This window comes from Harpia harpyja, chromosome 2, assembly GCF_026419915.1.
Source record: "Harpia harpyja isolate bHarHar1 chromosome 2, bHarHar1 primary haplotype, whole genome shotgun sequence".
NCBI classification, from domain to species: Eukaryota; Metazoa; Chordata; class Aves; order Accipitriformes; family Accipitridae; genus Harpia; species Harpia harpyja.
This window is the reverse complement of record NC_068941.1, coordinates 45490067-45601101: the sequence shown is the minus strand read 5'-3', so window position 1 is coordinate 45601101 and position 111035 is coordinate 45490067. Positions and strand designations below refer to the sequence as shown.

At 39.4% G+C, this 111035-nt stretch overlaps 4 protein-coding genes across 14 annotated transcripts; 1 reads left to right on the top strand and 3 right to left on the bottom strand.

Annotated features, from left to right (window-relative positions):
• Window positions 1–654: 654 nt before the first annotated feature.
• MSMO1 (methylsterol monooxygenase 1) lies at window positions 655–9301 on the bottom strand. 2 transcript variants are annotated; one of them, XM_052778674.1, is made up of 7 exons: window positions 9172–9299; window positions 8882–8964; window positions 7296–7605; window positions 6109–6257; window positions 5107–5233; window positions 3179–3333; window positions 655–1636 (listed from the first exon to the last, which is right to left on the bottom strand). In XM_052778674.1, the coding sequence occupies exons 3-7, from the start codon at window positions 7548–7550 to the stop codon at window positions 1429–1431; spliced, it is 894 nt and encodes a 297-aa protein (XP_052634634.1). In that variant the 5' UTR covers window positions 7551–7605; window positions 8882–8964; window positions 9172–9299; the 3' UTR covers window positions 655–1428. The 2 variants fall into 2 exon arrangements, with proteins under 2 accessions (XP_052634634.1, XP_052634641.1); XM_052778681.1 differs by lacking the exon at window positions 8882–8964 and having other exon boundaries at window positions 9172–9301.
• A 1191-nt stretch (window positions 9302–10492) lies between these two features.
• KLHL2 (kelch like family member 2) lies at window positions 10493–69408 on the bottom strand. Of its 5 annotated transcripts, XM_052778630.1 has the most exons (15): window positions 69223–69406; window positions 66109–66234; window positions 61576–61682; window positions 56841–56962; window positions 34081–34243; window positions 23263–23372; window positions 21721–21837; window positions 20565–20714; window positions 19474–19591; window positions 18629–18826; window positions 17763–17864; window positions 16683–16811; window positions 12254–12394; window positions 11947–12090; window positions 10493–11277 (listed from the first exon to the last, which is right to left on the bottom strand). In XM_052778630.1, exons 1-15 carry the CDS (start codon window positions 69243–69245, stop codon window positions 11249–11251), a joined length of 1779 nt encoding a protein of 592 aa, XP_052634590.1. In that variant the 5' UTR covers window positions 69246–69406; the 3' UTR covers window positions 10493–11248. The 5 variants fall into 5 exon arrangements, with proteins under 5 accessions (XP_052634590.1, XP_052634606.1, XP_052634624.1 ...); XM_052778646.1 differs by lacking the exon at window positions 21721–21837; XM_052778654.1 differs by lacking the exons at window positions 10493–11277; window positions 11947–12090; window positions 12254–12394 and adding exons at window positions 15544–15781; window positions 16037–16119 and having other exon boundaries at window positions 69223–69408.
• Window positions 69409–81118: 11710 nt separating this feature from the next.
• Window positions 81119–100736, top strand: TMEM192 (transmembrane protein 192). Of its 5 annotated transcripts, none has more exons than XM_052778583.1 (6): window positions 81119–81241; window positions 84030–84176; window positions 89731–89995; window positions 92053–92187; window positions 96564–96666; window positions 99061–100736. In XM_052778583.1, the coding sequence occupies exons 1-6, from the start codon at window positions 81200–81202 to the stop codon at window positions 99182–99184; spliced, it is 816 nt and encodes a 271-aa protein (XP_052634543.1). In that variant the 5' UTR covers window positions 81119–81199; the 3' UTR covers window positions 99185–100736. The 5 variants fall into 5 exon arrangements, with proteins under 5 accessions (XP_052634543.1, XP_052634576.1, XP_052634567.1 ...); XM_052778607.1 differs by lacking the exon at window positions 84030–84176 and adding an exon at window positions 87091–87347 and having other exon boundaries at window positions 81211–81241; XM_052778592.1 differs by lacking the exon at window positions 81119–81241 and adding an exon at window positions 81963–82201.
• A 3552-nt stretch (window positions 100737–104288) lies between these two features.
• On the bottom strand, window positions 104289–109556 carry APELA (apelin receptor early endogenous ligand). Of its 2 annotated transcripts, XR_008233726.1 has the most exons (4): window positions 109276–109556; window positions 108705–108816; window positions 108343–108527; window positions 104289–106359 (listed from the first exon to the last, which is right to left on the bottom strand). XR_008233726.1 is itself a non-coding variant. In XM_052778567.1 (3 exons), the coding sequence occupies exons 1-2, from the start codon at window positions 109349–109351 to the stop codon at window positions 108728–108730; spliced, it is 165 nt and encodes a 54-aa protein (XP_052634527.1). In that variant the 5' UTR covers window positions 109352–109556; the 3' UTR covers window positions 104289–106359; window positions 108705–108727. The 2 variants fall into 2 exon arrangements, 1 of the variants encoding a protein (XP_052634527.1); XM_052778567.1 differs by lacking the exon at window positions 108343–108527.
• Between the last annotated feature and the right edge of the window lie 1479 nt (window positions 109557–111035).

The following is a 111035-nucleotide window of genomic DNA, read 5'->3' as shown; positions in this document are numbered from 1 at the left end:
AATGCCTTGGTTTTTTGTTAGAAGCCTGATCTCATCTGCACTTTCACAGGAGTGCCTGTTTTGAGTATTACAGCAGACTGCATGTGAAGAAGCATGAAAATTCAGGTGGTCTCAAGTAAGCAAAACAATGTAAGCATCTCTAAAGGACTTACAGGGTAAATGAAGTGGTATCTGAAGTCTGAAGAGCAGCTGACATTAAAATACAAAGTGCAAGATCTTTCTAAGAGTTTAAGCCCTTCTTAAATACTTCCACTTGTTATTTCCTGTGTGACAGACAAATATTTAGAGTAGATTCAACAATATTAGACTACTGCTTTTTCTACTAGTACAACTCAAGTAGTAGATTTTGAGATTCTACTTTGTGAAAGCTGTAGCTTAACTTGAGAATGCACTTGGCCCAAAAGTTTTCGCTACACTGAGTAGCTATGTATCCAAGTCCTTCAAAACACAAACCAGCAGAATTTACAAGATGTTCTCCGTTTCCATTTCTTACTGCTGCCTCTGTAAGTAGTTTAATAGATGGAGCTGTTGTAGACCATACTAACAGAAATAATGCTTCTTCATTAGAGAGATGAACAGAGTAAGATGCTATATCCTACATGTTTTTTATCACAGGTTTGTATTAAAAAGCATATGAAAGGTATAATACACGCATCAAACCAAGCCACATTTATTTCATCAGTCACAAGTGCAAATATAGCAACAAGTCAGTTCAGCAAATTACAACACATAGAGAGGAATGTAATGTAAATGCTAAGTACACTGACAGACCAACTTCAAAAGAGCAGCAAAACCCAGTTTCTTCAAATAAAAACTTCTATTCTTTTTACCTGTAATCTAAAATAACATAATAAATCTAGATCAGGAATGTCTCTTCTAACTCATGTTTAGCTGGGTATTCTGTTATTAACAGTTTGCATTAAACAATGTGCAAAAGGCCTCTCCAAGCTTCCTATTAACAGATGTTTTGGTTTTAAGCAACTTTTACCCAATATTTAAATAATACAGTGCCGATACTACTTAATATGTTCTGCTATTTGATATTACAAATTTATGAATATATATTTTAAAAAAACGAAGTCCAGTTTCAGTGTACATATACAATTCTACCTGGATCCAAAGTGGGCAACGTTAAGGATAAAACTGAATTTTATCTTTTTTCCACAAAAAAAAAAAAAAAAGGATAGACACAAGTCATCTTCGTTTTTTTGCATCATCTTTAAATCTGTAGTTAAAATATATGCAGTACTTACGTATAAAATAGAAAGCATTCCCATTAGGAAGATACTGCAGTGTAATTAGCCATTTTTCCCTACCACTTAGTAGCCAAGGAACAAGATTTATGCTCAACACCCAATCACTATTTTGCTTTATAGAAAAGCAAAAGTTGACTACCAGTATTAGCATCAGAATTTTTACACTGGAATTTTAGTTAGCCTTCTTCTTCATTATGAGTTGCTGCTTCTTCTCTTTTTCTTTATAGGCAATGAATTGAGAGTCTGTACCAAAGATTCTGTCCCACCATGTGAAGGTTGAAGCATAATTGCCAATAAAGTTCATGTGATGGAAATCATGAAAACGGGCCCCAGCATAGAAAGGCACCAAATGAAGAGGGTTCAGCGGAACATCATAGCCACTACAGGGGAGAGAGAAAAAACAAACAAACAAACAAACAACTATAATAAGGATTTTTCCCAGACATAAACCACAAAAAATGAACACTAACTTTCTTTTTATTTCGTAGAAATGACTTTTTTGGTATTATAAGGCCCTGAGGTAATCACTGTAATGCTGGCTTAATAGGAAAACAAGATTCCTCCTCTCCTAGCCAAATGCTTCTGTAAACTATCCCTCAATGGCTTTGGCACTTGCTGACCTTTTCAGCTCAGTTTACTAGGCAATACAAAAGAATTTAAGCAAGTCACCTAAAAAAATCACAGTGGCTGACTTTCTGCTGGCTTAGCACCTTTAACTGACTTCAGAGTGATGTTAGGAAGGAGGAATAAGAAATAACACTATGTTTCAGTGACAAGCTATGAACATCAGCTCAGCTGCTCATCAAACGGCATCTCAAATCAGCTACAACTGTAGTATTTCTACTCTTATTTTCAGCTTACTGCAAGTTCTTCAAATGTTTAAAATTCAAAATATACAATTAAAGTAATATTAAAACCAGAAGAGTTTGCTTTAGAGGGATTTCAAATCTTTTGATTAGTGGTACTGGAAAGCATCTTACCACCACCTAGTGGGGAGAGCACAAGGTAATTTGTTATGAATGCCTCATGTGGACAACAAATTAAAATGATAATTATTAAAGCAGATTCATACTTTGCATCAATTACTTTATATGTCACAACACATACTTCTCAGTCTACAAGCAATATATAATTAAACCAGCAATGACTTGTATGATGTGTTCATTAGTAGCTCATGTTCCACTAAAGCACTTGACACTCAGCTTACAATAATACACTGTATGCTTCATAATATATTTACAGATACAAGGTCAAGTGTAATACTAGCATTTAAAAAATGAACTCCTACTGTCCCCTTCCTCTTGAACACAGGAAAGAAAAACTCATTCATTTGCAGATGAACCCAACTAAGACTACTGGAATTTGCACTAGCATTTTGGAGCCAAATTTGAAAGAAGTCAGTTTTACTACAGAGACCAGAAATCTTGTCCTTTGTATCTACAGTAAACAAACAAACAAACAAATAAAACCTATTTATGTGTTTATTTTAAAGACAGGCAGTGGCTGTATAGCCTAAAGTTTCTCTTGTCCAGGAAAACTGTCTGACAAACTATTAAATGGAAAGACCTCTTGGCTGACATATTGCTTTTTGTAATTGATTTTTGGTGTTCTAATATGCGTAAGCTCACTTGTACACCAAATATCAAGAGCCAGACATCCTAATGAGGCACCTAGCTGCTGAAACCCTCCTTGAGATGCTCTAGCTGATAGTCTACACTCTTTTAATCAGCAAGATTTGCTATTAACAGTACCTCAAAACAGAAAACAATGATAACTGTTCAGGTTGTGTCATCCTTTGCAAGACACATAGAAGTATTTCAGTGAAAAATAAACAGTAAATCTCAGGGAGAGAGACAGGTAAGTTTGAGACAGACTTAGGGAGAAGAGAAAAAGCAATTATTAAAAAGCAATGAGGATTTCACCTGTGTACGTCAATGGTTTCCATCAAGCGACATATCACCCATGCCCACAGAAGAATCACATGGTTACAGAAAACAACAATTCCAATAAAAAAGCCAGTTCCAAGAATAAGTGTTTCCAGCGGATGCGCATATTCTGCTTGCATTCCAAATGGAGACTAGAAAGAGATAACAGACAAGAAAACAGTCATCATTTTCAATTTTACATACCCCCAAATCAGAATCACCATTTTGTGGTACTCTCCCCTTCCCACTACCCCAAAGACTACAACAGGACAAATGGAATGATGTTGTGGGTAAAGAAAACAGTGTGATTGAGCACGGGCCTTAACATAGGTGTTCAGCTCCTCGTTGGAAAAACAGAAAACTGTATTCCAAGGTCATAAGGATTATCATTCCATTAGTGATTCCAAACACTTCACTACTAGCTGAAAAGTTGAAAACTTTTATTTAGGCTTACCATTACCCCAGGCCAAAGCGTTATTTCAGGAATATTAAAGTGTTTGGCAAGCTCCTATCACCTTTGCTATACCTCCAGTCTTGGAAGCAGAAGAAAAAAGGAAGCCAAAATATTCTCAGAATTAGGATTCACTTAGAAATTTCTTTTAAAAATAAAAATAAAAGCCCCTCATCTTTGAAGTTTTTAAAATAAATTCATACCATTCAAGTGTTATTTTGAGATTGAAATAAAACATTTTCTCTCCTTTACATACACACACACACACACACCAGACATTCCTACATTTGGTTTACCAGAAAAGACATTCCATAGAGTTTTCAAAAGTAGAACACCATACAAAGATAACAGTTTAAAAAATTTTAACCTAATGCTGAAAGTTTTAAGTTTTATTGTCAGAAAAAAATAAAATCCACTTTGGCTTAAGGGTAATTTTAAAATCATCACCTTTTACTATCAGGGAAATTTTTTTAGTGAAACAGCCATCAGCCTACAGATCACTTCTGTGTGAACTGCTAACCACTCTCAAGAATAATGGCCAGAAGCTGCTCCTGCTAGAGACCCAAGGGGCTGCCAAGAGCAAGAGGAAAACAGCAGCTGCTGCTGCTGCAGATGTACATACATATGCACGCATCAATCAATATCAAGCTTCTCTACTATTAGCAGCCTGTATAAACCACCCCCGACCCAGTAGCTTGCAGTTTACCTTAGGCACAGTATAAGTTATACACTGAAACACAGCAGTACACAAACACAGTAGCACTGACTTCTGTGATCCAGAGACAGTGCTATCTAAACACAGCTATGCTAATTATAAGGTGTAAGCACTGCTGGACCCTACCTGGCTCAGAACAGTGCCACCTCCAGTCAAGCTTGGCTCATTACCTTGTGCTCAATGTCAGCTCCAACACCACTAAATGCGGAACCACCCAAAATATCCCTGTACTGCACTGTGCTCTGGATGCAGGATCACCAGCTGGTTCTACTGCTTCCAGAGGCACACAAACAAAGCTATAATCCTTCTCTGAATCAAGTATGCTTCACATATGATTCAAAGATGCAGGCCGTGCAGGAGCTGCCTGTCTGGATCGTGTTCTGGGGATTAGTATGCTCTGGATAACAACCTACGTAGCTGCAGAACTGACAAACAATCAAAACCTGAAACCTACAGTTTCCCCTCCCCTAACAATGAGACCTATAAATACACTTTTAAAAGCCTACTTCACCTAGCTCAACAGATATGATCAAACTTTAGCAAGAGTCTGATCTTTCATTCCCATTAAATGAAATAAAATTACAGAAGGTGTTTTCAGAAACAAAATGGATGACTGTTCCTGACAATGAGCTCAAGAAAAGACATCTATCCCACTGTCAGAGGGATACAAAATTCTTCAGTCTTTCAAATAACACATTTAAATAAGTTGTATGAAACAGCATATACTAAAAACTATTTAAAAAATCAAGTAATACATACAACAAACTCATGGTGAACCTTATGGATATACTTGTATATTCTCTTGTGATGAAGCAATCTATGCAGGAAATAGTGCCAGGCATCCTCAATCACTGCACATCCAAAACACTGGGCAACCAGAACATACCTTTAAAAAGCAGAAGAGCTATTAGTTATAGAATATAGTAGCAGGTACACAATCTTGAAAGAGGAAATAGTTTATATGCTAGTAAGGGTGGGAAATGTTTATGCCTATTACTGAGTAACAAACAATACCTTTTTAACATACTAAAAGTATTCATTACCAGGTAGAAGGGCTATTGTGCTTGTCAGCTCATCTGTTGATATGCTGAAGTGAGTTAGCATGCAGTATAACAAGCTGTCATTTCAATGTTACACAGTCTATAGAGGACACCCATAGACTGTGTAAGACCTAGATATAAAAACATAGAGCTACATCAGCTATCTAAACCAGATAGAAAATAGCTTTCCAGGAAAGATGACCTTCTGTTGTAAAGAACTGCTATAGGGGTGGGGGTTCTGGAGAAGGCGGCATTTGTAACTAATTCAGCTTTGTTTAAAAGTGTATCAGTTTAGTGCAAAAAAAGGAGAATGTGAAGCAGGTGGTACATTCTCTCCCTTGAGGAACACACTGCTGCAATGATATAAAACAAGGTGGATAGAAGAAACACTTAGGAGGAATCAAAAAATTTTGGATAAAAAAACCCCTAGGAAGTCCAATATTTAACCCATGCTATCATGAATCTTGCTTCGCTTCCATAAACTCCTCCCTAATCCCCCTTCTTCTAGCTATCAGAACAATTTGGGGCCATTTAAAAAAAAAATCTAGAAAGCTCTAATTAGCTCTTATAGCAGGTAAGTATCAACAGAAGCAAGATAAGCAAACACAGTTTACATCGCCAAAAAATTACTGCTTATTAGAGTTGACGACACTATTTGTTAAATATTCTGCCTCCAACTGTATGTAACTCAGCATCCACATAATGAGAAAAATCTACTTACCATCTAGGCATCTCTTCCCACTCGTATGGGATGTTAAAATACTCTGTGAAGTAATAGGTGCCACAAATCATAGGAAGCTGAATGAAAAAGTGATTGAAGAGGAGTGTTTTGAAACACTTCCACTGTTTTTCCCATGTTTCTGGTTTATCCTGAGAAGAAGCAAAAAGAGTCAGTTGTGTTACATATTTCTATTGCACATAACAGAAGCGCTGCAAAAATTACTTTGGAGGCAGTTTCGTTTCACCTTGGAAGACAGATAGCATGTCCTCCAATAATACAAATTAACTCAGGCAATACAAATTACATGGGATTGGATTCAGTTTCATCAAAACCTCTTGATTTTCTAAGGTAGCTTTCTGTAAAATTTAAAGCAAGCCTCTCTTAACAGAAGTCATCTTTGCCAGTTGCCCCAAACTATTCTTCTTATGTTTATGATTACCAGGAACACTTCATATTCAACAGTTTAACACAAATCTGAGCTTGCTTTTCTTCTTCACACTACAGAATGTATTTCCACAGCTAAAATAATACAAAGAGAAGCTGAAGATATATGCTTGTGAAGAAATAAGTTGTCTTGAAAACATCTAGCTTTTGCAGGGAGACATTTTACCAAGTACTGTAGTAATTTCAGAAGCTGGTATTATTAATTTCCAATTCATATTACAATGAACTGGGGGAAAACAATCATCTTCAGATACTGGATATGCCCCTACTACCAATTAGGAGTGTGCTTTCTCCGCTGTTAAAATAGTTTAAAATCCTTTCAAGAGGGTGTGCACACAGGTACTTTGAAAGAGAAACTTGCTATTAAATAAGCACACCATGTAATTCTTTTATAATACTAAGACACACCTCTACTACCAGATGCTATGATTCTATTACACCTTCCTCTGCTGACATATAAACTATAAATATAACTTTGCTAACATGAAGAGTGACATACCCTTTTTTCCCTATACCACTATGGTGGAAACGATACTCTCCCTCAGAAAAAACTCCTTTCCTTCCCCCAAATCCCCTTCTCTTTCTCTCCTCACACTGTAATTTTGCTCTGTCACTTCCAGGATGTCCGAGTGATAGAGGAAATGGGGTCATATAAATTGGAAAGTAGGATACTGCAGTTATATGTTCTACTTCACGTGTTCAAAGACAAATCACAAAGTGTGTAGTTCACAACTTTGTCTTACCTGCTGAATTTTATACTTTTGCATGTACGGTATAAACTGAAAGACAAATCCAGGTACACAGAGCAAGAAATATGAAACTTCATGAACTATAAGTGATCCCCAAGTTGCAATCTGGAACTTTGTGTAGTTATCCAGCATGTAATTCCAGGCATTTTTAAATGGTTGCTGCAGGGGATTGTCAGGCAAGAAAGAGTCTATATACTCCACCGCCAGATAAGCAGAGTTCAAGATATTAACGCTGTCGTTCATTGCCATCGTTCAAACATAAAACATCACAATTACAGTTCTTCTACAGTTGTCACTAAGTAACCTGCAAATTTTGAGAAAAATTGAATAAACAGCAGTTAATCTCAAGAAAAAAACCCATTACCCATGTTAGTTGTCACCTAGTTTTAAAGTACAAACAGGGAAAGGAAGGGAAAGACAGATTCTCTTTCTACAGAACAGTGTAAAAGAACAAAGCTTAAGATTGGTTTGAGAGGCAAACAGCTCTCAAGTTTTGAGATTAGGTTAAAGGAGCAAAAGGATAAAGAAATATTAACTATCACCCCATTTTATTTCCAGTTTTTTGCAGGATAATTGTATTCTATACTAAAAGAGCACAGAAAGGTGCAAACCAGATTTAGAAATTAAATTAACCATGATCTCTTGATTATCCAGCCTCATTCTTCTCATAGCAGTGAGCCAGGACCCATGCAAACTACATCAACACAGCAGACTGCCTTTAGACTGCAGCTGGCTTGAGGCAATCCACCTTTCCATAAGTAATGGAGTTTTCATCACAACTCCCAAAAGCATAGAGGCAGCGTTCCCACAGGTGCCCCAAACTTCTGCCATTTCCACTGAGTAGGCTGCTTGTTGGTGTGGGTTGGAAGGGACCTTTAAAGGTCATCTAGTCCAGCCCCTTGGGATGGGCAGGGACATTTTTCGCTAGATCAGATTGCTCAAAGCCCCATCTAACCCGGCCTTGAACACTTCCAGGGATGGGGCATCCACAACTTCTCTGGGCAACCTGTTCCAGTGTCTCACCACTCTCATTGTAATAAAATGTCATCCTTATGCCCAATCTAAACCTACCCTTTTTTAGTTTAAAACCACTGCCCCTTGTCTTGTTGCTACAGACCTTGGCAAAAAGTCTTTCTCCATCTTTCTTATAAGCCCCCTTTATACACTGAAAGTGTCCCTGGGGCCTTCTCTTCTCCAGGCTGAACAACCCCAACTCTCTCAGCCTCTCTCCATAGGCAATGCGTCCTCCGATCATTTTCATGGCCCTGCTCTGGACACCCTCTAACAGGTCCATCTTCCACTCTAAAACACACGTGCAATTCACAGGCCCGAGGACGCTGGTTGGTCCCAAGCTGATACACTCAGACTAGGTCCAACATCAACAACGCACCCAGCTCACTATCCAACAACGTTAGTTATCGTTTTTCTTTCTTACGACAGCATCGAGATGCTGCCGTTTCTTATTAATGGCAAACGCATCATAGCAGATGCCGTTTTATTGACGGTAACTACATCACAGCAGGCGCCAAGGAAGCTTACAGCCCGAGCTCCTGAACCGATGGGCACGCAAGGCCGCTTACCCTCCCGAAGAAGCAGCCGGCTAGCCGAGGGACCAGAGGCCAGGCTGCGCCTGGATCAGGCTCGTCCGGACCGTCCGAGGACCCTGCGAGGAAGCGGACAGACCCTGCCACACGCCGCCCACTCGCGGGGGGGGACGGCGGCGGCGACGACGAGGGGAACGGCCCGGCCCGGTATGGAGCAACGCCACGGGCAGCCCCGGGTTGGGCAGCCCCGGGTTAGGCCGCGCCCGCCCGGCCGCCTTCCCCCGCGCTCGGCCTCCCCCGGCGGCGGCGCCCGCGCGCCCCCTCACCTGGGTGACAGCGGCGGCCCCTCGCGCCGCGGCGGAAGCAGCAGCGCCCGCGCCCCTCGCAGGAGTAACAACCGCCGGCGTCGCCGGCTCTTCAAGTGCGCCCTCCCATTGGCGGCGCGGCAACAGCCGGCGCGGCCCCCATTGGCTGGCGGGCGGCAGCGGCGGAGAGTCAGGCGTGAGGAGGGCCGGGACGGAGCCGCGGGGCCCGCGCACCGATTGGCTGAAGGGGTGGAGTGAGGATAGTGAGACCTCGGCGCGCGGCCAATGAGGCGGGAGGGAGGCCGGGTGACGTCAATAGACGTGATGAGGCGGAGAGCGGCACCTCAGGTGGGCAGAGGCGGGCGCCGCCCTTCCCTTGCCCCGGGGCCGTTGCGCGGTGCTGCCGCCCCGGCACCGCCGGCGGGACCCCGCCGGGCCCTCGCCGCCCGTCTCCGCACGGCAGACCCGGGCGTGACCAGCCGCAGAAGCTGCCGAGAGGAGGAGGGGAGCCGGAGCGAGGCCCCCGGGGCGGCGGCCGGTACGAGGGGAACGATCGTTGCCGAGGGGAGCTCCCCCTGCCCGTTACGTCCATCATCCAGGTAAAATTCTACAAATACAAACCTGCAATTCAAGTAAAAGGTTTCTAGCGAAACCCGCTACCTCAACCCACAGTGCGTCGCGCAACACCAACAGTAAAATGCAGTCATCCATTTATGTTAGCTCTCAGCTGTTATGCTAATTTCACAGCTCAGACAGTTTCACCGGAACTTAGAGGTGGCCACTACCTTAACTAATTGAAAACCAAAGCTTTCAGAAACAGACCCTGCAGCAAACCAGTGATATTTACATGACCAGTTCCCTAAACCTTAATAATTCTTTTCAATTTGCTTGCATTCAGCTCTTAAGAACACCAGCTTCCCCCCCACACCCCCCCAGCCCCCCCCCTTCACTGATGTCAAGATTATTTGGTTTGAGACTTGTATTGAGAAACAGTTTTAAGCAACTTGTTGGCATTAGGAAACAATATACAAACTTTTATTTGAAGAAAATGTCTCAAATATGACAATAACTTTGGTCATGTTAAAAGGAGGCCATCCAAGGACAAATAAAAATGAGCTGCTTTATAAGCATGGCCACATACAGTATATTCAGATATTAGCTAATAGAACCTAAGGTTACACGCATAAATAGGCCTTAGTACCATGCAAGTTCAATGCAATTTCATACATTCATTATAAATTTTCAGTTATTTTCATGCCAAATCACCTTTTGGATAAAAAGCTAAGAAAGAAGTAACATCTAAATGTGACCAAAATTGAACAGAAAAAAAAAAAATCATAAGTACAGACAACATTTTTATTAAAAAGATCTTGAAATTACACCTGTTCAAGAAGTGTTATACTATCTCTGGTCTCCTTCAGTGGGAATTAGTAGTGTTAAGCATTGTTACATATCAAAAAATACAACTCTGTTTTACAACATAGTACTGACATATTCAAAGTACTGTGCCAAATTATAAATAGTAAAATCAGGTTTTGAAGAATTTCAATAGAAAGCAACTTATGCTCACACAAACATATGCACATAGTATAGTTACGTAACAAAAGTTTTATAAAAGGAAAGAAATTTACCCCATGCCAGCTTGAATTACTGAGGTGGGATTCAATATCTACTATGAAGACTGACGGTTCATTTCTTTAAATATATTTATTAGTCTCTGGAAAAAATAAGACAAAAATTTACTTTCACCAGAATACACACCATTCTTCACTGACAATCTCTTTCTCAGTCATGACTGACGTAAGTCAGTCCTTATGAAAGTGGCTTTTTTTTTTTTAAGACCTTGCAATAAAAAAAAATGGTCCACTAGACTTCAAAAGTTCAGTCAGCTTCTGCTCAACTGCAGAATAATCCTACGCATTGCTTCTACCTAGAGTAATCTTCATCATCCGTCATCTGTAATTGTAGACAGTCACATCTTCCACTGTGACTCAAGGTGCAGCTACAAGTAGAGAAGTGCTTAGTTACTCAGTCACTTCAAATACACTTGTTGAAGACTGCTTCTAGTGCATAATCAAGTTGAAAATCCTTTTACTGATCATAATGGTTTGTCAATAACTGTAACACCTAGAGTGAAGAAAAAAAAAGGCATAAATCTTAAGGTAGTATTTTAAAAAATTCAAGAATATGAACATAAAGTTTTAATATAATACCTTGTAACTAGCGTAACATCATAAAACTGTGCACCAGCATCAGTGTTAGTATTTTCCCTAATTTCTCTCTGACAAAGTTGTCTGAATCAGTGCAAAGTTCTGAAAGTTTCTGTGACTTGAAAAAACTTGCCATTACTCAAACTTACTTTAATTTTGTTATCAGTGAAATATATCCTTAACATTCACTTACATAACTCATTTGAGAAACTACAATTATTGAAGGAAAAGATTCCTGAAACAGCTCTTGTTTTCTAAATATCAAATCCCAAAGAACTTCTGAATTGGACCCCCATAGATTGAGAAGCAAATCTTTTGTTAAAAAAAGGACTGGTCATATCAGAATCATCTTTCTGACTCACCACTTAAATGTTAAATCCCTCTTGAGTACAGTTTAATACCATTTTTTTCCTTGTAGTGAACACTTGAAGTCATCATTCAAAACGTACCATCAGATTCTTCATACCTATTCTAGTATCTTAGGTTTTACCTTAGACAGGACTTTGTTTGGATGCTTTGTCAAATTTCTTATGCTAGCTGTTATACTGTAAAAAGTCTGTTTAAAAAAAAAAATTATACACATTACCTGCATAGCTCCTTCCTGTACTCATACAAGATGACACAACTGTCCATTTATCAGTTGTTGGATTATAATATTCCACTGTTGATAAATTACAGGAACCATCATCTCCTCCAACTACATACAAGAGACCATTTACAGCACAAACACCTAAAAAAAGACAGGAAACCAATATGAACATTAGCAAGTGGCTTGCTCACCCCATAAAAGCATGGTTTCTATTCTGCGACATCATGAAAGCAGCGGAAATCCAGGAACGTGCCATTTACACCAAGTGGTATTACCACTATTTTAAAGTAATTGTTGCATATACCTGCATTCCTTCTGCACATGTTCATGTCTGCAACCTGCTTCCACGTACTGGCGACGGGATCAAACACTTCAACACTTTTTCTTACCAAAGGACCATCATGACCTCCTACCGCATACAATAAATTGTTTAACACACCAACACCTGTGAACATATGAAAATACTCAAAATTAACCAGAGAATGGTTTGACTGACACAAAGGAAAAACTACAAATATTATGTCCACTAACATAAATCCTTCATCCAGTCAATGTTAGGAACTATTTCAGAATGCATTAAAGCAAAAAGACAGTAACTACAGCAAGACACCGATAAAATGTCTTGCATGCCCATCTACCATATTGCAGCATACAAAGACCAGAGCTGTTCTGCAACAGAAGATTTAGAAAATTTTGGACAAAAAACGATGTGCGGGAAAATGAGGATTGTTGGAATTTAGGACTAATTAGAAGTGACAGTAAATGAGACAGTGTGCTCAGCCAGCATAACAGAAATCTGACAAGATGATAAAGCATAAGTGAATTTTTAGAAAGTAAAAACTGCAGTACAGAGGATAAAAGCTGAATGGATAGACATTATATAATAGGGATGCTTCCACTGAAGTGTTGAAATACCTTGTAAACATACATATGAAACAAAAGTAAACAGTTCGATTGAGCACCTTCCTCCTCCAGGATTTGGAGAACACCACCGAGCTTCCTTGAACCAAGCTTCAGTTATCAAAATATCCAAAAGGATATTAAAGGGTCTTCTTTACTCCTAGGGTGTCCTTTACTTTACAACAAAAGTTTATCAATCTGTAAGCTTGGGATGAAGGAATAAATAAAGCTAGTCTATACCTACTTGCTAGTTGGGCTGCACACATTGAAAAGATGGTAATAGGGGAAGCAGAAAGGAAGGCCTGTTTATTTATTGCTCACTTTATAATGCACTATTAGAACCCAAACATAATAGATTTCAGAAATGTAGGTTTGTTTTTTTTTTTATTAAAACTTGTGAGTGATGGACCATGAAGACAACTGAAAAAACACTACTATGAAAGTACATTGGGAAATCTAATATATGTCACATTTAAGATTATGAAACTCAAAGCTGAAATACAGATTTGCAAATACAGTTCTTAAAGGGTTCCATGAAAAGGGCACAGCTTAAAATCTTTATTAAAAGGTAAACAGCAAGCATGAATGCAAAAGATCAGTTAAGTCCTTCAGGAAAAAAAAAATACTGGGTTTAAAAAAAAAAAAAGAGAACCCGGAGACATTAATAGCCAGCTGAAATATCTTTGAAAACATATCACTGATACTGTATGTAAGAGCCATTCCTATACCAGGAGAGAAACGACTCCTCCTGAAATAACTAAATTTTCTTTAAAAGACAGATTTTAATAATTAAAGGAAGACAGGAAGGAAACATGGAAGAGTTAATTGGTGCTGCAAATCTGAGAAATAGGACACTGGTTTATAAATCATGCTATCTAATGCTTTATCAGTGATATTCACTACTAACATTTCCCCATATCCTTCCCAGTTAATTTAATTCCTCTTTTATTGCTATTATTTCTAGCTATCATGTCACAGTATAGTGTGACAGCTTTTCTTTCTCCCACTCTGATCACACTTTATTAGACAGGATAATACAACATTCATCTTTTGTAGGATTAAACATTACAGAGCTAGAAGGAGGGCTAAGATTTTTAGTTTAAATATGTGATGCGATATAAATCCCCCCACCCAGGCTTTCTGTATAGTTACTGACCTTCCTATTCAGTGTGTAAAGTTTTCCCTCTGCCACATTGTGATTTTTTCTTTGATAGCTCCTTATTTTTAATAATGTCCTCCGTTCCTCTTTGGTGCTTCATTTTCCCTTAATCCCACACCCAGTTTCCAAGTCCTACCTTATTTCTTGCTCCTTCCGTCTGTATCCTCTTGTTGCCGTCTTCTGACTTCTCCTTTCTTTGTTATTTTTCTTTCCTGCCCATTTTTCAGGACCCTGTCTTATATCTCTCATCCCTCCCAAATGGCCTATATCTGGATCTGAAGTTCCTCATCCCAATATGTTGCTGGAAACAGATCTGTCCCTGTATTGATTAACTGAGAAGCAGTTGGTACTAAAGAAGAGTAACTGAGGGTTAACCTCTGAAGTTGCTTTTGAACGAAGCTGAAGCAGCAGGAACAGAAGAGACAGGCTTAAGTTCCTTGAGATGACCAGAGATCCAAAGATTTAATACAGGAACAAAATTCTCTTTAGTTAGCACCCATACCACCACCAGGACTGATCACCAGTTGAAACAGTTCTGGTGGTTTTGGATATTTGGCTGCTACAGCCAAGCTCAATCAATAGTCATGATTTTCACATTACCACCCACTCCTCCCCCACGCACAAATATAATTTTCCATGTATTTAACAGAATGGCACAGAAGAATGTTTATTATTTTACTCAATTTTATGAATCTGAAATAACTGACTACATTTACTTTTCCTCTCCATGTTTTTTTTTTTTTTAATCAGAGGACAAGGTAAAAGGCAGCAGAGAGTTGAGTAAACACAGTCCTGAACTCTGGGACAAGGGGAGGGAGGAGAGGGGCAGAAAGATCCTGGTAGTTAGTGTGTCTAAGGCACTAAATTTCAGAGTTATAGAAGTACTTCAACATTTTTAAAAAAAGATCTGAAAATATCTAGTGTATAAATAGGCTATAAGCACAATAGTTTGCAAAAACAGTGTTTAAAAAAAAAACTGCTGAGATAAAATGGGTGTGCAGGCAGATTGCAAAATGAAGCTTTGTCACAACCCACCAACACTATTTGTCTTTATAATGATACTTGTAATTTGCCCATTTTATGTAAATATTTTCCTCAAAACTTGCCAATATTAGACAGGAGTATTTAATGGTACCCTTAGTGCAACTCTGGCCAGTTTTTAATCCAGAATTTACTTCCAGGGTGCACAGACTGAGTAACTGGAAGTTTCACAAGACAACTATGTTTGCTTGAGATACAGTGTATCATGTTTCCTTCATTAACATCATAGTTTTAGTTTAGAAACACAATCAAAACATTACTTTTAGCAATAAGAGACATATCAACTTGCTGTTTTTCAGAGGGTATAATGGAAGTATCACAAACTAAGTATCTTCATTTTAGTAATGATTTTAATACTTCTGTATATTCTTTTGAAATAATTTGGACTTAATTTAAACACCATTATACAGATTAAAGACTGTTCAGAGTTAATAAAGAATAATGGAAGGCAAGATGAAAAGTTGGGATAACTGTTAATCATCTACTGAGCATACTAGAAGTCCATCCAGTTTTATTTGTAGCAACATCTCTTCCAGTTATGAAGCACGTTAACACAATCACCAGTAGATATTTGAGGGGTGTTGCTAAAAAGCACCATTGAGTACTTGGCAGAAAAGTGACTTAAGCAACTAAAAAAATAAACATAGAAAAATAATATTATGCAATTTGACTTGAAAAAGTCCATGGGAACGCATCTAGAGAAATAAAACAACTTCTGCGAGTTGAAAAAACCTGAAATACCAAAAGACAAATAGAGGACAGTGAACAGTAAATGAGATTTGAGTCCATAATACAAATAGATAATGAAAATGCTAAAGTCAGTTTGGAGCTGTGGAAGCATCATTTCATTAAACAAAAGCAGAATACCACAGGCACTTTTGATGTCTTTAAAGAGAAATATACATACTCAGAATCACAAGGAGGAAAAAAAAAATCCACAAAAAAATAAAGAAGGGATTAAGATTATAAAGAAATAAATGGATGTACCTTGGCTAAATGATAAGGAAGGATAACATGTAGTAGCCTATACATATCCAAAGGATGTAAACACCAGGTGATGAGAAGAATTACTGAAGATGAAACAAAGGGTACATAAGTGGAAGTAATAGGATGAAACCAGTAATATAAACTTAAGAATGAACAAGGACAAAATTTCCTGCAGTGAATCAGAATGCAGAACACATCCTCCAAAGAGGTGGAAATCTAGTCACAGTTCACATGTAAAGTCAACCTGAAAATGCTATTAGAAAAATCCCTACACTGGCAAAGACATCTTTGAAGAAATGACATTTTTTCATCCTGGCCATGTAGACTTTGATACTTCAGTATTTAGGTGATGTTAAATTGATTGTCACAATCCATGCATATTAATCTGGGTGTTAAAAACATCAGAAGTTATGGAAAAAAGAGGAATATGAAAAGTGTGAAAAAGCAAGGAAAGATATTTACTATTAACAGACTGAATCTTACTCTGTAGGACAGTTCTGTGTTTATAACCCGCAATATATCAGGCATTAAGACTAACACATTTCATAAGACTCAGACTTTAGCTTACCTTTTATATTTTTACATACATTTTAAAACTGCAAATTTGTTTCAGTTTTACAAGGATAGCTGATTCTTGTCCACTCACCTGCTCCACTCCGTCTAGTGCTCATTTCTGCAACGTAGGTCCACTCATTTGTATTAGCATCATAGCATTCTACTGAACTAAGGCACTGACGTGACGCCCCATCATAGCCACCAACAGCATACAGCTTACCTAGAAGGGTAACCAACAGAAACCTACATATTTCTAATGCACACAGACTATACTGGTACACGGGCTGAGGACAAGTCATCGTTCTCTCAATTAGCTAGTAATCAGTACCTGTCGTCAATCAGTTATTGAGTTTCTATTTTGTAAATAGTTTAATATAGTATGCTATAGTTCTTGTCATTTTTAGGATGTAAAAGGCAGCCAGTATCTAACAAGAACAATGTGAGTCAAAAGGTTTTGAATTGCCTTGCTGAAATACAAAGGTACTTTACTGTGTTTTTAATTAAGAATTGTTCAAAAGCAAGCTAATTCAAGTATGTCCAACATTGGAAGCTCGCAAATAGGCTTCCTTTCTAGGTGTCAAAAATATCTAAAATTCAGATGAAAATTACTTGTACAGTATGCATTTTCTGATCAGAAACAGCAGTGGTTCCTATGCAGTTAAAACACATGCCCAAAACTTTTAAGATCCAAGAGCCAGCCCAGGTCTGCATTGTGCAATTGACATCCAGGCTATTCACCACAAAGCTGACTTGAAAGTCATCAGTTTTCCTGGCACTGTCCTTGAGATCATCCCCAGCATACAACCAGCAGTCAGCCACAGATAACAGTTGACAATACTGCAGTGCTGCATCACTAAAGACCAATATATAAGGTCATCACTTCAGTAATTGGGCTCTCCAGCTTTGCTGACATGCGTAACCTAGAGCATGCATGCTTAGCGAGCTTTTCCTCAGTTGGCCTCAGACACAGTTGAAGCTGAAAAAAAATTTAAAACAACTATGCTATAAGCTGGTCAAAACCAAGTAGAACGATTATGTATTGTTCATACTATTTGAATTACAAGGTTGAGCAAAAACATAAATCTGAAGTATATTTTCAAGTGAGAAAAGGTAGTAGCGTAAATGATTGCATTTCCCCCCCTCTTCTTTTTAGTATCATTTGTCAACTTACCTCCAACAACACCTACACCAACACTACTTCTTCTTGTGTTCATTGGAGCTACGTGAAACCACTCATTAGTCTTTAAGTTGTAAACTTCAACTGATGATAAACCTACGAAGACAATATAGCATTATTTTCTCTATAAATCTAGGTGCAACGTACTGTCTACCTTCTGAAACGTACCTGTCTGAAAATTCAAATTACGTCATTTTAAGGACTGTTAGTTACTGTGCAAAAGGCACAACTGATGTCCTTTAGATAGCCAATTACAGTCAACCCATTCTTAGTGTCTGAAAATGGGCAAATTAATAAAAGCTTTTGTGGAACTCTGAAAAATTCTTCCCTTGATTTTTTTTTCTTTCTTTTTAATTAAGTCACAATGCTGTCTCCTACATACACTTCAGTAATAGTTATTAAGGAAAAGAATCATCTGTGCACAAATTGTTTAATGCATCTGTGAAGAGAATGAACAGTGTATGTCCAAAGCCTTCTCACAGGTCAGAGAAAGCTGTTTGTAATCCTATTTACAGTACATGAAAATGCAGAGGTATATTTCATATGCAAACAGGAAAAAAGGTACCAGGTAATTTTTCTGCTCAGATCTTCCATGAGTTAAGGACTCTGTCTATAGAAGGAATACTGAAAGGGAACTTGTCAAACATTCACTAGGCATTAAGACTAAACTCTTAGATGGAGCAAACAGTCCATTGTTCAGGTAGAAGGATGTGACCACTAAAGCACATTCCACACCACAAGATGCCAGGGTATCCTCATGCTTGGTTTCATCGCAGCCTCCAGGAAAGAGACATTCAAATTTGATACAATTATGTCAAGAGTAGTCAAAGCTAATCAGCAGAGTATAAAGGCAAAAATACCTGTACTTCCATCAAATCCTCCCACAGCGTAAAGAAGACCATTTAATACAGCTGCTCCCAGTGTGCTTCTCCTGTCTTGCATATTGGCAACGCTTGTCCACTGGTCCTTCACCGGATCATAGGAATCTACTGTGCGAACTCTCAAAGAACCATTGAAACCACCAACAGCATAAACCATGCCTCCCATGTACACCATTCCTAGAGCAGGGAAACGGGGAGGAAAGGTCAGTGCTTTAGTCTTGTAGTCAATTCATGGTATTCTGTAGTGTCCTAGGTATGCAGATACTTGATACAATTTACAGTACTCGCTACACTTATCAGGCTTTTGACAGTGTCTTAGAGCCACACTTCATTCAGATTAAATACTAGAAGTTCTGACACTTTTTGTTGCTATCAGCTCACACTTCTGAATATCATGCCTGCTGAATTTCTTCTTTCTTAGATATCTCAGCTGCTTTAAGGTCACATTTTCATATCTTTAGTATCAGTTGGTCACTTCTTCACATTCTTCATCTCATTTAATAATAAATAGGTATTTTAATAGTAAAATTAGTCATTATTATAATGCAGTAATATTTAAATTTATTTATCTTCTGTATCTATGGGAGGTAATAAAGCAGTTTATTCTAGAGATTACAAACTGAAGCACAAATTAAGATCAAGTTATCAAACTTGTATTGTTCCAGATTAGGAAGTGATTCAAATTTTAAGGATGATCACTAAAGTCAAGGCTTAGGCCTTGTCAGATAAATATAAATACCATTCTAAAGAACATACAATGCTTTATACAGATGCCTTAATTCTGAAGCATTACCAACCGCAATAAAAAATTAGGCATCATTTACCCGCTCTACATCTTCTGGAAGGCAATTCAGCCACCTGATGCCAGCGTTCTTCTTTAAAATCATAGCATTCAACACTGCGAATTGCCTTTGGTGCCTGTCCTCCAACTACCATCATCAACTAAAAGGGAGATAATAATATTTATTAATTATTTGCATATATGAGAACCTGAAAGATCAAAAAAGTGTTAAAAAATAAAACAAGCTTCTGTACAAGCAATAATTAAAGGACGGTTCTCCTAAATAAGAAATACAAGTCTCGCAAACTAGGCAAAATTCATTTTTTTAAAAATACATGCAATTTGTAATCATTGTGTCCAGAGGAAACATCTGAGATAGAAAAGCAGGAAGCAATTAGAGTCTAGGTAGAGCTTCCAGGAACGGGACAGATCCTGCTGTATCTTCACATCCTACTCTGACGTCAGGTATGAGAATTCACCATCTATGATGTTCAATGGAACTGTGACCATCCATCACAGAACAGCCTTCTCTGGTTCCTTTGAGAGAAATGTGCTAAATCTGCTGAATGGAATCTCCTATTCCATTATTGCACTTGCCGTAACAGTACTATGAGAAAACATCTTTACTTCATTGGAAAGAAGATAATATCTGATGTTTGTTCTGTTTTCTTCTTCTAAAATGAAAAGCCTGTATTTAGTTAAAAATGGAATAAATGCCCCAACTCAGAAGCATCAGTCTCTGTTAGGGTTGGGTTTTTTTGTTGTTTGGTTTGGGTTTTGGGTTTTTTTTTTTGTTTTTTGTTTGTTTGTTTGTTTGTTTTAAAGAAGCAGGCTTATTTCTCTAACACCAGGCCTATAATTGTATTTTTTTCAAATGCTGAAGAACTTACTAAAAAGACTTTTTTTTGGGGGGGGGGGCTGGCGGATTGTGAGCGTAGGGGTTAGGTGGGAGACTAAAATATCTATATCACAAGTAGTATGAAGTATAAAGCTAATCATTGGTTATAGTTTTGTGATAAATAGTTTTGGTATGAAAATTTTTATTGGAATACCCCAAGTGATGGTCATGTTCTCATGAAATCTGTTAAAATGGAGTTTGAAGAAATAAGTACACTGGAAAAATAAGGGTCTTACTTTCGGAAGGCTAGCAGGTGTTCTCAATTTCGTTCGAGTGCTTTTCATCAATGCTCGTTGCTCTGTTGGTAGCAAGTGATACTTCATAGCTTCAATGAGGTAATCTTTACAAGCACTGCTGTTCTTAACCAATATTTCTTCTTCAACTCTCTGTTTATTAATAGAAGTTTAACAAGGTCTGAGCACAATAAGGAAGTAAAACACAAATAATCTGAAATGTAATAAAGCCTGCGTTATATCACACAAATGCAGATTATTCTGATTTTTTAGATTGTAGTTTAACCAGTTAGACACGAATTTATGTGATGGCAATATGCAGTCACTGAAAAAAAAATGTTGATTCTCTTACTAGTTAAGTAGAAGAAACAGTGTTAGGCAAGGTAAATCACTTCCTCACAAGCACATTCTTAACTTTTCAAATACAGAGAATACAGAACACTTCAAGGGGGAGGTAGGGGAGAAGAATTAACAAACTAGTAAACCACCCCACAACAATAAGAAACCACAACAGCAAAGTGAAACATAAAAACCCACAAAAGCAAAACAAACAAACAAACAAACCCCAAAACAAACCACAAAAAGTAGAGGAAATTCTTATCACAAAATCAGAATTTCTAAAATAAACACCTACCAACCTGCTACTACAACTACTAACCAATGCTAATAGTGAACTGGTATTTTCAACCTTAAATATTTGCCCTGACACCTAAATATTCAAAATGATCTTATAAAATTTGAAAAAATGTATTATATCTGAACCAGGTAAAGAAATGTTTCCTTTATCAGCAAGTCCTAACCAATTTAAACAATAGATTCAATTTTGAAATTTAAAATTCACTTATGAAAAGAAGTGTTATATCAAATATCATATTAAAAATGAAAGCTAACCTGATCTCAGCTAAATCATTCAGATTACTACTGTAGAATGACAAGTAGTCAGCCAAGCAGATAAATTACTTATATATGATATCCTCTATGTGGCAATCCCTCATTTGACTGTGTGTGTGCGTGCACGTGCATATGTAATGGTGGCTATTTTTACTATCAGTAACACACTACATTACTCTGTTGTTTAAATTTAAAATTATCCATCTGGCATTAAAAAAGTAAACTGAAACGTTCACATGCAGAAGAATTAGTATTCCTTTTTGCTTACCTGAACTAAATATTCGCGGGAAAGCAAAGGCAGCCGAACATGCTCCATCAGGCGTGCCATTAGCTCCTGCCTTACATCTTTGTCATGGTTTACCCACGCTATCACTGCTTCAAATACCTTCCAGGAAACAAACAAATGCAAGTCCCTTGACTTACAAATTCAGTAGCATGAAAATATCAGTGTGCCTCCAAAAACAGGTTTTGCTTATACTAAAATTCCTAACATGAGAAAAGACGAGAGCAGTTACAGCTCCCATTATTTCCATAAGTTACCCACTACAAAATTCTGAAGATGTAGTAGCCAGTCTCTTTTCTGTCACTTCTCTACTGGTGTTTCAAGGATAGCTGCACTACATTGACAAAATGCACACAATAATTTCATTGATACTGAAAATCCAATAAAACTAGGTAAACGAACAACACAGCAGCAGTGATATTACAATCCTGATACTTCCTTTCTTGGAAAACTGACCTGCCACATCATCACTCAAATGACTTATCATCACTGAGTCTTACTAGAAGAAGTGATCCCAGGCCTAGTTTCTCCTCTATTGCACAGCAGCTCATCATACACTAGAGCATTAAAACCTTAATTATGCTCTACAGAAGCAGCATCACGTATATCAAAATCAAAGTGATAAAACCGGACCTTCAGGGTATTATGGGAACAGGAACATAACCTTGCTAGTTGCAGTTTAAGCAAATAGTTCTGAGAATCAAAGTTTCAAAAAGGTTTTAACACGAAACACTACCTAGCCATACAAATCAGTATTCAAACATGCTTTTGAATACAATTTAGCCTCATTTGAACAGAGGTGTTAGTACAACTATATACTCTTTGGAAAAAAGAAAACCAATATATTTTAAATTGATCACAACTGGATTCAAAAATGAATACTTCTACAACCTGAAAACCATTAGAGGTTCAAAGAGATGCACTGGCTCCACTGAAGATCACAGTTTCAAAAATGGCTTTAAAAGAATGAGATCTAGCTAAAGGTGAGCCAACACAAACTCAAGTTTGGTTATACCAAGCTACCTAGCCATCTCCTTTGCAACTCACATTTGTTCAGTTGGGCTAAACAGTCCGCATACACATACATACAGAGTTTTAATACCTATGTGGGCCTGCTGATGTTAAAGTTAGTAGATGGTGTATGCTTGCTCTTCAAACTACTATTTTTGAGTTAGTTACACCTTGGTAAACCAAACTCCTGTATATGTGATTCACAGCATGTTTGTTCTGCCTGAAGATGAAAAGGAATTTCCATTTAATTTAGTTTCCATTTTTTCCAAAGAACAAAGGGTTATGTGATTTAATACAGTTTTAGGATTTTTAAGAATTGAGGTTAATTTTCAACATCACTTTTGGGAAAAATCCTTAACACTTTGGGGAAAAATCCTTTAAACATCAGCACAATACATGCCTAATTTCACTGAGAAAAGAAAGAACACATCCAAACAAGTGTGCAAGAGCAGTAAGAGCAAGCTCGCACTCTCACGCAAAAGGATAAAAAGAACACTGGGATACAGATGGTCTTACCTTCTCTTCTGAGGCAATTGTGAGCTTGTCACTGGATATAAGACTGCACACCTGCTCTACACCAAGGTTGAGGTATTCTTCACTAAGTACGACATCAGAAAAGTGCTGTTCTGTTTGGAGGAAAGGTAGTACTCTAACATACAGTGCTAAGTGCATCCCACAACAAGCATTAAAGCAGCAGAGAAAAAATAGAGGAAAACAAGTAAAAATACATGCTAATTTGTCATATCTAGAAGCAATACCTTAACTTAAAACATTTTATATAGCTTAAAGCTTGGTCTCACAAACAGCTTTTATAAAAAATAATTGAAATATTAAAACACATTATACTAAAAGTAGCAATCATAGCAATTTAACATTTTCAGCATTCCTTCATCTGAGTACTTGTCCTTGACAATTACTTAAATCCCATTTTGCTAACTCTGTACACACAAATACAGCAAAAAAGATTCCAGAAAAAGAATATGCCCTCTATGCTGTTGACAAACATGTTTTGAACCTGCAGTTCAACACGAACAATGGCTGATTCATTAGAACTAACCAGCAGTTTTGCAGTCTAATGTAGATCAAATCAAGCAACAGGTCTGGATCCTGTTGCATCTCTCAGAGCTTCTCCAACGTCATAAAAATATTACATACCACAATCTCTGCAATGTGTAGTTTTTCCTCTTTTTTTTTTTTAATGCCTCAACTTAAATAATACTGGCAAAATTCAACATTTTAGTTGTAGAACCAGACATTTTCTTTTAACATAGAGCATGTATCTTTATCAAGTTGTTGTTCAGTTATTCAGTTGTCCTCTCCCTTCCTTAAAATTGCTTTTTAAGCCATTCAGCTGCTTTAAAAGTAGCTCCATCCAGTTAACTGTTATTTTTCCCCTCTTCAGCTATTCTTAACAGAAGTTGGAAGGGACAACTGTTACCAGGAATTTAAGAATTCACTCAGAATAAGTAAAAAAAGGTCATCAAACATATTCAAACTAAAGAACTTTTTAAAGCCTTTTCTAACGCTCCACTAGTGCTACTATACTTAAGACTCCATGCTTACATGCTTGACAAACTGTCTTAAGCTGTTAAAAAAAAAGTTAAATGCTGAATTCTTCCAGATCAAGAAGTCTAAATTTTTCAGGTCACTTCGCAGGGTACAACAGCTTTTTTTGCACTGTACTAAAGACTAGAGAGCATAAAAAAGACAAATCTAACACAGTATAATTCTTGTCCTTTATCTAGTTTAGCATCCTGTTCCTTGGAACAGGCAGTACAAATTGTTTCAGACAAAAGTCCAAGAATATATATTAAAAGTATGACAATAAAACCTCCTCTGATAAAAGTCTCACTATAACCATAAAAGATTAGAGAATGGTAGCCAGAAGGATATTTTACCTTAACCACATTTTACTAAACAATGAGTTTAGTAAGATGCAGTCCAGTCCCCTTAAGTCCCGTTAAATTCTTGACTTTAATACTTTCTTATAGTAATAATCCCACAGTCTCATCGAACAAAAAGCCCAACATCTAAATTTAACACCCAGTTTACCATTAATCAGTTTTCAATTAATATCCCCATGTTCTAATGCTGAATATGATGACAGGGAAAGCTGCACCCTGTCACTCAAAATCATTCATTATTCTATATTCCTTTTTAGCCTTCATCTCTAAAGTAGACAGTCCTTGCCTTTTCAGTCCCTCATTCTACCAGCCTTTTCATTCATGCAATCATTACCACTACAAGTCCCTCCAAATCTGCAGCATTCTTTTATGATGGACAGGTAGTATTTTCTGCAGTATTTCAGGCAATGGGAGAGAAAGGATAAGGAGAAATACTATCCATTTTTATAACACCACCACTACTTTTCCACTCCTTACAAATCTTCATGTTTGTTTACTTTTCAGACTACAAATATGCAGTTTCATAAGCTGAAGTAGAATTTTCGGAGGTACGCTTATTGAAATAAGTATTTATAATATATTTCTAAATATATTTATAATATAATTAATATATTAGTTTTATGATAAACTCCAAATTTCAAGTGACAGTACTACAAAACAGCATGCCTGACTACTCAGAAGCTGAGTTAGGAAGCAAGCAGAAAGGGGAAGCAATGCTCATCCAAATCTCAAACAAATCTGAGGTTCAGAAGCCTTGTTCATCTTCCCTTGAGAAAGCCGATCCAACAGTGGATCACATCCAACAGGATGCACTTCATAAACTGGAAATACCTAGTTGATTTTATAGACTCATATATAAAAGCCTTGCTTTTTAGAGCATGTCATAAATCTAAATCAACTTTTAAAAAGGAAGAGATCCAGCCTCTAAACCAGAAGAGCAGAAGTCGAGAATTTTCAAAGTAATACAATGAATGTGAGGCTGTCTCCTGTTTTCATGCTAGAAAGAGAACTGTAGAATAAAATCTGAAAAAAAAAGACAGTACTTGAACAAAAATTAAGACTACTTTACTGGATGTCAGCCTCTGTGCTTAAAGCATAAAACAAGGCACGTGGACAAGAGAAGAAAGAAGAGTGAAAAAAATGAGAAATTAAAAGAAACTACTTGGTCAATAGCTACAGGCTCAGGTTCTCAAGCAACACCTGGAAACAAATCCTCAGCTGAAGGAATTACAGGAAAAAAAAAAAGAGAAATATGAGAGTAGATTGCTGTATAAGTTTTAGTCATCAAAAAAAGAGGTAAGGTGAAATCACTTGTCTCTTAAGAACCAGATCTCTTGTTGTCAAGGAGACCATCTTAACTGATTGATAGATAACCTTTTGGCAGAAGCCAACTGAAATTACAGCTAAATGGATTATTCAAAATAATTAGAAACTGAAAAAGAACAAGGAAATGCCAAAAAAACAATAAAATGTGCCAACAGCAATTTATCTAAAGCTGTTCAAGTGTTGAAGACAGAAGGCATTATTTTATTATATATAAAAATAATGCTTATAAAATTCAAACTTTTTGCTTCCTTTTAACAAGGAGGATATCAGCATCTTTGAATTAATATGATTCAGTACCAAGAGTTCCAAAAATCCCGCTTAGATCCTCTTTTTCCAATAATGATGAACGAAAAATAATATTGGGGGGGGTGGGGGGTGTATTTTTTTGCCTTCTGGGTTAGGATTTGTATTATCCGATATTATTGCTCGCATCCTGAAAGCTTCAATAATCTAGAGATATTAACATCAAACATCATGAAACTTATGATGATGATTAAATATTTCATGCATCTGTCCCCTGCAAAATCTCAAATTAGGTTGGTTTTTATTTGTTGCATTAGGTAACATACTTATTTCTTCATGAACATCTCCTAGATAAGCAAACAGATAGAACTATCTGGCTGGAAGTTTTCATGAGAGAATAAAATACTTACTTTTTTCCAAATCAGAATTTTCCACACAATGTGCAACTTTGACAAATTCGTATTGGAATCCTGCCCCGCTTCTTGACACTTTACCCAGACATTGAAGCCAGCTGGCTCCAGAGTCAGGCAGCCTGGAAACAAGCTGGCTTAGGAGCTGCCGAGGCTTGGCTCCCAAATTCCCACTTCCTAAGCAAGTAGAATCCTACTTCTTTATTATCAAAACTAAAATCTGCCTTTAAAAAAAAAAATCCCTTCCATTTTAGGACATTTCTAAAATATCTGTTCCAATTGCATATGAAAAACAGATTTTCACATTTTCGCAACCAATAGAGACCGTTTCTATCTGAATAGCTGAAGATCTGTCCTTGTCTGCCCTGTACCAGTAGGATGGGACTTCAGCTTCAGGGACAAACTAAAAGGACAAAAAGGAAGTTCTTAACAACATGAAAGGGGCTAGTACAAAATCTTTGGAACTACAATAAACGATGCCAGCGTGGAGAGCACAGGAAGATAATAGGAGCTGTAAATGCTTTTTTTACCCACGTTTTGAGTATTTTTCATTATGAGTCTAGAGATGTGTATTATGCACGCACACAGAAGCAGTAAGCACTTGACCTACCTCTTCTATCCAAAAGGCACATAGTCTTGCTGGCCATAAAGATATTGACACTAAAGAAGCAGTAAGCACTTGACCTACCTCTTCTATCCAAAAGGCACATAGTCTTGCTGGCCATAAAGATATTGACACTAACTTTATACTTTTCAATTACATAGGAAGGAAAGCTACATCTGAAATCTGCACAGGACATTTTATGCTATAAACATTTCTGGATTAATTCACAAACACTATTTCACTCATTTATATACCTACAGTCAGACCTTCTCTGGCTTAATTGCCTTTTCTAAATGGAATAAACAAATACAGAAGTAAAGGTCTGCTGAAGTTCCCTCAGATTAAAAACCTTTCAGAGAATCATGGTGGCCAAAAATAAAAGCCTGTAAGCCATCTTCTCCTTTTTGTTTTATGACAGTGGCTGTTGTCAGTGTTTGTCTCTGTGTATGACATTGTTGAAGACTGCCTAAATTTCTGTTCCATCATTAACAGGCTTCTGTCATTTTCTAACATTTTTCTGAGGTGTTCCAGCAGCTGATGACTCTTAATATCCATTTCCAGAAATCTTTTTAACATTTTGTACACTTTCAGAAATCTTCTCCCAAAGATCTTCTAAAGCCACATTAACACATATGAAAAACACAGCCAGAGCTTATCAGTGCCAGAGGCTGCAGCTGGAAGAAAAGGAAAAACCCCTCATATTCCCTGGATCTTTGCATGACAGTAATCCAATGTATATTAGTGTGTGAAACAAAATATCACAATCAAATATATTGAGTCTCATAAGTGTCTTTCGTCTGGTTTAGGCCAACTATTTCCATTCGACAAAACAGATGATATTTTTTATAAACTAAATAGAGTACCTGCATCTTTCTGATGTGGTAATGCTATAAAATCAGCTGGAACTTTCCAGAAACATAGCTTCTTTCTGAACTGATAACCTCTTGTTTTAAAGCAATGCAGAGCATGGAAGCTTGGAAAGATCTAAGCCTTACGTTCACTTAAAAGAACAAAGAATTTCTCAAGCAGATGAAACAAAAATATTTAGCAAGAACTAGTTTTTAAAATTTTTTTCTTCAATTCACAATGTCACATTGTGATTTTTTTTGACTTGGGACAAAAGGTCTTTGCTAGTGGCCTAACACAAGGCACTGGTCAAGCAGGAACCCCAGTCTTATTACAGAAGGATAGATACAAGCTCTGCCAGTTGGAGAACCAGCAGAAGCTAATCACTGCAGAATTATATTTTTTAAAAAGTCTGATTTACTTGTCAATTTTATGCTTAAATAACTGCTTTTGAGAACACCATGAAATTCACAGCAGCCAAGGTAACAGAAGCGTAGCAACAGACATTGCTACTCAGAATAGAATCATAAGAACGATTCTGCTAACTACACCCTTTCAATCTCATGCATACAAATGTACACAAGAATAGTCTACAGAAGACAGGCATGCTTCCAAGTCTAGTCAGGGCTCAAAGTTTTAGACTCAGAGCACCAGAATCAAGAACGCTGTATCCCACTGTTAAGTACAACACAGCAATTCTTGCTTCGCAACACATGCTAAGATTCCCCAACAAAAGTTTCTTCAACATCTCCTCAGCACGATGCTAAAAGCCAAGAAAGTTTGCTGTGTAAAGCTGGTCCTCAAAAGACGCTTCTTCCACAGGCAATCCAATGTTTCCAAACCCAGTACCGGCCTATGCGGTGAGTGGAAGTACATTATTATTCTTTGGTTATAACTAAGAAATATGTCAAGGCCTAAGCACTGAGCAAGTGCCTCTCTAATCCAAGATGGCATACCCCTCTTCATTAAAAGGCTTTACCAATCTGTCTTCAGGTTGTACATAACATTCTGACAACTATAAAATGCACCACATTCTCAGGAAAAATTATTTTGTGAACATCCTCTAAGACTATGTAAGATGTATCCCAGACTAAAACTGAGGATGTACTAGCAGCGCTCATGCCACATACTCTTTGTAGGAATCATCACAGAAAAAGGACGAGAGGCCTCAGCTGTACGTAGTCCCTGACTATGCGAGTGCGATGAGACCCAGAGCAGAGCTGCTTTCTGGAACATCACAAGAACAGGTAGCATCTCAGAAAGTTTAATTGCAGCAGAAGCTCATTCCAAGTAATCTGTATCAATTGTCCACTATTTTCAGATCTCTCTATAGGCATCATAGATGCATATAAATGACTCAAATTATAAAAATCTCACACTCTGCTACGGGAGAGCCAACTCCACCATAGGATTATGAAGCTCCAATTTTAATGAAAGTTGGGTTTTTACTCCTGCTGGAAGGAAGTTCCAGAGTTTCACTTTTCTAATAACTTCTGATCTACATCATCCATTTGTTTTTATGCTATCATTGTCTATTAGCAGAAATATCTCCCTGCCTCTCTTTCCCTAAATACAAAATAGCAAGTATAACAAAGACTGGGAGAAGTTAAACATCCAAATGCTTTTCATTTTCTCTAGCAGGGAAATATTTTCACTGCTTTTTCAATCTAATAATCCTCTTCTGTACTCATTCTAGTTTCTGGAGCCTTAATCCCGAAATATCTGCTCCTGGGAGTTCAGCTGTCTGTGATACAAGGTCTAATTCTGAAATGGCACAGCCACATATCTTTGGCTCAGACTTTTGAGAAAAATTTTTCAGTTGTAAGAAAAAGCCTTGGACAAAGTACAAAGAGCCATTTGAGATAAGAACAGGGGGGAAAAGAAGCTATGATGGCCAAGATACAGGCAGTAAGAAGCTTGAAAATTCAAGAGGAAAAACATTGGCCTGAAAAGGTATAAGACTGTACAGAAGAAAAATAGGGAGTCAGCAGACAGAAATCCAGCAAGACTAATGATCAGCCCATCCCAACGAGAAATGAAGGCCAATCCTTCCTCCCTGGATGCTTTTACCAGGAGTACCGAGCATGCCGGTGCCCAGCCTAGTAGCCTGCAAGTCCCAGGAGGACCAACAAATAGCTTCCTTCTCCTTTTCACTTGCCTGTGTCCTGCTTGCAGAGTCTCTCCGAGCACAGCAAAGAATGCCTGAACCAAATGACCCAGAGAGGGAGGGTTACAAGTTAGACCCAGCTCCTGTGCTCTCAAACACATTTAAGAAATATTGCGCTCAAGGTCTTGCCAGGGTCTTAGATTTTATATTGCTAGAAAGTAATCTACATAAATATTAGCTTCAACTACTAAATTGAACAAAGATTGTTTAGAAGTAATTGAAGTAGTTTAGAAGTTACTAAGGCATAGTCAGAACAGAAGTTAGAAAAAAAAAAATTCAAAATTAAGCAACAGCTATATCAAAATGTGTTCCCTAAAACACTAAATATCTGAACAGTAACTCTAGTTAATAACTGTACACCTTGCTTCCTATTGCATAAAAGGTCAAAAATATAATGGCTTTTTGGATTTGGCATTATATTACTAAAAGACAAAAAGATTTAATTAGAACTGTTTTGCATAATAGTTTAAATACAATTATCACAAAGTCATTCAGTCACATACACATTACAACTTCGAGTAAGGTAAGTATTACAAAAGCTAGTACTTTCAAAAACAACCTGAATAGCTTTTGAATTTTTTTTTAATTTATTTTAAATGATACATAAATAATTTGAATATAATTTCACTAGACTAAAAACTTATGAGTATGGCTGATTTGTATACCTCAGTTTAAGACAGCAACCAAGGATTCTGTTGACAGACACCTAATTGTATGAGTTTGCTGCACTTCTGTTTTTCCTGAAACATCCATTCCTGATAGAAATACTATAATCTCCTGGAAGTGCCGGGGGGGGGGGGGGGGGGGGGGGGGGGGACGGACAATACCAGAAAACAGATTTTCTAGGAATTAAGGCAACTGAAAGCATTCATCAAAATCCTTCTTTTTATGAGGTCTAAAATTACTCAAGGCAATAAAAAACCTATTATTTGGACCTAGACATATGAAATGAAGCACTTAGCGCTCTATTTCAGGAAAATCTTCAGTTTTAAGTCTGTACTAACTGTTAATGATGCTAATCAGTCACTGTACATTTTAAAAAAGTTATGAAAAGCAATACAATCATATGAATTTTTTCTGCAGCCTTATCAGGATATTTCATTTTTAATTCTCTTTTCTGTATTGCTCTCATACTAAGCCTGCCAGAGTGCTAGGGGTTAAGGAAGGCAGTGCAGAGAGTGCAATGCAATGAAGTAGCTCACACCCTGACTATGCACAGCATATTTATTTCAAGAGTAAGAACAGAGTGTGCATTGCTTTAAAATTCACCACAGAGATACAGCAAAAACACAGTAGGAGTTGAGCTGGCAGCTCATGGTATGGGCCAGCAAGACTCCAAGAATATGATGACAAAAAGGGAAGCATAGACAACAAAAGTGCTTTTTTTTTTAGAGGAATTTGACAGAAATGGAAGATTGTTTGATTACAGAGGAAAAAGGAGGTTAGTTCCAAGCACAAAAGTAGTAAAGAGAGATATGAAATAAAAGACTCAAGTGAGAGTAATTCTGCTGAACTGGAAAAGCCAAGGATGAGAAGTTGGAATTTGATCCAGGGGGAAAAGAAATATTGCAAAAGTAGTAAAATGACCTTAGCAAACAGAGAGGAAGTTATGGCAGAGGTGGATTTACATTGCACCAAAAGGGAAACATGATGTAGAGCAGATCTGGTAGGGAGGGAAGAAAAAAATAGAGGAACACACAGCTCAGTAGCTGAGAGAAAATGGCAGAGCAGAGTTAAAGTTGTCAAGTTTACAGACCTGAATGACTGGGGGAACACTGAAGTCACCAGTGACAGAGGAAGACAGGGAGAAGGGAAAGGTGTTTAGATGGAAAGCAATTTGGTTTTGCTGAACCTGAAGTAGAAATGAAACATCCAAGAGAGACTGAAAAGACAGGAAAAGATCTGTGACTGGGCAGATAGTGCAAGCTGCATGTAAGGAGGCATGCCTGAGAGTCACTCAACCTCTGACAACCCATGACTTCTGAATTTCCAAACAAATTTGTCCTACTCTCTGAATATTCACTGCCAAAGCTCTAATCAAACTATACTACTTCGCTGGCTAGTAAGTTAAACCCTGTAAAAGAGGTTCTTTTGTTCACTACAAAAAGCTTCCATTAAAAAGTAATTCCTCAGTGTAACGTCTTCAGTCTTGACTCAAACATCAAGACCTCGAGGCACTCTACACACAAAAGAACAGTAACATCATTGCTACCTGAACAAATTAAAAGCCTTAGCTTTGGTCATAGTGTTACGCTACAAACTTACAAGCTTACACAATGTTTTGCTTACTTTTTAGTCATCTACATTTCACAACCTTTTTTGGCATCAAGAACAGTCAAACAAGGTTTTAATCCATTATGTTAAAAATTACCGATTTAGTAATACAGTCTCTAAAACTACATGTGTATCAGTTTCCAACAGCAGAAAATGTATTTGGAATATAAAGAAAAAAGAAAAAAAAAAAAAGGATTTTAGCCTTCACAGAATAGTAGAAATGTAACCTAGAAAGAACTTCAAATCATCTGTTTTTGCACACAGACATGATTTAGATCAACCTAAATCAGAAGTTAGTCTTACCTGGTTTTTTACAGCTGCCTAACAGTGGAAAGTCCGTAACTTCCACAGACAGCTTGCCTGACCTGTGTTAGTTAGATCTTTCCTTAATATCTGAAACGACTTTAAAAATACCTCACAAGTTAAGCTTACTCATTCTTAGTCATTTTTACACACAGGAAGATTTGCATTCCTTCTCATCCTCCTAGCCTTTTAGTTTCTTGACTGAAAGGACTCTCTTCTCTCAGTCTTTGTCATAGGTCAGTCTGTTTTCTTAATATGTTCATGTTAGACTTCCTTGGATTCACTTCAGCCTGTTGGCATCTATCGATTCAGCATTCTTCTATCTGAGGCCTCACCAGCATCAAGAAAAAAGGAATAATTGTTCTCCCTTGTCCCCCCCATACAACACTACTGTTACTTCATCACAGAATCAGAATTGCTTTTTCATTCACAACAGCAATCAAAACAAGAACCTAATTTTCAAAAATGTCAAGATTTGACATGATCCAGTCCTCTTACAGATATGAATAACAGTCTTTAAGATGACCATGACAATGTACTTTTAGTAATAAAATTAAGAATTGCATGAACATGTTTTTTCAGAAAAAAATGTGAAACAATCCAATGGCAAGTGCTCTTTACAAGGAAAGTAAAATTTTGTTGGTTGAGCTATACCGTTAGTTAGAAGATGCACCTCTATCTCCTTGGTGTCAAGGTAGAAGAATGAGACTACAGGTACCCTATATAGTAGGAAATTTCAAGTCTTGGGCTAGATGAGTAGTGTTTTCAGAAGACAAGTTGATAACACAATACTCATGGTATGTTTCTTGCTTCTTAGCCAGTGCAGTACAGGGGCTACAGATAGCCCCCCTTGCATGCCCTCGTCTTCTTTCTTCCCCCATGTACTTCCTACAGACTTTGGCTTGTGGCAGTTGCCAGAACTTTAATTCTTCTTTCCTGATTTCCTCCCCTAAGTGATGGTGCAAAATTTTAAACAGCAAGCTAGCTTCTTTCTGGATTACAAATTGCTTGGACCCTGTATGGCCCTGATAGGCTGTGAAGATGCTGCCCCTTTGTGCTTATAACTATGTTCCAGCCAGGAGACTTCATTTCTCTTAGACATTCATATCAGGTGCACTCTTTGTCAGAAGATACATGTCTGCAATATCCTGGATCAAATTCGGTTTCCTCTGGGTGGGGTTGGGTGGGCATGGAACCCATGTGTGTGTACCCGCATGCACAGATATCAAGCTATATGCTACACTAATGGTAACTTGCCTGCATATGTGTTGGCCTTGTTCAAGAGATCTGTGCATGCATGCATGTCAGCAAAAGCACGAATCCCCAAGCAGTTGATAGGATGGAGCTGGGATTCCAAAAATTCACAGCAAGTCCTTTTCACATCCTGCAGTTGCAAGAGACCAGCTGCTGGGAGCAGTACCTGTAAGAAGCAACAGGTGATCAATATCCCAATTCACTTCTGATCTTATACAAGACTATTCTCAATATTAATAAACAAAACAAAATAATCCATTAAAAAATTAAGACTAAAACAGAGAGGAAAATTTCAGCATTATGTGACTGAAGAACTTAAAACCCAACATTAACGTGACTTTACCTCCCTGCAAATACCATTTAAGATTTAAAATAACAAGCAACATCTCTACCACTGTGTTCACTGGCAAATCATTCCATAAATGATAATTCTCACACTTCATGTAAACTCTTCCCAATAGTCATTCACAAGTTCCGTTCTTACTGTTCCCAGCGCTCCATAATTACATCTCATTTCCAAACCTTTGGCATTAGATATTTCTTTAAATCAAAGTTTTCTAGACCATGATAGAATATGTAAATCTTGTTTGCATGCAAGCACTGGACATTGTACCACTTTTTAGCATCGATAATAAGCATTTTTATGCCACTGATTCTAGTAAGGACTCCAGCTTCCAAAGAAGTCTGTGACCTTCTTGGAAGAACAACAATTAAGGCATTTAAAAGCCTGAAGAACATAAAATATTCTGTAACTCGTTAAAAATCCGTATCAGTAAGGTAATAGTGTAAATGACATATTTGTCCTTCAACTTCCACAAAGCAAGCAAAAAGTAAAGAAGAATTTAAAAAACTGTATAACATACACTTTATTTGCCCACTAAAACTTAAACATGAGATTTAGGTGAACTATAATTGTGCCTTTGAGCAAAATTCCATATTGCTATCTACAATTTCTTCTTCACAATGTTTTCATTTTCTGTGCCTTTAACCGTAACTTTAATGAGACTTCTATTTTAGAACATTCAAGTCTGATATTAATGTTAGCTTGCATCTTCAGTGGATGACAACAGGCAAGATTTTAACATGTAAATCTTGAAACTGTTCACTTACATATAGAGAAAACATATACTATAGGGCTGCATCAATAATAAGCAAGCAAAAAACACACCAAAGACAATGGCTGCACTACTCCTGTTAATGTTTGCTTTTAATTTAAACAATTACTTGGGTAGAATTAAAGAGAGTCAAACAGGAAGAAAACTGGAAGAATAAAAAGAGAGCTGGAAGAGCAAAATAAAACGATTTAGAAACCTTACACAGGTGTGTTACATACACTTACTACATGAAAGCTGCAGAACATACTTTTACTTTATTGCTCTTTGGAAGAAGTTTTAGTCGTAGTAACTGTCTGTAGAATCAAATATTTACCATCATGTCTGTAAGCATCTACCTACTTGGCTTCTAAAGAGCTACTGTTATTGTTTACTCTTTAGACTTTTTTCTTGAAATAAAACTAACAATTACAACCCCAACTAAAACAAAAAGGACTTCAGGTGATACAACCTTGTAAAGCTAATGTCTGCTTTAAATTTCATTTTTGGGTCCCGCTTCTGCTATTTATGGCTGTTCCTCTTCCTTGAGCTTGCCATATATGAAAGCCTGCTTGAAAGCCATCTTTCTGTTCCTCATGGTATTAATCTCTAATTTGAAGCAATAATCCACTATAGCATCTGTTTTACATATTTGGCTATCAATGTAGACAGTAAGAAGGAAAGATCATACATTTAACAAGAGTTTGCTCTGAATATCAGCTGCTAATGAAAGAGAAATGAAGGAAAAACACAAATGCGTTTGCACTGAGATACACAGACTGCTGCTAAGCAAAATAACTAAAAACTAGTTTAAATCTTAGATAATCCATGAAAATATCAAATAAGTCTAACAAAATAAGTGGATAAGATCTGTATGTAATAGGCACAAGTGTCACAAAGTCACACAATTCAAAACAAATTTAGTAAGCTTAAAGGTTACTAATGACAAGGTTAAAACAGTACAGTGACTCATTTTATTTTAGCATACATTTATGAAAACGTGAAGATAATATTAGTAATACAATTTCCATTACTAGAACTACAGTATGATTAGTTATAACAGCGAGTAGATAACTTATTTGATAGTGAATTCTAGGATAAGATACGATCATGAAATTACATACCAAAAATCAAGGCTAGAAATCCAGTACAAGTATCTATTTACACAACTTGTCCTAATGAAGCAAACATTTCACACCTGCTTAAAAATTCAGTAACTAATTCAGAGTCCTAGATAATTTTAGGTATGTTATCAGTATAGTTGAGCAAATAACTCTGAGAACAATCCTTGACTGCTTAAATGGATTCAGTAGAAAAATATGTAAATCATCAAATCAGTGAACAAAATGGAAAGGTGAAATTTGAGAACAGTATGCAAAAAAGAATTTAAGATTTGTATGCACAGGCACACTGAGACATTTGCTCGCTCACATGAACAGTAAAGCAATGTTACAAGAACTACAGGATCACTATTCATTTGGGGAAATTTACATCAGTCCTTAAATCATTGTAATTTAATTCGTAAAGGTACAGATTTCAATACATTTTAGTTATCACACAATAAGACATTTAAATATAAATATATTTATGTGTATTCAGCTACTAAAAATGAAAAGAGGCAAGTGCATCAGATTTATCCCATTGAAATTATACATTGGGCTTTGGTTACTAGGCAACAAAAGCTGTGATAACATCTAGCTATTTCCATTTGTACCTATAGAACTGTTAGCCTAAAAGCTGTAACAACCTGTATTTAAAAATACAGTTTCATCACAGGCAGATTCACTCTGCTGAAGCCAGGGACAGAACGACATAGCAGGGGGGAAAAAACCCTAAACTCCTCTCAAACCCACAAAAAAAAAAAAAAAGACTACATTAAAATTGCTGTACAGACTAAGTTTAACTACTGCTGACTCCAAACTGGTAGGCTGTCCTCAGATTTATTTCCAAAAATAGCCAGTAGAGGGTATCCTAACTTTCCTTTAAAGATCAAAAATACTTTAATATGCATACCACTTTGTACTGCAAGAAATGCGGGGGGGGGGGGGGGGGGAATCATCTCCAATTGCTTATTCTGTGAAAACATATCCTCATCACAGCGGTTGTTGTTTTTATAATCAAAGAAACTGAACAGATTATTATTACAGATGGCAAGTAAGAAATTACGTATTCTCTTTTTTGTGTCAAAGTCATGGTGATGAATCTTGGAATGACTGCTATATTTCCTAGAGCAGATCATTTAACCCTTAGAAGTCTTTGAAGACTACTCCCTGGTTATCTCCTCCTGGTTCTCCTTCCTGCAGTGACACTCCTATTCCCAAAGCTCTGTGCACCTGCCATGCCAAATACACCTTTCCAACCACACTGAGACAAAAAGGACTGTGACCAGGTACAAGTATTTGTTCTAAAATCCACCTGCAGGGTCACCTGCATAGTAAGGAAGGATCCACTTAAGGCCCTAAACTTGGGTCCCTGTTTTCACTAGAGTAGATTCAAGCCCTTCAAAATAACCCAGCTACATCATCAACCTGTATCTGAGGCTGCTGCCATCTCTTGTGGCCCTACAGCTTTTCACCCTCTTTTTTTCCAGACAGCATCGGTGACTCCATTCACCCTTGTGCAGCTGGACTTATTTACCTCATGTGACCAAAACGTACATGTATTGAACTCTGAGGCGAGGAGCAGCCAGTACAGGCAAGCACCTCTCCAGTTACACGTGACCCATCAGTTCACAAGGAACATGTTTACAACAGTCTCGGAGCGACAGCCTGCGTTACCGACCAACAAACCCCTACAATGGAAGAAGGCTCAGAGGACATGGTCAAGGGTGATGAACTCAGGGAAGAAATGTAAGGAATGAGCACCAAGTGGCATAAAGCACTCTGAACTTAACATAAGAGGGACTAGAGGGTAACCTTTGTTTTAGATATATGGCTGTACCAATGAGTCAATAGGTTGTGTAAACAGCCTTCTCCAAGATAATTAGCAGAGTGTAATGTCTTCCTCAGCTAGCAAGACCTGGGGAGGGGGGGGGGCTATATACACGGCTTAGCCCAACATAAAATATAAAACCTGAACAACCAACAGAAGGAGCTCTGAAGAGAGAAATAGGCTCGAGATGGCTTTAGCCCACATATTCCTTCCTGGTGAACTGGGGATGCCCAACATCCTGATAGTGGGCATACAGAGACCAGTAATGCGAATCACTTTTGCATGGTGGTCCAAACATATATTGCAATTGCTGTACCTTGCTCGCATTGTCATTTCAGTATATTGCTGTATCTCTCTGCTAAATCAAAACACAGGACTATGCAGCACCAAGTGTCTTCAATGAAATCAGTAAATTTTATATCAACCATTAAACCCTCCTCATGGACTATCTAGAAGCAGCTAGTCAGAGAAGCTGCCCTGGAGTGCCTCTACACCAGACAAGGGAGTTCATCCTACCCAAAGGCTGCTAGATGACCTAACGGACATCCCTTCACAGCATATTTGCTTCACAAAGTTCAGTGCTACACTCCCCTTCACACAGCCCCTTGCTCTGACAAGTCAGTACCACTTTATGCAACACATAAGCTTTTAGTAACTGTCCTGCTACTTGAGAATGGAGGAACAAGTCCAGTGGAAGGGGCCACCAAGATGATCAGAGGGCTGGAGCATGTGATACTACAAGGAGAGGCTAAGAAGACTGAATTTGTTCAGCCATAAAAGAGAAGACAAAGGGGAGATCTTATTACTGTCCACAACTATCTAGCGGGAGGGTAGAGAAGACTGAGCCAGACTGTTCTTCAAGATGCACAGCAGTGGGACAAGAGGCAAGTAGGAACACAGGAAAATCTGATTGGAAAAAAGGAGTTAGGTTGGTTTTTGTTATTTTGTGTTAGTTGTGGGTTGTTTTTTTTTTTAAACCATGAGCGTGGTTAAGACCTGGAACAGGTTGCCTCAAGAAGTTGCAGAATCTTTGTGCTTGGAGATACTAAAAATTGAGTGGACAGGCCCCTCAACCTGCTTTAACTGGACCTGCTTTTAAAAAGCTCAATGCAAAGTAAAATTTAAATTGATTAAAGCTTTCTGCCTGCTGATTTAAATCAATTTGATTCAGTAATTTTATATCAATCCATGCTATCATCTTTGCACTCCTCTTTGTACTGACAGATTCTCCTAGCCAGAACACATTGTGCTACCTGCAGCATGAAGATGCTTAAGGCAATATTTTCATTTCCACTATTTTTAAATTTCCCGTAATTTCCTTAAGATTTCTGTCATGAATTCTTGCCCAAATTCAAATTGGTATCCACCAACAACGCATTAAGATCAGTATAATCCCAATACGAAAATAATGAAAGAACCTATTGCAGGTTTTGGGAACAAGATCCCACAGCATAAAACAAAACCAAAATTTCTCAGAACCTTAAAGTATTTTGCAAGCAAATAAGCCAATAAAAATCAAAGCAGTGTATGCCAAGAGAACTGAATAATATGCTGTCTCAAATAGAAAAACTTCATTATCACATGGAGAGGAAAGAAAACAAATCTGTAACATTAGGAAAGAGACTAACCTAGGAAAGCAGATGTGTGAGAATCCAAACACAGTACAATGCAAAGTAGAAGCACACAGGAGAGCAAGTTACATCCTTGCTAATTACAGATATTCCATCTTTTCAGTTACAACATTAAAATGAAATCAATTTCAGAGAGCAGCAGTTATGTTAATGCCTGTCATAAATCAAATCTTGAGGAAATACAGTAAAGTTTAACCTCTTATTTCTAAGGTTTAAATAACCATTTCAGCAAACTAAACTCCTTCATTTACTGTTTGTACTATCATGGCATAAGGAAGATGAAAATAATGGTCAAAGATCATCCAAATTATCTTATTTTTTTATTCTCATCTACATGCATCTGTGCTGTAATCAAAACTGTGGTTTGTAACTGAAGTGTAGTCTAAGTTCTAGTGAAATCATTCAGCACTGCATTGAACTTATGCTATTTGGGAGTATGCATACAAACACACTAAAGTAGATACAAATATTTTAACACTTGCATCTATGGAATAAAGTGTAGAAGTTCCAGTTTTGGAAAATTCAACCCTGCTAGCATTTCTATATGAACAACATGTGCAAGTTAAGTGCACTATTCCAGTGTTAAAATACACAAACTAGATGCTGCACTGGGTTTAAAGATGTGCATGAGCTGCAAGTTTAGAACATGGTACAATGTATCTTATAAAATATTCCTTCTGAGTATCTTAACATCCTTGACTTTATAGGCTGTTACACAGTAAAGACTTGGATGTATAAATTTATCCTTTAGCTTAATGAGTCCCAACCAATTAAAAGTCAGGTGCAGGTGGCAGTTTTATAGTATCAGAGGAAGGAATCAGACTGCTAATCAAGATACAGTCCTATTCCTTCACATTCCCTTAGTACTACACACAAATTGGCAGAGCACCGTTTCAGCTGAAAAGCAGCAAATAATCATGATAATGTAATATTTTGAATGACTGACATGATCTACAACATACTAAGCAGCTCCCAACTTGGAAAGCAGTGTGACAGATTAAAATGGAGTGTAAGGAAAAAGTAACTGGTTTACATACTTGCTTTTTAACCAGCATCATGATCTGTACTTAAGAGTCCACTTCAGTTAGTGACATGCAATTTATATGAAGTAACTGATTTGCTCAAAAATTGGCTTTAGAAGAGATACCACCTTAGAAGATTACTCTGAATGAACTACTAATTACATAATTTGGGGTGGAAGTGGGGTTTTTTGTTGTTTTCTTGGGTTTTTTTGAAAGAAGTAGGTGTGGAAGTTTTGGGAGGGATTTGGGATGCAGTTAGGGGTTGCTGAAGTGCAGAAACAAGATTCATGAAGCGAAGTAACAGAAGGGTCACTTTAATCAAGTAATACACTATAATTAATGGTGTCCATCTGGTCTACAAAGGAGAACCATGCAGTCGTTTGGCTTGAGGGTTCTCCTACGTCTTCTCTACCAGAACAGTGCCCTAACCACCACGTAACAGCGCATTTTGGCTTAAGCCTCCACACAAGTGAGACAGATTGATTTTCTATTCTGATGATTATTTTTGTTAACAGTCATGAGCTTAGCCTTTCATATCCTCTTCTTCTGTTAAAAGATACTGGAAATAGAAATGAAGCATTGTCTCACTTGGAGTGAAACATTCTTAAACCTAAAATAATTTTAGTTAGAATTTTAGATTTTTCTTTGAGTGAAAAAAAATCATAGACATCTTGATTTGATAGAAACAGGGGTTTTGATTTGAAGTTTGGTCACTGAATTTAAGCATATGTATAGTAAGTCATCTAAAGTGAAAGCTCGGAATCCATCATACTGTAATTCAGCGCTTAAAAGATTATTCAGCTGCATAAAAATACCTTCATATTTTCTTAGGGGCAGGATAATTTAGACAAGACTAACTAGAGTCTGAACAAAGCCACTTGCTGATACTGTGTCATTCAGATACTGGACAATTTATTCTTTTAACTATGGGAGCTGAAGTGCTAGCCAGTCAAATAATATACAAAGCTCCCCTGCAGAAGGATTAAAAGAAGCTGAAAACATTAAGTAGGCAGGATAACATAACTCACACTACATGGTCTTCGATCTTTCTGTAAAGGCTGACCCATGTGAAGAACTGCTGTATCAGCTGATGCTTTTAGCTAGTGTACTTCAGCTATAGGATTTACCCAAAACATCTGACACCTTCAGTACCAGACCACCCTCAGTGCCAGACCCCACTGACAGATACACTGAGTTTGGTTATGCCCAAGATTACTGTGATAGAAACATTTTTTAAATATTCCTTAAAACTAAAGGCATAAAAGGCTGACAAAAGAATCAAAATGTTCACATGCTATGTTTCCTAGAGTATAAAAGACAACTTGCAGGGAACTGAGAGGGAGGGCATTGAGGAAGGAATTGTTTGTTGGCTTGTTGGGGGGGTTTTCTACATTACAGACTGACTTGTAACAAACAAGGCGTGTTCTCCTGGTATAACTGCATATTTTCTGGCAATCCTAAAGAGAGGGATTGAAACACCATTTGTAAAACCCTAAAGCCTGTGCTGGAAACAAATAGCAGCATATCTGGGGTAGTAGATTGTGAACCTCTTATTTCTCTATTATCCCATTCTCTAGTACAGAAGATGCATCCATACTACTGAGTTTTATAGTAATACAAACCCAAGAACTAAGGACAACAGAAATAGCATGAAATAGAAATGCTTTGTGTGCATGGTGCTTATCTTCAATACAAAAAACTGTGTCAAGATTAACATCTAATGTGCAATAAATGGCCCTTCAGTGGACTCAGACATTTGATTACTCCAAGCTTTTAGCATTACAGTTATGTTTTTATATTTTATCGAGACAATCTTTTACTTATCATTCAGTTTCCTACAGCAGACCATACTTATATTCTCCTAGAGATGTCACAGGGGAAATACCTCCTCAAAAAAAAAAAAGGCATTAGGCTTAGTGACAAATTTCATAATCACTTTAATTTAGATGTTGTGCTTATAAAATTCAGCTATGTAGGGACAGAATCCCCAAAGCAAATGGCATCTCTAACCTCCCATCTGAAATTTTTTTCAGATGCAGGTTTAATACATACGTTTCATGATTTAAAGCATGACCAATATCCAGAAAACAGAAACATTTTCAAGATAGCCTTTATTCAGCTTCCAGAAATTTCATCTTATGTGTAGCAACATACTGCTGAACCTACGTGTCAGTAAGAGAGGTCAAACATGGAGTCTCTTCTTTAAGTGGCTTAATTTACTCATAATAAGCACCTTGAATTTTACAGGGAGGTGGACAGGCACATATGCTTTCATTTGCATAGAACACTTAAAATGAGCAAATGACCTCTGCGCTTAAAGTTGGCAAGGGCTGTCTTTCAGGTTTTGCCACAGGTAGCTTTATGGTCATACACAGAAATAGATACATGGATGCCTACAGTAAAGGTCATAGCTGAGACGAAAGTAGCTGCTTTCATCTGACTTGACAGAGAAGAGTCTCTAACACAGCCTGGCAGCATGATGATTTTAAAGATCACAGACTCAGAAAAGTTGCACAAGCTGTTCAGTCTGAGAAGGCAGTTTACATACAAAAGTTCTCATTCATTTAATGTCTAGTTAAAGGGCAACCACATCCTAGTGATGCAGGATGAAGGCACCAGGTTTTAAAATCAGAAAACTTGTGATCTCAGTCCTGATTACTTCTGACTTACTCATTGGTCATCATATCTCTGTTTCCCCTTTTTATTTGGTTTTTTTTTAAATAGTCTATTCAAGTCTGTAAATTCTTTTGGGCCACACCGTACTTAGAGCTTGTTGCTATATCTCTCATAATGGAATCCCAATCCAAGCTAGCCCATAAAACAGTTAAAAATATTTTCCAGGCTAGCCTAGAACTTTACAGTTTTTCAGCTAAAAGTCTGTTCAAATAATGGGTAAAATCCCTTTCTTCCAAGAAAAAACAATGCATGCTTCCCTAGTCAACTGCATGAAAAAAATAATCTCTGAGTTTCCTTCTGCATGCTCTTCCATTTGCATGTTCTTCCCACCCTGTTTTTAGAAGGCAAACACTCTTCTGGTGTAGAAGCTGAGCACTTCCAAACAGTTCCAAGACCAACCTTAAGTCATGCTAATAGTGAAAATACAGGGATAACTACATATTAGACCACACCAATAGTCTATTCACCCCAGGTAGTCCAGGAACATCCACCTTCATCTGCTATCAGAGTGCATGAAACCCCACAGTCTGGAGTAAATCAGTCACAACAGAGAATGTTTCCTTGAAACATAAGGAATAGCTTTCTCTTGAAGCACAAGGATACATCTTACCTTTTAGAACAGCATTTTTAGTTAAAACCAAACTTCACTTGAGAAAAAGTGGCAGTGTCCAGTGCTTCGCAGGTAAATAAATTTAAGCCTGCAACAGGACAAAAGCCTCGTCTTCCAGGTTTGAAAGGGGACAGTAAGAGATTGTGGTGGTGGCTATGGTTCTGGTTGGTGGGTCAGGGATGCAGGCTTCTTTTAAGAGTAGGAGAAGGGTAGAAGATAAAGAGGAAAAAAATGGCAAAAATTTTGCCCTTAGAACTGTTTTTGTCTAGCTCTGCTGCAACCAGCCAGGGATCTCCTCCACACTCTCAGCCACACTGGAAGCAAGTCTGGCAGCTGGCTTGAGACAGGATCTATTATGTCCTCCTCCCTTCCCCAATATGTGCTTAAACCCAGTATTTACTGAAATTAAGCTTCACAGCACTGCTCTGATTCCATCAGCACCATCCCTTCCTCTGTCTTCCCCCCTTCCAAGGAAAAGGGGAAGAGGAAACCTAGGATCAAGGAAAATGGAACAGGTGAACCCAACCCAGACCTGGACCTCATATGCTCTCACCTAATTAGGGAGGTAAACCTTACAGGGTGAAAATACCTGCTTTGAAACACAGCCTATCTAATGGTAACCCAAGATTCACAGGTAATCATTTCCAAACCAACCAGCGCAGCAAAAAAAGCACACTGCTCACCTTCTGCATCCTAGGCAGCTCCTCTCATGCGTTTTGCAGCAACAGGCTCTATTCATTTGGCACCCACTGTTTAAGTGTAATAACAACAATAATATGTACGCACATGTATGCTTTTGTGCACTCCTCTAGGTATCCTAAAGAAAAGCTTATTTTTCTTTCAGCATAAGTAAATAACTTGCTCTTTGACCCTTAAAAAGGGTATGTGGAGTCTTTGAAACAAATAGATATTGGAAGAAAAATAGAGTCCTTGTTTAGTCATCTCACAGTCAACCTAAAAAAGGCCTGAATTCTCTGCCTCTCTTAAATGATAGCTTTTCCATGCCTCTAACACCTTTAAGCCCTTCCCCAAAGCATGCTATTCCTGTCATATTTTAGACCATCCAGCAGAGTGTTACAGGTGAGAACACAGATTTATACAAGGACATACAGATGCTGCTGTGCCATTTTTTACACTCCTTTTTAAAGCCACTATTTCACAATGAACAGAAGTTTTTCTAAGGTGACTACAGTATGTTATTCTATTCTAGGAAAAGCTGTTAATGTAAAACATAGCAATACGTAGGAGTAATTCAAATTTTTCTTTCCATGCATTACTTTACACTTTCCAACATTAAATTTGGTCTGCAATCATGCTAGCCCAACATCTAGCTTAGCTAGAAAGCAGTAGAATTTTCTATTTTTGTCTGGTCTTGAAAAAAAAAAAAAAAATCCTTAAATCAGTTTATCACCTACATCTTTTGCTACCTACTTTTCAAAACTAAAGAAAATCCGTCATTCTTTGGAAGCTTGTGACACATTACAACCATTTTGATACAGTGAAAACCAACTATTTATTCCTATTTGTTCCTGAGCTCCCTAGGGATTTTTGCTCTATTTATTGCTCATCATGTGACAATTTAGGAGGGACTATAACTAACTTGACTTTCAAAAGCCTTTGATATGGTTATTTCTGGACCACTCAAAGAATTACAGGAGGTTTTTAGGAGCTACGCATAACTCAAATAGAATTCTAAAACATACGGAAAGTTTGAACTACCCTTATGTTACCTGACACTAACAAAAAAAATCCTTGATAGTCTCTCCAGTGCTCAGGATCACTAGTGACATTGTACTGATTTACTAAAACGTGAGCTGAAACTGCAAGGAATAGCCAGCTAGAGAATATAACATTTTTATACAGTCTCAGCCACCTCACTTTCAAAGTTTCTTCTCCAGGGGTATGCAAGGATTATTTTTACATATATGTCTATAAAATCCTATTTGCCCTAGTGATCTGATATTCTTATTTGTTTGCTTTGGCACCTCATCTTTTGACCCCTTCTCTAATCCTACACTTGTCTGTAAGAGGGTGCACCTTGCACAGACCGTTGGCGTAACTGTGACTTTCAACCTTAATTAGTTTTTGGCACCTTGCTCATGCGTGGCTCTGGCAGCCTACACGCTCTCCTAAATCAGACATTAAAGAAACAATATGCAGGAAACGAACAGCTGTTATATTTAGAGCTGCAGTGCTGAGTAAAAGTGGTTTATTCTTTTTATCATTTAAATTAAACATGCCTGTTTAAATCCCTCAGTGACTTCCCATTCACCTCCCACAGTAATCAGAATCACATGCTTCTGAAGTGCAGGATTACTGATCAGTATCTCTTCTATAATGTACTCCTGCCTCAACCCCACTTCTGTCTCACCCCATCACCTCCTCCATGAGTTTCTGATTCATTCCTTGGCTCTTACTTAGACCATGCTGACACAGCCAAGCTACAAACCTCTTCACTGCCTTTGCCCAAAAGTCTCTCTTCCAAATAAGCAGAAACAAGTGGTTTTTACCACCCCCACCCCACGCCCAACACCTTCTGAAGGAACAAAGATTCCAAGACAGGGAAAATCTGTGATTCAGTCCATAAGACCTCAGTCTCTCTCTGGAAGAAGTTCAAGACTCTCTGCCTCCCACACACACTGGCATTTGATAGTCCAAGACAGTCTTTTGCAGCCTCAGGGCAATTTTAATTCACTCCTCATACCTTTTGATCCACATTGTAGATTCATCTTTATCTCTTGTGCTCATTCTTGGTTCTGTTTCTCCCTTATGTATTTCTCTTTAGCAACTACAAGCTGGTGTACAACAGCTAAAATTTCTATTCAGGTACCTTTTCATTCTAACAAGGCTCATACCCTTCTGCCTACCCAATTTTCTTTATAAACACAGTTCTGGGATCTCCCATTCAGCAAGACCATAGCAAAAAAACAGATGTTATAAAAAGATTCATAGGCTGGAAAATGCCAGCAAACTGTGAATTAAGCATCACTTGGAGGACAGAGGGAAATAGCAGCAAGGTATCTTCAGAAAACAAAAACAAAAAGGCAGGAATCTAAGAATGTGAATACCTCAGTAAAGAGTAGTTGCCATATCTGTGCAACATCTGCTTCTCCTGGTTCTGATGGTCCTGCCACCATTTTTCTCTCTGCCTTAACCAAAGCTACAGGCATACAGAAACAGCAGTTGCCTTCTCTGCCAACTCCTTTTGCTACCTACCTCCTGGAAATTCACAATACCATTTATAACCAAGGGGAGAGAATAGTAAAGAATTTTATCCCTAAACGAAGAAGTATGAATTCTATTTATTCAGCTTGCCTTAAAACATTATTTGGGAAGGTCTGTTCTAGGTCTAGCACCACAACGCAAAAGATAGTGTTGAACAGACACATCCAAGAGACTTTTTAGGAAGACAGCCCAGCTCAAGACAGAATTGAGACAACAGCTGAGCGTTTCTGTCTGCATTGATCTGTGTGGCTGGCTGCGCGTACATGTGCTATATACATGTGATTGTGTATGTAACTACTGGAAATACATGCTCAGCCTCACTACCAGCTGGAGCTTAGGGACATGGAGCTGCAGCCACCTTGCTGTTAACAGGCTACCAGATTCAGCAACCCTTAACACTTTCCTCATGTTAAGCACATGGTGTGATTTCCTTCTGCCACATGTCCAAGTAAGCCAAATCAGAAAAGGAAGTCCTTTAGTAGGGCATCAAATGTCCATCAGCCAGGTGTGAGGCTTTGGAACACACCTTCAACCAAAGCAAAACCCCCAGTTTCTCAGTCTTAACAATAAACATAGAAAGGGGAGTGACAATGCAGTAACCATATCTGTTCTGCAGTGCACATAATATTGTGCCCCCAAAACCAGGCAGTTTCTGCTTTGCATAGACATAATAGCTAAAGTCACAAAAGTTATGCTACGGAAAAAAAATTAGAGAAAAATACATACTATTCAATACACATTTAAAAACTGACAGAGAGCAAAATATTAAGTTTCCCCATAAAGTTGTTTACTTAGGATTTTGGTCAGCAGCTCTTTTATGCAAAGCTTACTCATTTAAAGCGCAAATTAATGAAGCTTGTATTCGCAATAAAATATGGCTGTAGAAAGATCACACTCCTCTTTTCCCTTCCCTCCTACACTCACTCTCCTGACAGGCAGGCATGTATAAGCAAATGAAGAATGCATAGTAGGATTATTTCACTGGAAAAATTAGATCATTTACTGTTACCTGACATGTCTTAAAATGCATATAAATTCAAGAAGTGTGCCACTGTCTGTCCTCCAGCTAAGCCACATATTAGTTGTGCCCTCGCATTATTAAAATCCTCAAAGCTGTTGTCACAAATAAAAAAAATAAAAAAAAAAAGGGTCAAAAGAGGTAACCAGATGGTTGCTTAAGGCCTAATGTATAAAATACGTACAATAGCAAAACACAGTGGTACTCCACTGGTACCCTTTCAGCACACAATCAAACAGTATACTATAAGGCTGTTTAGTCCGACATTAAATTCTTGCCCAGTAAGACTTAAACATGTTTCTATGAATAGGGTTAGTAATGAAACTCATGTCAGCTTGGATTTAAGTACTTCTCTGCAGTGTCAGCAAGCCCCTGATATTATTAGAACTGTGCTGGCATAAAAGAATAAAAGTGAAAGTTTGGATTACCATATAAAGAGTGGTTTCAACACACATCAGGATTAACTGATTCTTCTTAATTCAGTTTTAATCATGAAGTCATTAGGATGAGCCAGTTTTATAAAACATTTTATCTTGAATGACTCTGAATACAACTTCAGAATTTGCAAGAACTTCCAGAATTTAGTAGCTATGCCACTGCAGCCATGATGGAGATGAGCAGAAAGACAAAAGGCTCGTTTATTTTTAAAGCTCTATACGATGATCCAATAAAGAACTCCATCTCCTCCTAAAGCTTTCATAATATCTGTGTCAGGGAAATAAGATCACCAACTGCCAATAGCTTTTGACACTCAATAGCTCTATTACATAAAACACTTTCTGTAAAGAAACATGCTTTCAAGAATTAGTGCAGTTGCCTGAAACCTATTAGCAAACAAAAAAGTGAGTTTATGGACAGAAGGTTTTAGGTGTCCACGAAGGCCACATAAAAAGTGATGGTAAGCTGAAATATGATGGTGGAAATACAATGGTTTCAAAATGAAGCTGAGTCCAGCAAACACCCATTGGTGGAGGATATGGAAGATGAGGGAGCCGAAGATCATGATAAATATTTTAATTCCCTCAGAAACAAGCAGGACTGTAACCTGTCACCTCAGGGTTCAATAATTAGCACCTTACTCGTCATATATTGAAGGCAGGAGGGGCTGTCTGGAAATAGTTTACAAGAATTCTCACATAAAAGATCGTTAAAGAAACACTAAAACTGTCACATCAATTAGAAAGTTGAAAGCATCAGTTGAGATACCCTGTCCTTAAGATCTCTACATATAGCGCTGTCTTTCAACCTTTCTCCTTCCTCCCTTCCCAAAACGTTCTCACAAGGGCATAACCCATGAACCAGTGGAGAAAATCACCAGTGAAACTGCGTGGCTCTGCAAGCTGGGATGCACCACGTAGTCTTCAAACGCCTTGGCACTCTTAAGACATAGAAGCAGCATTTTGTATCAGCATTCCTGAATTTTACCTCTGATTCTAAGTGCCAGGTCCAATACTTAAAGCAGCAGTTACAGACAACAGTGTTAATTACTCCTTTTTGACAACTGTATTTCATCTAAAAATTAATACAGCTGACAATTTTGGCTGTAACTGCATAACCTGCTTTTACCTGATGAGAAATTATGTACCTGTACCTCATTTGTAAAAGTCATATCTTGACAAATTATCCCCTACCTACAGAAACTCACAGAAGTAATAAAAGAGCTGAGGTATATGGTTTAACGCTTGACCCTTCAGCTAAAAAAATTTTGAGACACATGTACTTGCTGCAGGGGCAGGTATGACGAGTTGTTGTGGTATGCAAGATGATTATGAAGTCCTAACAGGTCAAAACATCTAAACAAGATTTCATTTTTGCCCATTTGAGGCATCAGAACACAGTGCAAAGACTATTTTCATTTGAATGGTGCTGAAAAATTATGCAGTATGACAATTTAACATTTCATGTTATTTAACATTATATGGAGAGAAAAATCCATTTTTGAGCAACTGCATCAATTGTCATCAGCCAAATCTGTCCAAAATGTTAAGCTTACAGAGATCATTTGGGTATCAGAATTCAATATCAGCTCAGAAAAATAAAACTATATGAACAGCTTGAAAGATAGCTGTACAGTTTTAATGAAGACTTGGCCTAACAGTCTGTCTAAAAAACTATGTGCTGCATCAGGATACTTTGCTGAGAGTTTCTGGCAAGTTATATTTAAGTCACAGGAAATACAGATTCACAGATTTCAGCTCTAAAGATGCTGTCAACGATATTTATAAACTTTAATGTAAAGTCAGAACTATTTTCATTAAAAAAAATCTACTGCAGCTATTGACAGAGAAATCAGTGCAATATTGCTCTACTTTTTTAGGGACAGTAAGAGAACAACTTAAACTCATTCACTCAAAAAAAGAGATCTCTAGAAGGGGAAAAAAAAAAAAAAAAGAAAAAGAAAAAGAAGTATCACTTATCTTCAATAGCATTGGTATTGTCTGACCTAACTTGATTCTTCTTTAGGAGCATGCAGAGTTAAGCAAGAAACCGGCTCAGAAGGATATTCACATGGCCCAGTATTCTGTCTCCAGCACCAAACATGCAAGTGGCCATGTATTGCAGGAAAGACTTTGGAAGCTAAACCAAGATGAAAAAGTTGTAAGAAGTGGCTGTCCAGTTATTGTGGAGATGCAAGAGGATAGTGTACAAAGAACTGTGGGTGGGGAAAAAACTCACTGGCTTAAAACATACATCTAGGAACTCAAAACTGTATTCAATTAATAACCAGGCAATTGTGGTCAGTAGAGACAAATAAAAGTAAACAAAAGGCCTTTATCAACAACCAGCCTGCAAACTTAAGGGATGCCGAATTTAACCTGTGGTACAGCAGTAATAGTTTTATTAAGTTACCTGCATCTGCTAGAAGATTGTGACTGCTTCCAGCCAGAAAAATTGCTATCACTACCCACACTGTCATCACCACACTGCACTGTCTAGCATAATAGTCTATTTGAAAACCATTCAGTGATTGCTGTTAATTCAGGATAAACTCTTCTTAATGAGCCCTGCATTTCAGTAGAGTGCACAACTGGGGAGGTACTGGACCTATATTAATTATCTGTTGGTCTCTCGGTGACATGCAAGGTGTTAATCATGACCAATAGGGCTGTAATTGCCTAGATCCAGCCTACCCAGCACTCCCTCTTTTCAAGATATACTTTCACTTAACTGAATATACCCCTTTGAAAAGTAAGGTACCTCTTTTGATCCAATAAAGGAAAGGAGATGCTCTTTAGTGTTCAAAGGTATAATTTATTGGTAGGCTTTAGAAACTTGAAAAACATTCCAAGTTAGGTATCTAAAATGAAACTAGTTTCAAAAAAACATGCTTTATGTTCTTTACACATCACAGTGCTGCTAACTCATACGAACACTGTTAGCTTAGTCATCAGTTCGTATACACACAATACATCTCTTGAGGATAAAGCTTGACAAGCATCAAAATATTCCTAGGAGTATTTTGACTCTCAGCTCAGATACAAAGACAGTATGGCTCTGAAGATTACTGGAATTTAAGCTATAGTAATTTGATCATATAAGTGCTCAAAGACTGTGGCAAATACGAAGTAAAGTGATGAGTCTTACAAACTGGCCTATACTTAGTCATTTTACATTTTCTTCAGGCTAAAAGCACACACAAACAGCTTCTGTTGTTCAGCTGATGTGCAGTAGTAAGTTGTTAAACCGGTAATCGTGGAACTGTCGTGATCCTGAACACCCTTAATCTCCTGTAAACTGATGTACCTGTCCCTTAGTGGAAAGGGTACTGAAGGACGGTATCTGAAACCATCATCAGACCAGGCACAAGGGAAAAACAAACAACAACAAAAAAACTTTGTTACCAAATCTGATACTCTGGTAATACAAGTTTCAGAAGAAACTAGTAGCCCCTAAACAGAGATCACTTCACAAGTCCCACCCACATAAAACTGCACGTGATGCATCATAAGCAGACCACTTCTAAATATACAATTTACTCCGAATATTTTGATCTGAGTTTATCTTAGTGCTCAGCAGAACAACAAATAAGGAACATTACATGCTGTGCAGAATTTTATTTTTGCCTTTAAATTAGTATCCAGTAAAGATTAGGCATGGTAAATGTAGACCCTATGTTTAAGTGGATTTCATATTACTGATGGCACATATTTTTACTATATTTTATTAGAACTAATATCTACTCCTTGATGGTTTGTTGGGGTTTTTTGTCCTCCTCAACAGAAACAAGTCTGGATTATTCATTCTTCTGCATTCTCTTCTGTGTAATGGTGTCTTCAAAAGATATTCTACATTTTTCTTTCAAACATTTTTAAAATTACTTGTATGCATCGTTCTTCTCCTCCCCTGCTCTCCCATCCCCAAATCAGACGCAAGTTTACAAGATTTTCAGTAGGCCATTCTTTTCTGTTATTGCTGAGTTTTAAAAGATAATTGAACATTTCTCCAAAAGGAAAATAATCAATTTCTTTAATTTTTTTATTGAAACCAGTTTTAACATGTGGCTGTACTCTGAAAACAGACTCGAAAATTGGCACCTTTTCATAACAGATAGTTTCCAGTGTGAAACTTAAGTCTTGCCCACTAAACTTATTGAAAGATACTCTACTCCTATAAACCAGATAATGACTTCTGCTGGTTCTGGTTTTGGTTTATTAGAAGTATGATGCTAAAAAGCATAAATATTTACAACAACAAATCACTCAAATTGGCATTATAAGAGGTACCACAAGTTCCTTATCCCACTGCATGATGATCACTTTCATGTTCTCATGTCCAAAGTGAAGCTATGTGCAATGTTTTCCCCTGGCAGCAGGGAAATGTCCACTCCCAACGCAAGTGTATGTTCCCACACTTCAATACACTAACCCAAAGTATTGTGTGAACACAACAACTGGCAGGCCCATGTTATAAACCAGATCCTCAAAGTGATCCAAGTTAAGAAAAACTAAAAAAAAAAAAAAGAAAAAAAAAAAGATGCCAGGGGGTGTGGGGCAGGAAGGAGTGTTGTGTTGTTGGGGTTTTTTTATGTAAGTTCAGTGACTCAGTTTATAAAGCAGTCCAGTAAACAGCTGTATCAGCACAGCTACAGGAACAGACTACTGTAGCAGGGAATTGGAAAGGAACACAACCAACATTATCACATCCCACTCACCCTGTATCAGGCTGACCTCTAAAGCCCATAACAAATCCACAGTCAGCAAACAACTGCAGGAATTTCTTCTCCAATATATTTGTGCTCAGTAGAGGCCCTAGGTATATGGCTGACTAAATACGTGCTGAAATGCATACGCAGTGTGGGAGAGTTACTCATGCATGAGCTTCTTATAGTAACTAGCTCTCCCACATTGTGCACTGTGTAGTTAATACCTGTATGGAAATTGAAAAAATTTGATGTGCAAGAAAGTTGATTTGCCTTCTGAAAACATTAACTTTAATGTTCCCTTCTTAAAACATGAAAAATGTGATATTGCATTAAGTCTGACATTTAATTTAATTTCGGAAAAAGAAAAGAAAAAATAAGAGCAGAGAGTTGAGAATGCAGGAGAACGTGACATAATATGTAAATATGACAAACACTGGTATAGCATTATGTGAAGTGAATGCCATTAGAGATGAATGATAAAACAACTCATTCTAAATGAAGGACAAATACTAGAAGAAAACTAAGAATGTGCACATTCATATACCAGCTATCTTACTGTTGGGGGCTGGGGGGAACATATTGAACCAAGAACTGAAGGAAAGAACAAATATTCTTTTGTATTTAACTAATGTAGTGATAACAACCAGTGCTGAGGGCCTCCCATGTTGATAGTTTATGCACTAAATGAATGTGTTTTTCTCCTCAATCATTGATTACACCTGACTTTTCTACCCCCCCCCCAAAAACATACAAGAGAGAACATGACAGCAGGGAGCAGAAATGAACAGCTCTTACTCAAAAGTTGCAAAGGCACAGCAAGGATGCAATCTCCTGTCTGCATCTAGATCAAGTAAGATACTAATGAAAGAAGCTCATAGTAAAGCTACCCCCTGAGAAAGACCAGTAAGCTTGGCTATACTATTAAGTATTTGTTTATAATTAGTTTTCATAAATATACAACATATTTTAATACCAAAGAGTACTTAGCAATTCTACATTACTTAAGCATGAAGCACTCACACCCTTTTCAAACATTGTATCACATATTAGAAATTAATTCAATACCTATTCTTACTATGTATAACCTGAAGAGACAGAATAATGCACTTGAAATCCCATCAAGGGTATCAGAATAAGAATCATAACCAGCTACCTGGAAGCTGAAGCTCCAGTTTAGCACATTAGTCCAAACATAAAAAAAGTTGAGACAATATTACATACCATCTTAGGTTTTCATGGTTCTGTATTCCTACAAGATAAATTCTTAACCACTACTGAAATTTCACAATACCTTCTAGCAATACTTATTCCTGTCATATAGACAAGATATTGAGAGCTAGAATTAATCTCAAGAGCATGCAACATGTTTATGGAGAGAATAAAGTTTTAACCAAGGCCTGACAGTCTGTGCTACATTTCTAAGTTTCCAGAAATTCACAGTAACAATTTTTCCACCCTGGCTTTCAGATTTAAGGAAAAGGACTTCCATCAGTGTATTCATTTTTATCCATAGCATTTGGTTCTGCCATAATGCAAATAAACACTACATATCTAGTAGTAATAATGCAAAAAGGATGAAAGTGATAAAATAAGAATAGCTTTACATTCATTACCAGTCATATTACTAGTATATTCAGTATCAACATTAAAGTGCAACTACATTGCAATAAATTGAACTCCACTTAAAAGCTCAACTGTCTTCTCAGTAGTCAAGTAACCACAAACTTGTAATATCACCCACCAGGCCACATTATTTATATTACCATCCCCAACATCATCAGATATATCTTCAGATAGGTAATCTGGAGCTGTGAAAATGAAAGCCCTATCAGACTCAGGAGCTTTAAACCTGGAGAATTGTGGCCTTTAATGAGTATGAGGAATAAACGTAACACTGACTTTTCCTCCCCATAAACACAGACGAGTCAGCATTGCCAATGATGGGCTAAAATGCATCTTCTTAGGCAGCACCTACAGCCAAAACACAGTAGGCTGCCTGTTAAGTCCAGTCTAATATTCTGGATTAAAAATACAAGATTAAGGTCATTAAGGTGTGTCAGCAAGACACCCCTGCTTTAAGGATGAAAAGCCAGCAGGATCAAGTAAGAAATCTATTAGGGAATCTCTGACACCTCTGGATGTTGCCCAAGGTCTTGCACAGCGATAGAGAGATTTGTGCAACCACCAGATTGGCAAGATATAACATAATTTCAGACAGTTTTTTCACTACCTACACCCATCATCAGAGCAGAAGTAAACAATTCCTTAAGAAGTAGGTGACAAGAAATTAATCTTGCAGAATTAAAAGACTTATGGTATGACCTAAGATATGGAAGGTTTAGTAGTAGGATATATTGTTTTAAGTTGGTAATATTTCTCATTTCTAGGCCTTCGATCAAGCATAGCTAAAACTAGCAGTGACCCCATTGGATTCAGCAGCCTATAAAAAGCTATTAATTTCAGCCTAATGCCCAATAAAAGCAATTAATTTCAGAATACACAATTGCAACAGAAATTTTCAATGCCAAATAAAGCACCATGGTTTTGTCCCCTGCAAATGCAGCAAAATAACTGCTAGTAATCTGGCATTGGGCAAGAGCAGAAACAAAGGCATAGCAGCAAGAAGAAAAACCATGAGAATTACATACACCACCTGATATGCAACTAGTTTTAAACTTGCCAAACATCTATGCTAAATCTCAAAAGACAGTGGAAGGAAAATCTACTCTGTCCATCTTCAGGATTTGTGGTTAGAAAACATTAAAGGCAGAAAGCTGTGTTTTCTAAGCTTGTGTTTATTTTACTCTAATTGAAGTTTCAGCTTAAGGTACAGCCAATGAGGAAAACTTATTAGCTCTGTGTGGGATGGGCAAAACCTTCATGCTAGATATTGGTTGATTTTAAAAAAACCCAAAAAACCAAAAAAACCAGCAGTAGCTAAAAATTTCTGCACAACTGGCCACTGGCAAGGTACAGAGACTGAGCAGGAGAAAGTACTTTATTCTGCATGCTAGCAGAAAAAAAATATATTAAAACAAATATAGTAGCTTAGTTGGAGAATACGGTTTCACATTTAGGAGCAAATCTACTTTGTTTATATAAACTGCACTAAAGTATCAGAGAGGGGGTGGTACAGAGGTGGTTCACAGCATTAATTTTAGGCAGAGTAGACCATCTATTTTACTGTATTACATAAGGTTTGGCTGCAAAGCCCATTAAAGTCAACTGACTCTTCATTTACTTTGAATTTGAATTTGACCCAGAATTTAAACAGCATGACTACTTGCTTTGTAAGCATAAGGTCTGAAAAAATTCCGGTTTGCAGATGAGATTTCCCATGTCAGAGTTGAACCACGCTGACAAAATAAATGACTCTGCACATTACATCTCTTTTGTTGCAGAAAACATTCTCTTACCTGCACATTTTCTTCTGTAACTTGAATTTCAGCAGTGTAAATATAATCAATAAGTATCCTTAGAGTCCAGCCATCGACTTCCTTGATTCGAACTCTCTTTGCTCGGCTTTCACTCATCTCACCTACAAATGCAGTTTGTCAGTCAAGTAAGTTACATATAAATAAAGCACAAATGTAGAAGTTTAATAGCAGCAGAACTTTTTGTGTATGATCAGTTGTGACAGTAAAACAACTTTAATAATAATAATAATTCAATTTATTTCCTTCCTTCCTTCCTCCCTCCAATGAGAAAGGAAGACTTTGTTGTTACCATCACGCGAATGCTACCTGGGTTAACACTTTTACTGCAGGTGACCTATTTTCTCCAGTGTATGATGTCAGAAAAATAGTGTTATCAGACCTAAATAAGACTCTTCAAATGCATACAAAAACATTTTCCTGGCAAAGTAAGCTATTAAAATACTCTAGCTTTATTAACTTCTTAATTGAAGGAGCATAACAAATGCAGTCTGGAGTCATTTTATTTAAATAAGAAAAATTATATCCCCACAGAAGAATTAACATACGTATTTCTTTGCTTGCCTACTTATTATTCCCTTAGCAATTTCACCTCTGTTACAGATCTGATGTAAGAGTTAAAACTCAAACTATGATAAAATGGTAAGCAAGGGAAAACTTGTTGGATCTCATTTTGTGGAGGCTGACATATTGGCCATATGCCACAACTGATCTTCACAGAAAGGCCTGCAAAATAGCTTCCGCCTTCCAAAATATGATGTTTCTCAAAATGCAACATATTGTTTATATCTGAAATAATTGCCCAAAGATACATTTTGAAGTAATGATTATAACCTTCTTCAGGACTACCAACCACACGTTTGGTCATCTCAGACCTTTAACCCTTTTTGCATTGACTTGCACTGGGAAGCGAAACATGAACTACACCATTTATGTTGGTAGATACATAAACTTGGACCTTGGAAGAGTATATCCCAGGCTCTGGATACATCAATTTCTTATTTTTCTATATTGGATGTACTCTTATTTCTTTCCCCATGGCATCTAGAGATAAGGGTATTGATGAGGCAACAAATTTAATGTATACAACAACAGAAGCAGACAGGATGGGGAAGTGAACAAGAAGATGCTGATCATCACTGATATTTCCTTATGAATTACATACACATTTTCACTGTTTTTTACCCTGTGGTCTCTAGGGTTGGTGCCAAACAATGCATTTTACCCAGTGCTTTTGGCAAAGGGATCATCACTGAGAAATTTGTTACCGTTATTCATGCCTTTTTTTGAGCTGAAGGGTAAGGAATGGCATTTTAAATCAACCCTTTAAGTGGTAGGGAGTGCAGAAGACCATCTACAGCAACATACTGCTACTACTACATGGCAGCACAGGTTGCTAGCATTCTAGAAAACACTGATGAAGAACCACATCAAAACCAGCAAAATCCAGCCCCTGCCAAACTTTCTCTTTTCATCAGCTCTTCTGAAACATTTCCCTACACCTTTGAAGGATGACTGCAGTGTGTTCTCTGCAGGGCCCTGTATTGCAAGTTCTTACTTCTAGTTTGACACAGATTAAACCTATTGATCTTCAGAGCATGTATGCTGCAAGTTATTTATTATGCAAGCTGCTGTGGAGGTGGTCCTTTGGGAAAATTGTGTGTGTGGGAGAGCGGAGTTTGATATTCTGCAAGCACATTAGGTTTGTTTTCAGATTTTATGTCAAGGCTTCTAGAGCCATGGTTAGGCACCTTCTCTGTTTAACAACAGAGCCCAGAATATACCCAAAAAAACCAAACCAAAAACCCCAACAAAAACTAAAGACTTGCTTCTACCTTTCATGCTAAACAGACATGCAGTCTTACTATGATTCTAGAACAGTCCTCTTGTGATCCAGACTTGTTTGACAGATCATATGCAGGAAACCATAGATTCACTTTCTAGGCAGTCTCAGTCTAGAATTCTGAAGAACTCTGTTCATGACTGGGAAGTTGCACCGCCATATCTCCATGGAGTTGTTAGCGACAGAAAAGCATATTGTGAACAGAAAGGAAAGCACTGAGCTGATCCAACCTCCCAAGCAGGAGCAACAGAGCACTGGTCGAGTTGAAGTTACTAAAAGGCTATCTAAAAGGTATATATGGTTCCTTACAATGTAATGTAAGGAAGGCTTTTTTTTTTTTTTTTTAAACAGAATTTCACAAATGGAGAATGGAAGCAAAGAGCAGGTAATTGCCTACAAATAACTGCCCTCACAGAAGAGAAAATTTAACTCGGGTTACCCTTGCCCCAAGCCAGGCCCTACGGCCACTGAAGTGTCCCTTCACGGACGTTTTATAAACCTTTCCTCTAAACATTTAAGTGTATTTAATTCAGATCACAATACATACTTCTAAAGAATTCCACTGTTTACAGAAGGAAGAATTATTCCTAGTGACATAGTCCCAGATGTCTAACCTTCCCCCCACCCCTGACCCCTTATAGGATAATTGTTACTAACTTACTAAATTTTGTAACTTTAAAAGGCAGTAACTTTTTCTTTCTGGGTATTTAATAGAGCTACTTCTACCATTACAAGTGCAAACAGGAGAAAAAAACCCAGGCAGAGGATTTGATCTCAGTTAATGCCATCTCCTGGCCTTCATAGCAGTCAGTACCTAATGACTCAGAGAAAGATAGAAGTAACCTGTAAACATGTGTCTAAATATAAGCTTCTAATTTCTAGTCAAGAAGTAACCATGAAGCATAAAAGTGCGATTTTTTTTATTGTTTTTTTCAGTCACTGTTTTATTCTGGATGGAGGAAGATACTTTTCCATTTGGTTGTAGCTGGTTAAGGGATCAAACTTGCTTATTTGAACTGGCAGATTACTGGATGAGAATGCAAGTCCACCCAAGAAGTGTGAATTGCAGGGTTCATGGAGATAACAATTATGATGAACTTCAGGATTTTTTTTTTCCTGTGGGAAATGGCTGAAATGCACCAACACCACAGCTGGGCCTTGCTGAAAGCAACCTATGAGACTAGTATAAAATCTGTTGATAAATCTTGAAGCCACAGCTGAATTCTATTTTAAACCCACCAATTTGGTTCACCAACTACACAAACATTGCCACAGATGTATGGGTTAAACACTTCCCACCCATTACTCAGGTGAGCATTCTGACCTCCTGCACCACTGGGGGTAAAAGACAACCTACATTTAAAGACATAAAACAAGCAAAAAAATTTCAAAGGGACTGAAGCAAGGAAAGAACCAAGATTTCTGTGACTGCATCTGGAGAGTGGCCACAGACACTGCTGCACTGGCATTCCTAACGGGTAATAAACCTCTCCACAGAAAGGGCAGTCGGGGCAAGCAGAAATGTCTTAACCACAGAAAGCATAATATAAAGCTATAGTCTGAGTAAAGAGTATTTTCAATGTCACAGTCAACAACAGTTAGTCTTTAATACAGAACTAATGCAGGAGACTTGTGTTTCTCTGTTACTAAGGTGATGAAAAGGAACCATCAAAGCAGCTGTTTTCATTCTAACTTTAAGGACAGCAGTAAAAATTAAGAAAGAATGTATCAGTCACCTGGAATGTTTGTCTCAACCACAAACGCAAACTTGAATAACTACTAGAGGAATAGATATTTAATTTTACACACAACTTTAAAGCATTGATGCTGCTAGTAGTGACTCCACTTCTAGTTTTGGTTGTGTCAAAATATTTGCATATAAAATCAAGAATAATCAGCTGCTTCCCCAGGGCACAACAGTATTTCAAATTTCATCAATCTTCCAGTTGCATACAATTAAAGTTATTAAAACTCCAATTTGCTTTTATACTGGCAGGCCAAAAGTCACATTTCTGCCTCTACCTGAGCTGGTGGTCAGAAACAATATGTTGTAGAGAATTCTTTTAATTTCAGACAGTCAACATTACCTACCAAACTGGCACAAGATTTGACAAGGAACAGACAAAACTTCAGAAGTTAATTTTAACATGCATTTAGTAGCATTCTCAATTTGACACCAAATTCCACAGGATTTCAATACGATTTATAACCATTATGGAATTAAACCCACAGCACAGGAATTCAGCCGGAGGCTCCTATGAACCTGAACCTATCTTAGCCTCGCGAGCCCTCAGCATTCCTCTTGTAGCAGCAAAGCAGTAACTTGGCCTGCATGGAGCAAACAGAGGCAGAATCAAGTCTGCACAGAAAAGTTGTGGCAATGATGCAGAGTACATCTGTCACGGAAAATTACCCTAAAAATACCAAAACATGCACTCCAGCTATAGGCTGCCAAAGCCACAGAAAGCTTTCATATCTACTAACAGCCTAGAGTACTCAGGGTCTGAAGAACGTAGCAGCAGCAGTTAAAGGACATAATTTACTCCAAAATTCACAGGAGAGTTATTTTAACCTTCTTTTGGATAAGCGAGATTACTAGAGCCTTAAATGGTATAACAACTCTACTATTCCTGGCTGGCTTAACATATAAATTTGTTTAAATGAAGGAGACTTTTTAAAGTATTCATCATGCTAACAAAGAATAAGTTGCCAGTATGTCCTTAGACTGCAAAAAAAAGTTCATTAAGAAACTCAGATGTTCCTATTGGCTGATCTAAAAATTAAATGAGATCCTAAAAAGCAAAAGTCATTTAATTTTGTGCTTTATACAGTTGGATTGGATTAGAACATAGTAAGTATTGAAACATTTGGTACCTGTAAACATGGCATGGAAGTAGGGGCTGCAGGCGGCTAGCACAACTCTATGCGCTGCAATTTCCATGTCTTCAGCTACTATCGTCACATCACACAGCAAGTTTTGACTATTTAGAAATATCAGAGAAGGCAATTTCACATAAATGAACTACAACAGAAAAGCATATAATATCACACACAATTCCTTTTCCCATGGTCTCAAAAAAGGCAGGCAGACAATGTTGATGAAGCATTGTTTTTAAATGCGTTACACAACCACATGGCTATTACTCAGTGGGATTACAGATGGTATTTGGGTACACAGAACTTTCTAAAAATCAAACTACTGAATTGTGATTTCTTGCACAGAAGTTTTCTGCATTGAATAACCAAAATTTGTATCAGCACAATTTATAAACCTTCTCACTGGAAGTCTGGGCCTCTTTGAATAACTATGATAGAAAAAAGAATTTGATATACACAAACACTAAAAAACTGAGGCAAGAAATAAGACTTTACAGATAACAAAGAATCCAAACTTCAATTGTGATGCCTGTGTCACATCACACTGGGAGCTTATGCCTACTTAACTGTTCAAAATCACTACTCAATCATCTCTGTATTTACTGTTATCCAAGCATTTTTCATACACAGCCCATGCACACAATAGCAATTATTTTTTCCACTCTGACCAGTTTAGAATTTGTCGTGGTTAAGTTCTATATCTTGCCTGACTTATGTTCATTACATTCATTTGCACTCTTGTCCTTTGCAACTGTAATACATATTTCCTCCCTCTTCTGTTGCAATGAAGGCACATCTCATTTATAATCATTCCTAACACAGGTGTTTCCAATGCAGTTTACAGCTATTGGATACACCTCTTCCAGTTAAACCCACCACACCATGTACTCTTTATAATCCAATTTTCTGGATGGAAAGAGGAGGGGGAGAAAAAAAAAAAAAACACCATAACACCAAAAGGCTGCAATTCCCCAGCATCTAAATAGCCACTGTTGCCTTTTATTTCCTTCTCATGCTAGCATTCTCCCTGTAGAAGTAGCATACAATCCACAAAACTCAGAGCCAGGGCAACAAAAGGAATAGAGGAAAGTTCTATTTAAGAGAACATATACCTTAGGGACAGAGCTAGAGCTGTACATCAATCCAGTGATCTCTATTCTCAGTACTTTTGAAAAGACACATTTTTACCTTTCCTGCCTGAATATATATTGCCATCAGAGTGCATACTTTCTGATAGTTTGCAACTACCACAAAGAGTTGTAGCAGAGACTGGGGTGAGCAGTTGCATTTTGCTCTGACAGAGCTAGAGGTCTCAGCCAAACTGCTCAGATATTCACCTCAGTCCAAAGAAAACTCCATGTTTTCTCAGCCTCTTCAATCATCCAATTTCTTTGAGCGCAGCCTCAAGTAAGGTGGCCTTGTGGAGGTCACACACCAAAAATTTTGGTGGCCACAACTAACCTTTGGGGCCGTATTGCAATCCTGTCATTAGAATATTTTCCCCCTTTCAGTCCTTAATACCTACAGCAACTACCTAAATCTCACAAGTTTAGCCTGCAATATGGTTATCATCAAAAAGAGGTGTATAAGGTAATGACCGTACCCAGATGAAACACACAATTCAGAGGAGCTTGAAAACAACCATTACATTTATTATACAAAAATTGAAACAGAAAGCTGCACATAAAAGGTCATGAGTTACCCAGCTTTTTCAGACACCTGCACTTATCCCGACAACAGGAACAAAAGGTTTTATACTTAGCTGCACAGAAATACCAAAGATAACAAAGAAGCCAGAAGCAACAGAACTACATCAATGCAAAACTCCAGCTAATTAATTACATTGCGCGTATATAGACATAGTAACTTCGAGGTAGTCCGGATGCATCTCTAGTCTGGAACTGCATTAGGTGAATGAAAATGCTCTGCATTACTACAAAGCTGACAAGCTAAATAAACTACTAAATAAAGAAACAAGCTTATAAACTTAATCATGTACTCTGCTGCAAGCATCTTGTGGCTTCCACAGCAACTCAGCACCTTCATTTCATGAGGGCACACCAATTTATTTTACAAAAGCTGGCGTTCTGAAGTGATGCTTGCTTGTATAGAGCGACTGAATGAACAGAGCTGTGGGGGGCACAACATCTTGGTAAAGGAAGTGAGAAAATGAGAAATGGGGGAGCAAAAAAGTATAGATTTAAAGAACAATTAACTGTTTACCAGCTTGCAGGTTATTCTTCACTGGTTTATATAGAGAAAGGTCATTGCCCACATCTTCCAAAGATTTGGTAGTCTTGTTTGTAAGAATGAGTATTTTAACAAATATAGGTAAGGTCAAATTCTATTGTGATAAAAGCAAATTATAATGAAGATATAGGCATCAGAGGGTAATTTTTTCATATGACAAGAACTAATTAGCTATCCTAATGATCTCTCTGACTCAGTGTTGAGGTGATGGTGAGTAATGAAATGACAAAAACTACCAAGGACAAAATTACTCACATTTGTCAAAATTTGAAGGCCCAGAAAAACCCCCATATGAGCTAATAGAACCAGGCAACTTGACAGCAGCCAAAAATGTAATATAAACTCACAGACTTAAGCATTCCAAAACCAATATATTTTAGATGCTTAAGCAGATGATTTCTTCACTAGTTATCCACTTACTGAAGAGTATACCTCTGGCAAATACCTGCTTGTGCTACACTAAAAGAACTGAGATAGAAAACACTGTAAAAATGTAATCGATAAAATCGAAAATATCATTTACTTGATTAATATTAGGTCTTCATTTAGAGTAATGAAGTCTGAAACATTTCTAAAATATTTCAGTTTATTATTTCAAACAAATAAATGCAAATATTAAAGTTTATAATCTTATCTCATTAGCACTTACCATTTTAAAAGCTCTACTCAGCTTAAACAGTAAATATTGCTGCATCAACTACTTTAAGAAATAAGAACTACAGTTAAGGTTTGCATGGTACTGTTCCTGTTCCAGCTTTAACTATTTATACATGTATGACAAAATTGCTCAAATTGCATCTACAACAATCTGAATTTAAGTAACCATAGAAACTAAAGTATATTCTGAAAATAATCCACGGCCTTCAACAATGCACTCTACTGGAAGACCGCATACCTTTTACTTCTGACATAACAAAATGCAGGTAAGGTTTCCGACTTCTGAAACTGTTGTAAGATTCATTCTGGGAAACTGTTTCATCATCTAAACTCTTGCTTATCCTTAGGAAGCCATGGCTACTGGCTCTAACCAGGCTCTATTACACTCCTTGAGACACCAAATCTGTTAATGGGATCCTTGAAAAAGCCAAGGGCATAAGTAAGGTGAAGCAACAAGTGTCAGTCCCTCCAATATAAGGAAACTAGGCTGTTAATAGACTAGAACAATAGTCTCTGCTCTTATCCCATTATCCTCAAACTATGGGAGTCTTTGAGCTGGATTTAAGTCATTTATAGACAGCATATGATTTTCTCCAACCTTCCAGTACAGTACAAACTGTCACAGCCAGATAAATACATTGATCTGATCACAGTATCTACCATAGTATTAAAGATTTACCCATATGGAACAGCGAAGACCAAAGGCAGAGGCATACTTTAATAGGGTATCAGTTGCTGTCTTTTTGAAGTGAAGCCTCTCCAGTTTTTAATCTTATATGGGAAATAACAAAAGACTACAGGATTTTCACACCCTCCGGTATTGTCTACACTAGAGAAGTGTTTTATTTATTTAATTTCTCCATTGTTGCTGTTAGCTATAAAGCTGAATTACTGTCAGTGATAGTTGTGAGTCCTAATTACCAGAGCTCAGTTGCGAGCTCTAATTACCAGCTGTCACAGTTTTCAACACCATCTCACCTACTCATATGTAGAAAATAAATCAATATGGGTGCTAAGAACAGCATCAGCACCAGTCTCCCAGTTTTGCTGAAACTGATGGTAGTATCATTCAAGGTCTTACAAAACTTTATTGAGTAAAGTTACTTTCAACATTTGATTTGAGAGTTCATCAATTTGTCCCAGGGGGCAAGCAAAAGATAACTAAGAAAAGAAAGCATACTATCAGTTGGTTTACACTTGTTAGACTGTGACCTATGTCTCCAGACCAGAAAATTTTAACATTTTTCCAGTTCGCAGCCTACCACAAAAATTAACAACAGGCATACGAAGAGCCTTAGGCTCAACTAGAGTCACTTTTCACCTATCCAGGGTCAACTACATACAAAACAGGATCAGTAGCTGCAACCCCTTAAATACAACCCCTAAGTATCTTTCAAGTCTCATAAACCTAGTTTTGATTAACTTATGAGGGGCAAAAACATACTGCATACATTACAGCTATCATCACATGACTATCATTCAGCTATCACTTCATTGTACATTTAAACCTTCTCATCAGCTACACTTCTGGAATTGCATGTTCTTAATAAACTATTATTATTAACTTAATAAATGCCAGTGAAAGTAATGGACTCCAGGCAGATGTATGAAGTGAAGTAATACCTTCTTAATTCATTCATAACTTTAAAAGCTTTCTTCATGTGCCATGGATTTACTGTAACAGGACAGTGAATTTCAGTGTTATCATCTTTCAGATCCAAGGGCTTCTGATGGCAAAGTTTGGTACATCTGGAAAGAAAAAAAAAAAAAAAAAAAAGAAGAGAGTTAATACTTCTGTTTAATTTCCAGTTCTGTCACTCTTATTTTCTCCAACTTCATCTTGGGGAGGAGAAGATTTATACTTCAACTTATTCTTTACTCCAAGCAATTTTGGTTTCCCCATTATCAGCAGTGTGGAACAGCAGGTACAATTCCCGAGGAAGCAATAAATTGGTGACCAACACTAGTGAAGCTGACAGAGGCACTCAGGGCTAACAATAATCTCCACTAAGGAAAACATGAAGATGATGCCCTAGAATATTTCCAATAAGCCCTGAAGTTAGGGGAGAAGCAGAGGTTCAGGAACTTTTAGCCTGGTGCCCATACAGATCGATGGCAGAATGCAGCATCCATCACCCAGGTCTCTCAATGCCTTCACTGCTTGTGAGACAAGAGCTGCTCTCTGCCCTTCCACCAGGACCTCCCTTACTGGTTCATGCAGCTCCCAGTTCATCTCTGACAGGAAGACCACATGATGGCTACTGTAATTGTCCAGGCTTTCCCTAGCAGCAGCATGAGACATAGCTGAGTATGAGAAAAACTCGGTAGTTTTGCAGATCCACTCAATGTTTTGAAAAGCAAGTGACCAACCTCCTAATTTTTCTTACTCTCAAAAACCCACCCAAAATACCAAGAGAAAAACTAAACAGTGTGAAAAATCATTAGCTCTATCTACAATTATCTCTTTCTATAAGAAATACCCAAGTTCTACAGACACTAACTTCTGTAGAAAAATGATTATGTACACCCCTACGTCACCAGGGCTGTCCAAACAGCAAGGGGGCCTTTCATGCCAAGCCAGTGAGTTTTGTGTTTACAATCACAATTTTATTCTTACAAGGCAAATTGCATTGTTGTAGTACTTAGAGAAAATGCTTAGCATCAGCAATGTTTTCACCTACAGTATTGTAACTGTATTCCTGAACCTCTGAGCTGGGAAGAAGTCACTGAAGTCAATTGGTGGGGCAACTGACCCTGGTACGTCAGAGATCTGATTTCAAATGAAAACTCAATCTTACTTGCTTTAGGTAAGAATAGTCAAATTGAACATATGCACTGACTCCCGTAATTCCAGCCTCTCTTCCACCATACCTAAAACTTTTTACTTGGGCATGTCTAAAGAAGCTTAAAAGAAAAATGCAATGATAATTTAAGATTTTAACCTAGAACTCTACATTCTGTGCACTACAACAACACGCAAAGTAGTTGGCTCTACTTTTCATGGTTCCAAAACTAGCTACAAAATTTTTTGAGCAAAACAGCATGAAACTGCATCAACCAACAAAGGAATAGAAAAAGTCTCTGTAGAACACTGGCTAACAAAGTAAGGTCCACCTGCAGAACTCAAACTACTACCAACTTACTACACTGTACCATGAAACTGCTATGAATTAAAAGTTTCGTGCTCAATTTTGAAAACGATACAACTCATTACTGAAACGGGCCAAGTAACAGCAATTTTACATCAATCAGAAAAAAAAAAGCAAGTTACAAATTTACATATTATAGAGCACAGACACATGCTGCTGTATGGAGGTAAAAAAAAAAAAAAAGACATCCTATCTAGCAGACCCCTTTAGACTGAATATCACTCTTCTAAATTATGTGACATACATAGTGATCAGCATTCAAAAAAAATTATACACAGAAATCAGTGACTTCAGGAAACATTCAAAACACCAAAGACTAACTGCGAGGAAAACACCCAGCTTTTAATTACGCCACTGACTCATCAAGTCCAAGATAAGAACACTTCTTCTGTGGCACCTTTTTACATCCCAAAGCAACGCATCAAATACTGATGTATACATATCTGCACACATATACAGGCTATATACACATCACATACATATACGCAAGAAAAATAGTGGTCGGAGTTGCCTGTAAAGAGCTGCCAAGCAACCTGGATAGACGGAGGAGTTCCTATGAAGCGTAAACTCATTTGCTGAAGTTTCAATACTTTGTCACAAAGGATGACTTTGTTTTAAGGTAATGAAGCCTACAAAACGGTCCGCAATATGCCTTCTGTTTTGAGAACTGCTAGTCTGCCTGAAGTTACTGGAGTCTCTCTCTTACCATTTCACCAGCTGGGTCAAAGCTGTCTGCAACTGGTTCCTTTGGTTCGTTCTCAAGAGCCTCACCCACAGCGTACCCGAAAACTACCTCCTGAAGGCGCAGGATGAGGCTACGCCGAACTGGAGCATGTAAAAAGCTGGACGAACCCAACCGAAGTGCAGCTGGAAAGCTGGACGAACCCAACCGAAGTGCAGCTGGAAATATGTGGCTTGCCTAGCGCACTGCTACTGAAAAAGATGCTTAACTAAATAACCAGAAAACCGAGAGCGCAATGAGCATGACTGCTGAGTCAAACAAGGAGTAATTTGGGACCACATATGGAGGAAGCAGAAGGAGCGAGGGGGAGGAGGGAAAAAGACACCCAAAAAAAAAAAAAAAAGAGCCTGTCCCCGCACCCTGGAAGGCGGCGGGGCGGGGGTGCCGGCAGCCCTGCCCGCCCGCGGGGAGCCCGGCGCCCGCTCCCCCCACGGCCCAGCCTACCCGCCCGCCCCGGCACCCCGCGCCCCGCCGACGCGGGCACCGCAGCGGCCGGCGGCGGCACGGCGGGGCAGCTCAAGCCGCCGGGCGGCCAATCTGGCCCCGGGGAGCCCCGGCCCGCCGGGCACCAGGCACCGGCACGCCGACACGACCCTCCCCGCCAGCGCTGCCCCGCGCCGCCGCCGCCGGGTCTGGGTCCGCGCCCCCCGCCCCAAGCCCGCGGACACGGCTCCCTCCCGGTGCCGAGGGGCCCGGGGCGGGCCGCGGAGCGCCGCGGCCGCTCAGCTGGCCGCTACGCGGCTGAGCCCGGCCCCGCGCCCCCAGCCCACGGCACCGCTGTCCCGGCGGGCTCCGTGAGCCCGACAGCCTCCCCGCCCGCCCCGCCGCCGCCGCCGCCGCACTCACACGGGCGGCAGCAGCATCTCCATCGCGGTTCCGCTCGGGCTTCCTCCGTGCAACGCGGGCGCGGCGCGCTGCCGCCAGCACCATGCCAGCCGCCGCTGCCCCCGCCGCGGGGTGCCGGCTGCGCGCGCCCGGCGGAGCCCCCGCTGCCCGCCGGGAGCCGCCGGCGCTGCCCACTTCCGGGTTCCCGCCCGCGGGAGGGCGGTGGCGGCGGCGGCGGCGGGGGCGGGCCGCTGCGCGCAGGCGCGGAGGGCGGCCGGCTCGGCCCGGCCGCCGTGAGGAGGCGCGGGGGGCGGTTGGTTTGTCGGTCGCCCCTCAGGCGGTGCCGGCGGCCCCGGTCCCCCGCCGAGTTGGGCAGGCTCCCCCACGGCGGAGCCTCCGGGGTGGTTGCTGCCTGTCGGTGGGGCAGCCCTCTCCCAGAGGCTTTAGGAAGAGGAAGATGAGGAGGAGGAGGTGCCGCTGCCCTTTGCTGGAAGGAGCGTGGCCTTCGAGGGGGCCGAGCTGGGTCCAGTGCCCTTCTCGGCCCGAGGAGACCCGGGCGCCCGTCTCCCACCGCCCAGGAGAGCAGCGGCTCAGGGCCGGGCCGGAGAGCGACACCCTCCAACTGTCCTGGGCAGGGAGGGCGGCCTGGGGCACTCGTCTGGGGACGCAGCGGTGCTCTAGGCCCTGGAGCCAGGACTCTCTTTTTTCTTTTAGAAGAAGAGAAAGCGGTCACAGGTCTCCTCTGTGAGAAGACCCAGCCCAGACGCAGGCAGGCGCGGAGGGGCGACCCCAGCTCCGTCCCAGGCCGGCCGAGGAGCTGGCCTGGCACCAGCTCACGCAGGCGGTCGCGCCTCGAGCGTGGGGCCGAAGCGAAGCCCAAAAGTGCGTCGGGACGGAGAAGAGGGGTGCTGCAGTTGAAGAGGCTGCAGCGCCGGTGCTCTAGTGCGCTGTCACCTGCTGGACCTCACCTGCTTTTATTTGATCCAGGCCAGCGGAACAGCGACTGTGCCGCTCAAAACAGCTGCCCTCCCGTCTTTAGTCATACAATCGCAGACATCGCTGAGGTTGAGCGTTAAGTGCTTGAGTTGTGGTTTAATGTTTGCTTAAGTAGCCTCCGTGATGCAGAACGGCAAAAAGAAACACAGACTGGGCAGGGATCTATTTCAAACGCGTGTCTTTGTAAGCGACGCTAATTCAAGCAAGTAATGAAGCATAGTACGTTTAGCAACTTCTGAGTGGGGGCATTCGAGAAGAATTTACTGTACTTAAACCTCTCTAAGTTACTTCTAAATCTTAGAAGATTGTGTAGTGGAAGATGTGTTTAGTAAGCTGAACACAATTCAGGTATTTCAGTCTGGTAAGTGTCTGTAAAAACAAAATGCTTCTTCACTGGAGTAAGAGATTTTATATTGACAAAGTAACTCTAAAACTAATAAATCTGTCACTAACTGACCGGCACTGTTTCTCTAAGAGTAAGAGGAGTTTGAGGACCGCACATTTTAAGTAAAAGGCAAACCAGAAAATGGCAGGTGCATTTTGGGTGAAGAATATTACAGATGGATACAAAAATCCTTCACCAATGTTTCTAATATAACCACAGGTTATTAAAACTAAATGTATTTTAATCTGTTATTTTCGTGTTTGCTAATCTCTAATAATATTCCTTACTTGGAAAATGCCGTTTCAGTTTTCTCAGTTTACCAATCCTCTTCTACTACACTGTGATGTTTGATCTGGGAACACTTCACAATTTTTTCAATGGGTTTCCACTGGAGGTTTTTCTAAATTAAATATTTAGTTGCAATTGTCAGTGCCTGTTTTTACAAAGTCTGTGCTTTGTGACAGCTGAATTTGTCTCTTCTCAAGAGACAACTAGATTTGCCTCTGGGTTGCATAGGAGAAGACAAGGTACTTGTTAAAGATTTGAAAGATGCAACAAAACCTGCTTGCAGGGTGGTCTGCTCCAAAGGGGCCAGCTAGCAATAATGCGCTCTGAAATGGAGGTTTAAAATTCAGCCGGCTCCGTGTGGCATAGCGCCAGCGAGTTCTGAGTTCCTAAGCAGGTCTGGCCTGGGTAGATCAGAGAGTTGCTGATGACTGTCACATCACACTTTCAGGTTGCTGTACCCTAGTGTGAACTCCTGTACATGTTACTTTGTAAGATAAGGATCCTAGCTTTTACTGATCCATAAGACCTAAGCGAATCCTACTAGTAATAGACTGCGCTGTGTTTAAGGCTCCACATTAGACTATGAAGTCATTGTAAACTTGTCCAGAAGCTGATGGCGGTTTTTGTACGCTACTCGCATATAGATCCTGCAAGCATGTAGGCAGCTGCACATTCTGCCTCTTGTTAACATGGCAGAACTGTTTAATAGTGTTCATTCTTAAATGAACATTAAGTTTTTCCAGCCTGTGACTTCTCTTGTTTTCTTGCAGTGTTGTATTGGCTTTTCAGCCAAATGCTTAACGTTAGTTGAAGTGAATTCTGTGATGCAGAGCATCAAAAAGAAACAGAAATAGGGCAGGGTTCTATTTTTTTTTTTTTTCCTAAAATTATGTCTTTGTACTTCAGTAGTCCTGAAAGGAATCAAACAGCTGAAACAGAAATGACTGCATCCAAACTACATTTTGTGGTTATAGCCAAACAACTTACATATCTAACCATGAGAAAATACATCCTTTAAATACAATGTTTGGATTTTTATGGGATTCTGCTTGATCCAATACCTCTTCTTAGAAAATAACTTTTAGAGAACAAAATTATTTATATATGTGTGTGGGTGTATATATGTAGTTTTGAAAGGAAATAGGCTACGTTTCTTAACTATGATGAAACAGCTGCCACTTTTATTCATGCTGCAGCATTGAAATCACTGCATTTACTGAGGAAATTCCCTATCATGTTTAGGACTGCCGCTGTAATAACTCTTGGTCCTTTCCCACTTGTTTTAGAGAGTTCCAAAGGAATGCTGCCAGCACTTACTTATGATTGCACAGCTCTTCGGACATATTGACACTAGAAGTACTCTACTGATACAGAAATCCTGACACTATACATCAGTGAAGTACATCCACTGAAAATGAAGCTATGCCAGCAAAGCTCTGCTTTCTAGCAAGACAGTTCCACAAGTTACACGGTCCTACAAATGGAATAAACAATCCTGGTAAAAGTCAAGGGAACTGCATGCATACATGCTGTTTTATAAGCATCTTTAAGGGATCACGCACCACGCTGACGTGGTCACGTTAGAAGAAATCTCCATTAGGTTTAGCCACAGAGAACACTGAAGTTCTTACTAGGATTTTTAATTGACAAACGCACGTTAGGAAGACCTCTCTAAAAAGGCAAAAAAATATGTTTGTAAGAACATTGGCTCTTGTTTAAGATTTTATAAGTCACAGCTTCTTAATGATTTGGGCAGAATGCTTATGAGAAGATGCTGCTAAAGCTGGGATTCTTTTCATGGAAAAGGAAGAAGAAAGGAAGGGGCTAGAATTGAAGTCTTAAGTACCTCTCTGTACTCATATTGCTTCAAACAGCAAAACAACGTCCTTCCTTACTTTGTTAGCTATTAGGTCATCCATTATATTTGTATCTTACTGAATTTAGTTGTGGGTAATTCATGTATAACATTTATGTAAAAATAGGTATGTATTTATTCAAAATCTTTCAGGGCACACATTGATTTTTCCCCATGCATTTCACCCCCAGTAACATTACCATCCAGCAACAGACTCTTATACAACCAAGGCCCCTGCATCTAAATAGATCCACAAGGACCTATGTGGAATTCATGACAGGACTTGAGGTCAACACAGACATTAGCTATTACTGCATTTTTTTGTCTAAGACACTAGCACTAGTATCAGCATTAATCCAGCATTAACTAATCTTAAAAGGCCTCACTCTAGTGGAAGAGAGTTTTGGGGTTTTTTTTCCCCAGAAGAATGGAATATTTAAAGTTTCAGAGAACCATTGAGCTAAGGACATGAAAGCAGTTGAGAAGAATTACACTGAAAAGTAATGTGAAAAGGAAAAGCAAGAAAGTGCATGCAGCAGACTGAGACAGGGACCAGATTGCAGAGAAATATGTACTGGAGAGTAGGCAGAGAGAGAAAAAATAAGATGTGTAAATTGGGAATGTGAAATAAAGACTAGCAAAGCAGCTGCTATCAAAAATAAATCATACTGTGACCAAAATCAGTTAAATACAATTAAGCATGAATAAAAATATTTAGTCTTTTCTAGCATTATTCTTCTGTGTAAGCAATTGCTGGAGCACTGAGAATGATACATATTTAATGAAAATAGATGAAGGGTAGGATTTATTCTGTAAAATTCATGGACCTTGTAATGATGATGATGAAAATTAGTAACTAAGAACTGGTTTTTCAGTGTTCAAAACCACACATGGTGTAATTTCCAAAAAGACTTGATAATGCACACAGTCTAGTAAACAGGCTTTAAATACTCCAATCCCAGTTTTGGAAAAGAAGGGCCAATTAAAAAGCAAATGGTATGACGCTTCTGAGTTCTACTCAATGGAGAAGTCAGGTCCTTGTGGTCAGTGCTGAACAGTGCAGTGTTCCTGGTAAATTACAAGTTCATTTTAGCTCCACGGAAAAGGGGAGTCCTAGCTCAAGTAAGCATTACGAATGGAACCAAGTGTAGGTCATGGCTTTGATTCATATTAGTACTGCAGACTACTAAGACGCAAAGTAGAGATCTTGAGGAGCAGATCCAAGGCACAGTGCTGTGAAGGTTTGGATTTCACATACGGTGTATCCCTGAGATGACTGTGAAAGACATGGACCAATTCCTACTCTCATACCTGTAGACTTGTGTTGCTCCCTGTGCACTGGATAAGGCAATCAGGTCTCTATAGTGAATGGGTTCCATTCACTGAACTAGCAGAAAGCCCATCAAAAATTATTAGATTTCACCACTTAGACATGATGCAAAGGTAGCAGCAGAAACCTGCAGCAGGGATTTCTTTGGGGAAAGCTGGACCATCCCAACCAGCAGCAGGCAAAGCTGATGATGGAGCTCCACCCTTCAACACAGAGTGATACCTTACTGAAATAAGTTCTGCACAGTTCTTGTGTACAGCCTACACCAAAAAAAAAAAAAAAAAAAAAGATTTACAACATTTAGTCTTTAGCAAACGATCTATCATGTGGATAAGCAGGACCATTAGGGTAGCCTCCTTGTTCACAGAAGTCATCTCCATCATTGGTGGTTTTTTCCTGATCATTTTAGTTTGAAAGAGTGTAGATTATTATTATTATTATGTTCAGTCATACTTGTTTAACTTGTCAAAACATTATTTTCTTGAAAAATGAAGCAAAAGTAGTTTTCTCCATAGATAATAACTGTAAGGTATAGTACTGTATCTATTAGATGCAAGTCCATCAAAGTCCGTGTACTTCTCCCCCATCATATTCTCCACTCTAACAGCAATGTTGTAAGATAGTCCTAACCAAGTCGGTCAACTAATACACAGCTTTTTGAGAAGAAAACAGGTACAGCTCATTAAATAAAATTACATTTAAACAATTGATATACTGCCATCTAGTGCTTACTGAATGCACAACCATACAAATTCTACTCGGTTCAATAGTTCTTGGTATCTGTAATTGGCCTACAGCAAAACAAAGTTAAACTCACCAATTTGCATGTAGTCATGCATATAGTGAGCTTACCTAAGAACAGTAATTGGGAGCAATTTACACTGCGAAAAGTGACACAGTATGCTGAAAGAATCAATCTGAATATGTATTGTTTCATATGGATATAAATAAGACCGGAGGAACAGTATTTGCAGAGTCTACAGCACTTGAGGGGGCATTCAGCAAAAATGAAAAATGCTGTAGACTGGGAAAGAGCAAGCAGGGTATAGTTCACACATTGTACAAATTCTTTTGTTGTACAAAGAGGCAATGAAATCAAAGACATTAAAAAATTAAAAGATTATATTCAGGGAGTCATAACAATAACAATCACACAGGTGTAGTTACTGCATATAATTTTGCACAGACAGGTTGTTCATAGAAAGCGAAAAGCATATCATGCTGCTGTTCAAGGAATTGAGTAAATCCTCATTTGAAATAATCCTTTTTTTTGTGTAAGAAAGACTAGAAGGTATTGCAAACTCATTGTAAAGATTAAGAAAAGAGCTCAGGATCAGTACACTTAACTATGCAGAATGTCTAGTAAAATTGGACTCCTATTAAATTAAAAAAATGAAGGGGAAATTTAAGTCAAAGATAAAAGTATGAAAAGGTTTAGTCCAATAATTCGGTACAAGCAGATGCACACACAATGAATAGTTTATTATAGTGTTCCTGGACTACAATTTTCACTGCTATCAGGGAAAGTCTCTTGGCAGTTTTTCTACACAAAAGAACATTGTGATCCAGACTAATATACTGGGGGAAAAAATAGGTATCCTCAGAATCTAAAATATTCAAAAGACTACCTTGTCAGAATGCTAATATTTAACCATACAGCCTAAAAAGTTAGTTTATGCAAGCTAGTTCTTGACAAGTTCATTTTATGATTTTCAGACAAAAAAATGAGAAAATGGAAAAAGAACTGTGCAGAGAAAACCCCTAATTTTTCCTTGAAATTTCATCCTCTGTCTTAATTTACCTCAAGAAAACTACTGATAAAATTAAAATAATCTCAAACATTCCTTTTTTTCTATTAAAGTCACCCCAGATGGTATATAATCTAAACCCAAATATTTTCAGAAACAGCTCTGCATTTCCCTTTATATAGTTCAAGTAAATGCTTGTCATGTTGAGATGGCTTTATAATACAATATAAACAAAAATATGATTTTGAAAAAATCAGAAGAAAGTGAAAAAATCCATAGTTAAAAATTACTCTGTAGAGGGAATACTTTTCACCCTGTAAATTAGGCGTTTGCTTAAGCCTTAAACCATTTAAAACTCTAAAACTCATCTTTAGAACAAAGTAAGATATATCATGTTACTTAGTTCTGAAGTTTGATTTATACTTTTAGTGTATATTTCTAAAAATAAATATGAAATTGATGAATTGCATCCCTTCTTCAACCTCAGTTTATTTGCTTTTGAATATAGCTGGAAATTCAGTATAATTAAAGTAGTAAGCAGGAGTGCCCATTATGTTGTTCATAATTCTTCCATTTGCTGTTACGTTACATCCTTTGTCTCTTCTGCATTAAGCAGTCCAAATTCTCTTTCAACAGCTGTATTAACTTTTATCTATCTGTTTTCATCAGTCCTATCGCTGGACTTCATTATGGACACATAGGACATTTTGCTAAATGATTTGTACTAACAGATGAGCTGAATTAACCAATGGCCACACTAAGCCTCCAGCATTCAAATTTGTATATTAACTGGTGAAAGACTAGAAGAGTTTTTATTAATAACAGTGTTATGCTCTTCTCTTTTCAATAGCTTGCATTTAAAGGCCACAGAGTTTTTAATGGACATTTTATTTATGAAGCCAAAGCTTCATAGCAAGTGGCAGTTTCTGATTACATGATCACCATGTATAAACAGCCCCATGCTGTTCACCACAAAAAGCTTACACTTGCATGATGTGAAAATCTGAAACTATACATAGAAAGTTTCCTTTATTTTAAACGTATTCAGCAGTGAACTGTTTCTTAATCTCCATAGGATTTTTAAAACTTACAGAAGCTTGAAATAAAACAAGTACCTGTGAAGTGTCTGTAATTTGAGGCTAGAATATAGACTGTGCTTACTGCAGTATGACTGTCAGGACTATTACAACCAATTCATGCAAATAAAATTGTCTTTACTGTTATTTTTATCTTTTCACTTCCCATTTGTATTTTTAGTCATGCTGGGATCTGTCACAACCCCATATTCTCAGAGCAGAGACTGTATTCTTTACATAGAGCTGAATACAGTTTAAGTACTAATTGTACCTGCAATATGAATAAGAAACAGTAATAATAATTAAACCTTATAGTTGAATGTGAAAAAGATTGTAAGCCCAATCCTGTTTCCATTCATGCCAAATTTTAAATAAAACTGAGAGGAAGAAAAGTAGATATTAGGCCTCTTTGTGAGGATACAGTTGTGAAAGTTAGTCCCCAAATATTGTAATTATTGCTGATGTGGAAAAGGTTACGCCTAAGTATAGGATTTAATCCTAGGTATCTAGCCTATGCTAACTTTCCTTAAGGACAGCTGGCAAATAAGGACATCATAGCACGGCATTGTTGGGCCATACCACATCTTTTTACCTTACCCTTATCGGATACCTTCATTGTTACTGATAGAGTTGCAGAGGAAGTATTTTAGGAACAGGCCGTATCTTAATCTGTTTTACACTCCCCAGCACTGGATCAGCCCTCAGGAGCAGACCTTCAAGTCATGTGCACTAACATGACAATGTCTGCAAAATTTGCCAGAAGATGCAACAGGAATTGAGCAGAAGAGAATCTTACTTAATTAAAACCTTACTTACATCATTGAAACCTCTGGCTATAAAAATTACCTGTGAATCTAGTAATTAAAACAATGTATCAAAACCAAAACACAGATTGGGTCTACAGGAGTAGACTACTACTATAAAGATTATATACATATTTTAGGCAAACCAGTTGAAATTGGCAGTCACATATTTAGATATTAGGAAAAATTTTTTTACTGAGAGGGTTGTCAAACATTGGAATGGGCTGCCCAGGGAAGTGGTTGATACACCATCCCTGGAGGTATTCAAAAAGCGAGTGGACAGGGTACTCCAGGGCATGGTTTAGGGGGCATGGTTAATGGTTGGACTCGATGATCTTGAAGGTCTTTTCCAACTGAAATGATTCTATGATTCTATGATTTCTAAAAATGCTAACTGGTGTTGTGTACAGTAAATATTTATGCACTTCAAATACTTAAACTTGCAATTTTTCCCCAACTGTGCTCTTCAGTAACCTGTTGAGAACACTTCATTTTCCATTCAGTAGAAACAATACTTACAATTATATATAAAATTATACATATTCAAATGAGTGCTAATAAATGTAAACTTCCTGGGACTTTAGGATTCTAAGATTATACTTACAAGAATTTATTTATTTGATTTTATCTCAAACACTTGTCTAATGGCATGTGTCATGCACACTGCATATATGCATGCAAGCCATTGAATAGAGGCATTTTGTAAGTATACGGCAGTTTGCAGCAATGGATTATACATTAGACCAAATTTCTAAATCTCTGAACAGAGATTATTGGAAAATTATATCTGAACTAGCACAGAAAAATGGCAACAACTTAGCAGCAACTGTGTTCACTTTTTAAATAGTAAGCTGCTGATATAATATAGACGAAGTATGTGTTTCTCACCTGACTGTATTGGGTATCTGAAGAAACAAGGCTAAAACCAAGATTATAGCTAGCCTATAGTATTTTAGAGACTGGCAACAGGAGGAGGAGGACTTCCACAACTGAAATTATTATGCTAATAAAAAAAGGTAGTTACTTGAACTTGTGTATCGAACTGATGAATCAAATACCTGATTTTAGGCTTCTTGGTTCCTAACTCTTTGAACAACTGTTCTAAATCACTTCATTTTTTTAATTATATCTCTTTCCCCCATACTGTTCCCCCTCAAATATCATCCTTGCCAAATTCAGAATCCAACCCCCCCAGATTAAAGAACAAATACACCTGTGCATTCCTAAGCATGCATGTAAGCAAGCAAACAAAATGTGGGGAAACAAGAGAAAAAAATGTGCAGTTCAGCATTTTATTTGGTCATAAATGAAAGCAATAGCAGCTAAGCAACACCAGATGATATGTTACTATTTTTTGTAAGAGACTTTTTTTTGGAGGGTTTTTTTGTTTCTTCAAAAAGTTTAATGCTATTTTAATTCTTCTAAAAAATAAACTGCTATAAAGTATTTTTAATCAATACAAATGTATTTACAGTTTAAAAAAATACACATTCTAGCCATTGTCATTAACTGGCACTGTTATTAGCTTCTTGGCTGTGGGACTAGGTACAACACACTGCACACTAGCATTTCTGGTTATTCCAGAGCAGAGATTTTAACCAGAACACAGACATTGTTGCTCCTTGCAAAACAAACAAAAGGTAAAGACTTCATGCTTTTCAAGCTGAGCAAAAGCTCAGACAATGGCACTGCGCAGGTAAGTCTCATAGTTATACAAAGAAATGGGAAGTTCTGGCAGTCACACAGCATCCTCGTAAAAATTGCACAATCAAGTTCCAGACTGATCTATTGAGCCACCCTGATCTTTGATGGTTATTAGATCTGTGTAGGTGTAGACCACACCTGCCAAGCTAACTACTTGGCAAGGCGTAACACCTTACAAAAGTAACGCTGATTCCTTGAGCAGCAACCAGTGAGTTGTGGCCTCACTTTACTGTCACAGAAAACCTTTATCCTCTGGCTGCTGATTTGTAGGATTTGTGTTCTTATGAGGAAGGAAAAAAGAGGAAGCACAATAAGGAAGAGGAAAAAAGAACATCTGGGCTGAGAAACTGGAACTGAGCAGGCTCTTATCACAGAAGCTGGACTTCATCTTACTGAAACCAGCAAGTTTAAGGCTTGTTTTTCATTTAAGTTAGTTGCCCAGTTCGTTAAATATGTGTATCTGTGTAAAACAAGAACAAATGAATGCAAGCGCTGAAGGTATTTTTCTACAAAAAGATACCCAAGAGAAGTCACAGAAACAGAGATAAAAAACTTGGGACAGCCTGAAGAAGCCCACATCTCAAAAGCAGCTTTCACCCCTTGGCACTTCTGCACTCTTTAAAGAGGCAGAGCCACGCCCGCTGTTGAGGGTGACAGTCCCGGCTTCTCTTGAATAGTAGGCGAAGAACAATTCCAACCTGGAGATGATACAATCTTGCCGTCTTTCAAGCCCTTGTTACAGCTTTGATCCTCTCTAGTGACCTCACTAACATCAGCTCAAGGCTCAGGGGTGGTCATATAGAGCAAACAGAAGGTTAAGAAACTTTGGCAGATGAACAGAGCACACAACCGATAACAAATATGCTGCTTTGTAAACTCATACTATGCACATGCCTGAACACTGTCATTCCAATCCTTCCCATATCAGAAAGGATATAGCTGAAAAAGGTCAGAGAAGCTAACAAAGATTACCAAAGAATAACAACTAAGTGGTTGGGGAGTATTCAGCATACAAAAGGGTGTGGAGGAGTAGTTAGAGATCCATAGAGTAGCGTGGGTACCACCACTGGCCACAGTCTCTCTCAACATGAGAGCAAAGGGTTATAAAATGAAATTAGCAGCGGGCAGGTTTTAAAGAAAACTTGTTTCTTCACAAAATATACAACTGGGCCAGAAGTATCTTTGAGAACTTACTAAGCGCCTCCTGCATGCTAAAACTTCCGCGGTCTGAAGGGGCAACCAGGCACACTCATGGAAAAGACATCCACTGGAAATAATAATAAAGTGCAGAGACTCTTTCTCTTCCTCAAGAAGGCCCTGCAAGGCAAAATGTTGGGACCGGAAAATATTCTGCACAGCAAGCTGAAAGCAACACTACGCTGCCTGGATCCCCACGCTTTTGCGAGACGTCTGCTGCTGTTTTACTTTCCCCTCCCTGCGATGCCACCCGAGCCACCCACCCCGCAGGGACACCAGCCCTGGGCCTGCTTTAAATTCAGTCCCGGGCTGCCGAGTCAACTCGACCGAGCATCGCCAAGGGAGGGGAGGGGAAGGGAGAGCAGAGCAGAGCGGGCCGGGCCGGGCCGGGCCGCCGGTTCCCCCGCGGCTGCGGTTCCCCCGCGGCTGCGGCCCCTCGGCGGCAGCGGCCCCGCCCCGGGGCCGGCGCTGCGGCGCGGCTCGGGCCCAATAGCGGCCACGGCCGGTAATGGCGGGGCGGGGCGGCGGGGCCTGCGCCTGGCCAGCCGGCGGCCGGGCCGTGCCGAGGGCGCCGATTAAATACAGCCGGGGCGGCGGTGGAGGGGGTGGAGCGGCGATGGCGCTGACGGCGGGGCGGCGGCGGCAGGACCTGGACAACGTGAGTGCGGGCTGGGGTGGCGGGCGGTTCCCCCGGGGGGGAACGGCCGGGCTGCCGTTAACGGTGGGTAGGGCTGGGAGAGCGCCTGGCTTTCCTCTTCGTCTCTGCCTTCCACTCCTCTCCGCCGTTGTCCGTACGAAGCGCTGGAGGCTTTATCTTCTTCTTCCGGGGGGAGCAGCCGGCCCGGGCGTCTGTAAATGGCCGTTTCGGAAGTAAGGAGGCCGCTCCCCGGCCCGGCCGCCGCCCCCCGCGCTGCCCTGCGGAGCGCTGCCCCTCCACAGCCGTGCTGGAAGCTCCCCCATGTAGCGTGGGTGTGGGGTCGCTTTTAATCGAGATTATTAATTTAATCGAGGCTGCTCGCGTAGCCTGTTTAGTTCTTCTGGCTTATTTTTTTTCCCCCCACAGACGGATCCTGTTAAGTGCAGTCTCTGGTTTATATGCTGTGCGCTGGAGTGGCCGCAGCGGTTTTTTTTTCTGTTTATTTGGGTGTTTCCCGCCCCCCCCCCAGCTGGAAGCCTGCGCGGGCAAGGCTTGCTGCCGGCTGTGGCTCTGTCCGTTCCTGCCCGCCCTCCTCTTCCTCCTCCTCCTGGTGCTGGGCTGCTGCGGAGGTGGTCACATGCTGGAAATGGGTCAGGGAGCCAAGAGGCCGAAGCCTCAACCTGTGCTTGTGGTAACAGCAGTGCCTGACAAAAGGCCCATATTTTTTTTTTTTTTTAAGGCGTTCTAGCTTTCAGCAGCTGTGGTTTTGGTTCGTCTTAATTAAATGAATTGATCTAATTAGGACACTTACTAGATTTTCTTAATGTCACATTGACTGCATGGCATCATCATCTCTCTTGCTTTAATTCCCCTCCTCCCCACATTGCCTGCAATAATATCTACTCAGGGAGGTTGTCATCCAGTGCTTCCTAACGCTAGCTGTACTTCAGGATGCAGAGATGGATTGTAGCTGGTCTTGCAGTAAGTAATATGGTCAAATGTGTTTTGATAAAGCTCTGTCTGTGAAGGAGCGTGCTGACCTGGCATGGTATTGCAGAAGTGGTGAGTTCATCTGTTCCCATGAGACAAAGGATATTGTCCTAAGGAGGGTCACTGTCTTTCTGGGAGGTGTGAGCTGTTAACTCTCCTATTAATTTTGTGATAGGGAAGAATGAGGCAAGTCATCTTGGCTGCTGGAGTGCTGGTCCTGAACACTTGCTTTGGGAGCTTAAAATTATACCTGGCCCCTGAAAATGGGGGATGAGGGACAGAGGGCATCTTTGTACTCTTGCTTCTGGATTTTATATTGCTGACATAAGAGGAGTGCCATTTGTAAACCTTTAGGTCCGCAGTAAAAGGTCGTCTTACCAGGCAGGTATTTCAGCAAGGGTTGTTTACAGTCAAAGGCTAGGCTAATTAAAAGGTATCAAATAGGTGCGGGAGGCCTGTTCATACTCCTCTATGGTTGGGCAAGTGTGGCATTCACAGTACTAAAATAAAACTGATTGCTGACTGAAATAACCCTTGATGACTAGTTCCTTCACTGCAGGCAGCTGTCCGTAGGTGAAGTAACACAGGGGAGCCAATCTACATTGTCCCAGTTAATATGAAGTATAAACCTAGGTCTAATCTCAAAACTTCTTTCTCTTGTGCTAGTGTCTAAGAGAATGACAAGCCTCATTTGTCTTGAGGCTTATGCTGCTTTCTGCCATGGCAAGGAGAAGTCCTTGTTTTAAAAACAGTAAATATCCCAGTGAATCCTGGCGTGTGTCTCTGAATAGTCAGAAGTCTGGAGTGGGATGGGGTCTGCCCTTGTCTTGTTCTGGGCTGTGGTTGGTATCACTCAGGAGAAGAGTGGCCAAAATTGCTTTGGGAATCTTGAGTTTCTTTGTCTCTTGAAGCAAGCAAGTCATAGCATGGGACATAATAGGATGCTAAGAGGGAAACTTGAGCAGTTTGAGCATGGGGGCTGTGTATGTTCAGCTTAAGATGCACTGAATGACTGTGTCCTGGCCTGGAAGAAGCAGAGATGCATGGCAGTGGGGCAAGTTCCTTGCCCACAAGGAAAGGTTTTTCCCTCCACCCATACTTAGTTTTACCTTTTAATTAAAAAAAAAAAAAGGTACCTCTGGAAACTTACATAGCCAAAACATCTGAACTGAATGTGAAGTCAAAGCCCCAATACTCAGCGCCAACATGACAAGTAAAGGTTCCATGCTCTCTAGTGAAAGCAGAGAATGTCTTGCCCAGCACTTGGTAGTGTCTTCTTCCCTCTGAACTGCTGCTTCTTTCTTGTCTGGGTTCAGTTTGAACTACTGCTGCAGGCATTTTGACGTCAGTAGTGTCAGTGGCTGAATCACTTGAAACTGTTACTGGTACACTGCAGCTTTGTTATTGCCTCTAACTGTAGCTGGACAGAAGTAAGAATAACAATGATTTTTGCAGTACCTGTATAAAGTATGTGAGAGACACTTTAATTGTTACTACTTCCACCTTTTCACATAAATGTACTAATACTTCTGGCCTCTCTCAGGAGTGATGCTCAAATACTTGTGATACCTTTTAAAGACTAAAGTTCCTGAAGACTCAGTGTGATGCTGGGAGGTAGATTAGTGTCAGATTCTTCAGGGACTGAGTTATCTCACAAAGATGTGATGAGAGTTTACCTAGAATTTAAGAGCTTGTCTCAAGATGATAACCTAGGTGTTTTTCCCCAAACCTTGATTTGCTAACAGGAAACTGCTAAAACTTTGTACTTTACTTTTAGAGCTTACCTGTTACTACTCTTTGCCCTCCCCTTCTGTTCCAGGGTTCCTTGGAAATAACACAGAGTTTGGAAGATGATCCTCTACTGGATGCACCGCTTATTTCATCTCATACGTTGCATTCCCAGCTGAGGCCAAGATTTCATGCTATCCCAGCAGTTCTCCTTGCCAATTTTCTGTTGCTAATACATGTAAGTTTAAGAAGCATGATTTCCTTATGAAAATTTGCTGTCTTTATTCTGAATTCTTACTGTTCACATGGACAGAATGCTCCAGAGATTTGCATACACTGTTCTTCCAAACCAGTGAAGTCCTATTTGCCAATGCATTTTGATAGGCTACGTGATACTTGCTGTGTTCTCATTCTGTTTGTTGACACTAACATGCTATGACACATCTTGTTAGGAAGAAAGGCCTTTGAAATAGTAGTTCTATGCTGTTGGAAATGTACTTTTAAAATAATATTACTGCTGTAGAAGTGCTTATACTAGTTGTAGAGGGCTAAGATAACTTTGATGCCGTGCCTTCTGGAGGCTGGACTTAATGTCACAGGGAAGACTTACGGTATTTCTTATGGTAACTAAACAAGTAAAGTTGGACTTGATTCAGGAGTTTCAGATGGTAGTAGATGGAAAAATAAAGGAATCCAAATGTTACTTTGTGCTTTGACTGACTTCTGGGGGTTAAGGGTGAAAAGTACAGATAAAGGGGCAGATCTTGTATCTAACAGTATGAAGGCCTTTTTGAGGCTGGTTGTCGTGGTTTAAGCCCAGCTGGCAACAAAGCACCGCAAAGCCATTTAATTTACTACCAATCAAATCAAAACAAGGATAATGAGAAGTAAAACCAAATCTTAAAACACCTTCCCCCCACCCCTCCCTCCTCCCTGGCTCAACTCCATTCCCAGTTCTCTCTACCTCCTCCCCCCAGCGGGGCAGGGGGACAGGGAATGGGGGTTGGGGTCAGTTCATCACACCTTGTCTCTGCTGCTCCTTCCTCCTCAGGGGGAGGACTCCTCACACTCTTCCCCTGCTCCACCATGCGGTCCCTCCCACAGGAGACAGTCCTTCACAAGCTGCTCCAGTGTGGGTCTTTTCTGCAGGCTGCAGGCACAGACTGCTCCAGCGCAGGCTTTCCCATGGAGTCATGGCCATCTTCGGGGCGCTCCCCGGGCTGCAGGTGGGCATCTGCTCCCCCGCTCCCCTCCATGGGCTGGGGGGACACAGCCTGCCGTCTCACCACGGGCTGCAGGGGCATCCCCTCCTCTGGTGCACCGCCTCCCCTCCTTCTTCACTGACCTCGGTATCTCCATAGGCGTTTTTGTCACATTCCACTCCCCGCTGCAGGTTTCCCATCTTAAATCTGTTCTCCCAGAGGCGCTACCGCCATCACTGATGGTCTCGGCCTTGGCCAGAGGTGGGTCTGACTTGGAGCCGGGGAAGCTTCTAGCAGCTTCTCTCAGGATCCACCCCTGCAGCCCCTCCCCTGCTACCGAAACCCTGCCACACAAACCCAGAACACTGGTAGACAGAAGTAGAGGCCCCTGCCTACTAGTGAGTTTATCCTTGATAATGTGAAGAGGCTTATTGTCGCTTGTGAGCGTGTGGAAACCTAACATGAAAAACAAGGGGTGAAGAGCTCTGATCCTTAGATCTAACTGAAATGGTACTTGCATGGTGCTTAGGGACGTGGTTTAGTGGTGGACTTGTGTCACAGAAACACTAGGCTGACAGTGATATATTTCAAAAGTCAATTTTCTTTAATGATACCAAAATGCAACGGTCAAATTGAACAGGAATGTTGTATGATACTGAGATATAACAGCCAGATTGACAGGAATATTAGGTTGTAAACACTGTGACAAACACAACTTATTTACAGGTTCAGGATGTCAGTTGGGAACTATCACTACACAAACTGTAACCAAATCTAAGTTTAGAATGATGACTCAAAATGCACATATCACTCACCGATAAGGCGAGGCACTCAATCCCGGGAAGTTTCCTTAGACGGTGTCCTGATCTAAGGGGAGAGTCTGCGACTGCAGACCCGCTGCTCCAAGGAAGGCTGGCTCCAAGCGGTCTTCCGGAGGGCTCCATTTATACCCTAGGTCGGATCAGGGCTTGTGGTCATATATGGTCGGGGGTCCAGAGACTTGTCTTGATGGAGGTGTTTCGTTGGATGAGGTGCTCCTGGTGGGCTCAGCTAGCTGGGGTATGTGACTTGTGTCACTCTGTGTAGTGACTCCAGTCGACACCAGGCTGGGCAGCTGGAACCCCAAACTGCAGCTTCTAGTTTAACCCTTTCCTTTCAGCAATTGAGAAGTTTCAGTCTTTATTGGGGCAGGTGTACCTGCCACAGCTTGGTAGTGTTAGGTGAACTGTTGACTTGATGATCTTAAGGGTCTTTTCCAACCTAAATGATTCTATAATGCCACTAACCTTGACCTGAAGATAGTATGCGTATAAAGCCAGAGAGTGCACAAGACATGTATATGTATGTATTGCTAGCGATTTTAGAGCTTCATTTGATCTCAAATTAAAAAATGCTGTTCCCAATGCTCTGCAAAACATAGTCTCTGCCAGAATTTTAAAAGCACATACCAACCTCTAAGGTCTTTCTTTGGGCGGCTGCATAAAGCTGTTTGAACAATATGCCCTAGCCTTCTAATTTTAGAAGTAACTGTTTTGTGGTCTTAGTAGTAACAAGAAATGTCCCTCTGTCCTAAGTCTACTTGACAGAAAGACTTCTGCTGTTCTGCTGAACAAACTACCAAAATTCCCAATGGAAACTGTATATCCAGCCTTATTCCCTTCCCCTACTATAACAACTCTGGTGCCATCCCATTAGGATGGCACTTGAAGTCTGCATTATGAAGGTAGACACTGCTATTGGTAGTAGAGCAGTAAATGTTTTTTCCACCTAGCCTTGGGGCCTTACTATCTACTACCATAACCAATGTAGCCAAATGTCAGTTACCCAGATCCTAGGAAACTACTGCCTCTCCTGTCCCCACCAATTCCCTTCTCCTGCAAATGGAGAGAAGTGTGGGGAGGTGAAGAGAGAGAAAACTGCTGAGGCCTCTATCAACACACACTTTTCCAGGTAAAGTCTTGCTGCTATTGCTGAACCTGCTGCAGTGGCCACTTGGTCCTTGGAGCAAAATGGAGAAGTATCCTTTTCTGTTGGTGAAATACAGCATTATAATTGCCACATGAAATGGTCCTGTCTCTCTCGCTGAAAAGATGGATGGGGAAAACAAGCTTATTGGATTTCCTTCCCCTCTGCTTCTGCAAATGTGCACAAACCTTGTGGAACGTGGAGACACCAGGTTAGCTTCTGATGCACAGCCTGCCAAAGGGGCAAGTATCCTGGAGAAGTTAAGCCATCACAGTATTAAGGGGTAGAGTTGTAATGCATCTCTAAAGTAATTTGTATGTAATGTGAAGTATTCTCCACCCACCTGTGCCAAAAATTGGAGTTAGGTAGCAAATAGCCGCCTAGTTAGATAAAATTCTGGAGTGTGTGGCTAGGATATGATAGTGTGGTGGGGCTGGGTTTTTGAGTGGCTTTCCTTTTGCCAAGCCTTGCTTTTCTGCAGGCTTCTGGCTCCTATCAGGAGACTGGAGAGCAATGTAAAGTGTACAGGGTAGAAATAATTCTTTTATATTAACCCTGTCTTTCCTTAATCCCCTCTGTGTATGCACATACACAAAACTGAACTTAAATACTACTCTCTATAAGAATAACTTTTTGTATATAAAAATCCCCTGTGCTGGGGTGAAGCACCTGTTGTTGGACTGCCCTCAAATGTAGGCAAACCATCTTCAATAAATGCCACTCTTGATGCCAGCTACCTGTTTCCTCTTGTATATGCTGCTGTAGTAATTAGTAGAGCTGCAGTGCTAGGTCACTCCTGCTTGTGTCAGTTTAATATAGCCATTTTCTGTACTGAAATACATTCCTAACACCTGGAGGGAGTAGAACTAGGTGTGTTGCTGTTTTAAAATGGCAATCCAAACAGTAAATGGACTGGATAAAATATGGGTTATTCTTAGCTTTCTAAGAAAAGGAGGTGGTAAAAATAATACATTAAATGAATGTTTTGTTAATAAACCTCCCTCTTATTTAACTTAATCTAGCTACGTAACCCATCTCAAGATAATTTTGAATTTAGTTTGCATTTGAAGTAATGGTCTTATGGATAATATAGGGGGGACACTTTTTTTTTCCCCTCCCACCTTCTACCCTGTCTGTCCTCTATAGTGTCTCTTTTAGGTATCGACAATTGTGTGAAAATTCTTCCCCTGTCTTCCTCCCTCCTCAATTACCTAACTCTATTCACAACCACAGCAAGCGAAGGGCAGCTCCTATCCAGAGTAATTAAGTGGTTCTGAAAGGTTAATTTCTGTGAAGACAGTTGCTTGAGAAATGACAAAAATATGAAAAATAAGTTGAAGGGAGTGGAAAGGGGGTGGTAGGCTCTTACATATGCATAGAATTAAGTATGGAAACAAAGCTAGCAAATGGAAATCATACACTTTCCTCCATCTTCAGTTCTGATGTGTTGTTTCTATCAGTTATGAGATGCAGAACATTGGGCACTCTTTTTAACCTAAGTGTGTGAGAGGTATTAGACTTTTGTAGACTTCAGGCAAATGGATTTTTTTGTTGTTGTTGTATATAGAAGCTCTCAATTTACTTCTATATTGGTGAGAGTTGTTTTTGTTTTCAGTTCTGCTTTAAAATATTCCTATTCCATAGAATGAATCAGGATAAGAAAGTATCATATTCTTGTTCACTGAATGAAAACAGTAGAGAGTATTTTCTATGACAAAAACATTCTATAAAGATTTAAAAAAAGCCCTGTGTGTATAGATATACTCCAGATAATGTACACCCAAGACTCTACCTTCTAGTTGACCAAAAGATTGCTGATGATCACTGCTGATGCTGAAAATTTGGAGAAAAGTGTAGAAGACAGGAAAAGTTATGGCATAATGGCACTAGTCTGAAAGGATAAGTGTATATAGAATCTGACTATAGTTTGGTCATTCTGTCATAAGTGCTGAGCAAAATGGAAAAATCTGATAGTAAATACACTAAAGAATGATTACCAACTGGCAAAGATGCCTACCCAGTGTTAATAATTCACTTAAGTTACTATGATGATGTTTCACTTTTTTCTAATGTCACAACCTGGAGATCATCTTCAATGGATATAGTAAAGGGTTGATTTTCACTTACAAATTGTCAGTTTAAAGAAACATGTACTGTACCAATGAGCTATGAGGCTGTCCTGCAGAGCAGTAACAAGTGTAATTGAATGAGTCTAAAAAGACGAGATTTCTTTTTTTTTTTTTTTGAGGGAGTATAAAGTTCCCCTCAAAGTAAAAAGACATAGTAAAGAGGGTCCAGAAATAGGATAAATTCACAATGGAGGGGAGACTCGGGGAACAGTGAAATTGATTTAGAGGAAATTCTGGGAAGAGTGGTGATCCTCAGCTCTGTTCTGGTGGAGACTGGAAGACAATCTTACTACTTGGCAATTTTGGTCATCAGCATGTTCCCAGAATGACATGTAGTGGTTGTAGTGTCTAATGTTTTATACATTATCTCAACTCTAATACAATAAATTCAGAAAATAATGCATAATGAATAAATTACATAAGCCTGTTTGTTTGGGGTTTTTTTCATAGTTAGATGTTGACTTTAAGAGTTTTTCTCTCTTCCTTTCTCTTCCAGGTTGCTTTTGTTGTTCTAGCATTTTTAGCAGCTATGTTTTGTTCTTATCCCAATCCAAATCAGGATAAGTGTCCTGGAAACTATACTCACCCACTTAAAGTGCAGACTGTCATAGTCATTGCAAAAGTAATTCTGTGGATTCTGCATGTTTTTTTTGAACGATACATCCAGCACCACCACAGTAAAGTCAGAAGCAGAGGTTACTTCTCAATATACCGATCAACAAGACATCTAAAAAGGCTTCCACTGCTGATTCACTCCACAGGTGACGTGAACTAATTTTCCTGGTTTTTTTTCTTCTAAAGCTTTAAATTATGACACAATAAAAGACTGAGCATTTTATATATAAAAGTATATTATGTATTATGAACTCTTAAAAACCTGCCTATGAGCATTTATAAATAATACTTGTTTTAGTCAGATGGACCTCCTGACTGACCTTTCTGGCCTGCCAGATGCATGTTGTAAAGAACTCTTTGTAGTGGAAAAATACCCACAAGTCTGAGGTTGAGTAAAACATCTAGTCATTCACATCTAGTCTTCAGCCATAAAACATTCAGCCAGCAAGGTCTGTGTTTGGCTGCTAATGATCTCAGTTTGCATTTTCATTTGTCTAGTTAGGTATGTGGCAAGACTGCTAGTCCTTCCAGGAAGTGTGCTACTCTACTCTTTTCAAACTCAGCAATTCATGTAGAAACAGGTGAATTGCCTGTTGCTCAACAGCTGCCTGAAATCAGTAAAATAAGCCATTTTCTGATCTTCAGTGGGGCTATGTGTAACATTCAGTTCTACTTCTAACTGCCTTTTTCTACTTTCTATGGACAAAGGGTGGTGTATGGGAGTGGTTTAACTCTATATATTCTAAGTTACATCACTGTCCAGTAAAGCTGAGAGAAGTATTGGTACAATTAGCTGATGTAGCTTTTCTAACAGAAACTACTTCAACAAATCTAAAATCCATCTAGGGGATTTTTCACACAGAAATAGCAGTGGAAAAGGGAACAGTGCTGGCTTTTACAGTATTCTTGCTTCTTATAATCCCACCTCCCTTCTGTAAATCTGAATAACTGGAGTAGAATATTTTTTTCACCAGAATTGATAAGTTAAGTGATCCTGCTTTATGTAAAACCCTAGCTTTCTTTCCACCCAGTCGCTAAAAGAGCTAGTCGGTTTGAATGTGCAAAACTTAAGGCTCTGACCACTAGATAGAGCTCTGATGATAAAGATGTGTTTGGAGTGCAGTGACAAAATCGGGCTACAGCAGGCTTGAGGATGTTTCAAAAGAGAGTAAAAGGACTATTTCTGCCTACTGCAATGTAATCTGGAGTACTTGGCCCTGTCTCCAGCCTTAGATGGAGCCCACTTCTCCCCTACCAGCCAAACTCTGGGCATGTGTAAATGTTCAGGTGCAATCAGTTGTGTGCTGTAGACTTTTGATGTCTGTAGTTCATAAGGTGGTTAGCTCTGTTGCTGCAAACTCCCTGCCATGCTAATTGCTGCTGATACCACTTCCATCCTGACAGTTCAGTTGCCTAATGCAGTATGAAAGGGAACTGTACAGTTTGCTAGCGACATTAATGGTCTTGATACGCTTAGTGCTTTATCCAGACACTGGTTATAGCATTTCTACAGGAAAGAAAAGAACATTTCACACTCTGTATCGGAGAAGAGGGTGTGTAAAGAATTAAGAGTGTTTGTTAGGTCTGTAACTCAACACTTGCTCTCCTTGACTAATTGTGCTCATTTCAGTTAAACTTTAAGTAACTTGCAAGTATTAAAATAATAGCTAGGCAAGTGGAAGCCTATGCAAGTATCTCCCTGTGAAAGGAAGGTATCTGGGTTTTTTGCTCTGCTAGCCTCATTGAAATACGCTCAAATCCACCACTTAAAGGAAAACACCCTCTCATTTTGAATTGACTGATGTGACCTCTTAAGAATTGAAAGAAATTAATAGTCTCCCAGCTGTTTTGGGGATGGGTGGCAGCAACAAGGCTAGAAACTGTTTAAGCTCACACATGTATATTAGGTATTTCTAGTGCATTTCTTCCACTCTTGTTTAAGTCAGAAAAATCTATGAGAACTCATAATTCTTTACCATTACAGTCAAATGCTGAAATGAAACTCATTTTGCTGCCAGCAGTTGTAAGCTTGCATCACTTGTGTTAAGGAAATTAGCCGAAGAGGCAAGTATGGTATGAAATGGAAGAGCATTACTGAAATGTTGCAGCCTAATGCAGATACTGGGGATATGAGAGTTCTAAGTTATTTTCAACAGCTAATGAAATTGTTACACTTGTAAAATATATAACGTTTGTTTTCTAGGTAATGCAGCCCTGCTTTTGATTCTGTCAGTGCAGCATTCCTTTCCTGATCGCAGTAAAGTGTACCTGTATCTTATACTGGGAGTCCTGGGCCTGGAGCTGATTAGCTCCCTGACATGCTTAGTGATTTACACAGGTGAGAGGCAATTTTTTGCCTTCTTGAGTGAGACTTATTATAGCTGCTACTCAACTGTTTTGTTTGCCCTCACAGTATCTCACTTTGGGTACCCCAAGACATTTAACTGCAATTATAAATACAGAATGATTCTGTGCTTGTAGAAGGACAACTAAGGCAAATACAAAACAAATGGGAACGTTGTCAGGCTTGATTTGGTCTCCAAGTGCTGCTAAATGAAAGCTCCATGTTACCTCAAAGCTGTTGATCCAGTGAAGTGGCAATAAATGCATAATTGTTGCAAAAGTGTCCTGTGAACAGGCTTGTCTGTTTAGCAGTGTGTTCTCAAATGTGTACACCACAAGCTGTGAAGCCGTAAGAGCTAGCTGGCTTAATCAGAACTGCTTCTGGGATTTACATGTGGGACTTGCATAGTTGATAGTATAATTGTGCCTTACTCTCCAGACACTTCCTCTTTCCCTGTTCCCCCTCCAAAAGCTTCAGTTCATCTTTGTCACTAAAATGGAAGATTCCCTCTAATGAATGTGGTGTTTTGTTTTTTTTTTTAAAAAAAAAAAACCAAAACCAAAAGCAAACAACCAACCATCCCCAAACAAACACACACCCCCCCCAACAGAACAAAAAAACATGGCTTTTGGAATCTGTGCTAATACTAAAATAAGATACTGCTTCATAAAACTGTGAGGCATTGCTTTGTACTGTCACTGTTAGCTTGTAAGGTTATCTGCTTTTAAGTTTGGTGTAACTTACCAAGACTTGATAAACCTTTTTCCATTAAATTATTGCAGAACTACCTAAAATGTTGATTAATAAATGCTTGAACAAAATAGTTTTTTCTGATCTCATCTTAAAAAACTATTTGGGTTTATGGCTTGCATTAACTCAAATGAAAATAACTGGGTTGAAAAAAAACCAACACTGAAAAGGTACAAGATACTAAAAAAGGCAATTATTTTTGTTGCCTGAAGAAAACTAGAGGTGTTTACTGTGAAGTCCATGTCTGTTTAAATGACATGTAGTTCCTGCTCTTGAGTTAGTTTATACTCCTGCTTCTGAGATGCTGCTTTCTGATTATTTACAGCTGCAAACAAGGAGATGACACCTTAGCTAAGTAGCCTCAGTAGCACTGGTTTCTCTGGGCATGGGGCAGGGGGAACAAAACCAATGGGCAAAACTTAGTTTGCTCCTGACTTTTAAACAAACAGGAGGAAGGAGAGTGAGAATACCTCCTTCAGGAATGCATGAAGTGTAAAACTTAAAAGTAAAAGCCATTTCTATGGTAGTCAGTATTTGTGTTAATCTGACTTCTTTTGTAATTTCATAATTAGTAATTAATCTAGGATGTCTTTTTTAGGGAAGAAAACTTTGATATGTTCTTAGTAATGTAATGACACAGAAATACTGCTAAGTAGCTTGGTCATCTATGAAATAAAATCTATTTTTGACTCCTGCAACAACATTGAAATCAAAATGCAATAAGAAATAAGGTCCCAGCTCTAAACTACATCCTTCTCTTACAACTGTATGGAGGCCTGAATGCTGTAGGCTTGTCACGCTTTCCTGTGAATGGACCAGCATGGCTCAAGTAGACTAACTGTCATCTGGAGGAGTAAAGGCAATACTGAGGGAACACAGGCATGGCAGTCCTAGAGAACTATTCCAAGAATGCTGGAGATCATCCCTTCTTTGCATACGCATACTTACTTTCCTGGGAAACTCAGGAAATAAGAGATAAATTGCAAAACTTTAATAGAATGTCAGGAATTCCAGTGAAGAGCTATTTCTTACCCTGAGGCCTCTTGGAGCCTAAAGAGCTACACTGTGTGTCTCTTACCCTGGCAGAAAAGGATAAGCAACTGCAAGAAAGTTGATGTTGATAGTAGTAAGGTCTGAGCCTGGACTTCCCTAAGAGCTCTCAAACTATCTTTCTGCTTATTTGTCACCAAAAGGGTCTTGTTTCCTAGCTTGTACTGTGCCAGTTCCTGTGCCCATGAAATCCATTAACCAACTAGGAAGTTGTAGGGTGCAATGTTTTGCTTTGCAGCTGGAGGAGGCTTGAAGAAGGGTCCAGTGAGTCCTGGAACCAAGGTGATGGAGGGCAGAGCTGCACTGCTAGGAAGGAGTAAGGCAGTTCCTTTTGGCAACAGCTACTTTATTTCCTCAGCAGCCCTAAAACAACAGTCTAAGCTTCATTCTCTAAAGGTTGGTGTGCAAAACTAGGGTTAATTTTTATGTAACTTAACACTTGCCTCAAGATGAGGAAGACCTCAAATCATTCTAGGTTGCCTTTTCCAGTGGGTAATGTAACTTGTTTTCTTGTTTTCCATCCCAATACATGTTGAGGTAAGCTACGAGACTGCATGCGTGTCTGTCTCTTGTGCGTAGCGGTGTTTTTTTAACATTTTAAGCATTCAACTAAAGCTTTACTGAAGCAAAATGTATGTATTTGGCCAGTTTTGAAAATAGCCTGAGAATCTGTATTAATAGTGACACTCAGATAACCTTTTTCTTTTTTCTCTCTCAAAGGCAGCAAAGTATGTGACTGGATGGAAGCATGAAGCTTCTTTAGTAGGATAGTTTTAAGGGCAGTCCTCTGCTCAGGGTTAGAGTGCCCCTCTCCAATGCAAGCACTTACTATCTTAACAGCTAGTGGTATCTGCTATCAACTAATGTAGTGAGCAACAATGGGGAGATGAAGGTTGCTTTACACTAGCAACTCATCATCAACCCCTTTCTTAGAGGGAAGGTAGCACCGATTCGTACATTGTTTCTCCATGGTGGAATAATTATTTCTTTACTAGAATGAGGCATAAATGCGTATCTGTAGAAGGTTCGTGTACCTGACTTATTTTCATTTAAATATTACTGCCTCACAAATGAAAGTGGTGGCATGGAATACCTGATTAATTCTAAATATTTCTTCTTGCTTGTTGGAGTTATCTTATACATTCTATGATGCCCAATGTCCTATGAAGTACTACTGCCTTTCTTAAAATTATCTCCATTCAGCAGTGTATGTATATATAGCTGTAGGATGCAGAGGCAGGGGTTCAGAAATCTACAAGGAATTGCTGTGATCGACCTATAACAGACTTGAAATATATAAGTTGTTCAAGTGAGATAAATTTGAATGGAATGAAGTATGATACAGACAGCTCTAAGTGTTAGCTTACTATTGTAAGTTTGTTACTGATAGGATAGGGAGTCAAGCTTTAAAAGGTTTACTAAATATATGTATTTAATGACTTTCTTACATACTTCTAGTATCACTTGAATACAGGACTAATGTTCCCACAGCCAATGCACGTTGGGAATTCCATATCCATTCCTTCATGGCTTTATTTGTAGAGGAATACCACCATAGAAATAACTGACTTTTGAGCCTAAATGTAGTTAACCTCTGGAAGATCTTAGCATTGTTTCAGCAGGGTGGCCTGTAATAAACCCCATCATATTATTGACTTCTAAGGACAGTCTTTGTCTGCTGCTGTAGTGTGGATTTCTCACGGAGCTGGACTGTAATGTTTTTAGTGGCATTAGGTGTATTGCTTCACAAGCAGCCCTAACTGCAGAGTCTTGAATGCATACTCCGGATCTCTTGGTACATTCCCTGAATCAGGATCTGATATTGAATGGCTTCAAATATTTTCAGCTTCCTTCCAGAAATAATGCAAAGGGTGCCTACAGCTTCTCTCACCCTCACCCTTCCCTATTCCACATCTGTTAAATTTAGTCTTAAACTTTATTCACAGGTGCCCAGGAATGACAAGGTTCACAATGTGAAGCTGATTGCAGAGCCACTCTGGTTTGAATAGTTAATGGCTTTCTGTAGCAAGTCTGCCCTAGTTCTAGAGCAGGCAGACAAGCTGCTGCTTCATTGCAGGTAGTAGTTTTGATAAATAGTATTTATCAAAGAGCTTAAGTTAGAAGTTCTGACCTACATACTAGTATCAAAACTTTTTAGAACTTTTTTTTATGGCATGTTGCTTAATTTATGGCCTGAATTTGGAGACTGAATCTCAGTACCCTCTCAAAGGCAACTAAGGTTTCACCCTCTCAGGTGACAGATTAAACTTTGCAGATGTTAAGCAGTATGTTCCAGCTTACCCACTCAGGTCTTCACTGTGGTCTTTTAAGCAGCAGGGCCAAGGAAACAAACCAACCAAACCACCACTAACTTATAAACAAAGCCATTCCAGAAATAAGTAAATTCTGCTTTTTCTTTCCTTCCTTCCCACTCCCCAGATTCTCTTATTGTCCTTCCATCTCCTATCCTAAGGCAGATACGTTACAGATATTTTTTTGTTTTTAACTTGGAGCCTGGTGATAAACTTTTTTTGGTTGCTTTCCAACTAATTTATAAAACTTTGTTGCAGTGAAAATAAGCAACTTCAATCGTGCGAAGCCAAGACCTGACATAATTGAAGAAGAAAAGATGTATGCCTACCCTAGTCACATTACCTCAGAAATTGGATTCAGGTAAGATTTTCTGTATTAAACTTGTGCTGTGTTCAGCCATGGTATACAGGTAACACTGACAAATATAATTGTACAACTTTCTGTAGACTTACATATAATCTTAAATCTGTCAACCAAAGCAGAGATGGGAATAATAGTTCTGAAAGAAACTATATGCTTAAGGCTGCCATTTTACATGCACAGATGAGAAGCAGCACAGTCTTGTACTTTCTACACAGTAATGGCAATTTGTTGTGATACAGAAGTCCTCAAACATGAGGACAGAAGTTATTTGACCATTTACGGCTGGTTGCGTGAATCTTTAATGTGCTATAAATAACTGTGCTGAATCTGGTTTAGTTGACTTTATATGGGAGTTTGAGGAAAGATACTGGTGTCTTATACTGTTACTTAAAGTATGCCTACAGAAGCCTAGCTGCTTCAACCAGTTCTTTCAGGGAAGGAAATACGTTGTGGGCAGTTCATAGATGAAGAAGAAGAAAACTTTGCAGCTTTGTTCTGTGCCAGCAGTTGGATGTGAGATTCCAGCAAGGGATTTGGAATATATTTCCAGGTTGGGAAGGAATTTAAAGGTGGGTGGGGCACTTAAGAGGTAAGGAAGTTCTCGGTGAGACAGAGAAGCTATCCAACATTAATCTCACAAGCACTGAGACTCACTGCTTTTTTGTCCTTTGTGTACCTTCTGACTGCTTGAATATCTTCCAGTTGCTGAAATGAGTCTGGTATGACTTAACAAAAACCAATCATCAAAACTAACTTGGATTTCCATATAAGAATTTATTTAGGAATTTTCTAATACAGCATTACTTGCTTCTCTATGTGTGTCTTAGTAAAAAGTTGAAGTGCGGAGATGACTAATACTCTGGCACTTCCCCTAGTGTCACAAATGCAGCATGCACATGCTTTTATGGAACTTGGAAGTAGATATCCAGGATACAGGAAGGATTTAGAGTTGTCTTGACTTTTGATACAATGTCTGACTTCCATCTTGATAGGAACACCATGGTGAATGCATGGTGGACCTCATTCCTTTCTCATTCAGCTTCTCCCCTGAGAAATTCTCAAGTGCCCAGGGAACGAGTCTGCAACAATGACCAGCTGAGGAAAAGACTCTGATTTATTTTTGATTAAAGAGTGCAAACTTCCTGTGAGAACTGATTGCAAAACAGTTATTTTAATTCAGCTCTATACAACTCTGACTCTCTTTCCCTTGAGAGTTAAGGTCTATTGAAAAGTGAATCCTGTCAGCCCTTCAGTTGACCCTGGTGATAAGAATGTTTTTTGAATATTATGACCTCTACAACCTAAGCTACTCATCAGGACCTCTTCTGGTGCTTTAAGTTGGTAGTACAGATTACTCGTTACAGTTGCAAGCTTTCTGTCTACAAAACTCATTTTCTTTATCTTTTCCAGTTTAACTACAGTAGGTTTTTAATTGGATTTAAGCTTTTTTCCAATCTAGCTATCCTCCTCAGCACTTTCTAAGAACTATGAAAAGGGCAATGTTCCTCCACAAAATCCTGCAAGGCTGAGGAGCAACTTTCTAAGCTCCAAGATGCTCGTGCATGTACTAAGAGGGCAGATCCCCAAGTCAGCTAGGAGAAAATAATGTGTAAGGGAAGACTGGAATATGCTCAGGCATCAGTACTTGTTCATGCTGTGTTCTTAAAAGTCCTAATTATAGATTTGAGAAAATTCTGTACTTTTTACAGATTTTTCTCAATTAACTCGGCTTTACTTAATGTTGCAGTGTTACTATCCTAGTTAAAATGAAGGATGTCTGAAAGCTGGAGATACTTTAAGTGGGAGTTTAGCTGTACATGAGGTTGTAGACCTGAAATAGCACAACTGGTGCTAATCCTGTTATGGTATTGTGACAGATAATATCACTGTATATGGTAGTATATCATCTATGCTACGGCAGGTTAATCAAGAAATTTCTGTCTTAAACAGCTTATGATCCCCACAGCTGAATAAAAATACTATGCCTGCTTAAAACAAGCTTCCTAATGTATTTGGAAAAGTTGCCATGGATTTCTTAGTATAATTCTAGCATGTTGTCTGGCTCACTAACTTTTAAGTTTGTTAAATAGTTAGAACCCTCATACTACCACAACTTTCCTGTAACTGGCTAGCAGGAAATACATTATTCCATTATGTATACATGGCATGAAGTTTAGCCAAACTTTTTTCTCTTCCTGCCTTCTCATGTAAAATGAATGTTAAACATAAAGGTGTTGTAGATTGCCTTCTCCCTCAAAAGTTAGTTGAGATCAACAAAAGTAAAACTCAAGGAAGCAACTCTCAGAGCTAATTAACAAATACTTAAACATTTCATATGTTAGAAAGCTGCTGTCACTTATTGAAACCCATACTCACTTTTGTTATTTCAAGGCAAACTTCAAGTTTAGAAGAGATAGTTGAGAAGCAAGGAGATGTAATAGAATATCTTCAGCGACACAATGCACTGCTCAGCAAGAGACTATTGGCACTAACATCTCAGCAAATCAAAACTTAACAGCATTTGGAAAACTGCTGCTGGAGCTCTGGAGGGAACATGAGGTAATGTAATATCCAGACTGATTTGTACAGATGACTTCTTCAATCATCTTTCACATTTTGAAATAGAAATTAAGCTGGAAGGATGAGCTCTGCATGCACTATAAACCTATTACAACTGGACAACGGCTCTCTTCAAATCATCAGTTCTGAAAAAAGTTCTGTAGGTTCAAGGATTTTTAATTCCTAATAGGGTAAAGTTGGACCTGAGGTAATGGTTTCAACTTCATTCAGTTGTTGCTATTATTTTGTACTGCTGTAACCTTTGAGCTTCAAACTACTAAAGTATTCTGTATTTCTAGAATACAAATTTGTTTTCTAGAAAAAACTGACTTTGCAAAGGATGCCTTTTCAGTTTCTGGTGCTGTAGCTGAGACTAGATGTGTTCTGTCACTGAGTCCCATTACTTCCAGTGTTAGAGGTGGTGTACTTCAATAATCCTGTACAAAGTACATACTTGCTTTCTAGATCAGTCTCCTTTTCTCCTTTGTCAAGAAAAGGAGTGAAACCGTTGCCTGTGCCAGTGGGGAAATTCAGCATCCAATTTAGGATTTTAAAAAAAAAAAAAAAAAGCGGTGGGTGCCCTAGAAATGCAAATCTCACATGTAAGTGTGTGGTATAAAACATGTCATGATAAGCAATTTGAGCAGTTGTTCAGAATTCTGGCTTTAAAACCTGTAAGAAGAGGGATCTTAAGGGCTGACGACTTTCCTATTACTAGGAGCCTGTCAGCTAGTAATCAACAAGATTCCTGCTCTGCTGACTGAACTAACTTAATACAAAAATTTTTTCATTGACCTAGTAACTAACTTGTGTTGAATGGGTTTAAAGATCCTGTTAAAGATGCATCAGTTACATGCATCCTTGCTCTTTACTTACAAAAAATGTCAGCATCTTGATTCAAAAGCTACAATGGTATATGTGGGGAGGTAAAAAGCAGCAGAAGACAGAAAGGACTTCTAGAAGTTGGAGAAACAAGAATTTTTGGTTCCATTTCATGGATTTATTGGGAAGGCTGGTGAAAGAACCATTCTGTTCTGTGTACTATTTTGTCTACCAATGTAGACCAAGAATTATTTTAGAAGCCAATACCTCTGTGGGGACAGGGTAATCACTAGTCTAAACTGGGAAGAAGGCTCTCATGAGGAGTGGTCTTGTAGCTGAATATAAGAAAAACAAAAGAAAATTAATCCATCCTACTTTGGTTCTAGGGCACAACTTTAGAAATAACTAAACTGTTTAGGGTGCAACAAACATGGGGATTGTCTCATTTAACGGAAAACAATAAATATTGGAGGTCTTGCTGCTATCCAACACTATACTGTTCTCCTTAAGTGTTGTTTCTTGAAAATGCAGCCAGGATTTTATAATATACATGTAAGGAATAGAAATGTTTTTGGTTTTAGAACTCAGGTTTTGATGTGATTGGGTATATCAATTTATATAATTTCTATGAAAAGCAGTAAAATGTGACTGTGAAGTTCATGCACAATAAATGCAACTAAGGAGAAGTGTGAATTTTGTCATTTCTAAACTCACATACAGCTGGTGAAGACTGTTCCAACGGGCAATCTGTGCAGATTTTCTGTTACACTGAAGTTCTTACAGCACAGTTTTGGTGCTTAAAACTTGCCAAAAACTGTTACGACAAGGATAGCTGCGCACTTGTAAGTTTAGTTTTATTCTTTCCTGGGTAATGTTTTTCCATTGCACTTTGGACTTTCCCTGCTACTCCTGTTTCTCTCCAACATAGAGGAATAGGCTGCACAGTGTAGCAGAACAACTTTACTGTCTTCTGAGGGCATTGCTCATACCCTCCTCCTCTTCATGACTGTTTAAGGTAAACCTTGGCTTAACCAGCAGGTATTTGCTTTCTGTGGAACATGGCAGCTGGAAAGCAAAGCACAGCACGGGTTGGTTGGTGTGTGTGAGCATGCACATCTCTTGCCCATTGCAATTCATGGCTCTTTGTAAGTACACAAATGATTAACACCTTGCAACACCCACCCCCCCCATTTTTGTATCTTTATCATACCCTCACTGTATCTTGTTTTCTTAGTATCTTAAGCTTTTTTGGGGGAGGGGGGAGAGGCGCTTCACATTTGTACATGCTCCAACTAGGAGCTAGCTCTCTTTACTACTCGCCCTCAACACGTTCTAACCTCCGGCCGCGGTCGGGCTGCAAAGAACGGCCGAGTAGGAGCCGCCGGAGCGCGGCTACCGACCCGGCTGCCTGCCCGGGCGCAAGGCGCGCTGTGACGCCACGCCCTCGTTGTGATGTCACGGCGAAGCAGCGTGGCGTGGCGCGGCATGCTGGGTGTTGTAGGCCCGCTCAGGCGGCGGGCACCCCCCTGCCCCCCCCGGCCGGTGCCTGGCGCCCTGCGGCCCTTCCCCTGACCGAGCTCGTCGGACTGCAGCGGGGAGGCTGCGTCTGCGAGCCGGTGCTCGAAATGCGACGTAGAGGGGGCAAATGGCCGCTGGTGTGCAAGCGAGAGAAAGCTCAGCAAGTATCGCAGCCTTTCTCAGGCGTGGTGTGGCAAACCTGCCTATAGGTGAATACATGTGAACCTGAACAGCTGAAGAAATGGGTGATGCTCGTTATGTAATTACAGCTGCTGAAATGCATAAATATTTGCAGGTCCGTGGTCTTAACTTGGTAAGAGCTAGTGGATTGCAACCGGGACAGCAAGAAGGTAATGAAAAAGGAATGTTTCCTTATACATGTTGCAACTGTACATTTAAAAAAAAAAAAAAGTAAAAACAACACATTCTGGTTTATGTTGGTGTTTATTATTATTCAGTTTGTACCCCAATAGCTTTTTGTTTCTATAGAAAAACAATGTCTGTGTTTTTCAGGTTTGGGAAAACAAGTATGTCAGAACACCTAGGAAACAAAAGATTCAGGGTTGCCCAAAAAGTGTTCACATTGTGGGATTTTTAATAATTTCTAGATGAAATGCCAAAACGTGCTAAATATTTTGTGCACATGAAAGAAAATACATTGTGGTGATCTCTTGTGAATGCACATCATATATGAGGGAAAAACTCTCAGTTGATATTTGTTTTGTCTTTCTGAATAGCTCATAGTGGAAGTTCTATATAAACACTTTAGTATTTCACCTCACAAAGGAAATCACTGATTGTAAAAGATTTTAACAGGATTTTCATGCTTTAAGGTTCTACACAAATATGCAGTTAAGCAGGCTTGCCCCACTGAAGGTCATTCTTAATCTAAAAAAAAAAAAAAGTTGTATCAAGGACCAAAGGCACTTGGGCAGACAACAATCTAACCTTGAGGTAACTCAAGAGACTTGAAAAAGCATCCTCAGTGTTGGAATTAATTAGGCTTTTAGGTGTTATTGCCCACTAAAGGCACAGGTGCTGTTGGAGTGTTTCCCACTTTGCACAAATATTTTGCAGCTGATCGCTAGCAAGATAAAGGCCATCACAGTAGTGAGAGATCAGTAAGCTAATTGTACTTGTCTGATGATAGTCAAATATTTGAAACTTATTTACCATACTAATGCTTCTCCTGACTGATGTTGATAGAGATCTTATGTGACTCTTAGCAAAATTTGGCTTTGTGTGTACAGACACGGAGATATTTATAGCACACGTATGTGGCGTAAGGGAAATATTTCCAGTCTTTATTCTTCCATAATTTCCTTTTTTCCATACTGGAAAGGGAAGAGGTGAATTGTTTATTATCCTTTGGGAACACACTAATCTGCTGTTTCTCACCACAGCCTTACATTTACCTCTCTTTCCTGTTGACCTGCTGATACGTAATTTCGTATTTCACTCTAAAATAGCCAGTACAATTTAAAAGATTTGATGAAACTGACTTTCAAATAAAATTTAAATTTTTCCCACATAACAACTATCTACAAGACAAGGAGTTATTTTGAAGTTTCAGAAACTCACATTTTGCCTTTCAGAGTTTGAGGTCTGAATCGACCTTTGGATCAAGTCTTGATTGTTCGATTGTTTCCATGCAAACATCAATTCCAATTTTCAATACACAGCAATTTGTATTTCTACAAACTTCCTTTAAACCTACACTCATGCATGCACATGGGGAGTTCAGTCAATTCAGCTCTTGTAGCACTGTGTCCAAATACTTCATGTTTATATATGTAATTGCACCATTATCATGCAAAACTTTTTACCAGATGAACCTTATGTTGTGCAAATCAGATGAAAATGGGTAGTTTCAACAAAGTCAAAGGCAAGTCCAGCTCAGCTGAAAACAAGGTCATTTGAAGCTCTACTCACACTGAAGTTAAATGTCAACATAGTGTTGTGCAAGACTGTGCAAGACATTTAGCCTGGAGAAGAGGCTCTGGGGAGACCTCACAGCAGCTTTCCAGTACCTAAAGGGGGCCTACAGGAAAGCTGGAGAGGGACTCTCTAACAGGGAATGTAGTGACAGGACAAGGAGTAATGGTTTTAGACTGAAAGAGGGTAGATTTAGATTAGATATTAGGAAGAAATTCTTCACTGTGAGGGTGGTGAGGCACTGGAACAGGTTGCCCAGAGAGGCTGTGGATGCCCCATCCCTGGAAGTGTTGAAGGCCAGGTTGGATGGGGCTTTGAGTAACCTGGTCTAGTGGAAGGCGTCCCTGCCTGTGGCAGAGGGGTTGGAACTAGATGATCTTTAAGGTCCCTTCCAACCCAAACCATTCTATGATTCTGTGTAGCACTTAGAAATTTATTTACAGTATGCAACCTTTAATGGGAAAAGTTACCACACATTTTAGCTTCTGCTATGCTTCAGACTACTTCTGAGCTTGTTTTTTGTCCTGAAATAAGGCCATTTTCCTTGATTTGTGAGAACATTCAGATTTCAAGATTTAGCACTCTGAGATAATTAAAAATCTTGCTTATTCTTGGCATGAAAACACCGCGTAGTCTGGGTTCTGCTGTAATTCTAGCGTGGTATCATGATGTCGTGTTACAGCATTCTGTGATTACACCAGCCAGTAGTTTTAAACTAAGTTATTTCAGTATGACTTTTGTCAGAATTTCGTATTTTTAGAAAGCTAGAAAATGTCAGGAAAGTGTTTTCATGAATAACTACTATTTATTTGTGTCAGAAATTGAGTAAGAAAAATTTTTATGTGCCGATTCCATATGAATCCACACGGAAAATAGACAAATTCTTTATTTTCATTAGATGCATTGCCTTTGACAGCTGAAGAATATAAATTTTGAAAAGTGTACAAAGTTTATTTAAAATGAGAAGTTATTTGAAGTGCATACTATCTTTTTACAAAATATACAATCAACCAGCTAGTTGATAAAACATTTCTATCAAAGATCACAATATCTTTTCAAGGAAGATTTTATGGTATCAGCATGTCTAAAAAGAATAGACATTTACAATAATTTTGTAGACGGACAACAGGCTTCCTAGGACACTTTGGTATTTGTTGTTTTATTTATTCTTACATCTGTAAAAGAACATGCATATATAGCTCTCTAATAGATACATTATGTTTTTCTTACAATTTTATGAAAGTTAATTGAATAATTATGGTTATATAAAATATCCAGTGCCACACTAAATCTATATACTCATTTATAAGACTTAATTGCTGAATAGTTACTCTTCACCTTTCTTGCTTTCCCATACTCTTTACCTGTACTTCTAAACAGAGATAGCCATGGATACATAGTTACTAGAAAGTTGTCTTGCAACTATGTGTTGCAAGACAAAATTCTAATACTGGATTTAAACCATAACACTGCTGATCTTCACTCATCTTTATACAATTTACAAAAAATGTTGACTTTTCAAGTCTAGTGCAATGACTTAAAAATCTGGTATGACTTATTTTCAGGTTGGTTTTAGTTCTGCTAATGAAAGGGTCTGCTAATGAAAGGGCTACCATGTTTTCCTTTATATGTAGGTTTGTAATTTCTGCTGATATAAAAAGGAGATGTGAAATGTGTATTTTTAAAAACAAAACATAAGATAAAAGCTCAATGTATTCTTGACTTCTGGTGCTGAAAAGAACAGCCTGTTCTCTGTTTGAAGTTCTCATTCATTGTAGTGCTGTGTTCCAAATATCCCATTCATTTAAATTACAGGAATAGAGTACTACGTAACACTGGGGTTGACAAAACAAAGGTTTCTTTTTAATGGTCTATTTTTATGCTCCATTTAGAATACTGTAGTGGGTATTTTAGGAAAGCTACTATTAAGCAAATAGTTCTATAGTACCAAATTTCCAAGTATGTTTTAGCTGTCTGGTTTGGCAGCCCAGTTTAAGAAAACAAATGATAGACTTCGCAGTAACAGCTAATTAGACAGGAGGATGGGCTTGACCTTAAGGCCTGACTTGAGAGATTCAAGTTATCAGTTTTGCATGACCCTTGGCTAATCTCTTATCTCTGTGTGCTTCAATTCTCTATCTATAGAACCAGGGATAATACTCTCTTTGCCTTCTTATATTGTAAACTCTTACTGGGCTTACTATACACAAAGCCAGTAGGACCACTACTGTGGTGCTGACTTTGGTACTATTACAGTAATACATTCTGTGTTGTTGTTATTAAGGTAATTCCACAAAGATGTAATGTTAGGTGTTACAACATGTATGTATATATTATTAATATATGAAAGTATAAACAAAAAACGGACTTTCACAGTTCTGTTCTGGAGTCTGATATTATTTCACCCTAACTACTGCCCTAGGCAGCCTGAATTGAGCAGTCAACAGCACATCCATTTTCTCTCAGTCTGAACAGTACAGACCATTAAGAGTCCCCTTGGACAGATCCTTCTTAATGCTACTGGAAATCCATCTCATGTACCCGATGTTTGATTTGGTCTTTAACTTTCACTAGTCATTATGAGAGCCAAAGAATTTATAGGAAATGTCTCAACCAGGTAAGTTTCATGTACATCCTCCCATCACCACCCTCTGTTTCTTGCCCCCGTCTCCTAGGGTGTGAGCCAGGGGCCTTTGTTCCAGGTCTTGCCGAACGTGACAGACAGGACTGCTGAAGATGGGACTGCGGTGCGGTGGCTCTATCAGGTCAGCTGTTGACGATCTGGACTTCTGACTAACTTCTCTGTTGGTTTAATTGTTGCTCCTTTAAAACACTGAAAAGCCCATTATGAAACTGCTGGGGAAAAAACAGGAGAGAAATAACCATTAATGAGAGATTCAGTAGTTTAATTTCTCATACAAAATAGAATATGTTATTTACGAAATGCATGGTTGAAATTTGGGGTAATGTTTCTTAATTTGGAAATTTCAGCTAAAAAGGTTAAGAAAAAAACAATCAGAAAGCCAAAAGCAAGAAGGCTTCTAATGTAAGATTTTTTTCCCTTTTTTTTTGTCCCATGTTTTGCCTACACAACTGACAAAAAATCAGGTTCAATCCTCTCATTTCAAATGTTGTTGCAAAAAAGAAGAGGCTGCTATGCTCATCCCATTTTCCAACCACCTGTTGAAATGCAGGCTCAGGTGTTCATCCTGTTTGCATCTGCAAATAGCTTTATCCATATGTACAACTCCATTGAGATCAATAAGATTACTCATGTGAGTCAAGTTACCCAGGCATGTAAATATTTGCTGAATTAGGACTAAAACTGGAATGTAAATGTAGATGGTAAATCCTACTTAAGATAAAGGAGCTGAGCACCCACAATGATGACTGGAGTTAAGAGAGTTAGTTCAGGTGCCTGTTACCCCTTACTCCCCAGTCAAGCTTTACAGATTTCTAAACAGCTTCATAAAGCAGAACTAACTTTAGCTAAATGTCTACAAAATGTATTATGAATTAATAAGTACATTGTTTTGCTTTGTCATTGACTTTTGTTACAAGAAATGGGGTCCCCACAGAAAGGAGATGACACTGAAAATACATTTTATCTTGATATTCTGTAGGGAAAATAATTCCAGTCTAAGTGCCCATGTATCGTGCAGCTACTGCAGTCTCAAGCAAAATGCATTGTATACTGTTTCAGAGCACATCAGAGAAAAAGTAGATGCTTTCTGCACAGACAATCTCCAGATTATGGATACTGAACTGGAGGAGGGGGGGGTTAAATTTACTTTTCTTAGGAACTGAAGCAGGCCATTCAGAATCGATCCAAGCAGTCTCTGGGCCTAAATTCCACTGTCCCTGTCATTCAGTCTCCGCATGCTAAGTGAATTGATCTGATTGCTTATCTTTTTAGGTTGATGTTTTTAACGTGTCTCTTCTTGAAAGGAAAGGCAGTGAGGAGACATGGCATTCAGTAGTAAAGCATCTTTCTGGCACGTCCCTCTTTCTACTTGCAGCTCAATTCTGCCACTCAGTATGCAGCCCATCTGAGATTAAACTTAAGATATGGTAATCTTTTTTCAGCCTCACAAACTCACCAGTTTACCATCCCATATGCACATTCCACGTGTTTATAGGCCAGCACTATAGAGTGGAATGGCACCTTTTTGCACGGCTGTTTTGGGAGCCGTGTAGGCTCTTTTCACCAAGGCAGTTTGCGCATCGACAAGATTCTTGGTATAGGGTTGTTAAAAAGTTTGACTTTGGTCTCCTTTTTTGCTGTTAACGGCTTAGTAAATAGAAACATCTTGGGACCGCAAGAGTGCGGGTTCTGCCATCATTTATTTATGACGCCGTCACGCCTGGGGCTACCACATTATTTTAATATATAATGAGTTTAGAAGATGCAAAGCTACTGACTGCATGTTTTATTCATTCTTAAATTGCAAGAGCGCCTCGGTTTCCTTTTGATGCCTACCCTGTTTGCATATGCTACCTGCGAGCTTCTGCAGTCACTTAGTATTTGAATGTATATGCCCTCATCAGCTATAAAGCATTAATGCTTTGCACTTGTATAGCCTTTCATCCAAGGAGCTCAAAGTCTTTTGCTGACAATGATTAAGAATTCCAGTCCCCTTTGAAGTGGGTAAATGCCACTACCTTCACGTTACTGGCGGGCAGAGTGAGGTGCCTTTGCCCTGCATCCAGCACGAAAGAAGCGCCAGTGCTTGAAGGCCCGGAGCATCCCCGTCCCGCCCCCCCCCAGCCGACCCGGCGCTTGGCGCGCCATTTACGCGCCTTACACCCCTTGCCCCGCACCTTCGGCAGCAGCCTTACCCGTTCGTGGGGCTGTAGTTCGCCCTAGCGAGCAGACTCGGTTATCTCCCACTCTGCCTCGGCGAAGGCGTTTGCGGCGGGGCGGAGGGGGGGGAGCGGCGGCAAGCGAGACCCGCGCCCCGGGCGGAGCGGGCGGTCCGCCGGCGAGCGCAGGGGAAGCGGCGGCCCCGCGCCTGCCCGGAGCCCTGTTTTTAAAGCAAACCGACGGAGACGAGGTGAAATCCCACCCGTGGTTTTGTTTGCTTCGTCGAAGCCCTCTTAAACCGTCCCGAAACGCAGGTGTGAATCGGGAAACGCGCTGCAGCGCGGAGAGCGCGGCCGCTGCGCCCGCCCGGCGTCGTTCGGCGAGCCGCGGGGCTTACCTCGCCCGGGCTCCGCCGGGGGCTCAGGGGAAGGGCACCCGGGAGTGAAGCGGCATGCAGCGCCGGTGGGAGCAGCCGTGCCGGTGGAGCTTCCTGCGCAGGGCCAGGTTGGCTGCGGAGAGAAGGAGGGAGGCAGGCAAGGAGGGAGCTGAGGTCGCCGGCAACGTGCCCCGGTAGTCGTGGCACAGGGGCGAGCGGTCCTGCCCTGCCCTGCCCTGCCCGGGACGGCCGCCGGTGCTCCCCGGCAGCAGGTTTGCAAGAGCTGCCTCCCCTGCGTCCCCATTTCTATTCCTGTCCCCCCCTCCCCCCGGCAAAGTTGCCAGGCTCCCGAGGCTCCTGGTGCACCATCTCCCACCGCCGCTATAAGCCGGGGTGAAGCGCACAGATCGGGGCGGCGAAACGCGTGGTCGCGGCAGCCAGGCAGCTGCAAACTCGCCCCGAAGGGCAGAAAACCGCGTGTTGGATGCGGTTAGAGAAACACCCCGGGGGTGCCCACGGCAGGCACGACCCCCACCCGCCACCCGGCCTCCCCCTCCCCGGGCACACGCAGTCACGCTGAGGCATCGCTTACCTGGCCTCTGTCCGTCGGCAGGGAGGAGGCTCGCCAGGACAAAAACCACGATACAAAGGAGCAGCTGGAGTCTCATGTCTGCGGTCAGCGTAGATGCCCGTTCTGGGGGGGGGGGGGGGGGGGTATGTCTATAGGCGAAAAAACGTATAGAGTAGCCGCCCGCGTGGCTGTAAGAGGCTGGCGGCGCGGCTCACATGCCGGTGAGGGGCTGGGGGGGGGGGGGCAGCCGCCAGCGCCGTTTTCCAGCAAGGTTAATGATCAGGCAGGGGCAAGGGTCCTGGTCTGCACTGCGGGCAGTGCCTCTCTCTCTTCCCTTCTCCCTTTCCTCACTCCTTTTTTTTTTTTTTTTGTCACTCCCCCTTATTTTCCATAAGCAAACAATGCAGGCATGAAAAGTCCGTGTAAACAGTAGCTTCTGTCAATGCATTAGGGGCAAGGAGCCTCTTGGAACAATGCAGCGACTTCGCTTTAAATTCAAGCCAGGCAGGAAAAAAATATGTAAAACAAGCCCCGATGTTCCCTCCCCCATTTGCAACTGTTTAAACTTTGCATTGCCCATATTGGTCCCACATGCAGAAAGCAATGGCAGTGGCAGGAAGTGTGTGTGTGGGGGGGGGGGGGGTGTCTGTGTGTGTCCCCCCCTCCCCGCCTTTGTCCCTTCTAAAAAGCGGGGGCTGGGAAGTCGTCCCCCCCCAAGCACGGCGCTCCAAGCGTCTCAACTGCTTTCTCTCTTCTCTAAACTAGCTGTGAAGCTGTGGCCATTCAAAGTGAAACTGGTACCAGTTAAGGCTAATGGTTGTCTTTTGTACCGTCAAGTATTTTTAAAGGATCAGAATATTCTGGAATTAATTTGCGAGATTTTTTTTTTTTTTTTACCATGTCGGGTAAAATAGAAGTATCGCACGCTGTATCTGTTACAACAGTGCCATTGTGGGGAAAGCAGTTTTGGATGGGATGTTACGTTTGCATAACCCACCTGTCCATTGCGTTATATTTGTACTAGATTATGGTGAGAGCTCGCTTTAACAAACCAGGCTGAAAACAGCCGATGTGATCACAGTGCAGATATGCAAGCCTGAAGAGAAGAAGGACAAACCCTGCGAAATGTGTTAGCAGCAGTGATGGTTTTGAAATCCAGTGAATTACCGTCATCGGTTAAAATTCGACTGGTCCTTTTCTTATTTTCAACCTGCTGATTTCTTGGGATGGAATAGCACCTAGTGAGATGAGATGGAAAATGAAAATTCGTCCCTTGTTGGAAAAAATTTGTGTTCTGAAATATGCAAGAAAGAGTACATTTCTGTATAGATTAAATACTACTATTATTAATAGATAAGTATTATCGAAAGTTATCTAAAGTTGTTCTTTGCCTAATTCCCTAAAGAGTGGGATATATGTTTTTTTTTTAATTCAGTTGCTCCTGTATTTTTTTTTTTCCCCTGCTGTGGGTTTTCCTATTTTCTTTAAAAGCCTGTTTAACTCGATAGTGCATGCTAGTCCTTCCTCATAGGGTTATACATCATTACTGGGTTACTTGATTTGTCTAGGTAAAGTATGGCTGTATGAATTAAAAGACAACTTGCAGCTTAAATACATGGTGGAAATAGTTATTCAATGTTATTTTAAAATGATGTCGAGACTGCTGAGGAAGGTGTCTCAGACAAAACAGTCACAAAGGAAATCTTCTGCTGGTTGGTCACATTGGTCTGTCATAAACAGCACACGCTTCCCAGTGTTCATCTGTACAGGTTGGTGGTCAT

Excerpts from the sequence above, each read along its gene's own strand:
- KLHL2 (XM_052778630.1), bottom strand. The coding sequence starts at position 69,245 with ATGGAGATGCTGCTGCCGCCCGT. Across the intron at positions 18,827-19,473 it reads TTCCAGAAGATGTAGAGCGG|GAATGGTGTACATGGGAGGC; the intron begins GTAAATGATGCC and ends TCCCTGCTCTAG. Across the intron at positions 11,278-11,946 it reads TACAGGAAGGAGCTATGCAG|GTGTTACAGTTATTGACAAA; the intron begins GTAATGTGTATA and ends TCTTCACTCTAG.
- APELA (XM_052778567.1), bottom strand. The coding sequence starts at position 109,351 with ATGAGACTCCAGCTGCTCCTTTGTATCGTGGTTTTTGTCCTGGCGAGC. Across the intron at positions 108,817-109,275 it reads TGCCGACGGACAGAGGCCAG|CCAACCTGGCCCTGCGCAGG; the intron begins GTAAGCGATGCC and ends TTCTCTCCGCAG.
- TMEM192 (XM_052778583.1), top strand. The coding sequence starts at position 81,200 with ATGGCGCTGACGGCGGGGCGGCGGCGGCAGGACCTGGACAAC. Across the intron at positions 84,177-89,730 it reads ATTTTCTGTTGCTAATACAT|GTTGCTTTTGTTGTTCTAGC; the intron begins GTAAGTTTAAGA and ends TTTCTCTTCCAG. Across the intron at positions 96,667-99,060 it reads ACCTCAGAAATTGGATTCAG|GCAAACTTCAAGTTTAGAAG; the intron begins GTAAGATTTTCT and ends TGTTATTTCAAG.
- MSMO1 (XM_052778681.1), bottom strand. The coding sequence starts at position 7,550 with ATGGCAATGAACGACAGCGTTAATATCTTGAACTCTGCTTATCTGGCG. Across the intron at positions 5,234-6,108 it reads TGGGAAGAGATGCCTAGATG|GTATGTTCTGGTTGCCCAGT; the intron begins GTAAGTAGATTT and ends TGCTTTTTAAAG. Across the intron at positions 1,637-3,178 it reads GAAACCATTGACGTACACAG|TGGCTATGATGTTCCGCTGA; the intron begins GTGAAATCCTCA and ends TCTCCCCTGTAG.